General features: G+C 37.6%; 1 protein-coding gene across 1 annotated transcript; it reads left to right on the top strand.

Moving 5' to 3' along the window:
* Positions 1-26196: 26196 nt before the first annotated feature.
* Positions 26197-81344, top strand: LOC149797488 (phosphoglycerate kinase-like). The gene is made up of 12 exons (XM_089962299.1): positions 26197-26329; positions 40918-40968; positions 44549-44701; positions 46859-47003; positions 48697-48800; positions 52987-53106; positions 54381-54495; positions 62541-62720; positions 66181-66257; positions 73931-74031; positions 77411-77509; positions 80133-81344. The coding sequence occupies exons 1-12, from the start codon at positions 26268-26270 to the stop codon at positions 80174-80176; spliced, it is 1251 nt and encodes a 416-aa protein (XP_089818425.1). The 5' UTR covers positions 26197-26267; the 3' UTR covers positions 80177-81344.
* Positions 81345-132783: the final 51439 nt, after the last annotated feature.

Genomic DNA, 132783 nt, shown 5'->3' with positions numbered 1-132783 from the left:
GTTTCTCATTCCCCAAGATGCAGCCGTATTGTTATTCCGGTATATCTGGCTTAAGTCAACAGCGTCAACTTTAGCATGTTTACAGCAAGGCATTTCTCGTTCACTGCACCATCGTACTATATATCTTGTTCATGAAGTGAGCTATTTCATGCAACTAGGAATGACCATATTAGTTATATGTACTTGTTATGCTTAAAATGTCCCAGATATGTAGACTTATTTCGGCAAATGTGATCTGAACGTTCTTTCATGCGGAGCACATGTTGTGTATTACTTCTACGATGTGTTGTCGACGAATGTTGGCTTACCTCATAAATATATGACGCCTTGTGTAGTTGCATTTTGTGTCTAATCATTCGTGTAAAAATCTGTAGCATGTTGTTGGGTCTTCATGTTTATACGATTACGTCACTTTCAGCATAGAATATTTGATGCTTGATTTTGATCGGTCAGTAATTCTTTCTTGCCCTATGATCGCAAGTGCTAAATTCTGATTGGTCAATGATAATAGTATAAAAGTAGGCCACCGTTCACGAACTTTGTCAAATTCCAGTCTTTGTCCAAGGCGGTAAATACAATAATGGCTCAGCCATCTTTAAAATCAGATGTGGCTATGGTAAAACACATTTTAAAGTTGTTTAACTAATTCCATTGCATAAAATGACAATAGCAAGTGTTGTTTTGTGACTTAGTAAAATGACGTGTTTTGACTTATTTATTTTGTCATTTAAGTAGAAGGTGAATAACCTAAATCTGCATATAGCAACTCTATTTATATTCAGTGCGCATATAATTTATTATTCTAAATACGCAAACATTATATTGATACTTGTTTCCTTTTATATAATTTACACTTTTGGTGTGAAATTCAATAAATAGAACTTTGTCGTCTGCTTGTGAGCAAACCATTGTACCAAGAAGGGTATAAATCATAGAGACAGTGAACCAGACATGCTTGGTGCACTCTTGCACCCAAACCTTAGACACATTGAGCACCAAAGACTATGGTGCACCAACAATAGTAAACCTTGAACCCAGACTAGGTTCTTTTAATTTTGTTACACCCACCCCCCATGAATGAATAAAGAATAAATTAGAAAATATTGAACACCAATAGCTTGGATGACTCAATACTAACCATGTTAACCCTGCATATAAAAAAATAACAAGATACACATGAGTATTTTAGTCATTTTGCTAATTTGTTGCTTGACACACGGCATTCTCGTGCACTTGCATGCTTCAGCCATGTATATATGTATTTAAATGTACTTTCAGTTTGAAAAGCATATGTAATTACTTGCTGCTTCCTGTTAGTCATAACTTCTGTTAACAAGCTTTATGAACAAAGTTTTTTTCTACCAACAGATTCAGTTTACACTAACAACACCTTAGATTATAATATCTTGCATTTCATAATGTTAGTCACGCTATAATTTCACAAACATTTCCTATAAGTCACTTGAGTTGCTTGGCTCATCCTTTCTGTCATGAAATAATGTTACCTTCATTTGACACCTCTGTTCATTAATTGCACCCTTAGAATAAGATCATTCCCATAGAATAATATTATATATATTCAGGTGAACCAAAAGCTGATCACAAGACGGATCCTTTCTAAATCCGTCGCCCGTCCATGAGGGGCGACGTGACAGTATCTACACTGTTATTAGTGACACCCTTGTTAGAGAGCCTGAACTCCCTCTTCTCTCTTTCTCTCTAACCATGGGCAAATAGGTTTCTTAACTTATTAGTAATCTCATAGCAAGAGATGAGAAGAAGGTTATGATACAAAGCCGTGTCATAAGAGTACTACACCCACAAACAATATTTACCATCACTGAGGACACTCTTGACATAAATGACAACCTATCCTCATGAATACACAATCTAGGCAACCACAAGGACCAATTAATTTTGATTTACACTCTTCAGATTTGACAGAAAACTAAAAATAGGAACTTCACTCATTTTAATCAATATAGGAATGTTTTTGCTGTTAACTTAGACGAATTGGGAAGTACCACTTTATTCACCCACCGTGATTCCATGCCGATTCGTTGTCAACCTTAAAGTACGGCACCGTACATCAATAAGGAAACTGATAAACATGTAGAGGAATTATTAGAACATAAACTAATTGAACCCAGTTCATCTAGTTATGTATCCCAGTCGTATTGGTCAAAAAGAAAAATGGTGACTATTGTTTTGCTATTGACTATAGGAAAACTTAACCAGGTGACACAACTGATGAAATTCCTTCTTCCACGATTATAAGATGTCATCGATGCTGTTGGAAAAACTCAACCTTGTCTCTTCAGTACTTTAGATTAGAATTCAGCATTTTGGCAAATTAAATTGGACCCACACACGAAATATAAGAACTCATTTATAACATCACATGGTCTTTACCAATGGAAAGTAATGCCGTATGGACTTAGAAATGCACCCGCCACTTGTGTTATTTTAAGTCATGTTCTTAGGGGTATACCATGGTAAACATATCTCGCATACATGACATTATCATTTTTTCCAATTGATTTGAAGACCACCTCAAACATCTTGAACTCATCTTTATTCATTTACGTCAATACAATTTGACACTCAAGCCTTCAAAATGTGTATTTGCAGCATCTGAAGTTTATCTTGGTCATACATTCTCAACAGAAGGAATCGAAGTAAAAGAATAAAAAGAAAATACAGTTACACAATTTCCTGTTTCTAAAACACAGAAAGATGTTAGGAGTTTTCTAGGTTTGTGCAATTACTACAGGAAATTCGTTCTCGGTTATCCTACTATAGCAACACCATTAAAAAAATTGTTGAAAAAAAAAAGACCGTTCATTTCTTTGGACAGATAAGTGTCAAGATGCATTTGAAACACTTAAGACAGCTCTGACATTATCACCTATTTTGGCTTATCCTGATTTTAACAAACCATTTAGGCTCACATGTGATGCTATCGACAACGCTCTAGGGTATATTCTGTCTTAAATAGGGACAGATGACAAGGAACATGTTATTGCTTATGGTGGAAGAGCTTTAACAGACAATGAAAAGTATTGATCAGTTACTGAACAAGAATGTTAGCTGTTTTGGATGGTATCAGAACATGTCATGTTTACCTATCACATCAGAAATGTACTGTCATTACAGATCACAAAACACTAGTGTGGCTTAAGACAGTTAAACACACTTCAAATAGATTAATTCGCTGGTCACTTTGTTTGCAAGAATACGATTTCGATATCGTATACACACCAGGACATAAAAACACAAATGCTGATGCACTTTCACGTGGACACTACGAACAAACTGAGTACACTCACAGTAAAGCGGAGAAATCTCCAGATTACATAGATACAGACTAATCAATCAGAGCCAGCTGTTCAGTCTATAGAAAAAGAACTAACAGAAATTACATTATACTACACTAACGAAGATATCCAAGTCCTATCAGCAGTGAACACTAATGATAGCACATTCAGTGGTCCTTCTTCAGAACTACTAGATATCGCCCAATATCAGCGTAAGTGCCTTGATTTCAAGGACATGTATGTTCACTTTAGAGCAACGAATATTACCAGAAAATACTCGTCACGCAAAAGCTATTCCGTATAAAGCAAATCAGTATGAACTTATCAATGGGGTCTTACAGCATTTTTTCCAGCCGCGAGCAAAACACAAAACTTCCTCAGATCAACTCATAAAACAAGTTGCTCTACAAACAAACTTGAGACACGATGTCCTTCTGTCTTATCACGATTCAAAAGCAGGTGGCTGTCATTTAGGTGTCCAAAGAACATATCAAGCTATCAAACAAAAATACTTTTGGCCTAAAATGTATCAAAATGTATATGACTACATTACATCATGCTCTCAATGTCAACTCATTAAACGGGACAAAAAAGTTCGAAAGGCCCCATGCACCCATTGCCTGCGGAAGATGTATTTTCTCGGTGGCAAATGGACATTTCGTGCATGCCAAAAAGTAAGGAAGGTTACCAGTATATATTATTGGTGACTTACATTTTGTCACATTGGTGTGAAGACTTTCCCTTGTGTTCTCTGACTGCAACGGGAATCGCCAGTGTTTTGTACAACGAAATCTTCACACGTTATTGTGCACTGCGAAAACTTATCAGTGATTGTGGACGAAGTTTTATTTCTCAAATTATCCTAGCACTCTGTGAACTATTTCAAGTAACACGTCACCATACCAGTTCATATCACCCTCAAAGCTTATGAATAGCACAATTAGCCAATCCTTAAGAACCTACTGTAGTAAACACCAAGATGATTGGCCGTCGCTATTGCCCAGCATAATGATGGCATTCCGAATGAGCCGGCAGTTAACTCAATTGACTACTCACCGTATTACATAGTCTTTGGGAAAGAAATGACTTTACCTCTAGATGTGTCTCTTACACCTCGAGAGACTGTCCATAAACAAACGCCACAATACATAGATCAGTTAATTCAATAAAATTAAAAATAGTTCAAGACCTAGCTAAAGCAAACATCCGCGAAGCGCAAAACACAACCAAACAAACGTTCTATGAGAAAGCGAAAGAAACGTTCTTTCGCGTTAGAGATTATGTCCACCTACAAATCTCTCATATACCCATAGGGTTATCAAATAAGCTTTACGCCCGATGGGAGGGTCGGTATTACGTTACTCAATTAGGACCGACTAACACCTACAGATTACAGCGTTGTTCCGACAATAAAGAAATTAAATCACTTGTACACACCAACAGACTTAAGCATTAGAAAGATCCAAGGATTATCGACCTCCAACAACGGATGCAGCCGACACAGTCCCTCAGTCGACTCAGGCACTACATGATCAAGCGAGCAATGGTGACGCACCAATTGAGAATAGTACAGAATGGTATTCAGTTGATAAACTTTTGAAATATTTCGTCACTGAATTCAATACGAAATTCAGAAGGGAATTTCTTCGTAATTGGGTGAAATAATTATGGTCCTTTTCCGCCAATCCGTCAATTCCTCATGCCTTCTATTTCTTTTTTCTTCTCTTGCCGGCAAATCTCTCAAACCTCTTTCTTTTTCTTTAAGGTATGGGTAGAATGTGGATTTGGATTGATGGGCTGCTTCTTCTGACTCTGAATCCAGGGTCTGCAGTGGATGAGCGAAGATTAAGCTATGTAGTTATCTTCCAGTCTCTCCCACCAGTATATTGTTCCGCCGATAAGCGGATCCACATTTTTCAATGCAGCTTCCAGAGAACATTGCAGTCGAACCTATTGAGTATTGTGTTAAAGATGCAAAATGTAGCTACAACAATTCCCTTCTTCAGCAATTAAATTTCACTCTTAATGCTTTTACTTAGAAGTTTTGTCCTTAGACAGACATTTCTTAATTTATTACACGTCAATTCATTCCAATACGGTATTGGCACGTACATGCGTTGCCATTGGACATGGGTTAACTATTTGTACAAAGTTCTTTTTGGCAACTGTCAAAATTGTTCTAGCTGGAAGAATTGTAGAGTTTGGCATGTTATAAGACGGTTCAAGTAAAACAGATGTTCCTTTTGGGATCTTACTGATACTTACTCCGATTTTGCATACTGAGTTAGGCTGAATGATCAAAAATGTTGTGGTGCGTACTAGACCAGACTGATTCTGGATTAAATGTATAGTTACCGAATCGTCTAGCAAGGAGAGCGTTTGTGTATCTAGAATCACGACAGCTTTGTATTTAGTCAAAAAGGCTATACCCAAAATTACCGAATGTTGTAAATCAGGTACAACATAGAATAAATGATAGAAGCGTATGCCTGAGATACATATATATATATTATTAAACATTTTATTTTGAAACACAATTTTTTTATTAAATAAAACAATATTTGTACATGTCTATGTGTTGTTTTATGGCATGATTTATCAGTATCACTGCGGTGTAGAGGTTAGACAGGGTAGGCCTCCAGAACAGGGGTTCAATCCACATATGTGTCATAAAAAGTCTGGAAAAGGTGTTTTTTTTATTTCCTGCATTAATAACCCCAATACCATAATGTCATGCATAGATCATGAAAACAAAAGAACATGAAAAGTTACTCAGACATTTTAATTACTCGTTTCCATGTTCTGGACATTTTCCAAATTTGGTGTCTATACTGGTAGTATGCAACTTTTAAAACATGGATGTCGAGACAAACTGGACTGAACCCTGGATGGTGTGTTATACACTGTATCCCCTGGAATTCTTACGGACACTTGTGACATTCTCTGTGTCACAACAACATACACATTCCCTTGTTGTGGGCATTACCAAACAATGTCCACATTTACACCTAAAATAGTTTTTTCCTTTAATGGATAGTGATGTGCTTGTCAAATTTAATCTCATTGTTATGAACACATCAGTAGCACAGTACAACGACACAAACTGACTAAAGTCAGGAACAGGTAAAACATTTAGTACAGCACTGTAAAATTAAGTTAGATATGAAAGAAAATAGAAGTTGCATGTATATGCTTACCACAGAAAAAAGGGTTTATTTCATAGCTTATAAATACGTCTCTACCCATGAAATGCAATTCACTTGTACAGCCTTTTTTTACAGATGAGAAATAATCCATTTATAAGCGAACAGGAGACTGTTGAATAGTACTGTAAATATCGTCGGATACATATATCTATCGTAACTTAGGCCGTAGACATATTCAGAAAACAATTACCATGAATTGTCTGTCAATCTATCTTATCTTTCTTCTTCGTCATCTTCATCTGCAACGTCGGATTCGTCGGTATTGGAAATATAGGGTTCAAACTGGTACGGATTAATTTGGTTCCGGCAGCCGCTTCTACACCATTATCAGAATCTTCCGAGCTTATTGCCTCCCCATCTTCGAATGGCAAAGACCAGCAGGACAGTGACAATTCACTTCATTTAGAATCGCAGCTTTCATGTTGAGTTTCTGACGCCTTTTCCATAATATGATGATACCAACTCGACCTTTGTTTTAACAAGGATTCAAAATGTGACGTCACGCTTTGTTTTTCACAACATACCGGAAGTGGTCGGCGGTTGCATTTGATTATTACCGTAAACAGGTGCGAACGCGATATTCGGTAGGCTCCCATGCAGTTATTACTGGACATTTTCAATCGGATTTTTTAACATTCGTATTTTGAATATATATTCTCAATTACCAAGATGTGAACTGAATATATGCAGATACAGTGTTATGGCACTTTGTATAAGAACTGCGTTTTACCTAACCCAGATGGGCCAATGGTAATAGAGTTTGGCAATGCCGGATGCTGCTTGACTAGCTCATGCTCTCGCATTGCTGAGAAGTCAGTCACATTCATGTTGTACAAATATGACAAGTATCAAGTATATGAGTTTATATTGTGCTCGATGCAAAAAAGGCACTGATACCAGTGGATTAAATACAATAACGACAAAGAATCGTCGACGGCACTTACAGGTACGTGCGTGATATACGGTACAAAAAATACAAATTTGTGGCGTGTCGCGAGACATCAACCGGTGGTGATATCTCCTTGACACTTGAGAAATTACCAGGAACTCCATGGGCTTGGCTAAGTATCCTGGTAAGAAACATCTTCAAGGATATAATTATTGTGGCCCTAGAACCCGATTTGATATTAGACTCGGCAAAATATTATCAATCAAAAGCTGGCGAATTTCCAGTGAATGCGATTGATCAAACGTGCTATGCTCATCATGTCGCGTATAAACATGGAGATCTGCAAGAACGAGATATCGGCGACGTCAAGGTGATTCACAAACTGAAGTCTATAACAAATAAATATATAAGGAAGTTACTGGCCAACTGGTTGATATAATCGGCGATGAGTTGTCAACTAATAATGGGGGCGGGCAATTAATTGTCCGATAATTATAGTAATGGAATCGATTTTGTATAGTCCAAGAGGATGCTTGAAAGGCAAAGCGGAGATTAGCAAACTCTCTGATGCAGCAGATTAGTTGGCCCGACAGGCAATATGGTAAATTTATTTGCCACCTAAAGTGGCTCAATACGGACGGTTTGATGTTAGCAATCCCAGCGAAATTCATCAAGCAGATATTTTGCTTTTGCTCCATGACACTGTTGCAACTGGATCAACACGTAAACGCAAACGATAGAGACGCATATACAATACGGGCTGACGGTTGTCGATGTTGCGAGTAGATATAAAGAAGCGGAACCATTGTCAACTAAAACCACAACTGAAGTTGCAACCTCATTTGACCGAATTTATCAAGGTGGACGTTTACAATAGCCTCGACTGCTGTATGTTGATCCTGGCAAATGTATTTCTTGCTGCAGTATAATCACTGATGCAACAACATAAGTCAAAATCAAAATTTTGTCTTCCAAATACATAGACTGAGTTATATAGTTAGTATTACTACATATGTATGTTTATTCGACCTATGTTCATTCCTTTATCCTTATTGGTGCATGTGTTCATGTTGTTATGTTTCTCTCAAGTAATTGCCTGATGCTTTTGTAGTTTTCTAAAATAGTATTTTTTCTATAAGATGATTCCTTGTGATCTGGGATTTTTTTATTAAGTGGGGAGGAAGTCCGGGGTTATTTCCTCTCCAGTTTCCTATTAGTAATATTTCTGTCCTATGTGGCCTAGTGCTTAGTTTGTCCGCCTCAGATGCGAAAGTTCGTTCGATCGATCCCTGGCCGAGTCAAATCAAAGATTTACAAAAATGGTAGTAACAGGTGCCTCGCTTAGCGCTCAACAGTAAGAGGTTAGTGTTAGGACTGGTCGGTCTGGTGTCAGGATAATGTGACCGGGTGGGACATCATGCTACAATGTATGCGGCATGATGCCCCAGTGATAGGCATCACTATAAACTGTCACACTGCGGACATCATAGCGATATGACTGACAAACTGTCAAAGCTACGTTAAAAATCCAAATCACACACACACACACAGAGTCTTCTTATGATTTATTTATTTTCAATCCTGACGTTTTTCCAAAATTCTCAAACTCTTTTGGAGATGTTTGAAAGAATTTTAATAGGTTATAAAGTTCTACAATCGTCAGCATGCTGTACCATTTTCACTTCTTATTTCAAAATTGGGTATGGAAATCCCTTGTTAGTGTAATTTCAAATTTTTGAGAAGATGATTTCCATCGCTATTATGTATAAAAACAGAGAGGAGGCAACCCTGTTGTACTGATATTTCCATGTCGAATTCATGAGATATCGCATCGTTTACCTGTTCCCTTGGATCGATTTTTGGTCCATTTTAGGAAATTGTAAACGAAACCAACTTTTCCTCAATGCGTTCTCATTGGCCACCCTCACTGTTATCATTCTAATTAACACCTTGATGTGGAGTCGTATGACTAGTACGAGTTATGTGAATATGAGGAGTCGTTAGACTGGTACGAGTTACGTGAATATGAAGAGTCGATAGATTGATACCAGTTATTTGAATATGAGGGGTCGTTAGACTGGCACGAGTTATGTAAATATGAGGAGTCGTTAGAATGGCACGAGTTATGTGAATATGAGGAGTGGTTAGATTGATACGAGTTATGTGAATATTAGGGTGTTGAGTCTGTCAGTCTTAGGTACCCAACCAACGCAGATTTATTGATGCTAATGTATGTGATAATTGGTATACGACAAAGCAATCTTACTTTTGACAAATAATAGCTGTGATAAATATGTGTGTGATATGCTTCTTTAAGAATGAAGGAAGAAAGAAGGAAGGAAAGAATAAAAACAAATAATTTGCCTTAGTGAAAGCATCGCTCCGGTGGCTTAAGTGGTTAGTGAGTAAGCCTCGAATGTGGCTGGTCGCGGGGTACGATTCATATCAAAGACTTAAAAAGATCGTAAGCCTCACTTGGTGCTCAGCATTAAGAGATTGGTATTAGGAAAGACCAACAAGTAGGTTTTCGATTCATTTTCTTTCTTTTTTCTGAGACCGGAGACCAACGTTGTCGAGCCGTTTTCCATACACAGGTGCTCGACGCAAGCTTGATGATGAGAGAAAAAACAACAATAATCTGAAGAAACAAAATCATACAGGTGACAAAAATACTTCAGATTACCCCCATAACCCGTTCTGAAATAGGATCCTGTCTATCATACTATATAAGAGAGAAGGTAAGAAACTTGCAAATACTTCGTTCCACCCATGACTCTCGATATCATTCTGCTATTTTCGCCTTTGAAGGCACACGATAATACTCTATGGCTTGTTTTATTCCTGAGATAGTTTTCTATTCAACAAACCATAGTTGACGTTTCTGTCTTGCACCGAACTGAAAGTTACGTGCTCCGAAACGCGAGAATTTTTCGAATTTTGCCTGCCGGGACAACGTTACGCCAGGCGAAACCGCTGAAGAATTAGATATCCCATGTATGCGTCTCTACGATACATCCCTTCTTTAATTACAGAACAGTGGTAGATGCAAAAGTAAGAAATTACTTACCATTAACTCGATTCAACTTTAGGAATCCTGTTCCATGGAAGAATCAGACATTGTCTTCGTCACTCCACACTCATCGCATTCAAGCAACTCTCATTTTCAAAGCATGTGCAATATACGGCACGCACGTCAACGGCGAAATATGGTAAGTCAGAGGAATAAATATTTTCAGACATTATCTAACGTAAAATCACTAAATAAATAATAATGGCATGCACATTATAATACTGATCGCACGTAGGTTGCAGGTCAAAACACTCTATCATAAAGTGCTTAACAGTGAATGGTTCATTGCAACAAACGCCCTCTGGTGTGTCTTCACCTTTTAGTATGTGAGAGTGGGTGATATAAGTATGACCGATTCGGATTCTTGCAATGACTACCTCCTCCCTACGCATGGTTCTATAGGAAGGAGTCCATTCTCCTAGAGTTGGTTTGACTGCATGAAGCTTGTCATTCACTGCATCATTCCATGAAGCCTGCCTCTTCTGACGTAAGGACTTTTTGACACTAGGATTAAAATCAGTATACGGTATTTTAAAATCAGTTGGTTCTTGAGTAAGGGCCATTTTAGCAGCACGATCCGATCTTTCGTTACCTTTAATACCAATATGGCTAGGTAACCAACAGTATATTATATTGTGGGAGACACTCAGCTCGGTTTTCTTGACGAGTGTGTTTTTCAATAATGGATTCTCCAGTTTTTTATAGTGTAGTGACTAAGTATTGATAGTGAGTCGGAGAAGATGATGCTGTTTAAAATACGTTTGTTTTCTATATGTTGCAGAGCAAGGTCTATTGCTCTGATTTCGGCTGAAAAAATTGATGTTCCATTTGGTAAGTGAACTTGCACTGTGTGATTTCCACAAACGAAGGGTGCAGCAGCCTTTTCCTCATCCTTTGATCCATCGGTGTCAATTCTTGTGTAGTTTTTAAATTTGGTGAGGAGTTCATGGTAAGAGTTGTGGAAGACAGAAGGGTTTGTCTCCGTTTTTTTTCGAAGATGGACGTTTTCTTAATTTTAGAACGGTCTATGTTTGTACTGTTAAGGATGGATAATATTCTATTGCCAAAGTAAGGTATGGCGTTTGGTTTATTTTCGTGTAAGGTTTTGTATTTGGGTTGAAAAACAGCCGAATAAGCAGGATTCAGAGGGTTTGATTTTGATTTGAGAGCATACTGTGCGGAAAGCATTTCTCTACGATGTGATAACGGTGGTTCGATCGCTTCAGCTAGTAGGCTTTCACACGGGGATATTTTAAATGTTCCCAGAGCCAGTCTTATTCCCTGATGATGAATTGGATCAAGCATTTTAAGATATGACTTTCTGGCTGAACCATACACAACGCAACCATAGTCCAGTTTGAAGCGAATAAACGTTCTATATAAATTGAGTATGACTTTTCTACCAGCACCCCAGTCAGTGTGCGCTAGTACTTTAAGTAGGTCAAGTGCTTGTAAGCATTTAGCTTTCAAGTTCTTTAGGTGTGGAATAAAAGTCAGTTTTCTGTCAAAGATAATACCTAAATATGTTGTTTCCTTAACAACTGGAATAGGTGTTCCATCCAGCGTGAGTTTAGGTTTATCGTGGTGTCGTCGTAACTGACAGAAATGCATACCGTTTTTGATTTCGAGAATTTGAAGCCGTTCGTACTAGCCCAATTTTGAATCTTGTTTATATTTTGCTGTAGTTGTTTTTTAATTGTATGCATGTGCTTTGATAACATATTAAAAAACCATCAACATAGAGCGAGCAATCCACAACAGGAGTCAAACACTTGGTGATGTTATTGATTTTGATATTGAAAAGCGTCACACATAAAATACTGCCTGGGGCACACCCATCTCATGCTCGTGCAGATCTGAGAGAGCAGAGCCCACTCGTACCTTGAATTCTCTGTCTGAGAGAAAGTTGGATATGAAAGAGGGCAGACGGCCTTTAAGACTCAGATGGTGCAGGTCATTTAGTATCCCGTACTTCCATGTCGTGTCATATGCCTTTTCTAAATCGAAGAAAACCGCTACTAAATGTTCTTTCTTGATAAATGCGTCGCGAATAAATGTTTCCAGTCTAACCAGATGATCATTGGTGCTCCGTCCATAACGAAAGCCACTTTGGAAAGGATATATTAAACTGTTAGTTTCCATGTACCATACATAAGCTCTGATAGCGAGAACAGTTGTTTATAACTTTCCGAGTTGTTGGATGTGAATTTTAAACGTGACTTTTCTATTTGAGTTTTTATTTTCGGAAGACTTCTGAATAATTAGCTGATGAGGATTTTTTAGAGAATGTGTCAGCAAGAACATTTGCTATGTCACGTTTTGAACTAAAATTGTTATTGTTCAGTTTCAGATGTCGGAGAGAATTGTGTTTTCTCTTTCCGTTTATTTTGAGGATCGTGTCCCAAACTTTCTTAATAGAGTAACGAGAAACATATTTCTTCCATAATGCTCGTTTACTTTCTATGATTGTGCGGTGAGCTTTGGCCTGGAGAATACAATATTTGCTTAAATTTTCGGGCGTCGGACGATTGTTAAATGTTTTCAATGCTTCTCGGCGTTGTCTAATGGCTTCATTACATTCCTTAGAGAACCAAGGTTGTGGGGTTCTTTTACAGTTTGGTGAGGATTTGGTGATAGATTCTTCTCCAATCTCGGTTAAAATAGATGTAAAAATGTTGAATATGATCATTAACATTGAAAACTTATCCTCATTTAGCCTAGTTTTACAGAGTGTTTTAAATTTAGCCCAGTCGGCCTTTCTTTATATTCCATTGTGGAATTACGTCATCAATTGTAGAGTTAATATTTTCAAGGAATATTGGAAAGTGATCACTGCTGTGAAGGTCATCAGCGACCTTCCATTCACAGTCCAAAAACAGCGAAGGAGAATATATTGTCATATCGATACATGTGTATGTACCCGTTCCTGGGTGTAAATAGGTCAGTGATTTGGTGTTATATAGACACAAATCGTGTCTGGAAATGGAGTCTTCTATTTTGCATTTGCAATTTCATTTGCATCTCTCTTTCTTCTGTCTGTTTCTGCATTTTCAAATGCATTTTTCTCTCTGCTCTTTCTCATTCTTTTCTTCATTTTGCGTTTGAAATTTCATCTTCATTTTTTTCTTTTTGAATTTGTCTCTCTCTTTATTTCCTGCATTTACATTTTCATTTCCAGTTCTTTTTCATCTTGTAGAATTTGCTTTCTCTTTCTTCCTTCTTTAATTGTATCCGTATTTGTTTCTATCTTTCCTCCTTTTGCAATTAAAGCTCAAGGTTTCTTGACTCCATTTAATTCCTGTATTTTAATTTCAATTCCGTAATTTGCAAGTTAGAGGCAGATGAAAACTTACTTAAAACCAAACCACTTTTATCTATAATATTCTTCTCTACCAGATACTGGACCTAAATATTTTCGATTTCTTATTTTAACAAGTTGGAGCAATTGATCATTTTCAAGGACTCTAACCGTTCCAAGGTAGGATTTTGAATAAAGTTTTCCACTTGAGATAACATTGTGAAAGCCTATTGGTTTCATTATGTACAATCAAAAGAGCAGGGATATAAAAATATCCGATACAAAATAAATTTAAATTTCATAACAATTTCAATTTCTCTGAAACTTTTATAAAATTCGTATCCCATACCAGCCCCCAATTTTGGTTACGACTCCATGATCACAAAATAAGTATCAGAATAAAGCAAAACCATCGATGTTATAAATGAAAATATGAGAGGAACCCACACCATTATGAAGTGCATCCAAAATAATCCTGATCAAGTTCTATGAAAGTCCAAATAAATTCCGTATCGATTTTAAAACCAGAAATGTACTGGTCTGCCAAGCATCGAGACGTTGTTAAGACGGCGTTGTCTAAAACTCCTTTGAACAAAACACAACAGTTCCAGAATAATATTATAGTCGAAATAATGAGCACTTTCTAATTCCCACTTAAAAGTCCATACACATGATTTTCCTATCGAATAATATCTAAGTACAACATAAAACACATCTGCAGATTTACAACAGGAACACAAGAATGATGATGACTCCAAAACAGGAATGATTGAATCAATGCGTTCTTGTATCAAGTAGTCATTCCACTGTTGATCTTGAAAACGTAATCTTTATCGGTTAATTTTGTCTGATTGAAAGTCTTATCCATTTTGTTCATTCAAACTTCTATTAGTTACTTGATATGCGTATGAATGCTTTGAATTATTGCTCATGTATGATATTCACATCTGTTCAAACCTGACGTCAAACTCCTCTGTTCTGACTTTCACTGTCTTGTATGTGACTCCTGTTTTCTTTACTCTTGATACTTGCTGATGTAGGTAATTGTCTGTTCATTCGAAGCATAAATCATCAAAACTTGAACTCTGTCATGTTCATTGGTTTTCTTGATCTGGTGTCTAGATTGATTCGTACCGCTCTATTTCGTCATTTGCTCGAGCACAGTCTGCCCCTCCCCAGGACTTTCAGATTCATAAACAGCAGCGAAGAGGCTCCACTTTCCTCATGTCCTGCATTGCTTTCCATACGTTAGGCAGTCTCTTCCTTCTCTGTGTACTCGGCCCAGTCCGCCGAACATGCATGCCTGGCAATTATCAACTTGTTCGCTGTGCGACTTCCATGTGTTTGATGTTTTCAACAACCATGGTTTTGAGATGTTTTGTAGCTGCCTCTTTTCTGTTATACTTTTCTCTTCAGATTTCTTCTTCCATAGTAGTATCCATTATCTGTGCTGACGTGTCTTCTGGGTAAAATTCCGTGTTTGATCTAGAGATTAACATGAAAAACAATGCTGATACTTATGATGTTTGTTGAATGCGTCACACACAGTTTGAGTTCATAAAGTGACGAAGTGTACTAGTTTATAATGAGTGTTTCAGATGTTGGTAGCTAAGATTGGTCAGTTCCTTCTATCCACCATGACCTTTATCAGGTCGTAGAGGCTTAAACTGCGTATCAAGAAAAGGTATAGCCCAGCAAGCATTCTATAGTCCAAAATATAAATCCATTTCCCTAAAATACAAGTCAAACAAAGCGAAAGAATTAAAAACTTTTACAGTGTGATATGAATTCCTATTATTTCCTAAATAACAATTGATTTCACTGTAAACCGGAAGCGATCTAAAGGTATTCCTAATGAAGGTTCTAATGTGTGTTGGTCTTAACACTGCGGAGAAACACTGTTCAATTATTTATTTTTTTATTTCAAGGTAACTCCCATAAAACTGAATGTCACAAATGTCCTTGAATAATTTCGCAATAATCGAGCAACGTACTGTCTGCAATTTCAACGTTCACTTAACCTGAATTCTCTCGTAACTATGATGAATTTGAAATATATCTGAAGAGTGTCACACTGAGTACTGAATTCCTTTATATCGCCACTATATACACATCATATCAACTGTTCCGAATCACTAGAGAAGATTCCGTGTATTTAAATTATTATGGGTTGTGAAATATCTTTAACAGTCATTGTCTGGCTTTCTATGGGGGCCCCGAGTGGCAGAGTGGTCTAAAGCGCTCTTCGGTACGGATCACTGCCATCTCATCTCTGTCTGCGATGGTTCGAATCTCGGATTCAGCCAATGTGGGTATGTGAGAAAGCTTGCCAGTAGCTTCTCGTGGGTCGGTGGTTCTTTCCGGGGGTTTTTCCGGGTTCTTCCTCCACCATTAATACTGGCCGCCATGTATAGCCTATCGTGTGCTGAAATATTGCGTTAAACCCCACAACAACAACAACAACTGGCTTTCTATACTAGAGTCAACCAGCAACTAGGGTATGCATATTATCTCTAGAGTATAAATGTTCTCCTGTGATCACGTAAGGTTGAGATCACCTCATTCAACTACTTCGTGGTATAACTTAACCGAATTAGTTGTTGATATGAACTTGGCAACTCGATCCTGATTTACGAAAAAGTACATACACGTACTCTTCTTATCGTACAGGCCAGCCACAGAATTAAAGAATTTTAAAAAATGTGCCATTAACCCAAATGACTTAAATAAAACTATATTATAAAATTAATAAATAGTATAGATATCGGTAAAACTGTACCTTCGAATCAAAAGAAAATATTATTATTAAGTGTATGCAAATCCTTGGTGAGTCTTTTCTCCTTGGCCGCGAGCAACTGAATTTATTAATATAATATTGTTGCTACATTCAGGCCTATATTAATGATTATAAGTACACTTCAACAGGAATAAGATCATAGCTCGCCACTACATCGTGCAAAATGTTCCGCTGATATTGTTTTCTGTGTTGCAAAGTTAGTGTGAGAATATGTTATACTAACTGGGCAAAGTTAGTGTGAGAATATTTTATACCAACTATGCGGAGTTAGTGTCAGAATATTTTATACCAACTGGGCATAGGTAGTGTGAGAATATTTTATACCAACTGGGCAGAGGTAGTGTGAGAATATTTTATACCAACTATGCGGAGTTAGTGTCAGAATATTTTATACCAACTGGGCATAGGTAGTGTGAGAATATTTTATACCAACTGGGCAGAGGTAGTGTGAGAATATTTTATACCAACTATACAGAGTTAGTGTGAGAATATTTTATACCAACTATACAAAGTTAGTGTCAGAATATTTTATACCAACTATACAGAGTTAGTGTCAGAATGTTTTATACCAACTATGCGGAGTTAGTGTGAGAATATTTTATACCAACTGGGCATAGGTAGTGTGAGAATATTTTATACCAACTATACAGAGTTAGTGTGAGAATATTTTATACCAACTGGGCAGAGGTAGTGTAAGAATATTTTATACCAACTATACAGAGTTAGTGTGAGAATATTTTATACCAACTATGCAGAGTTAGTGTGAGAATATTTTATACCAACTATGCAGAGTTAGTGTGAGAATATTTTATACCAACTGGGCATAGGTAGTGTGAGAATATTTTATACCAAATGGGCAGAGGTAGTGTGAGAATATTTTATACCAACTATGCAGAGTTAGTGTGAGAATATTTTATACCAACTATACAGAGTTAGTGTGAGAATATTTTATACCAACTATACAGAGTTAGTGTCCGAATATTTTATACCAACTATGCAGAGTTAGTGTGAGAATATTTTATACCAACTATGCAGAGTTAGTGTCAGAATATTTTATACCAACTGGGCATAGGTAGTGTGAGAATATTTTATACTAATTGGGCAGAGTTAGTATGCGAATATTTTATACTAACTGGGCAGAAGTAGTGTGCGAATATTTTATACTAATTGGGCAGAGTTAGTGTGAGAATATTTTATACTAACTGGGCAGAGTTAGTGTGCGAATATTTTATACCAACTGGGCAGAGGTAGTGTGCGAATATTTTATACTAATTGGGCAGAGTTAGTGTGAGAATATTTTATACTAATTGGGCAGAGTTAGTGTGCGAATATTTTATACTAATTGGGCAGAGTTAGTGTGAGAATATGTTATACTAACTGGGCAGAGTTAGTGTGCGAATATTTTATACTAACTGGGCAGAGGTAGTGTGCGAATATTTTATACTAATTGGGCAGAGTTAGTGTGAGAATATTTTATACTAATTGGGCAGAGTTAGTGTGCGAATATTTGATACCACCTGGGCAGAGGTAGTGTGCGAATATTTTATACCAACTGGGCAGAGGTAGTGTGCGAATATTTTATACTAATTGGGCAGAGTTAGTGTGAGAATATGTTATACTAACTGGGCAGAGTTAGTGTGCGAATATTTTATACTTACTGGGCAGAGTTAGTGTGAGAATATGTTATACTAACTGGGCAGAGTTAGTGTGCGAATATTTTATACTAATTGGGCAGAGTTAGTGTGAGAATATTTTATACTAACTGGGCAGAGTTAGTGTGCGAATATTTTATACTAATTGGGCAGAGGTAGTGTGAGAATATGTTATACTAACTGGGCAGAGTTAGTGTACGAATATTTTATACTAATTGGGCAGAGGTAGTGTGAGAATATGTTATACTAACTGGGCAGAGTTAGTGTACGAATATTTTATACTAACTGGGCAGAGTTTGTATGAAAATACTTTAATATTAAACAACTACCACGGTATTTATAAATGGTAGCAAATTCACAGATTTATGCGCATACCATTTTGAAAAAACTTACGAGTGTATCTGATTCTGGGATTAATTTTTCAGATCAGTGGAATGTGCGTAATGTTACACCAAAAATTAAGTCGTTGTCTCCATTATATGCATTATATAGATTTGTCAAGGAGGTCCAAAATATTTTGTATAATTTTTGGAACACGTATTGAGAGCGTATTGATAAATCAATCAGTTTAGGAATGATCATGGACTAGAAACGATGTAAACTTACGGAATCATATAAGAACACACCTTAAGAAAACAAACAATAATGTACAAGACAAAATCCAATAACTGGCATTAGCTAGAGCAGATAGTGACATGAATGAGGAATATTATAATCATGACAACAATCAGACAATAAGCAAATGTAGTATCAGTAGTCAAGATCGTCAAGAATAAAGTAGAGACCTGATTTCAGCATTATAATATATGGAATCAAAAATAATGTTTCGTAATAATACGAAAGTTAAAGAAAATGAAAAGCATTGGCTGGATACACAATGTTATTAGTTTTATACAAATATATACACATACAAAGACAAAGAATAGTCCAATTCCATTCGGACGCAATCAGTGCAAAGTGTATTGATTGGAAAACGTGAACTATGTGGTGGAACATATAATTATGAATACTTAAATTCACATTTACTATCGTTACGTGTTGGTCTAGATATTCAACCATGTCTTAAAATTGAGAAAACACCCGACAACGTTGATGGAAAAGATTCCGAAGTCGATGAAACAGGAATGATCAAAGTTACAATTTCTGATCATAAAGCAAAAAATCTTAACAACTTTACTGACAGAGTTTGCATTTCGACAGAAGGTTTTCCTTGTATACCAGTAAGCCTACCGTAATTCAACTAAGGTAACCCGTGCGAGAACGTGGGAACACTTCACCTATTGTGAATGTTTCATCAATCCACAAGAAATAGTAAGCCAATCATGTTCAAGCATTTATTTATGTTTTCAGTAAAGTTTAGATTTGCGCGGTATCACCGGTATACAAGTTTACCACAATATATTTTTCCGGTGGTACGTACCAGGTACCTTCTCAATGTACCAGTACTTCGGTAGTTTTTAGTAAGGAATGTACGGAAATTCCCGAGCAATCTTGTTGCAGATTTAATGCAATTAACAAGTTTTCGTTTAACATAGTAACATTCGAACCATTATTCACTTTTTACAAAATAATTGTATTTGTCACAGACTAATTTTAAACATTACAAGTATAATTATATTCATGATCCTTTTAATCACCGTTAGACTAGTGTCACGAATACCAATGATGTAGCCAAATGGGGTCTTGTGAATGGATCAAATCCAAACTTTTGGAAACATTTCGGATTAAGAATCAAAAATATGTCAGTTGTAAATTATTTTGAATCATATGGTATAATTATGTATTCCTTTGTAAGACTGCACGTCACTGGCCAAAACACTCGGGGTCGGATACTGGCTCAGACTCTCCCTCCTGCCATCCAGCCTGCACCTCGCTCTCCACGTTTATCTCTGACTGACTGCTTTAGATTTCGAGAATGTTTTTATGACAGCATGATTTCCACGGAGCATGTCTATCTTGCACGAACACGTTTTCCCTTAAAATCACATCAGTATAGCTTAATTAACATAACCTGTGTTCACTCTTGACAACTTGTACCGCCCAAACTGTTAATACTACGGGCTTGTGTGACAGATGGTATACCGCTATACAAACTTTGTTCACCGCGGATGATAATTACATTTTAACTCTATAAATGTAAAATATACAAATATTTAAAGACAAAGTTTGAGATCACAACCGTTTGATAGGCAAGTAAAGAGGTCTAGCACATGACCTACTGCAGTCTGAGTTACCAATATCCAAATGGCATACTTTGTCTGTTAATAAAGTAAAAAAGACATTGATAAAACAAACCCACAAAAAAAAAAGATTAGGAAGGTGCACACCGAAAGCTTTTAGCATCGTTCTATCCTACATATGGAACCTTTTGGGCTTTTCAAATTGTAAGGGCATAAACTTGTAACATCATTACAGTGGGGTGGTATTTTTCCCTACCCTCAACGAAAGGCGCTCCTACAGTACCAAAAAGATCAGTATGGAATGTCTTCATGGACAGTGTATCCTAACAACAGCGAGTATTTTCTCATTTGGGAAAATTGGTTTTATCATATTACACTGATACCAAGTTTCTTGTGTATATTTCATATATGGTTAGATATACCCATTTTTTCCCCCTCTGCAGCGGAAGTAGCTGGAAACTTGCAGTTATGTTCCCCACCTCTTTGTAATCTCTGTGCTGGAAAAATGACTGATGGTTGCTATAGATTCTTGTGCTACTCACTGGCAGTTATAGCATAGCTGTCCTTGCACATTTATTAATCTAATACAAGGGGCCCCGAATGACAGAGTGGTCTTAAGCGCTCACCGTTATGGATCACTGTCATCTTACCTCCATCTGCGTGGGTTCGAGTCTCGGATACTGCCAATGTGGGTATGTGAGAAAGCTTGCCAGTAGCTTTTCGTGGGTCGATCGTTCTTTTTGAGGTTTTCTCTGGTTCTTCCTCCACCATTTATACAGGCCGCCACGTACAGCCTGTCTTGTGCTGAAAAATGGTGTTAAACCCCACAACAACAATAACAACAGCAACAACATCTAATATATATGACAGGGCTTAGTACTAATAATTAGTGTCTTACTTCGTGGACCACGTCGAGAACACGACTTCGTACATAGGGTTTCAATGAATCCAAGTCTGATGACTGTGCCCGCGTACAAAGGCAGATTTTAGTTGCAAACTTCCAATGAAATTTCAGCTATCACTGTATTTACCTGGATGTAGTTTTATATATATATATATATATATATATATATATATATATATATATATATATATATATACACACACACACACACACACACACACACGTACACAAACAACTGTTTACTCCACGAAGTAAAAACATGATATATTGCTTTCCCTGCGCTAATACCTGATATATTGCTTCAGATGGTACATAATGGTACAAAATGCGCCGTATCTTAATGAAAGGCGATACCTCAAGTTATAACATATCGGTTTTTACAAGACTAAATATATCCGATATTTTGGTATGGAAAGGGATTTTTTATATTTTATAATAAACTTGCCCTTAAATCAAAGCTTATAATATTTAACTCAGTCTTGGCACTCAACTCCTTTCGTAACTCTTCATTTCAATCATATTCATAAGCTAAAAATAGTAATACTAACAATAATAAAAAATAATAGCTTTTCAACGAAAGTTACATGTTTGTATCTGGTAATGATCTCCCATATAGCCATCATGGAAAAGCGAACACGTATGTACTTAACAAAAAAAAAAAAAAAAAAGAAATAAAAATAAAAATAAAAATTAAAAAAAAATAAAAAATATAGTAACATTTTCTTAGTCACTAATTAATCTACAACGGACATAATCTTTATTTATCCAGTTTCTAATAGTACAACATTTAAACACACTTTCACATATACTCACTCTCTATAAAAGCAGTACAACGAATATTCTCGATTATAGGTCGACTCGCCCATACGTCTACCCCACCCTCTTTTGTTGGGCTACAAAACGTAAATTTTTCAATGATCCTTTTATAAGTCGGGGTATATTTTATAAGTCAGATCCTTCAACAGGGGTAACTTGTCAGTGAATCCTAGTTGCTCTTTGAAACAAAAAACAAGCCCAACATTTTAGACAGTTGGATAACATAAATAAAGAAATGTAAAATATAATTATATAATAGAACAGAATATGTCACAAATAAATTGACAATATACAATTTGTCCTAATTAAATCTTCTAAAAACCAGAATGCTTGACATTTTAAATAGATTTATATGATAAATCCATTAATTCAATTACAGGTCACATACCGTATGAAAATAATATTTCATAAAGATGCGATTCATAATATCCATTGATATTTTAATTCAACGCGTCTTGCCAATATAATTGAGGTTAGGTCTTCCTTTATATGATTCACCAATAAATGTCTTTATCTAATGTCATCTGGCACAAAAGTCCAAGAATTCATCTTCATTATCTGATAAAGTTCTGAAATCCTCTATCGTCATTTAGTCATCGTAAATATCGTGCGACTCCATTTTCTTAGCTTCTTTGTCATCTGCGGGTGCTTATGAGTTTGCCTGCTGTAACACTTTGACCATAGCATTTGCACTCCAATAAAGGCTGCAACTGAACACGTGTCAGTTGTGCAGCAAGATCACAGGGAGTCTTAATAACCACCCTGTGTTACTTGGCACTGAGAAAGTACCATGCTCGCGGCTCAATTTAAAGTCGTCACGTGAGAAAAAAAAGAGGGTGCTGCCTTTACAAGTTAAAGGGTTAAGGTCAAATATACATAGTAAGTTGTAGAACTCGACTTGGCACTGAACAAATCCATGTATTAAATTCACGGCTGGATCAAGAAAGATCGTCAACTTGAAAATAAATTGAGTGCTGCCTTTACAACCAAGGACGTATAGAGCAGAAAACGTGGAAATATCACTCGGGAATCAAATCTAACATATTGAAAGAGAAAATACAAATTAAATCAAAACTTTAACTGCATCAAATGCATTGCTTACACTGCAAAACAAAACATATAAATATAAATAGAGGCTTTTAGGACTTGCTCGAAAATGGAAGCAAAATACTTGCTAGTAACACATCAGTGATGGACACTTCACCTTGCTGTGGGTAGCAGTTAATTAATTCGTAATAGCTGCTGATAACAAGTACTGTATAATGAATCCTGCCATGAAACGGATAAGCATGGTGCGTAGTACATACGTATTTCGAAATGAGAATAGTGACATGAACGTAAAAATGTTTGAATTACAAGTTTTTTGTGTACTGCAAACATTCAGAGATTCCAACATTGCTAATAGACTTTTCATTTTTATTTTATGTCGCACTTCTAAGAAAACCCATACTCTACATCGACTAATAAGCCAGAATGGACGGGACTAGCTGCAACAAAAAAGTCAATATAAAAAATTAAAAGAGATTGTTATAAGTAGCCACACATGTGTAAACACAGTTCTAAGTAGGCACACCTATGAATACACACAGCCAGCTCTAAGTAGCCACATATATACATATAAACAGTCAACTTTAAGTAGTAGTCACACATGCATACACACACTCAGCTTTAAGTTGCCACACATGCATACAGTCAGCTCTAAGTAGCCATGAATGTATAGACAGTTAGTTCAAAGTTACCACACATATATGAATACCCAGTCAGCTCCAAGTAACCACATATATACATACACACAGTCAGCTCTAAGTAGTAGCCACACATGTATACACACACTCAGCTCTATGTTCCCACACATATTTCTTACACACAGTCAACTCTAAGTAGTAGCCATACATGCATACACACAGTCAGTTCGACGTTGACACACATATGTGTGTACATACAATCACACATACATCTCAAGCATGGATTCACTATACATTCTAACATGCATATAAAAACTGATAGGAAATGAAATCTAAAATCATTAAACTTCCACGAACTAATGAATGAAATCAAATTCATAGCAGGATATATACCATACAAATTTAGTTGATGATCCAATTGCAACATAATCAGAAAAAGATATCAGTATTACTGATCGATAATTTAAGTAAGTGAAATTTGTTAAAAGTTTACGTGTAATTTACGGCAGTTGGAATTTTTCTAATTTGTTGTGGACTGGCATTCCATGTTAGGGGAAAGAGTAAATGAATTTTTACTTAATTCTTAGCGAGTAAGAACATGATCCCGTTATGTATAGTCCATCTTTCGCTGAGAAATGGCGTTAAAGCCAACATCACATCTGTTGTCATCAACTACATATTTTCCTCGACATTTTGTAATCAATATTCTTCATCCAACCAAAAAAGAGTATGTTTGAGCGATACTGTATACAGGTGTGTGTGTGTGTGTGTGTGTGTGTATGAGAGAGAGAGAGAGAGAGATCTGCAGTGTGGCAGTTTAAAGTGATGTCTAGCATTGGGGCATCATGCTGCAGACATGGAGCACCATGTCCTACCCAGTAACATTATCCTGACGCCAGGCCAGCCAATCCAAACTCTAACCTCTTAATGGTGAGCACCAAGCGAGGCAGCTGCTAGTACCATTTTTATACGTCTTTGGTATGACTATGTCGGGGTTCGAACCAGCAACCTCCTATATCCGAGGCGGACGTGCAGCACACAGGGACTTTAACACTTGAAAAGTTCAGTACATCGACTTAACTTTGTTGAGAAGTGAATGGTGGCGAGTAAAATATTATTATCTAAAATGTGTCGATGCTGTTTTGGGTTTAATGTCATTTTGCAGCACATGAAGGCTATATACATCGACCCACGTTAAGCAACTGGCAAACTTTCTCACATACCCACATTGGCCGAGCCTAAGATTCGAATCCACACGGAGAGAAGTTGTTGTTGTTGTTGTTGTTGTTGTAGGGTTTAATGCCATTTTTCAGCACACGATAGGCTATACATGGCGGCCAGTATTAATGGTGGAGGAAGAACAAGGGAAATCCCCACGAAGAACCACCGACCCTCGAGAAGCTACTGGCAAGCTTTCTCACATATCCACATTGGCCGAATCCGAGACTCGAACCCATGCAGACAGAGGTAAGATGGCAGTGATCCGTAACGGAGAGCGCTTTAGACCACTCGGCCACTCGGGGCCCCCCAGAGAGAAGTGAAATCACAGTAATCGGTAAAGGCAGGCGCTTTAGATCACTGAGCCACCTGGGGATCCGTTAGCTAAAATATGTCATTGACATGCCTGACAGATAAAACGAAGTTCACATTTATTGATGTAGGTCATAAAAAGATCATTTTTCTAGCTGCACTTATAACTTACGTCGACACACATAAGCGATTGTCTTTTGGCATGGTGTGAAAAATCTTATATTTTCACACGAGAAAAGCTTATCAATATATTTTTATATTTAATAGTAAAATATTTAATTAAAACTAAGCGGCATGTCCCTGATTTTGTGCGGCACCTGGTACAAACCTTCTAGCTACATTGTTATTTACTGTATTTCTTCTACTCAATTTTGTTTTTGGCATGTGACCTGCTTTATTTGAATATATATTTCGTTTGTTTTGTTGGGGTGGGGGTTCAAATACACTCAGCAACATTGTTACAATGTCACATATAACATTGCCCAAAATTGCAACGTTTCCGCAACGTATTAAATAGATAGCTACAATTGGTCATTTTTCTAACGTAACCATGCTTCACCTCCAGGCAATGCCGTAGAAACCTTTTGCGTTATAACAGTAAGTACCAAATATCCTTAAATAAAAGGAAATACTAGCTGTCTTATAACGAATCTAAAGATATCTTATAGTATCCTCCATCCATTTATATATAATCATCCATCCGCCTATCTTGCAATTTGTCTATGAAAGAGGCAGAAAAATTAAACATAATTTCCGTAGAATTTCCGTCCCCAAGCTACCCAACCTCTCCTCTTGGACGTTCATGAACTACATCACGTCAACCAGTTTACAAACCACTGTAGCAATATTAATAGTTTTAGTACAGTTGCGTCCCTTAGATAGGTTACCGGCGAGTAAGACAGTACGTTTGTGATCACGACAAAATGGCTTTAAACAAGCTTGATATACAGTCTTTGGATTTGGAAGGAAAGCGTGTTCTTATGAGGTAGGTAAAAATGATAAGTTGCTTATAAAATTAATGTCTTACATGGAGATATTCACAATTCATTTGCTCAAAGCAATGAGTTGAACTGACCTTCACTTGCTGTCCTTCACCTTGGTCTTGCAGCAGTAATGAATTGTCAAACTTCTAGAATTTTTAAAAAGGGAATATATTTTTGCATAATTTGAGAGTGCCGAATTAAAATCTGAACTCATTTTTATAATATTTTTTGTTAAAAAATCCACACGAATCATTCAAACACAACACCGTCCACAGTTTTTAATACTGGTCTTTGGAAGTTTGGTCACTGCAGATTCTTAACCTCAGGCTCGTGTAGGATAACAGGCCAACTGTACATTTCATCTCGGGTTAATAAATATGGTATTTTTGACAAGGTCAAAGCATCAGAAATAACAATGTAACAAGGAAGTCCAGGTATTTATTCCTTTTAAATGTCTACCTGTATTAGAATTTGTTTAGAATAATTCATCTACAGATATTGTTTTTTATGACTGAATGTTTACATAAAATATTTATTTTTCTCTAATATTTCCTGTGAGATGTTAAATACAGTACTGTATATACTTTTTATTTTTATTTATTTTGCATTTGCTTTATTGCACAGTTGGATTGTGCTTGCATTTTTTTGTCATAATAATAACTTTTTTTGTAACTGTAAAAAATTACAATAAAATCACAGACATATAAAGATGTTTATGCAGGGGGTATGGATGCTACAACAACCTGAACTGTGAGTGATCTTAAAAACAGTAAAAAAAAAAAAGTTTATTTTGAATTATTACAGAGTGTGTGTGTATGTGGGGGGGGGCTTATTCTTCAAACAGAAAACAATCACATCTCATCTGTGAAGATACAAGTATAAATTTATATTAGTCTTGTTTTACTACTACAATACTTTCATATCCAAAGGTATCAAACAGGTTTTATTCAATTTTGTAGTAGTAATAATAAAATCAAACTGCTGGTTTCAGCTAGCGGTAGCAGTGATATTTATATTCAGTGAGTATATGGTTACTACCGAAGGAGTCTGACTTTTTATCAGTAAAGTACCTTACAATAAATCACCTGAATGTACTATAAATATATGTATATTTATTATACTGATATGGCGATTTCATCTTGTCACAGATTTTGTTGTACTTTATTGAAAAAACGTCAGACTCTGTGGTTGATACCTCTACCAGGTGCTCAAGGGAGAGAACTGACACACATTTCCAGTTAAAGATGAGATGGAGGGTATGTTATAATACAACCCTATTCCCACAAAACGAAGATAAGTACCACAATATTCTTGGCACATTCTGTATTTAGATACATAAATAAAACCTCTCTCATGTCAAACCCTCCATGTGGATTTTTCATGAAAATATTCTTTGAGCCATATCAAATTTTTACCAGTAACATAGTTTAAAGAAATGCTAAATGGTTTCCTTTGTGCAGGTTATCACATAAAATATTCCCACTATTCATGAAATTATCCAATCAAAAATAAAAGAATGGGAACCCCGTAAAGAGGGGTACCCTCTCTGTACAAAAATAGTAAGATGGTGGCACTCTGCCCGACTGAAGTGCCCTCTAGTTACGTTGTTATTGCTAGCTCATGTTAATTCAATCTGAAATTTGCATTATTTCCTAAATATGGCTATATAGATAAGTTTTGTGAACAGTCACTTGTAAGTAAAAATTGACTTTTTGCATGTTCCAGGCTCTTCTGAAAGCCATTCTCTGCCTCCCCACCAACAATATTAACAATATTCTTGAGTTGTGCACATTTGAAATTGTTAATCTTAAAATCATTGCATACACATAACATCATTCTTTTATATAGACAGATAGATAGATAGAATTGCAGTTTAATATTTTTGCCATTTAAAGGTCACCAGCCATCCTCCAACATATTCCTATTTATATCAGATTTTCATTATATGATTATAAATAGTTATACTCGCACAAAAATAAATAAAAAATTATCAAGGGTAAAGAAGAAATAATAATTTAATTACTCGAAATATAAGTATACAACGCTGTTACTTCCCCTTAGTTACGATTTCCCACCTATAGAGGACGCAACCGGAAATGACGTACATTTATCCCTACAAGACGAAGTACATGCTTCTTGTTGTTGAAAAATAAAACACTATAAACTACGCGGATAGGGAATATTTTAGATGAAACTAATGAAAACTAATTTACTGTTCAGCCTTATATTGGTATGTGTGCAAGACGCACTAGATTGTGTCGCTTTCAAAACTGTTCCATGTTTCAATTTATTTCGAAAATTCCTGTTAATACAGGTAAAAAAGAATCAATCCTGGCTTCCCTGTGTCGGCAGACTTTATAAAAAAAAAAAAGATGAAAGAAATCGGCACACTTAAAGAATCCAAAGGAACCAAATTTGACTTCCTTTTGTCGGCCAACTTCAGAAGAAAAAATCGGCACACTAAAAGATACCAAAGTGAATTTTCCTGGGTTGGTTTGCATTGTAATAAAATAACATATGTATTTGATATCCTGTCGGTAAGTTCAAACAATGAGTTTATTGCTCCATGCCAGCTGTGTTTATCACCCGGGCGTCTATTTGTTTGCCATATGTAATCATAATTCATGTTTTGCAGGGCAAATATTATACACAATAATAACTTGCTTTAATAATACTTTATCATTTGCACTCACATTGAATGTATTTTAAAATAGTGATTCTTTTTTGGTGGTTTGTTTGCTAGATACGGACTTACAATTAACCTGGATAGAATACAATCTGGGTCAGTTTGCAATAAGTAACTTGTCATGCGTAAATGGCAGGTGCCTTCAAGCAATCGGGTGATACTTTCGTCTCATTTGCGATTTTGTTTTTTGACATAAGCGATACACACTACACTAAGGATGCATACGCAAGCCGGCACCCGCTACAAATACGGAGTTCGTGGACATATATTTTTAAAAAATAATTTTCATGTAATGAAAACAGAAGGAATATATGATAACAATGTAATATTAATTTCTTTCATTTTATTTTCAAACAAGTGTATGTTTGTTAATTTATTTTGTACCGTGAGTGTGTGTGTGTGTGGGGGGGGCACAAATTAAACACAAAATTGTTTCCTTTCTAATTTGTACGGAATAATGGAGGAAATATGATTGACAATATTGACAAGTAATGACAAGCTTTCAATTTACTCGTGCAAACACTAAGACACCTTGAAAAATAAAAACAATAAAATTAACTGGTAAGAGCTTCATATTGCAGCAACTAAATACTGACGAAATGCTCAACATTATTCTTCCCCCCCTTCTCTCTCTCTCTCATGTATAATCTAGTATGTATTGTATACAGCTGTGTTACAACGTGAAGCCTAAACTTAAGTATATTTGTTATAATATCTCTTATACAATACCCTTTTAAAAATCTACACGCATTATGTAGAATATTATCTGTTACGTATTTTTGTTTTATAAATGATTATTGATAATTTGACAGGAAGACTTAAACTGAGAACGTCGTTGTGCAGATGCACAAGATATAATTGCAGTTTAGTTTTTGCCATTTTAAAATTTAGTGATATGTTTATTGTTTTGTGCAGTATTACACAGCTCATGAAGTAGAGGCAAGTGTTAAAATGTGGAATCTGAGAAAGAATGAAACAATTGTTAAAGAGAGAAGTACTGTCAGTCAATTTTCTATTCCTTGTGATAATTTTGATAATTAAAAAATGACTTGCATTGGTTTTCTTTTCTTCCAAATTCTGAAAAACAGTTCAACATTTAGTTGTTATCCACCTATACTTAAATGAAAATTTTCGTATGAATTCATGTGTCTGTAGATACAAATCTTACGTAGAGTAGATGGCACTGTCATATCTCAATCAGTCACACATCTCGAGTCCAACTTTGAGAACACATTACACAACAAAAGTTGTACTAATCTAAGTGTAGTATAATGACTTGTCATTATGTTATGATTTGATAACTTGGTATAAATGTCTGCTTTTTCATAAAATGAAGTTTGTGTATTTGAACCATATTTTTTTCATACTGTCCTTATTGTTTACATTTTGAAGCATTGCAACATATCAGAAAGAATGTCAATTCTCGCTCTCATTTGTACCCTTTAAAGATGATGGAATGTAGGGTTTTATGGTAGTGTTCACACATTTTACCATTATTTTTGTAAAATGAGCTCCAAGATATATAAAAAGCAGGAGCAGGCGTTCATATATTTTCATGTTTTGAGTTTTTATGCATTTTGAAAAAGTTGTATTTATTTCCACTGAATATGTTGTGGAAAATCCCCATTGTCGACTACACCTCATATAGACAGGTGACCCTTCAGCCATGAATACATTTGGATGTAATAATGATAGCTTTTAAGATATATATTTGTAAAATGTATGAGTGTAATGACATTGGTTGTGACAGCATCAGTTTTCAACATAATTTTTTATATGAAGTGCTTGGCGCAGTTTGGTATAGGATATAAAAGTTTTTTTTTTTTTAAAGTCTCATATTCATGTAATGAGGAGTATGATAGAAGCACAAATAAAGGAACAATGTAATTATAGAAGGGATATTTAAATGTTACTATTGCCTTGTAAATGTGTTTGTATATATACACCTATAAATATAAGCATGTCTGCAGATTTCACACTTTCAGCACGCGTCAACACTAAATTAGTATCTTTACTTAAAATACTTATTTCAGTAGCAGTAATACCAAAGAAAAAGGTGTCTTATGATTCTGTTTACACAAGATCTAATCTTATTTATTTGATAACTTATAAAAAGAAATATGTTGGACAAACCTAGCTGTCTGTAGTATCTAGAAGCATGAGCAACCATAGACTTAGTGTAAGTCACTTACTGATACATCTTTTTAATCTCAAGTCTCCACACACTTTAATGACAACTTCAGTGTATCCCCCAGGGGTGTAAAATGGAGGGTACAAAAAACCCTTTGGTGTCAAAACTGGGGGTCAAATAAAAAATGGGGGGGGGGTCAAAAATGTACTGACACATTTTCATGCAACTCATACTTTTTCAGCTTGAAATAGGATATTGCAACTTGCACTACTCTCTCTCTCTCTCTCTTTCTCTCGCTCTCTCTCTCTAAACATACAAATACACCAACATGCACAATTAACAAACAAATGCATTTTCCATTCAAAGAATAATTTTATTAGTTCATTTTTCTTTTAAAGTCGTACTTTTAACAGTCTCCTCAACAATATTATAGCCCAACACATTACATATAAGCCAATACAAAAAGCCAAATAAATCTTTTTAACCAAATGGGAGTTAATTTGCTGCCTTTCATCAAATGTGTACTATCATAGGTTTCATTGTACTTCGTCCTAGAACACATTTATCCAAATATCAAGGAGGATACTGATTCATCTTCTTTCTAATAAGTTACACTTGAACTTTAAGATCTTTCTTTTATTGCAGTAAAAGTTAAAAACCAACAAAATCTGCAATGACCCGCTGACTTTGTAATCCAGATAACGCATTTGTCTCTGCAAGTTTACTGATTTCTATGTTGTGAAATAATGTCTTAGGTTATAATGTGTTCTCGAGATATCTTATGGCAAACAAGGTCCTATTTTTAAAAATTCTAAAATCCTGTCATGAAAGGATTATTCACTTTTGCAGTCTTTGCAATCACGCGATCAGAAGTCACACCGGTAATCATAATGAATATTCCAGTCAGGGGAATAATTTTCTCCATTTTTCATTAAAGTTAGATCCACAGTTACTCTTTTGTGTTCTGCTTCTTTCACTTTCTTCACTAATGCTTTTTAGTGCATGACGTTTTAATCTGGCGATCACTTTCTAGTGCAATGAGCCTTGATGTTAAATATCTAGAACAGCTTGCTGAGCTTGATGGAATCGCGAGAAGCTCGCGAGATTAGGGGAAGCTACTCCATCATAACATTGCCTATGCTGGTCTGGTTCATCGTTTTATATGTTCCCTGCATTGCACTTTGCTATACGAATAGAGGAGCGCAAGGCAGGGAGCAAACAAAGCGGGGAACCAGTCAATGCCTATACGCGAAGTATATACGATGCCATCCATTGTCCAATGCATTGGGTATTAAATAAATCATGATCATATTATGAAAATCCTTTGCGTAAAAAAATTGCATGGTAACAAAATGTGTGCGTCAATTTTCTCCAGCGTGCATCCCTGACGCACAAATGTGCGTAAAGGGAAACACTGCAACTTCCATCAATTGCAAGTTTTGTCATTTGAGCAATTCATGTTGTTAATTTGGAAATGGAATTCATATTGTTAAAGAAACATATTGGATTTATTGTCTGGATATTCTCTATCTAGTAGGTTTAATTTCTAAGATTATTTGTGAACTTGATTGATAAATTTATTGTATTTGATCACTTCTGTTGTTCTTTGTGCAGGTCAGAAACATATTCTCAATAACTCGTTTAGCTGGGCTGAACCTGCTTTAAGATCTTCTGCTATCAATATTTTTAGGTACATGCATTTCTGCTTTCAGTGGTAATCTATGATTTGAATCCAAGGGATGTACTTAATTCAGTGAGATGTACCTCATTAACAAAAGCTCCAACTTGACACACTTACATCAATATGCTCATGAGCCTAAATGTGAGCATTGAACCAAACACTGTTCTTGTTCGCTATGTCATGTTGGGATCACATTTCAATGAACTAGGTATTTACAATTTCAAGGCAAAATAAAAATGTAATTGCTGGTGCATTGATACAAAATTCTAATGCAGTAACACATAAAGTAAAAATAATTAACTGGAGTCAAAAGAGAGAGGTACTGTTATATAACAATCCAGGAATGCTCAATTTTCGCCATCATCCAATCAGTATATACACAAATCTGATGTAGGTAGAAACACTAAGAAAACAAAAAAATTCATTAAATGTATTGAATTTTAAAAACAAATTATATTAACTTCTGACATTTCCATGATATAATAATATGTCAGCCCCAAGAGAGGTATAAACACAATTTTTGCTAATATAAGCTTACCTAAATAAATGCATTTAAAACTTACTGCGTGCATCTTATGACGTTGTCTCGGACTTGTAGGTTGGCATATGCATGGGTCATGGGTCACTTTTTAATGTTTATGCCTATTCAGTTTGGGGTGAGGGTTGGCTTACATGCAGACAATCTTATATGCAAGTATGTAAGGTAGCTGACATAGACCTCTTCTATGGCCCATGATTTTACCGCTTTTACCTTTGATAAAAAGCTGTATGGTTGGGACCATTAAATAAGGCTTGGTCGTTTTACTGCAACCACACATTTTTTGTTTTGGCCTCACTACTAAAACACAAATGACTCTTGAGAGTTCGGTTTTGGACCATGCGATTTTCGTGTTGAGTCAAGTGACTCCATAGTTTTGAAATCTATTGAGCACCCTGATGGTGTGCCTGTAACTTTATAGGAAAGATTAGGTTGCTGTTTTGTTTTAAATGTCATTCAGATTTGTCAGAGAGGCTCTGAAGATGTATGACTTTTTAAATACATATCCAGGAAATCTTGATAAATTATTCAGCTTGGGAATTATCTTTCAACAGCAACTTTATAAACTTGGTTAATCATTAAAAAAATGTGAAAAGTCATTATTGCATTTTGTGCAAGAAAGAATGAAGTTGCTGACATTGATTAGACCACCCATTGCATATAATGAAACGAGTAATGAATAGGCTAGTGATGACATTGATATATTTGGTCAGTATATTAGCATTAAGGTCACTAAGGATAAATTAGAAAAATGTTGTCAGCTTAATATGTTAAAACACTAACATCAGTCAGATATATGCATAATAATGAATTCATTTGTAATAATAATGTAAAAAAATTATACTGGACCATGTGAATTGGTGGCATATCTCAGAAGAGTTATTTCAGTTTTTAAAAAATACAGAACCCATACAGACATTGGATGGTCAGTTTAGATTTGATGTGATGCATGACCGCAAATGTTATGTGATTTACCAAATATCCACATGAAGAAAATTGTATTTGCACATGAAAATTATTTTGATATCAAACTTAATAGGCTGCCTTATGGTAAAATATCATGCGAGACACTAACTTGCCTTTTGTAACATTACCATTTATGGTACAGCATCATTTATAATTAATGAATATCATGTCATCTATCATCGAATCAGTGTGTGAAACTCGCCAAAAAATCATGCAAGCCCACAAGACCAGTACAAACTGGTTCTATATTTATTTTATAGAAGACAAAATGTAGTCAGTGACTCAATGGTTAATTCGGGGAGATATAAATATCAGTCCATAGTAACATTATTTGTATTATAAGAAATGGATCGTAAAGAGAAACACAAAATAAGATGTTTATATCATCATGTCATATTTATTACATTTTATTAAATTCAGCATACTAGTAACATGGCCATGAGTTTCTGACAAGGCCATTGATGCACACTGTCTGGTTGCTCTAAATAACTTTTGTAAAAATTTATGACCAGTATGAATTAGAATCTGAATAAGAATTGGGATGCTCATCCACTGATTTGTCATCAGTGACAGTGTCAGAACTATCCTCATCCATTGATTTGTCATCAGTGACAGTGTTAGAACTATCCTCATCCACTGATTTGTCATCAGTGACAGTGTTAGAACTATCCTCATCCACTGATTTGTCATCAGTGACAGTGTTAGAACTATCCTCATCCATTGATTTGTCATCACTGACAGTGTCAGAACTAACCATCCATTGATTTGTCATCAATGACAGCATTATAACTATTCTTATCCATTGATTTGTCATCAATGATGGTGTCAGAACTAGACTCACCCTCCAGATTTGAGTCTGTGGTCTCCAACATATAGTTGCTTATGATATTACTTCTGCAGAAATACGAGTCTCAGCTATTCATTGCTGGAACTGGAACTGGATCAAATGCATCCACATCAGCAGAATGCAGTTGAACAGTTATAATTCATTCACATTAGCATCAAGAATGATATCATTGTCTGTATGTTAGTGAATTATTTACATCAACACCTTGACTTCTCCGGTGGCCTAGTGGTTAGAGCGTCTGCCTCGGATGTGGTAGGTCGTGGGTTCGTGCCCCAGCCGAGTCATACTGAAGACTTAAAAAAAGGGTACTAACAGCTGCCTTGCTTGGCGCTCAGCCCTAAGAGGTTAGTGTTAGGACTGGTCAGCCTGGTGTCAGGATAATGTGACAGAGTGGGACATCATGCTACATGTCTGAAGCACAATGCCCCAGTGCTAGACATCACTATAAACTGTCGCACTGCAGACATCATGGCGATATGACTGAAAAATTTTAAAATCTACATCAAAAATCCATATCACACATACATCAGCATCTTGAATGTAGACATATTTATATAATTTAAACATCATGTGCATCATATACTTTTTCCCAATATACATGCTTACTTCATTTATGTTTGTGATATAATTTGGCCAGTGAGTAGACCGTGTTTGATGGCTCCAATAAATGCTAAGCCCTTATGTTATGTATACTTAATTTATATTGTCTGCTTGACCTTTGTCCATAATTGAGGGTAGAAGTTTGGCCTACTTGACTATTCTTGTATATTTTGTCATGTTGTTGACTGATATTTGAGTTCAAGGCCTAACCTTGTTTATGAAATTACAATGTTCTTAAAATTTTCCAGAAAATATTATTGTGTCATAGGTCTGGTGATAGCATATAGGAATGTGATAAACAAAATTATTCATTCCTATCTTAAAACCTGTCATTAGGATCATTTCAGTTCAAATATAATTTGAGAGGAATAATTTTTTTATAATTATTCATTGGAATTACAAAGTGTTCATTAACAACTTGGACTAAGACACTAATTTGGGTCTTTTTCAAATGCGTTCAGAGACATTCTGGTTTATATTATTGTGATATGTCAAGACTATTGGTACATCAGCTTATTTGAGACTATTGGTACAACAACACATTCAAGATTATTGGAATTGGAATATTCTGTATTTTTGGACATGTGATTGAACATTTATTTATATTTGGGATTTAATTAACAATTCTTTAAGTTCCTCTTAAATTTTCACGTAACTTTGAGAAGCAAACTTATTTGTTAGTTTTAATAAACTTGTTGGTTTTATTTCACTCTGTTTCTTAATTTAAAACCATAGAGTTGTAACATGTATCAAACATAACACTCTGGCTAATATGGCTGATTGAACATAGACAAATCGAGTAATGTTTCTTTTTATGTTGATACAGATGGTGTTGAAATCATTCATATTATTTGTTTTAAACCCTGGGTAGGCGAGTGTTATGGTCAGCAACCAAAAAGATGGTGAAAGTCAGTTGATCGAAAACTTATTTTTTTGCCTAATTGTAAGTAAGCATGGATTAAAAATCACAACCCTGTAGATTCACAGCGATGCCAGATATTAAACCATAACACTGCCTGTGCAGCTTCTTCCAGGTTGCTGGCCAGATGAGCTATATGTTTTCATATACCACACCCTATGATGTAAATAAGTACATAAACCCAGGTTGTGGACAGGATCCAGCCCATGGTCTTTCTTTTGCACATGCTTACTATAAAGACGCAACAGCCATCAACAATGAAATTAACCAAGGCATTGAACAGATTTTCAGCATGTGGGAAAAATACATCAGTGTAATGTCAGGATGGATTCTGCGTTAGATGATTGGAAACTAAACTGCATACTTCCCCAAGCATACCATTCCGCAGATCGAATCATATATCAGTGCCAAAGTTTGTCTGCCATGGTTGGCAAAACACTTCAAAATTTGGTGCTTGTGTCCATAAAGCAAACTCTGCATGACAGTATGTATCAGCCATGACAGTACCAGTGGTATCTGATTGAATTTGATTTTTGTGTGATATAGAATTTTCTTTGCAGGTTAATAAAGCCATATATACTAAGAATGTTTGAAGAGCTTAATTCCAGTATTGCTGTTTGCATGGAACAAAGATTTGTATGTGCTTGCACCCTCACCACATGTACAAAGCCAAAAATTTGCATGGGTTTATACAGATTAATCTGCTGTTGCAAAGTGATAGGAATAGTTCAGAGTTGCATTCTCATTATCTCATTACATACGGATAAAGAATCTTCCCAAGCTGCTTAACCTACACTGCAAGGGTAAAGGTTTCCATATGGATGTCATATATCATGTTACAGTTCAGGATGAATGTATGGGAAAGTCCATCAAAGAGTATGTCAGACTCCAACCACAGATCAGCAAAAACATCAAAAAGGCAAAAGGAGTTGATCAACTTAAAATTGATGGTTTTTCTTTATCTGCAGGAACGATTTGCAGTTCCTTTTGCACAATGCTTTGCATAGTGGGTGCTTTATGGCTCAATCAGCATGCTGTAGATCAACCAACAGTACTGGGTCAGTGGCACTATGTTGTCCACCTCCTAACTCTCCCGTGGTATACAGGTACAGGACAACATTGTTACTGAGTCTGATACAGGCAGTTGTGCAGCTGATTTATATATAATGGGTACAGTCCATATTTTCTCAGCAAGTTTTGGTCCAGTTGTGCATGTGATTTCATTATTTAATGTTTGTATCACTGATGGAAGCTGTGTCGCTCACTTGCATTGTCATTCTGCAATCCAATATCAGTCCAGAGTCCTATCACCCAGATCTGAAACTTAGACCTCATCAGCAGTGCCTGCATATTCCGATATCAGAATAGCCATTACAGAAATGTATGGTTAAAACATTCCACAATAGCCTGGTCATGATGTGTGTTAACATGTCCAACACAAACCATCACCTCAGATTTGGCTACCAACACAACTACAGCTCCAAGAAATTCTGTGCCCAGGTCCACCTGTAACAGTGACAATAATGTTAGTGGTAAAAGTGCATAAATACATTTAATTGCATCTTTGACACTTGCTGAATCTTTAGATTCAACAGCTCTTTTTCCTTGTAACTACTGACAGTATCTATGATAGTTATCACAATGCTTATTTGTATAGACGACATTGTCATCTGTGTACCTGATCATGCGGAAGAAACAAAAGATCAGCCTTTTGAACATTGTTAGGTCTTCTTACATCAAACCATCCATTGGAACCAATTCTTCGTCAGTGTAGTTCAGTCTGTCAGAATGCTTGTTTGCCAAACCATGCTCATGTGTGACTTTTGCCACATTCACTAATTTCTTGTGACTGCTTTACCCTTCCAATAATTTGCAAAGTCGGCTGAGAAACTATGCTTTTTTTTTCTGCCTCCTTTGATGATCCATTTGGCACTCTTTCTCCAAGTGTTGGATGAATTGCATTCAAGTCCGGGATGAGATATCAGCATGTTGATGCACACACAAAGCTTTATGCTTTGTACATGAGATCATGTTGATGTACACACAAAGCTTTATGCTTTGTACTTGAGATCATGTTGATGCACACACAAAGCTTTATGCTTTGTACATGAGATCATGTTGATGTACACACAAAGCTTTATGCTTTGTACATGAGATCATGTTGATGCACACACAAAGCTTTATGCTTTGTACATGAGATCATGTTGATGCACACACAAAGCTTTATGCTTTGTACATGAGATCATGTTGATGCACACATAAAGCTTTATGCTTTGTACATGAGATCATGTATCAACATGCAGCTTCTCCAGGCTTTGGCTTGTTATTAGAGTCAAGTCTTGTATACATCTGTGTACTAATAAGCCCACAGTAATTTTACATAGGGATATTTAAATAAGGATGTTTATTCCATGGTTTTTCCAATAGCTTCATTAACACAGCAACATCTCTGCCATCAACTTTTTCTTAACACATTAACCCCTGAAGCTTTTTATCATTTTTGCCTGAAAATCGAGTAGGATACACATTTTGAAAGCTATATCTGAATAGACTCGAAAACACCAGATCCCGGGTCATCTTTCAATAACATACTGCCTAGTTGTGTTAGAAACATCGTTTCTCACTGGCTATTTGACTAGCGCATGAGCAGAAGGGTAAAAGTTGGAGGTTGTTTGTTTTGTTCTTATTTGCTAAACGAAAGCCATTATTTTTGTATGGACAACACTCTTTATGCCAAATGCCCTTCTTATCCTACATTTTGCAAAGGCTCATCTGTCTGTCTGCAGTTCATACCAGTTTGCTTTAGATCTGAGACCAAAAAGTCTAAAATCTGGACACAAAATCGGATTCCGACCATGGGCGAATTTTGGGTAAAAAGTCGGGTCCAAAAAATGCTTTTATTATCTGTATTTTGTAGTGCAACTAGATATTCCAGATTATTTGGTATCATTGTAGAGCTCCATCTGTCTACCTTTCTGTAATACCACCCACTTTAGTGTATTATGCATGACCATGACGCTACAGAGCTCAGCAGTAGGCTACTACCTCCTGCCCCGTTAAGTCATCACTAGGGGTTAATGTGAAAATGGAAGGTCTGACAAATGTAAATATTTTTTCCCACTTTTTTGGCACTGATGGCTCAACCATTAATTGTTTGAACTCGTGTTGGATTTGCATTATGAGTTTTTATATGGCATTATACAGAATATGAAGACGTGATTGTGTTTTACAACAATTGACATTCAGCATAGCATCCTGAAAGAGAAGACTCTGCTTTTACCTTCATTGACTTCTCTCTGCAAGCAATGCCCATACCATCCAAACATGGTGACGTGTTTCCATACTGTTTTTGTATGTTGATTATTAGCCTGGCTAGATCAGGGAAAATCCATGGTTTGGTTAATATATTATGGGTAACCAGTCTTTCCATATTAATTAATATGCAAATCTGGCTTGTAGAAGTAGACCATGATAATAGCTTCTAATTTTAAATAGTTTTTTGAGCTATGTAATCATAACCAGGGACTTTTTTTATAACAAAATCTTTAGTTTATTATCAACACTTGATACACTAGCACCTCTTTTTTCATATCATAGAGCTGACCCGGTTAGCCAATTGGTATAAAGTGCTTGGCCTTTACTGATCAAGGCCATCTCACCTATGTCCCTGTGGGTTTGAGTCTTTGGTGTGGCCAGTGTGGATATATGAGAAAGCTTGCTAGTAACTTCCTGTGGGTCAGTTATACTGGTATAGTCAGTTGTGTGCTGAAAAATGGTATTAAACCCACATTATCATCATCATATCATAGAAAATAATGTCCATTTCTATTGTTTTGTATCTTTTATATTCTGTATGGGGAACAACATTTCGTTGCCGGGATCATTTTAATATAAATTTATTTCCGTAATGATAATTAATGTTTTGCATTGGTTGCTGGAGACTACTAAAAAAGTGTTGTAGAAATGAGCTGTGTAATCATTGATTAGTTTCTGGTTAAAAATGTGTGGTTATTATGATAAAAAAAATTAACCAGGGGCTTCACACTGAAGGACCACTATTTAATCTATTATGATTTTAGTTTGTACTCAGAGGTTACTGACAGAGGAACAAAAATTTGGAAGCACATATTAAAGACAGGTCTAGGGTATTAGTGTAGCCAGCTTACATAATGAAATAATTTTATTAATAATAATAATAACCGTAACTTGTAATATTTTTCAGAGTTGACTTCAATGTCCCAATGAAAGGTGACAAGATTACCAATGACCAAAGGTAAGGCAGCGTACATGTATGTAATAACATGAAAAAGTCTATTGTTGAGTTCAGTCTAGGATTCGGTATATGGGGCCTATTGCTTTGCGATATTTTCTAAAGTGTGCCATGTCACATTGTGATGGAACAATATTTCCCATTATGTTTTTTATGCTCCACCATAATAGTGGTAGGGACATATAATATTTCCTTTGCCCGACCATACATTCTTTACAACACACTTTAGTTAAATTTTGTATAGTTGTCATTTCAGGTGCTATGGTGGATATTTGTGTTCCATGAACACATTTCTTGTTTTGTTTTTCTTTAAAGATAATTATTTTTTTTAATTTTTGGTAACACTTCATCAGTTCATTTTTTATAATTTAACACCAATCATTTATCAGACGTTTTCTGATAGAAACGGGTACCTATTTTTGCCATTTACTTTTACATGAAAAACTTTCTTCAGTCTGCTAAAGAGTTTCCACTTTTACAAGATATTGCATAAATTAAACAGAATTGATAAAGAAGATGGCAGGATGTGCTCTCAGGTTGTATTATTGATACAGAAATGAAAGTAAGGTTAATACGTTTGCATAAAGAGTTTCAAATCTTTCCCAGCATTGCCAATCATGACAAGAATTTTCAGACCACTCTGGTGGTCTTCGTGGTTCAAGTGTCCTCCTTGAATGTCGCATGTTTGAACTCTTGCTGAGCCACACCAAAGACTTATAAAAATGATAGTAACAGCTGCCTTGTTAGTCTCTCAGCATGAAGAGGATAGTGTTATGACTGGTCAGCCTGGTCTCAAGATAATGTGACTGGGTGTGACATCATGCTACATGTCTGTGGCATGATGCTTCACTGCTAGATATCACTATTAGTATTAATGGCCACACTGCAGACATCATAGCAATATGACTGAAACATTGTCCAAGCTACATTAAAAATCCAAATCATACACACACACAAGAATTTTTCTCACTTCCCATGTTCAGTTACCAATGTCTCTTCAGGTGAGTATTAAACAGGCATCACATTTTAGCTACCCTACTCCATCAATTGTTATTATCCCTCTGGACAAGTATTGTTTTAATTGTATATTTCCTGGATATAAGCGATGAAACTACCATGAAAAGCACACATGGTGCCATATAATGCATATGCAATGTGTTCTGTCATGGGTTTTATTTTTTACTATTGATTTGATTCAAAGTAAACTGCATAGACTACCAATTCATATTATGCACTGACATATGAGTCATTCTTTGGTAGTCTTGTGTGGTAGGTTATGCACTGACAGATATGAGTCTAATTTTTTGGTAATCTGTGTGGTAGATTATGCACTGACATATGAGTCATTCTTTGGTAATCTTGTGTGGTAGATTCACTGACAGATATGAGTCTAATTCTTTGGTAGTCTGTGGTAGATTATGCACTGACAGATATGAGTCATTCTTTGGTAGTCTTGTGTGGTAGATTATGCACTGACAGATATGAGTCTAATTCTTTGGTAGTCTTGTGTGGTAGATTATGCACTGACCTATACGAGTCTAATTCTTTGGTAGTCTTGTGTGGTAGATTATGCACTGACGGATATGAGTCTAATTCTTTGGTGTCTTGTGTGGTAGATTATGCACTGACAGATATGAGTCTGTTTCTTTGGTAGTCTTGTGTGGTAGATTATGCACTGACAGATATGAGTCTATTTCTTTGGCAGTCTTGTGTGGTAGATTATGCACTGACAGATATGAGTCTATTTCTTTGGTAGTCTTGTGTGGTAGATTATGCAATGACAGATATGAGTCTAATTCTTTGGTAGTCTTGTGTGGTTTTCTACCCTTAAAAATTTTGGTACTCTGTTATTCTGACAGAATTAGTACCGGCCATCATCATGTACTCCAAAAATCTTAATGTGACTCCTGGATTTAACAACTTTTGAGTCCATTGACTCCAAATATGCAACTGGTAGTAACAGATCTAGTATTAACTCTACTATAGCAGTATATCAGAGCTGGAAAAAAATCTGTTCAATGCTGAGAGCCTCTCAAGATCTGTATTAGACTCCACTTGTAGTATATGTGAGTTGCCCATTGGGCCTGTCCAAAACAAGTTCTCTCATTTGCCTGAAAGAAACATTCAACCTGCCACAGAAATGCTGCATTTTTATTTCTTCAAACACACTGGTAAATTAATACTCAGTTTGTAAGGTGTGAATGGAGAACAGTATTATTTCTGTTTCCCATATTTCATTGTTCACCTATAATTACTGATGACACTTTCTTCTTCAGCATGAATTATGAAACACTTTTCCTTGCTCATACTGACATGGTAATGCAATGTAGGCTAAATATATGGAGAAGTTTTTATGTAGTGTTTGACAGTTAAGCTTAACTGAAGGATTAGCAACTTATGAAAAACCTTAGTTCAGTGATTTTTTTTCCCCTTACATTTTATTTTAATCCATTTAGTTCAGAGAGTTGGTTGCCATTGATTATGTTGATGTGGAAAGATTGTTTGTTTATTTTTATATAAACAAATTACGAACTTGGAAGATGCTGTTTTTATTGATTAATATGCGTATATCAGTACCCCACAATGTCCATTTTGTTTTCAACTTTGATCATGAAACATGGAGATGTACAGTTTTTCAGAAACTGAAATTACTACAACTGTACATACAGACTGTGATGACCACAAGCCAAACAGTCAGAAATTGCAAAAGTAAAGGTGTATGCCACAGTTAGTTAGAATTTAATACATGAGCATGCAGAAATTGTGCAATTCTTGGAAACCTTTGCTTCTGAGACACTTTTCATGAAAAGGTAAATGAGAGTTGAGTGACCAATATAACAAGTACCTACCATTTAATTTTTTTGGGACAGAGTGGCTGTCAGAAAAATAACAAAATATGTGATCATGTTGGGCAATTGCATTTTAATTAAAGGCAAGTGATATTTTGAAAGATACTTTAACAGGGCCTGTGTCTAAAACAAAATTTCTGAGCATTTTATATGTACAAACTTGGTTGGGCATCTTTTTGATGTCACATTTTGCACATTATTGGGTATATTAAGCCAAGAAAATATGAGTAAAGTACATTTCCCAAGGACATCAAGTCAAGAGACTGGGACTGGCTTGGGACAATTTTGAACCCATGACTTTTGTATTGCAAGTCCCACACATTCTTAGGTTTTCTGAGACAGTGTTTGCAATGGTTGTATTATTTTGAAAAACACATCAGAAGGGAAAGGACAACAAAGGGAGTTTTAAATGATGGAAGAGGGAGTCTGGTGAACTGAGCAATTACTGATTTTAAAAAGTTGCACTATCCACTGTAACATTTTAGCCTTCCGGTGTTAGAGTTCATGAAATTTAGAATATTTTGCATAAATTTGACTTTGTTCATTCATTTAATGTTACATGCCTTGTGATACGACTATGTTTCATTTTATATGAATAAGATTCTTCCAAATTTAAATGGCTTTTTAAATTTGAGAAAACATGTTTTGGTTATTATTTTTAAAACCTACATTATTTTGACTTCGTAGATTTCTTGATTTTGATTGCTTTGTAACACCCTCTTTACTGTTTGCAGGATTAAAGCAGCCCTTCCAACAATCCAATATGCCCTTGATAATGGAGCGAAGTCCGTTGTATTGATGAGCCACTTGGGTCGCCCTGATGGCCACTGGGACAATAAGTATTCCATGGCTCCAGTCCAGCCTGTTCTGCAAAATCTTCTTGGAAGGTGAGGAATAATAGAACACTGGAACTCGTACATTTATCTGTAGAATGTAAGGGTGTATAATTGGATATTTATACTGGTTGTAATAGCTTTGTTCCTGACTGCCTATTTGTTTAAAATAGCTTTGTTTGAAAGTTAAATTCTAAAACATGGAGCCAGAATAGCCATTATAATTATATGAAGTCTTAAGGAGTGATGTGTGGAGTTTAGTTCCATGGTATATGTACTCATTTTATAGTTGAGTCCGAGTGCAAAAATCAAACCATGCTGAAAGCATATGGCATGTAATCTTTACATGGCAAGGTGGTAATACTGCAACAAGCAGCCAACTACAAGTCATATAAATCTTATACCCAAGTTCAAGCATGGAACAGAAGGATTTATCAAAACAGGAGGAAATAACTACTGAAAATTTGGACGGCTTGCTGCTTGCAATGTTCTACTCATTTCAAGTTAAAAATGACTTACAGCAGATATAGGCACTCTTGTATATAATCTTTTTTGAAGGTTAAATAATTCTTTACTATTTTTGAAACACAAAGGAAAGTGTTTTCACATGATTTGCTGATACCATTTCATTTCCGCTGTAATAGTCAGTGACTCATACACTTATTCTGTGCAACACAAAAGACTGTGTTGGTGATTTTGATAACCTGCATCTTTTTTGCCGTTTATATGATGGCAGATCAGAGTCAATGTTGTTCATCAGAAAACAGAAGTAGAACAGTGATAATTAGTTGCTGGCAGAGCTGGGACATAATTGGGTGTACATTATTCATGTGCAGCATGGTAGAATTAGTAACAACGGTTGTAATATGGTCAGTGTACCTTGTATGCACTTACAGTTTGAAATAATAGGAGAATGTGAAGATTGTATCATTGGCAGATTTTCTAGTTCGGTGATATATGTTACTAATAACAACTTACTTTCATACATATTTGAATAAAAATATAAAGTTAAATTTGGAACGGTTTAATAAATGACACAAAGTAATGATGTTAAATATGTTCATATTATAAATAATGAAAGATGAAGACAGATTTTGGAGATATTCATAAAGCCAGTTTATAAGATATATTCGTGGACATACTTTAAGAACCTACCACTTTTCACAAAGTAAGATAACTATAAATGATTTGTTGCTTAAACATTTTAAAAGCAGTGTGGGAGAAGAAGCAGTGATGAGTTGAATTTCATAGAATCCCCCTTCTTTAGACTAATATGAATAAAACATTTTAAAAAATGTGGCCAGAGAAGAATAGTGAAACCTCATATTTTGACTACAAAGCTTATATAAAATCTTCCAATCAGTGTGGAAGAATAAGAATGAAGAACTGGACTGCCAAAATACCTCTTCATTTAGACAGTTTTTGAAGAAATATTGCCAAAAATGGGCCAAAGGAAAAGTGTTAAACCTAATTTAGCTCCTGCACCCAATACATGTCTAGCATGCAGAGTCTCTATAAAATCATCCAAGCAGTTTGTCAGGAGAAGCAATGATAAGCTGAATTTTCAGAATGCCGTTTTTAAAAAGAAATTTCAAGATAAAGATAATGCAGTTATTTTAGAAAAAAAATGCACCAAGTGTTATGATTTCATACCTGTATTGTACATAAAGGTCCACATAATGAGATGTCTATAGAAATGGACAACTTCATTCTCCTTTGAATACGTTCCCCAATCTCATGACATTAAGAATATTAGCCTGCTTAAAGATGAAAATCATCCTTTTCTGTCTATAGAGATCGACAAAGGGCAATAACTCTTGCACATTTACCCAGCCTTGGCTAGGTGTCAATAGTTTTTAGCTTGTCCTACCCTCCTTTTAAGATGACCCTTGTATGCCGTCAGACTCAATCTGACTGACGCATACTTTCACATTTGTATCCACCCCTTTTCTCTGTTTTTGCATACCATGACATATTTTATCAGTCCAAGTTCTCCCTTTGGCCTCAACATCAGCTTGTGGACTTTTACAGAGATTATGAATTACATTGTCACCCAGTTCAGAATGACATATCTGGATGACATCTCCAGAAACATATGATTTTCTTCTTTTAGTAGGGCTGGATTCACAAGATAGCAGGCTAATATTCTCAATGTAAGTTGATTGTATTCTCAAAGAAAGATAATTTACTTAAAAGTTTGTTTTCTTTCAGAGATGTGAAGTTCCTGAAAGACTGTGTGGGACCTGAAGTTGAGGCCGAATGTGCCAATCCAAAGCCAGGAACTGTTATTCTGCTGGAAAATCTTCGATTCTATGTTGAGGAGGAGGGTAAAGGTGTGGATGCTGAGGGCAAAAAGGTGAATAATTTGTCTTAAATTCCAAACCAAGTATCCTTTTTACGCCACTGTTGTATCATTAAATGAGCAATATAGTGTTGCTGATGTCTGTGCCTGTACCATAATATTGTCACATCATACCAAAGACTTCTAAAAAATGGTACTACAGCTGCCTCGCTAGGCGCTCAGCATTAAGAGGTTAGTGTTAGGACTAGTTGACCTGGTGTCAGAATAATGTCACTAGGTGGGACATCATGCTACATGTCTGCGGCATGATGCCCCAGTGCTACACATCACTTTAAACTGCCACACTGCAGACATCGTAGCGATATGACAGGAAAAATTTTAAAGCTACGTTAAAAATCTAAATCACACACACTCACACACACTGTTACATCCTGTGTGTCACATATTTCATTTGTGCTAAGTAACTTTTGAAGGGTTGAACTCGAATTTAGTGTGAGGCTTTACATGTAAAAAGGGAGATTATGTTGGGTTCTCACCATTGTCCTGCAAAAATGTATACAGCTATAGCCCCTATTGAGGTTAGCAGTTCAGTTTATGCTCAGTACTTTTTGAAAACCAAACTAGGTATGGGGGTTTACATTGATGGACCAAGCTCAGGTGTAATTTTCAGCCTTTTCTGGCAAAATGTAAATACAGTTATAGTCCCTATTTTCCTTGGAACTTTGCACTTTAGTATCTTTTGAAGGATCTCACTGATTAAAGCCAAGTTTTATACAAATAGACTAGGTCACTTTAGCTCTGTATTGTTTTTCAATAAAAACTTAAAGAGGTACAGCTCCTGTTTGATTTGGGACTTTCCCAATATGTTGCATCATGTTCATGGGGCCCCGAGTGGTCTAAAGCGCTCTTCGTCACGGATCACAACCATATGACCTCTGTCTGCGTAGGTTCGAGTCTCAGGCTCTGCCATTGTGGATATGTGAGAAAGCTTGCCGGTAGCTTCTCGTGGGTAGGTGGTTCTTTCTGGGGTTTTCCCAGGTTCTTCCTCCACCATTAATACTGGCCGCCATGTATAGCCTATCTTGTGCTGAAAAATAGCGTTAAACCCTATAACATCAATAACAACAACAGCATCATGTTCAGAGAGCCATGTAGCTTAGTTGAGCATTGGACTCATAATCCAAAGGTCATGTGTTCAGTACCCAACCAGGCCAGACTTTGGCAGCTGCCTCACTGTGTCTTTGGGGAAAGGCACATATAGATACAGTAATGTGTTAAAAGAGCTGTTAAAACGAACAAAAGCTAAGTCATCTTGGCAGGGGTATCTATTTTATATGAGCATGTGTAACGGTAGTTGTCAGAACTTGAAATGGGCCTTGCTTCTGAAAATGTTCATACTATCAAGCTAATTTGATGTTCCATTTACATAAAGAGTGGTGGAATATATATATTTTAAGAGTGAAGTAGACAAATAAAAAAGAGGGTGAACTAGGTAGTGATGTGAAATGCTTGATGCATATGGATGGACTATTTTTATGGCAGCATTTTGCTTTGGTGCAGAAGAGCTGTATTCAACACATTGCACTTTATATGCAAGTAAAAAGTCTGTTACTATATCATTCCATACTGAAGTTGTGTAAATTTAATTTATTTATATGAAATGATAGCACCATAGCTTTTTTAAAATTGTCAACAGATGTGAAATTTCAGTTGCTGCCTTTATGAAAATTTCATTTTTTTATTTCAGATAAAAGCAACAGATGAACAAATAAAAAAGTTTAGAGCATCACTAGCCAAGCTGGGAGATGTGTATGTTAATGATGCCTTCGGCACGGCCCATAGGCCACATAGGTAATACAGTGACAATCAGGATTTGGTTATGTTTTTATAATTATGTTTACCGCTTTCTCAGCATTTTAAAACAAATTTATAATGGTCATTGTTTCAGCCAGGCAACAGCAGTATGGGATGTGGAAAAAATAGGCAAAAGTCCCACAAGGAAAGATATTTCATGTTAAAAAGTGCCACAGCAGAATGAACAAGGCATGTTTTTCCTTGTCTTAAACTGATACAGATATGCTAACCAATTTAAATATAATTGTTTTTATGAAAATGAACAAAATCCCTCAAGCAGTCTCTTCCAAATATCATTTCATATCATTTAACAAACTATATTTTCAGCAGATGATAAATGACTATTGTTTTCTAGAGTCCTGCAAACTGCTACCAGATGTTCAGTGTTGGTTAAGATGCCAGAGAAGTACAGTAGTCAATCATTTACTAGCGAAGTTATCATAAAGAAAGAACATGTTGTTGTCTTTCTTGAATTAGAGAAAGCTTATGACACCATTTGAAAGTAGTGCATGATTAACCTAGGTCTAAGGGTTATCCCACCTAACATAATCTACAGTTCATTTAAATATCAGTTTTTCATCTAATGAAATATAGCCAGTATTCAGTCATTTCAAGCTAATGAAATATAGCCATTATTCACTCATTTCATTCTAATGAAATATAGCCAGTGTTCACTCATTTTAATCTAATGAAATATAGCCATTATTCACTCATTTCAATCTAATGTAAAATAGCCATTATTCACTCATTTCAGTGTAATGAAATATAGCCATTATTCACTTATTTCAGTCTAATGTAATATAGCCATTATTCACTCATTTCAATCTAATGAAATATCGCCATTATTCACTCATTTCAGTCTAATGTAATATAGCCATTATTCACTCATTTCAGTCTAATGAAATATAGCCATTATTCAATCGTTTCAATCTAATGAAATATAGTCAGTATTCACTCATTTCAATCTAATAAAATATAGCCATTATTCACTCATTTCATTCTAATGAAATATAGCCAGTATTCACTCATTTCAAGCATATATCTTAAGATTTATTTTATGCTAGGTTGTAAAATACAGGATTTTCAGGTGAAATAAGTTTGATAATGGAGTGGAGTACCAGAAATAAATTTTCCCTGCCCTGTCAGTAGACATTGTTAACATTATGACCAAGATATCTGAGCTGAATTTAGACACCTGCTTGGTCTAGAAAAATGTATGGCCATGTCATTCAGGTGAACCAAGTTCAAATATGACATTATGCATATACATTTTGTTAATTCATTTTTTATGTCCGGCTTTGTCTTGTATTGAGAAGGGAATAAATATGTTACTGCTAGATTTATTGTGTGAATATATGCAGAACTTGCAGTGAATCAGTAACATTCTCATTCTGATTCAGTATATATATATAAAAAATATATATATATATATATATATATATATATATATATATATTGCTAGCCAATATGTTTTATCATAACATAAATAGAAAATTTGCTTGCTCTCAGTGAATTATATAGAATGGACGAAAAACTTGGGGTATTTTCACTAGTGGTTTCACCACTGTTGATAATACAGAGTATTTCACCCACTGTATCACAGCTATTTATTATTCACTTGTTTCAAGCAAATATTGTCTGCACTCAGCATGACCCATAGTACTTTGTGCTTAACGTTTGAATGCTACAGAGTCTAGATGAAAATATGAAACAAATTCAAATTCATTGAGGTAACTTCCTGTCCTGTTTCATTGACTATTTCGACAAAGAAATTCAAGTTCTTTGAGGTAACTTGCAGTCCATATTTTATTGACTGTTTTGACAAACAAGAAAAAATCGTGGTCCTGATGATTTTCTTAGACATGTGCTTCGAGTCACATGATATAACCTAGAAGTTGTGCTATGTATCATTTGCATAGGTGATAAAATTTAGCTTGGAGGCAGATAAGAAACATGATTTGTTTCTTTATTCCCAGTATCATGCTTAGATCACAAAAGCGAAAAAGATCACAACAGAGATGATAAGTTAACATGTCTGTAAAACTTAAATTTAAGCCAATAAGCAGACTCTACATTGTGGATGTGTGTGTGTGTGTGTTTCTTATGTTTAGTACTCTGTACTAGATGTTAGTCTTTAATCTGACAAATACCCAGTTTTTTTTCTTACCTTTTTTAATTTCCAGTAGAAATTCTAATTGCATTAAAACTAATTCAAGTTTTTCTTTGTTTTTTTTTTTTTCTTCACACATTAACAATTTAACTCCATCTCCGAGGTTTATGAAAGATGATCTGTGAACTAAACGGTTTCTACTTAAGTCTGTAAATCATATTTTTGATATTATTGTGGCAAATGAACTCTTTGTGTTGTATTGAACATAAAAGTTTCACAAAGTAACGATTGTCTATATTTGTACTACCTTATGACACGTATATGTGAAAAAATATTTCAACTAATAAGCTTTCCCACCTAAATTTGTCCAAAGAAAATTGTGCATTATGAAAGTTTTTGCATCTAAAGTAAATGAACTGGAAGATTTTGAGATTAAATATTTTTATCAAGCCTATTTGATGGTTGGTTGATTTCAGTGGCACTTTTAACACATTGGATATACACTGTATCATGCAGAGGAAATGGGAGATAATTACATGTTTCAAGGACACACCAAGGCAGTGGAGTTGGACTAAAGATTACTAGTACATTTGAACAGTAGAAACAGTCTTGAGAGGCAAGCCATTCTGCCATATATGTATGTAGTTGGTCTAATGGATGTGAGCACAGTCTTGGCTGTATTGTACAAATAATAGTGAAGTTCCAAAAATATAAAGTAAAACTTACAAAATACTTTGGGAAGATTGACCCTTCCAAATAAACAAAAACATGCCCTACAAAATAAAAGTGGTAAAATTCTCAGAGAAAATAAACAAAAGGAATAAAATATAAAAATCCTGTAATTGTTGGATTAAAATTTTTTATATAGAGCTCATTCATTAAAAACATTCAAGAATTTCTCTGATGGTACATCATCAGAAAGCTTCTTAACTGAGTTTACATCAAAAAACTTCATCCTCACTAGATAAAGTTGCTACAGTGAATAAGAATTCATTTCTCTGGCAGTGTGTACACTCAGGTTGAGGTTCAACCATTAAGAGTGATACCACTCTCCAACAATAGGTTTGATTTTCTTAAGTTTTTTTGTGGAGTTTTCATTCCACACATCTGCAAACTATATAGAACATGCCATTATATATGATGGAATCATCCATATAGAAACTGATGACTACATGGCCCTTTAGACAGCTTTATCTTCCTTTTCATTACCTTTTATTCCAATTTGATAAGATAGTCAGCATATCAGTCCTTTTTATTATTCGAGATTTTATGAACAAGTTGGAGTTAATATTCAGCTTGAGATATTAATGGGTTGGTTGTCAAATTAAGGTTTCTCCAATGCTTTCAATTTGGAAAGTGAATTGGAAAATATATTATGTGTTATCCAAAAACAATTTAAGATGGTTCTATGGGATGTTGTAACAACAGCTGCAGCACTCTCTCCATCATTTAAACTGTACCATTACAGGGACTGATCACAACAGTTGGAGGCTGTTTTCATTCAGTCCGCTCTGAAAACTGAGAGGATCAGTAGAAGGTTTTTTAAAATAGATGAGATCAAATTAATATGATATTGTGGATTATAATAACATAGATGGTTATTTATAAATAGAGAAATTTGCACTGTTATCAAATTGTAGTGTGGGGGGGGGGGCTTCTAGATCAGGACTTTTTTTATGTCATAAAATCAAATTTGGATTTTGATCATATAAGGTCTGCTGTTTAGACCTGTTGATGACTTGTATGTAGGGTAAGATTGATCTAAGGATCATTAATAGTGTTTAGAAGAGCCTGATTCATTTTGCCTTGGCTTAGAAGTTTTCAGAGCTGGAGGTTATAATGCTCCCACACACAAAGTGCAAGTTATTGATTGTGCATTGGATCATGCATCTGCACATAAGATTTGTGCGCTGATCAAGGTGTCATGATGGGTGGTTACATGAAAGGAGTGATAATACTTTATATCAAGTTAATCTATGCATCAAAACTCTGTGCCTATCAAAACCATTGTCTCCCTTATCAATCACATTTCAGGTCATTTTGTAAAGTACCTGTCACATTTTTGTTTTCCAGCTCTATGATGGGTGATGGATTTTCCCAGAGGGCATCTGGGTTGCTGTTGGCCAAAGAGCTGGCCTACTTCTCTATGGCTTTGGATAATCCAGAGAGACCTTTCCTGGCAATACTGGGAGGGTATGTATTAAAGTCATGTGCTATGCATAGAAAAAGAACGTTCTTGGATAAAGTTGTATCATTTTTTTCAGCAATGATTTAATTAACGGTGGCCAAATCTCTGTTGTTTCTTATACTGCCATTTGTAGCCTCAATGCCAGTCCTACCTGCTGACCCATTTACCTACCTGCCTGCCGAGCTACCAACAAATCCGGTGTGTCACACTTAAAACATCTGTATATTTGGAAACACTTGAGACATTTAAGTACAGTTGTCCCTCCACCCAACAAATAGCTACAAGCATCATATAGTAAGAATCCCTTGGTACTGACAAGTTTATGTTCAAAGGTAAATTTACCCCTCTTGAACAGTCACTTATTGGGTTTTACAGATTAAAATGTAACAAATATTCATTTATTTATAAATTCATTACGTTGACATTTGTTCTCAACATGCCAATAAAATACCTTAATTGGATTCCACATGAAGAGGTAAGTAATCCAACTATCCTTACCTGTGTTTATTAGATGTTAGGTTTTGTCACTTTGATAATTAGTGGCTATTATTGCCTTGGATAATTATCAAGATGACAAAAGTAAACCACTTGGAAGACAGTATTCTTCAGCTGAAGTCATCATAACATCAGGTTGGCATGACGTGAAAATGCTACATCAGCCATCATGGCTTCTCTGTCATAAATTACAAATATATTTGAAAGGATACCAGTTTGAAACCTTTTAAAGATTCTTGTAATTTAAAATTGCTAATGACAAAATAAGTTGTTTCGTATAGTGCAAAATGGCATCAGACAGTATCTGTTTAGAAGGAAAAGTGAAAGCAGTTTGGCTAAAGAAAATGAATTCTTTGATCACTGTTCAGAATATGATGCTGGAAGGATTCAAATAAATATCATTTTTACATTTTGTAGCGGCACTCTAGATGGCCAAGTAGTCTAAAGCACTTGCCTTCACCAGTCACTGCCATCTTACCTCTGTCTGTCTGGGATTGAGTCTTGGGCTGGGCCAGTATGAGTATGTGAGAAGGTTTGCCAATAGCTTCTCATGGTCAGTGGTTTTAGAGGTGATATTCCCAAGTCCTTCCTCCACCATTTATGCCAGCCACAATGTATAGCCCATCATGCACTGGGGAATGGCATTACACCCAAAACATTATGCATCATAGCAAAATGGAATGGACAGACAATAAGTGGACATATAAGAGGGAAAACACTGTAACACCATGTTTTTTAACCAGTTTTGAGAACATTGATGTATTCTTTAAAACTTTTCCTACAGAGCCAAAGTGGCTGACAAGATCCAGCTGATCAATAACCTGTTGGACAAAGTGGATAAGATGATCATCGCAGGAGGAATGGCCTTCACCTTCCTCAAGGTTCTGAATGGCATGAAGGTATAATCGTTACTGGTTGTGACAGAAAATTTGCATTTTGTACTGAAAATTCTCCAGTGTTAATTAATTAAACAGTTTGTAATTTCCAATCATTCATTTACAGTAAAAGTGCACATTTTTTGAGAGGTAAAAGTATTAACATCAGAAGGGTAAAGCTGATGTTACATGGGAATAACAAAATAGGGTTCTTGAGAAATATTTCTTTATTTCTCCATCAAATAAATTGCCTGATCACATTAACATTGAGAAATAACATCTGCTACCTCCAAATTCAACCCTCCCTGAAAGGCAAATATATGAAGAAAAAAAGATCTTTCTTAATTCCCTCTCCCCTTCCTGCTTTGGATGTTTACCATTGTAAATTGTAAGCTTTGCACAGTCTGTGAACAGTGCCTCGGAGAATCCGTTGCAATTTACCATTATTTTAGACCATCCAACATTTCTTATCAGTAGTATAGCAAGTCAGAAGGTTGATATACCTGGTGAATACATTATTTTTGCCCTTTTTGGTCAATATATGGAACTTTTTGCAGGTTGTTACTGTTTGATTGATATTGATCAGCAACAATCACACGAGGTTTTCATTCGTTTGTTTTGCACACTTAAACATCAGTCTATAATACATTTCTTATAGATTCTCTCAGTAACTGGAGTTTGCCTCATTTACTAGTTTTCTGGTTGTTTGTATTGCTTTTTTCTTGTTATCTTTTCAGAGATGTCAAACAGGTATACAAAATGCATGTGCTACAAAGTTACTGGGGATAATCATGAAACAAGTCTTTCCTGTATGGAATGCACATTATCACATTCATAAAATGTTTACTTTGGGACAGAAGACATATGGTCCATTGCTTAAAAAGGCAATTGAAGACCCAGGAAATGAGGCCTCATTCAAATTGTCAGAATTCAGAATGTTATATATCAGCACAGATTCAAAATCATTGATGAGTTTTGAGTACGCTGAGATGCCATATTCACCCCCAGCAAAGACATCTAGAATGGCACTTGCAACAATGATTATTTCTGGTCCCATTGAAATTACAGCAAGTGGTACCACACAAACCCTATTGGAATCGTGAACGATACACACAATACGACAAGCTCTGTCTTCAAGACTTTCAGCAGTTAAGAGAAATCTGGGACTTTTTTCAATCCAGTTTGGCAACACACTCTGCACAAGTTCCCACCCTAGCCAGTACATGGACTTTAGTGTCATTTAAATGGGTCTTACAGGATTTCATTCTGGTTTTGCCATCTGGCTGAACCTGGACATCATTTAATATACACCATATGCAGTCCCAGCTGCCAGCAAGTTGGTGCAACTGTCCAGCCCAGTGTACGGTTTTGGTGGGCATGATTCAGTCCTTTCCAAGTGGCAAACTGCAAGTAACTTGACTGTTACAACAGTGGAATATGTCCAGCAGAACACACTGGGAAATTGGCCAGCTGGCCTCACCGTATCCATGACACAAACATATGGCACACCAGCATCATAATTGGTGCCATCCATTCATTAATTTGGCCCACCCATCCAACTGCCCCATGAACCAACATCCCCAGACGATGCATCATTATGGACATAAACACCACCAGCTCTACTAACATATCCAGCATGTAAGGCCAGCATCATGCATGGTTACTACACAGTACCATCACTACTGTACAGAATTTTATATCCCATGATGCAAAGCATACAAGATGACAACTCACCTGCTGACAGATGGGACAACGCAACGCAGACTTACCTTAACCATGGAAAGGAAAGAGTTTTAAGGCAGTAATCAAAGAGATCTACAGAAATTTTGCCCATGTCTGAATGCCCACTTTCTCCATCATTCATTATCGCATACAAGGTCAAGGCTTCAGTTGACATTGATGAAAAAAATGATGAACATCTGTTTTGGGGGATTTTACCAGTCAGCATAAATTTGACAAAATTACAGGGAATCTCTTGGCTAAGATTTGCAAATCCAGTAATTCAAGGGCCTTCATTTGAAGAGTCAGTTGCCGGCAGATCTCTCTCCCCACTGGTACAAGTCAAATATCAATGATTACCACTCAGATGTTCCTAGTCTAGATAAAGACATTGCTGCTGCTAACGTGTCTGCTTCCCTCAATTGCAAAGTGGATAGATAAGTATTTCCTACTACATTTGACTTGGTAAGGAATATCAGGTTCCTCTCTTCAAGACATGGTGTCTCCTGCAATATTTTCCCGGGCTGAAAAGGCAGGGGACAGTTGTGTCCAGCAATAAATAAAGTGTATTGACATGGTAGTTAACAGAGCAGCTCACCGTACAGTGACAAATGCCTTAATAACTTCTTGCAATTGATAAAAAGAGATCATCTCTTGTGATGATTCTTCTCTTATACCCCACCGCTCTTTTCAATTCTCCCTTGTGTTTGGGGACCAAAATGAGGTGTGGAAGCAGGCAGCACATGAGTTGCCACTAGTGGTTAGATCATCAGCCTCGGATGCGGGAGGTCCTGGGTTTGATCCCCGGCCGATTCAAACCAAAGACTTATAAAAATGGTACTAACAGCTTCCTTGCTTGGTGCTCAGCATTATGAGGTTATTGTTAGGACTGATCGGCATGGTGTCAGGATAATATGACTGGGTCGGACAACACGCTACATGTCTGCGACATGATGTCCCAGTGCTAGACATCACTATAAACTGCCACACTGCAGACATCGTAATGATGTAACTTAAAAAGGATTAAAGCTTTGTTAAAAATCCAAATCACACACACACGTACACACACACACTCGTCTAACTCCAAAATGCATAACAACCTGGTTCATCTTCCTACCAAATGCATGCAACCTGGTTCATCTTCCTCCAAAATCCATAGTGACCTGGTTCATCTTCCTCAAAATGCATAGCAGCCTGGTTCATCTTCCTCCCAAATGCATGGACCATACGGTTCATGTGTTAAGAGTTTAGAGATGTCTGCCAGAAGATTCATTTCAAAGAGTTTTTTTAAATTTCCTCACTCTCTTTCATACAGTGGCAGACCTACTTGGCCTTGATTGCCTTTATATGTGATCAATGCAGATGGCACTGCTGTCACAATGATCCTGACCAAAATCAAACATTTGCTGGTTCATAGACAAGAAAGGGAGTGGCAGGCAGTGGGAATAACTTCCTAGAAGTCCCTCAACCAGAAGTCACAATCTTTAAATATGCCAGTTTTTCAGGTCATTAAATGAATTACAAGTGAGAATAAAAAGAATACCTTAGGAATATCCAAAATAAGGAGACCCCATTGTCTAAGGGAATTACAAGTGAGAATAAAAGAATACCTTAGGAATATCCAAAATAAGGAGACCCCATTGTCTAAGGGAATTACAAGTGAGAATAAAAGAATACCTTAGGAATATCCTAGATAAGGAGACCCCAGTTTCTAAGGGAATTACAAGTGGGAATAAAAGAATACCTTAGGAATATCCTAGATAAGGAGACCCCAGTGTCTAAGGGAATTACAAGTGAGAATACAAAAATACCTTAGGGATATCCAAGATAAGGAGATCCCAGTGTCTAAGGGAATTACAAGTGAGAATACAAAAATACCTTAGGGATATCCTAGATAAGGAGACCCCATTGTCTAAGGGAATTACAAGTGAGAATACAAGAATACCTAAGGAATATCCAAAATAAGGAGACCATATTGTCTAAGCAAATTAACCAACCTGACCACAACATATATTATGTACATTATCAGACTATAGAAGTTATCCATTCATGAACCAGAGAACTATTGTAGCAGCATCAAACAGGAAGATGGATAACTTTATTGGATACAGGTTAGATAGTCTACATCTCGTGGGAATTAATATCTGTTTAAATGGGAGGCTAAGCATTTTAATTTTTATTATATCAGTGTTCTCTGAACTCAACCAGGATTTGGCAAGACCCCTGTAACTTTTGGCTAATGAAACAAGAGTGATATCCACAAGATTGGCCTATGAACGTAACATTTCAATTTAAGATAAAAGTGTAGGCCATTGTCTGGCATGCTCAGTCTTTCTCCAGCTTCTATTTTACATAACTTTAACAAAGAGAGAGCTTAATATCTGGCCAGTGATAACTGGCAGGACAGTTACCTTGTCCTGTTCATAATGCCACAACCTCAGTCCAGGGCATGACCAGACAATTTGCACTGGATTCACCCAGTAAAGTTTTGCACCACAAGACATTATCAATGTTCATCACACAGTGAGTATAATTGCATGATCTTTACTTATTCAGCCTTTATCTTGGGAGTTCATCCTTTCAGTTGAACAGTCTTTATGCTCCTACAGAGGTAAGGTGCTCAAACATTTCACCTCCTTTTTATTTATTCTCGTAATATTAATGGAATCAAGTAAAGTATTTGATGGAGAATGTTTTGTGGTAAATTATGTTTTTTAAGTATACTTTCCCATTCAGCTTATAAGCAGTAAGTCCCACTCTTTCCCACAAATGCAAGTATCCTGTTACTGGCTTTGATCAAACTGATGCTTCGGTTTGTAAATGTCTTGGATATGGGTGGCTGCCTAGCAAGGGCCTGGGAGTTAATCCATAAGAGTTATTTCCCTTTGTATATGGTGATAGATATATCTGAATGGGTGTGGGTGTGGAAAGCCACAGTTTTTCTTCATGAAGAGCTGGATTCAGAGGTAACAAGTTATTTCCTAAAGTTAATGTGATAGGATAAGTACATTGTGACCCTGCTATAACACAGTGGTCATAGAACCCAACCATGTTATAGACCAAATCATGTCATAACCAACTCAGCTAGCTGAAGAAACTGATGCCTGTACCCAAAAAAACAGGAGGGGGTAACAAAAGTGGGCACAGAAATGTGGTTTGTTTAAAAGAAGACAAAACTACTCTAAAACACACTTGCAGATTGACAACTTAATTGGTGTAGTAAATCTCATAATATGCCAAGTACTGTAGATGTATGTGGAAAATCCATGAATTTGAGTATAGCTCACACGTTATAAAATTCATGTATCAGTCACATCTCATTAGAAAACACAAACAACACAGGTAGTCCTTGTTTGATCTATATCCCATTGTCTGCAAACATGTCACAATTCATTATGATATTGTCACTAGAAGTATGGGGCTGTAGTTTTTTTACATGCTACATGAACATGTATTAAACTGGCCTAGATTTTGGTCAGCTGGAGAGAGCTTTCCTCTTGCCGAGGCTATGCTGGGGATGAGACTATTCATGGGGAAATGAAAAGGTGAACAAATTACAAAGTAATTTGATAGCCAGATATCTATGGTTTCAAAAGATTGAAAATTTAATGTGCTTTTTATAATGCCATTTGTAGCGATCGTAAGCATAAACATTTTTCCTGCAAAAAGAAACTTTTAATGGCACATTAAATGTCTTCCAGTTACTTTGGAAAATGCAACAATCCACCAGAATCCATTGCAATATAAGTTTGGTGCTTACTTCCTTTGATGAAAGCTGCTTTATTTCTTACTGAAGATTGTAGTTGGCTTGCTTTGATGAAGGGTGCATATGGTACTGTTATCATTGCTATAGAACAACTTTGGAAAAGCAAAAAAGCAACTGCCCATGTGTTATTCTTGCAACAACATCGATGGAGTGATTATTTTTGCTTAGTATTTTTACAGAATGATCAGTGTTTCAAAGGTAATCAGCTTTCTTTGAAGTTTCAACAAAACTATTTTTTCTTGGTTTCATTTCTTTAAAACTTGTCGCTTGATCGATTGTAGTCATTCCTGTTTCTACATTCAAAGTTTGGTCAATAGTTTGTCCGGTAGCATGACTGTTTGGTGGATCACAGCATACAGCAGGCCAGATGTCAGCATAAACGGATTATGATATAACAATGCATTGTTAAGACGGTTTGTCAATATTAACAAAGAATTTGTTTATGTAACAATAGATATATTTCAGTGCATTTTATATCAAGGTTTGTGGCTTCCTTTCATAGTGCATTTGAATTTTCTCCACTCCAAACCCAATACTGTATATACAGGTTTAAACAATCAACAATCTTGTTGCCTTAAATTTGACCAGTGTTACATTTTGTCACCAGTAAGGGGAAAAAATCACAGTTTGCAACATTGGCCAAGCCCAGCAGTCACTGAATAACCTTTTCACACATTATTTTTCATACTTTTAATAAGATAAAATATTTTTTTCATATCCAAGAACAATACATGTATACAAAATTTCAGGGGCCACAACACAATAATCAGACGCTGCCTCTAACCAGAATAATTGTAAATTTTTGTTAATTTTTGTGCTTGTAAGAAGAAAATTATTTTTTCATGTACGAGAAAAATATTTGCGTATGAAATTTCTGGAGCCATGCCATGATAATGTTTTATCAAAATTCGTGTTATAATTTAGCATGATGTAACTGAGTCACACTGTATACTGTAATAATAGTAAATTTTACATTAATTTTGTAGTTTGAAGAAGAAAAGTATTTTTTCATGTATGAGAAAAATACTTGGATGTGAAATTTCTGGAGCCATGCCATGATCATGTTATATCTGAATTTGTGTTATAATGGAATGTGCTATCACACTATATTCTGTAAGAAATATAATTTGCTTAAACATTTTCTTTATTACTGAACCTAACCTTGACAGAAGCTCAGTTTAGTAATCAATGTGATGTTTGTGTGTGTGTTGTCCACATTCCCATACATTCCTCCACAACTTAGATTAACCTAGTTAAATTAAAATAAAAGGGTTACGTTATTCGTATATGATAAGCACTTTACTGCAAGCAGGGAAGACCAGGATCTTCCAGTACTTTATGTGGCCACATTTTGTGCTTGAGTGTCAATTTTACTTGGGTACACTTTTTTAAGTGAATGGCATGATGTTGTTATCATGGATGGTATTGAAGTACCATGCTACAGTTTTACAAGTCTTGTGTTTTCTACATGAGAGAATATCTGCATCGTTGTCTTCATCAGCTACAATTCTGTTATTCATCTTGAGTATGACTTGTACTCGAAAGATTTTATAACCTGAAGGCCTGGAGATTTTTATAGTCTTAAAAACTATCAAGGAAGTGACTTAAAGAGTTATGTTTATTTCCTTTTTGCCATAAATTTACTTAAAACTAATTTTCAAGGCCAACAAAAATTCATTAGAGCCTAGCTTGTGAGAACACAACCACAACCCCACTTATGCTACATAAAAATGGTGTCTCAGGACTGCTTATTACCGTGCATGACAGATCTGGTCATAAATGACTAGTGGTCTTCCCACACTGTTGTCTTTCAAGTCCGGTTCTGCTGTACTTTTATTTGAAACTGAAGTCTTTGTTTTCAAACTTGAAAAAAAGTCCCCACAAAGTAAAGGTTCCCTCAACATAAAAATACTTCTCTATAAAGCTGCATTGTCTATATTTTTCATACATACAGGATGAGCTGAAGCTTACATCGTCAATATTATTTGCATAAATTGGCCATTTCACATATTTTCAGTAACATTGGTTAGCAAATAAATGAGTATGATGCTCATTTATGTTCATAAAAGTTTAAGATTTCTCAGTTACTCTGCCAAATTGAAGATTTGAAAATGGGGTGAGGGGGAAAATTAAGAAAATAAATACGTTAGCAAAACTCGTGGGCTATTTTAAGTCAATATCGACAGGATTTAACCTTGAAACTATTGTTTTAAATTACGATATGTTTTCAGAATACATTTTGTCTTGATGCACATTTTTGAAAATAGCTTCTTTATATGAAATGGTCAAAAGATCGTGTTGTTCCAGCGTAATTAGCACTAATTTGCTTCAATATGGTTTGCATGATTGTCACCACAAATTTATGAAAGGCTGTATTTATTGAATTCAATGAGACTGTGTGAATTTCATCAAGAAAAAAATAGTCATTGCAGTTTTGAAAGATTAGAGTCAATATTTGATGACTCTAGAATCCAGAAGTAGTACTTAGAAAAGCTTCAAGTTTTCTGTTTCCTGTGTGCCTCTTTCATTCTTTAACATATTGACTTCTACAGATGTATTGAATAAGCCATATTTCATCTTGCAGATTGGAAATTCTCTATTTGATGAAGAAGGATCAAAGATCGTCAACAATATAATGGAGAAAGCTGAGAAGAATGGTGTGGACATTATACTGCCAAGTGATTTTGTTACAGGAGACAAATTTGCAGAGGATGCTAAAGTGGGCTCAGCTACAATCAGTTCTGGAATTCCTGATGGTTGGATGGTTAGTATGAACACTAATGTTCTTTCTTATCACTGTATATCAAGATATTATACTCTCTGTATGCATGATTTTGAAATTTAACCAAATATGATTGTTTAATTGGTGTTTGGCACATCTGTACATAAAATGTTATTGAGTGCTGAGGCAATTTGTGTAAAGCGTTTTTTCCAAAAGACATGATGCAGTGATCATTACAGGGACAGGGTTCAAACCTGCTTCCATCTGATTATAAGTCTCACATACTAAAGATGAAGCCATTGCATCTCCTTTTACCAGAAGTGGCTTGATGCTTAGAAAGTGAGTAAAATGAATGCTATGTAGTTTTAAATAGGGCTTTAATTGATCAAGTTGTACAAATTTATTATCAGTGAAAATGTTGTCAGCTATAATCATTTGTTAGTTTAAGTTTGTCCATGTTTTATGAGGGGATAGGCAATACATTTATCATTAATATATAGTGCATTTGTTGCATCATGATTGTATTGAAGTCACGAAAGTGATTCAAAAGTTTGAAATTGAACACAGAAACATGCAGTATTCTGAATGCCAAGACTCAGTTAGATTAAACAAAATCAGCAAAATTGACACTACTTAGTCATTTAAGAATGTTCCATGAGTTGTTTACATCCTCAGTGTTAAGTATTTCCCCTTGAAAGTTATTGTCCACTCTCTGATTGTAAAGGTAAGTGTAATCAATTTTTTACGTCCTTATTATCGACTTGGGGGGGGGTAAACAATATTTACAGACAATTCTCATGACAAAATTGGCTTGTAAAATCAGATAGCAAGACAAAGTTATCACTCTGCCATTGATGATGCAAGTTGTAGTGCTTGCTGTCATGACAAATGCTAAATATTTTGAAAGTTTGTGTTTAAAGTTTGTGAAAGTCATTTAGGGAGGATGCAGCCAACAGAACCATTTTTGATTTCCATAGAGACATTAAAAGCAAAGTATATGTTTTGTTCTGTTTAGGAAAATGGCATTAAAAAAGAAATTAAGTGAAGTAGACATCACTGTCATGTTCACATTCAATTATATAGACATTTTTGGACGAAATGAACCTAAAGGTGTGATCCAGTACAATCCGGATTGAATGTCATGCGCTGTGATGTCACAAGGAAAGCTACGCACATTGATAAACAAATTCATACTGCACTATATTGTGATGATTCCACTCGATGTGCTCTTTACTTGGCCCAAGTTGAGTACATGGCCACCATTGTAATAGACCATAGAAATTGATAAATATTGTCTGGAAGCTTCTTGATGACAAAGTGCAGAGCATTTCAATAATCAGGATTGTATAGACTTTGTTTAAAGACAATTGGTGTTAAATTTTAAAAGAACAATTTCTATTTAATTTAAAATGAGTAAATGCGCATGCATGACTTGTGTGACTTTTACTATATAAGGATTAAAATGTAAAGCAGGTGTCTCTTTATCTTATTTCATAATTGTTGTTATCTCACCTGCACATGTGTGGCAAAATGTTATGTATTGCATGTTTAGAATACCTGACCATAACAAGTGAGTTTATGTTGTGGTTGTTCTTTGTTTGTCATACATTGTCTGCCATCTGTTTACACAGAGTTCAGGCATCAAGATCTTACCAACTCTCATACTGCCTGCCAATCCACTATCCAATTTCGTCCATTACAAAAACTCCATAAAACTTTAAATAGTTTCTCATGAACTATTCGACAGAATTTGTCCAAATTTTGTATAAATCATCCTGGCAGGGAAGCTTTTGAACTTCTAATGCTGATGATCTACCATTGAATATAGCAGCCATTACAAAAATTAGAAAAACCTTTAAACAGTTTCAGATAAAATGCTAACTGGAATTTTACCTAAATGGACAGAAAGTCTGCAGTCATGGAGAGTTTTCACATTTGTACAAATTATATCAATCTGCCATGGCTGCTGTTGCTGACAATAGACAAAACTTTTTAAAAGCTGTTTAGCAGAATTTTACCAATATTGTCAGAAAGTATCCTATAAAGGAAAATTTGTACAAATGATGCCAATCCACAATTCAGATATGCCTGACATTACTAAATATAATCTTTTTGTTTTGGGATTTAATGTCATTTTTCAGTGCATGATATACATGGCAGCCACTCCAGCTGTTGGAAGAAGCACTCATGGGGGTGGGGTAGAGGGGGGCCAGGTAAGAACCACCAAGCCATTGGAAGCTTTTGGCAAACTTTCTCAAATGCCCACATTGGATGAGCCAGAGATGTGAACTCACGTGGACAGAGGTAAGATAGCAGTGATTGGTAAAGGTTGTCACATTAGACCACTCTGCCACTGGGGCCCCAACTAAAATATAAAGACCTTTTAAGTAATTTCTCAGAAACAACTCCACAGAATTTGTACACATAATGCTGATCAATTTTCACCATTACTGACAGTAGAAAAACTTTGAAATCACTTCCTTTCAAAGACTACTTGACAGAACTAGACCAAAGTTTTTTATAGAAGGTATTCTGGTATTTAGGGCTTTCAGATTTGCACAAATGATATTGATTCACAATCAAACATGATAGCCTTTACTAAAAGTTGAAACTCCTTTTAGTGACTTCTCCAAATCATTCAACAGAATTTACTTAATTTTAGAGAAAGCATACTGGTATGAAGAGCTGTTACAATCATACAAATGAATCCAGTTTGGCATCAAATATAGATGCAGTTACTAACACTAAGAAACTAAACAGTTTCAGCAAAATAAATTCTTTACAATTTTATTACATTTGCCGTTGTCCTAGCTTGACGGTCTTTTAGATTTTTCCAAATGATGCCATCCGAACATAAAATATAGCCACCATTACTAAAAAGGCATTGATACAATTTATCGCAGAAAACTGCTTAGAACAGAATATGACCAACTTTGACAAAAAAACAGCCTCCAATAGAGGCTTTTCCATATTGAACTATGTTGATATGCCATCAAATATGAATGCATATACAAAAATGTAACAGTTGTGTTCATAACCTGTCAACACTGGAAGAAATTTCTTTAGAAAGCTTCATAATGACCAGGATTTCTTGGCAAATGCTTATACATATGCTGTAAGGCATACGTCAGCCTGGTGAGCAGTCTGAGGCAGATGTCATTTGGGTCTTTTGCTGGTGATAGAGGTGGCATTCTCATCAGCATGAAGATGAGTATTAAAGCTTTTGAAAGTCAGAAACCATGGTGGTACATCAAGAATTAGTTGGTCAAAATGTCACATTCCACAGAACTCTTCTGTTCAAACAGCTGTTGATCCTTTAACAGTACTGAAAAGATTGGATGAGGGAACTGGTCACTGTTACATTTGGGCACTCGGTGGAAATGCATATAGTTGATACCTTTCTCTTATACTTAGACTGTCAATGAACACTGTAGCAGGTGATCATGGCTGTATTTTTATAGGATTCTGTTCAAGTTTGTAAATAATTTTTCTCTTATTTCAGGGGCTAGATATTGGACCCAAATCCATAGATTCTTTTATCGATGTCATCGTGCGTGCTAAAACTATTGTGTGGAATGGGTATGTATGCTTACACAATTTATTTATTATATGGATTTGTACCAATGACTCCCTACTGATGTGTTCCGTAATCCTAGTTTCTAACACTCTGCCTGTTTCTCCAATGTAATCCTTCTTGCAATCAGTCATTGCATTTGATATAATAAACCACACCACTTTTTTTTCAGATGTTCAGTTTTGTCCTACAAATATGTAAGTTGCCTAAAACAGCTGTATAGTTTGTGATGTAAGTTGATCCCATGTTGTCTGAATACTCTGGCTAGGACTTCTGATGTACCATGGATATATGACATGCCAATGTTGGTTATATTTAGGTTTTGTGTACTGCATTTTTCTTCTTTTCTGGAAATTTGAAAATCCACTCAGACGTTTACCACTAGTGCTGATTTCATATGCTATACTTCATTCAGTGGATCTGTCTCATCAGTGACGAGGTAGTTAGTTCAGTGATTACAGTGAGTTGTGAATGTTATTATAATAGAAAATGTTAGAGCTGATGGATCTTTTAAAACTTCAAAACTTTGTCATATCAGACAAAGGACAAATCAACACCACTTTATAAACTTTACAGACGGAATACAATAGTGTAATGCAGCACTTTGAGTGTATGATCATGCTTATTGTAGAATTCCAGTTCACGATCATTCAGTGAAAGTTACACATATAAACTAGAAAAGTGAGCGTGGAATATAAATAATTTCTAGCATATTTGGTGTTTTTAGTCTGGTTATAATCCATATGGATTTTGCCCTTTGTGACAAGAATTTTGACAAGCTATAAAACTAAGTTAGTAGCAAACATAAATGTATCTTTTCATATGTACTGTTACTTTGGCATGTAAATATATAGAATACTTTTTTTGGCACTTGTAATAGCAATAATTATGCTCATACCGGGGGTTTGCATGTATGTTTTCAGCATCATTTGTTAAACCTCACGGCTTTTTTTTTAGATCTAACTTTGTTTAATCCTTATGAAATGTTGTATCAAAGCAGTGTTTGTTTGGTTATCTTTTTGGCTGTCGTTTGGTTTCAGTAGTAAAACTACTAATGTTGCAGGCTAGAATGCATCAAACTTGTCACAGTGTTTCTTACGACTTTTTCAACTTAGTTTGTTTTTAGAGGTCCCCCTGCAACTGGTTGGCTTTCATAGCTACCAAAGGTCCATCCATTTTGCCATAAGTTGGTTAATATTCCTTTTTCAATTATTTCCTCTGTTGCCTACCAAGTCATTTAATTTGTCATAGTAATCTGTAGTCATTGTACTTTGCATGCAAACTTGGTCACTGTCACCACCTATTTCACTGTATTATATTAATGAAGTGACTGATGTATATTAAAGTCATCAGATCAGTGGCATTTTGTTATTTTAAAAGTGTTCAAGCAGTCACCAGTGAATTTTTGTAAATGTTCTGAAAATCTTGCAAGCTTGGTCTCGGTGACACCCAATTACTCACTGTGACTGCCTATTTCACACTGCAATGATTTGCATTCAGTTTTCCATTAAGATTTGTTTTCCTTCAGATGCATCCCCCGATCACATTAATGTTTGGGATAAAATCCTGCTACCTTTTTTTTCCAGATCCAGCCCTACTAAAAAGATAAATCATATTCAATATCTAGCACATATAAACAAAGAGCAATATCTCTATCCATTACCCCCCTTGCCACCACCAAGTGTTGCTAACTTGTATGCTTAGCATCCATACAACATCATATGAGACACCTCCCATAAATCCAAAGCAAAATTTGTCATATTCAAACCATCCATACAGGATTTTGGATTTATGGGATTAATATTCATTCCTATATAGGTGGTAAATATTTTTTTGCAAATATTTTGTGAAATTTGTACACTTATTTGGACTTTGCAATTTTTAGTCGACATGGTACAGTGCACTATCATGTTGTTATTCACGGTTTTATGCACACTGCTTTTTGGTCACACAGTAATGGATGTTGATTTAGCAACTTTTTAATATGCTGAATCATTAATTTATACATTTTTGTTGTGTTTTGTTTTCTTTGGACAATGAAGTTTAATAAAAAAAATACAAGTTCAAGTCTATGGAGACATGCACAAGTTGTGTCTTGAGTACAAAATGTATTTTGCCAGTACCATGAAATATATGGTTCGAGAGTGTATAGACTACAGCTTTGCAAAAGTTGACTAAGGCATGTAGGCCTGTACATCTGGGCACATTGGTGTTTTTAATGGCTCTCATTTACTACCAAAACAGCTTCTGAAAACTGTCCAGTCATTTAACTAGTTGAGCTGGCCATCCAACCATTCAAGCCGTTTCAATTGAGGAATCTTACTGAAAGATCTGTCTGTCGTGCAAGGCCTACAGCTACATCCTTCAATAGCAGAGATCATGATGATATATTTTCCCTCCTAACATGCCTATGTCTCCATACAAAAACAATTATGGGGATGTTAGTGATCGATCCTTCAGTCTCACCAGATTAACATCTTCACATCTGAACAATTATGGAGGTCTTAATGTGCCAATGGCTACATACAGTTACAGTTAATGAGATCTTAGCGATAGATGGTATGGACATTACCAGCACCAACCAGACCACCTTCCACTTAGCCATACTCCGTGCAAACCCACCATCCATATCAGCATGACAAAATTGTCTGGTGGAGCCATCTTCTTTATTCATCGCTTAACTACCAGGTATTGACCATGAATTGTATAGAGATAGATGATGGCACTGCATCACTGTTAACACTGTGAATGGTTTTATCCCAAAATGGAAGCAGTCCATAAGTCTGGTACAAGACACATTGCAACACCTATCATACGAAACTCACTTTGTTCGAAAAAAAATTGTTATAAAATGGATTTTACAAAATTTTAATTAACTTGGCACATCGAAGGAGGTTCTGAACATTGTCACCACATCTTCGGTGTTGAATTTGGCCTCCTTGGCTATTTTCTGATTGGTGGGAAAACTAGGCTATTCAACACGCATGGTAGTTCATAGATCAAATTGCTTAGGTCACTAATAGCAGCTCACCATTCGATGGCAGATATGTTAATTGTCTCTACCTGTCTTAACATGATGTGTCATAATGGGTGTTTGCACTTCAGGGCACTTTTTATAAAAAAAAACACCATCATGTTCTACTATACATTTTAAGTAACTTGGTGTTTGCTATCCAGCCATAGCAGTACTGAAGATTTTCTTGTCTTATTCTATGTTCTAAACCAAGAATGTAGTAGTGGTCTTTGCCACATGGAATTATGCAGAGGACTTTAAGGTCTCGGTCAGGTGAAATTTGTGATCAACTTTTATTTGAGGTGAGTAATGTAGAGGATTTTAAAGTCACAGTCAGGTGAAATTTGTGACCTACTTTTCTTTGAGAGCTTAAAGTATTGTGTCAGTTATGTCTTAGTCATACCTAACATCAATTCTGATTTCACCACAATCATTCTGATTTTGGAACTGTAATTCCACATTCCGAATATGCTGTTAAAAATTCAAATTTTTATGTCTTGAAGATGAAATAAAGAAAAATTGATTTTAAATTCTGAAGCCGCTAACTTTCTTGGCAGAACTCCATGAGAGTATACCAAAGCCATATTTTGTTCCTTTGTTTCAATGAGAGCATTGCCAGCAATTTATTAAATTGGGACCTTCCAGAAAGTATATCATAGTGGTGCCATGACATTGTAACATAAGAATGTCAGATGATGATTAAAAAGGCATCTGCAAAACCAGATATGGCCAAGTATAAAGTTAAGATGAAATCACACAGAAATACTGTGAGGAATATGCACTAACTTAACCTGATGTAAATGGTAATTTGCTCTTGACAGAAAAAACTGCTCTGGTGACATAGTGAAAGTACAAAGTTTGTGGGGTACTTTTACCAGGGTCCATGAAATTTAGGCAGGATCAGAAAACATATGGTGATCAGTTATAAAGATCTTAATTTGAAGCCCATTGAATAGGTGAAACTCTTGTCAATTCAAGATCCAACAAATTCATTCTTTGGTTCAAAAGTTGTACTTGGACAGAGGTAACTGATTTATATTTTCCATTGTGACCTTGAAACAGGTGGCATGGCTATGACATGATTGTCGAGCATGATATATAACTGGTTAAAGTTTCGTTAAATTATTGCTGGTCAGACTTGCCTTTTTTCCCATGCTGTGACTCCTATGAGGCGGGGCACATGGCTATGATGTGTGACATATCTATACATGATAATTGGTGAGGTTTATTGAATATCTTGCAGAATTACTGGTGGCAGGGGTGGCTGGCTGTGGTGTATAACACATAATACATTAGACACTGGAGCAAAGTTTCACAGCAATATCAAAAGTGGTTCAAAGGTTATACTCCAGACCAGGATACAAGTAATAGAATTATATTTTCCTTTGTCATGACCTTCATCTTGAGGCGTGGCCATTTCATATGACATACCATCTATATACAGTATATAAGCAAACATGGCATTGACCGCTCTGGTGGCCCAGTGGTTAGAGCGTCCACTTCAGATGTGGGAGGTTGTGTTTTGATCCCCAGCCAAGTCATAGCAAAGACTTACAAAAATGGTACTAACAGCTGCCTTATTTGGTGCTCAGCATTAAGAAATCAGTGTTAGGACTGGTCAGCCTGGTGTCAGGATAATGTGACTGGTGGGACATCATGCTGCAAGTCTGCGACGTGATGCACAGTGCTAGACTTCACTATAAACTGCCACACTGCAGACATCATAGCAATATGACTGAAAAATTGTTAAAGCTACATTAAATATCCAAATCACACACACACAAACACACCCTTGGCTGAAAGCTATTGTTTCCACAAACTTATCATAAGCTATAGAGGCATCATTAACATTAAGAGACATGTTTCTACTAAGAAGCACATCACTATGCCAAAACTGTGGAATCTTGTGACAAAATGAGTGCATATTTTACAAGTCCTGCACACTACATTGTAATGAGGACTGAAAGTATTGTCTGTAGAATTTATTGTAGAACATGGACTTCCAATATCAGGAGCAAATAATGCCAGGAAGCTCTTCTGAAAAATGTTCCCAGATTCTCAGATTGCATAAAAATATGGATCTGCCAGGACCAAAACAGCTAGCATCATCCTCACTCTGGGAAATAACAGTACTAGTCATGTATTAGACTATAAGGAATTGACCATTCAGCACTGCCACAGATGGTAGTAATGATTATATAGATGTAAAACTGTATCCATTGTCTGTGAGATACCATGATAAAAAATTGCTGCAGGTGTTATCTTAATTGTTATGGGTAAGGGAATGTAATAAGGCTTCCACCAGTGAAAACGCTTTCAAAATTCTTGAAGATATGGAGAATTCTAAAATTCCATGGAAAACTGCAGTTTGCTTTTCAACAGATAATGCATCAGTAATGATCAACATACATAAGGGAGCTGAATTTTTCTTTGGCAGAAATCAGCTATTTACGCTGCAGGTGCAATTTTTGTTATTTGTGCTACACTGTATATTGTTTGATTATGCTATACTTTTCCTTAATGTAATATGATTGCATATATTAAATAAAATCGGTCTCTTTTAAGGAAAAAAATTTTAATGATAAGTCACCCTGGGAATAAAGTTGATAACCTATTCTGTGAGTCAGTTGTATGACTCCTTTTTCTGATCTCAAAAGCTTAGTTGTTACAAGAAGTTTGGTTAGCAGAAGATAGTTTCATGTCTCAGACATTGCCAGGCCTGCCTTGGCATATGTTTATTATGTCATCTGTTCAAGTGTCCATCTGTATGTCAGTTTACACACTAGAGTAACTTGACTGTTAACCTTTTAAAAATCTTCTCTAGCTCAATAAATGCCTTCATTATTTAAACGCAGGGGTAGGCTTGGCATACAAGGTATGGTCAGTTTGTTATACAAATAACTGTTTCAGATATTGAGAAATTTCTCATAAATGTTGTCATATTGAATCCTATTTCATCTGCTGGTTTTCTGACTGGTTAGATTTATATATTCTTTGTAGTTGAAGTTAATATGACAGTGAATAACATAAGCTCGTAATGGTATATTCTATAAATTCTTTAGACCTAAAGGCTTAAAAATGATTTTATTTGATGTTATTTGATTTTTATAAATTCTATAATTTCACTATACAACTATTAGAAGCATTTTCATGGATTATTATTTGTCCTGACAAGAAATGGACATTACAATGAATAAGTAATAAAAGGTAGCTTTGCCATAAATGCTCAAACCTGCCTTAAAGGTCAGTTTTTGTCTAGAATGTGAAGCATAGGTGAGACATAGTCTTCTCTTATATTCCATGTTGATTTTTTGTATTTAGCTCAGTTTCTATGCCTGTTTTATATTCAGTCATGAAACTTGGGTATATTCATCTTGGAGTGTACTGCTCATCAAATAACCTACTTTTCATGTGGCTACATGAAGATTTTCTATTTGGTTCTCTGACATTGTTGTATGTCTAGCCATGAAACGAATGTAATGGGTCGTTTAATTTTACAGGGCCCTACTTCTGCCTGGGCAGCTATGGTCTTTTGACCCAATTTTTATCGCTACTGGTCATAAACCAAAAGAGTTTATGAGGTGGCTTCATGTCTGTCTGTCTTTTGTCTGTCATTCATTGTCCAATGTCTGTTGGTCCATTAGCACAAGTTTGTTATCACTAATCATCATAACCTACTGGGATCCTGGACTGACATAAAGTTTTACATACACATTCATACCAAGGTCATGTTGGTCCTAAATGAAAAGGGTGTTGCATGGACATCAAATATGGCCATAAAAATGGCCATCTTGAAATTCTTTTTATCACTCCTCCTTCTGAATCAATAGCCATCTCAGCATGGGTTTTTTTATTGAAAGATTTCTTAATGATATCTAGTTGGTCTAATGAATAATGCCAGTCTGGCATGCAATATGGCCATCATGGCAGTCCTCTTGAAAATCTTATCTCTACTTTTCCTGTATGAAAAGATGCATCAGCATGGGATTTTCACAAGAAGACTTCCTACAATGTCTGGTTTGTTGTAAATGAAAATGGTTCTGCTCAGTCATCCAGTATGGTTTCAGCACTTGACAGTTAAAGAGCAGAGATGGTCTTTTCTTGAATTCCTGGACAATATTTTAGACCGTAGAGCATCAGTCACTTCTAGGGACTCCTGTTAACTCAACTGGTCATAGACAAAGAACTTGTGTAGTGGCATTTTGTAGCACAAGTTTATTATTGCTGCTTCTCGTAAACTGCAGACATTTCATCTCAAGTTTTAGTTGGTCCTATATAAAAAAATCTAGTCATCTTGACATGGGGTTTTCACTAAAAGATTGCTTATGATGTCTGATTGGTCCTAGATATAACTATGCCGATTCAGCTTATTTTGCTGTGCTGTAAAACACCAAAGCAATATAAATTCAGAAAATCTTGTTATTGCTACTTGTTCTAAACAGATGGTTTTATCAACATGGAGTTTTTACTAAATGATTTGTTGGTCCTCAGTGAAAACTGCATGTTGGATATGCCTTCAGAATTCAGTAAGACCATCACAGTGGCCATCTTGAAAATCTTGTCGTTGCTACTCATCTTGAATGGATGCTTGTTAAACTTGCAACCTAATTTATAAAACAATTTATTGGCCTTGCTGTTCCTATTTACTTTATCTATTCTATTCAGACCTCCAGGTGTATTTGAATTTCCCAACTTTGCCAAAGGTTCCATAGATGTCATGGAAGCTGTGGTTGTAGCAACTGAGCAAGGTTCAACAACAATCATAGGTAAGCGAGACTTTCTAGTGTCTTCAAAAAAACACTAATATCTACCATATTCCATTTTCACTTAGCTAATAAAATATATCCATATATAAAGTTTGGATAATAAGCATATACATTGTGTCAAATACATTTCCAGTTCACATTAACTGTAGGAAAATAGAGCTGCTTCTACTCTATATATACAAACACACAGTACATGCATCACATTTTTCAGAAAATCTACGTTTCCATGGTGGACAATAATCCTTTTCACAATGTGTCCATCATGGACAGGGCATCGTGGTCATTGTGGCTTGTAGTGGACAGATTAAGTTGTTTTGCCCCATTTAGTAGTCACATCAATATTTGTAATCATGAAAATCCACTACAGCATGAGGAACTTTGCTGGAATATTCAAAGACTCACTCACACAAATGCAATCACATCTATGAGAAATTAAAGAATGCTGAGACAATACACGTGTTTCACAAAATATACAAAATTTAATCACAGTAATTTTAATATGAGAGAGAAAGATGTTCTACCTGTAAACAAAAGATAAAAAAATGACGTATAAATATTAGCAGGTTTTGTTCTGTTAGTCACTCTTAAATTGTTTGCCAGACATGTTCTGCACAATGAAATAAACACATCATTATTCAGTATGCAACTTCTGCTTGTCCAGCCTGTTTTGTACTTGTGACCCAAATATGCATGTCCATGTGACAGATTTTCTCAGGAATGAGAAGTGTTTACTCTTACCATTTACCTACTTTTTTACGCAGACAGTACAAGCTATGTGATGTTGCATTTTATAACAAACAGCTTAAAAATATACTTAGAATTGCGGGTTGGGTCATCTGATGAGTTTGTGTAATATTACAAACTGGATGAGTGAAAGTGATGAAAAGTGAAATATTCTCATTAGAAGATAAACATGTCAGTATTATTTTTGTTTAATGCAGATGAAAATTGGGTACCTTACATTCATCAGTGTACATGACAGTTTACTGCAGTAGCAGTTTTCTCCAGTGTACATCATATCATCATCTTTTACAATTCGACAGAAATGCCTATGATTATCAAAACATAGTTGTGAAATGGGTCTCTACAGTAGATAGGATTTTATTTCTGTAAAACAAATATCCAGTTTTGTATGTTTGTTTTTTAATAAAAATAAGAAAAAAAGTTCATTAATACATGAAAATATCACAACTGAATCCAAATGCAATTATCAGTTCATATTATAAGTTCAAATTTTGTGTTTGCCACAATCAACATAAAAAAAACTGCCTTGAGAAATTAATCCTTCTTTTGAAACATTGCTGTTAAAAAAAATACAATATCAAGAACTCCTGACTTGCCATTGCTAACAAGCATATTGGCAGGCTTTAAAGTAAAAATTTGCTTCTTGGCTGGTGCTTGATAATGGATTCATGAAAAAGTAACAGTTACCTTTGTTTCATAAAATCATGCGTGAACAGTCACTGATAGAGAGCTGACTCCAGTACTGTGTAGATGAATTGGGTACGTTAAAAATTATCACACTCAGCCATAGTCTGTGTCAGCTGATAAAGGTATACTGCAATGTTTAGGCATTTATCAAGGCCATTAGACCTTTTATTTAAAACTAATGGCTAGTCTCTAATTGGGAAAATAACCATTATATTCAGGACCAGATCAGATTGGAGGATAACTTGAGGATTTTCCAATAATTGTAAAGGGTCGCAACTTTCCTCAAAAGGACACCAAAAGCAGAAGTGTGTCTTTTTACTCAAAGTATCCATAATATCCAATAAATGTGCATAACAATAAAACCCCTGTCAAATTTCAAGTGACAAGTGATTGTTCGTTAGTGTATGCATTTTTTTTTATAGTTGAAGGCAGTGGGGTCAAACCCACCCCACCCCCATCTGGCCATGATATTTAGTTTTTCATATGCTAGAGAACAGTTTTATGCAATATTTTGAGAACTTAACAACATATGTTTCTCAGTCATATATTTTTTGGCCAACTGACAACCGTTTAGTTTTAAGATGTGTGGTTTTGTGATATTTTCTTTCAATAGTTTAATATGTACATCTTGAAACTTCAGCATTGAACAGTAGCTTGTACATGTGCAACTGTCCTGACTGACTGCAGTTGACTGGATGTAAAAAGCTACAGTAACAGGTGTGGCGGCTTATTTCAGAGTAAGACACTCCTTTAGCCAAAGCTCACTGATGCATATAGATTCTATGGAAAAAATGAGGACAGAAATAACTTGGTATTCTTCATTGAAATCACTTTGTTCATGACATGAAGGGCCACAGATAGAGTGAAACAGCCAGTACAGCATACACAATTCCGCGCCTTTAAAATAAATGCCAAACTCTTATAATCAATGTTATGTTTATGGGTCAAAGTGCAGATACATTTTTTCATTGTTTGGCTCGTGTTTCTCTTATTTCAGTGCCATGTTATTCTTTTGAATAAACTTTGAAAAGAATTATGACATGCACATCATAATGTTCCATTGTTTTTAATTGTACATGTCCGATATAAATAGTACAGTGTTCATTTGCAATCTCTTATTTTATATTTATTACTGCATTCATTACTTTCTTCAAAGTGGGTATTGGAAATATTATGGAAATAAAAGGGAAGCTATGAAAAATTATTAACCAGCACACAAAACATGTATATGAAATATTGTTTATTGAGAATGAACATAGAAGTTATTGCTTGGTACAGAACAGTACGTAAATGGTAGCTAGGTAATTTTGTATGATGTATGCTACATAATGGACAGTGTAGAAAGATATTAATGAAATTTAGAACCTTGTTTTTAACATATTCATTTTTTGTATCCTAAGCTAGGCCACTGATAAATTTAACAAGAAATGTTACCACTGTAGAATTTGTACAGGTAAAGTTACGAAATTGACATCAGTAATGGTTGGGTTTGCATTGACAGTTTTTCCCATCTGTTTGTTGAGTGTCATGATTCATGGAGAGAATATAATAGAATCAGCAAGGGATGCCATAAAACCCACTAGAGCTGCAATCAAATCTTTAACAGACTTCCACTATATATAGGGGTGAGGAAAGTCTTTGCTGTCCAGTGGTGGCATTCTGGATATCATGGAGTAGTGGGTCACATAATGCAGCAGGGCATCCATAAAGGGACTTCTGCATAGCAGTCACTTTGGCATCTGTGTTTGTGTCAGTACGGTAAACAAGTTTGTGATTAAGCTTAATTTACTCTTTAGCCAATAAAAAAGATGGTCTTGATAGAATAAAGATCTATATCTTGACACACATAAAACAAACAAAAACAATCTGTCCTGTTGTCAAAATGAGAAATGCCTTGGACTGCCTCATTAACATGGTCACATAGAAACAACTCCCCACTTTTTTCCAGGTGGAGGAGATACAGCCACGTGTGCTGCTAACTTTGGTACAGAAGATAAAGTCAGCCATGTTAGCACAGGAGGGGGAGCAAGTCTGGAACTTTTGGAAGGTAAGATGCCACATTAACTTTTCTCTCTATGGCAGATTTTTAACTGTATTGGAATATGTATATAACCTTTGCCCCATGGTTTCCATTAAAATGTCATAGCCAGACAATATAATGGACATATACTTCACTCATTTTGCTCTTTATGTAACTGTTATTTTATGGTCTATAAAGCATGGAAATATTGCTGAATGTCTAAATCAAGAAATTCCAGTTATTTCTGGGTAAGTTCAGTCCTATCAGTTCTTGGGACAGAAAGCCTAATTCAGTGCTGTCAATTGTTGGGACAGAAGGCCTGAGTACATTCTGTCAGTTGTTGGGACAGAAGGCCTGAGTACATTCTGTCAGTTGTTGGGACAGAAGGCCTGAGTACATTCTGTCAGTTGTTGGAACAAAAGGTCTGAGTACATTCTGTCAGTTGTTGGAACAAAAGGCCTGAGTACATTCTGTCAGTTGTTGGGACAAAAGGCCTGAGTACATTCTGTCAGTTGTTGGAACAAAAGGCCTGAGTACATTCCTGTCAGTTCTTGGGACAGAAAGCCTAGTTCAATGCTGTCAGTTGTTGGGACAGAAGGCCTGAGTACATTCTGTCAGTTGTTGGGACAAAAGGCCTGAGTACATTCTGTCAGTTGTTGGAACAAAAGGCCTGAGTACGTTCTGTCAGTTGTTGGGACAAAAGGCCTGAGTACATTCTGTCAGTTGTTGGAACAAAAGGCCTGAGTACGTTCTGTCAGTTGTTGGGACAAAAGGCCTGAGTACATTCCTGTCAGTTGTTGGGACAGAAAGCCTAGTTCAGTCCTTCTGATTGGTCACAGTAAAACTACATCAATGGTTCCTGTCAATTTGACTGACTCATCCTCAATTTGACTGACTCATCCTAGTGATGGAAATGGATCCAGCCTTAGAGTAGATAGTTGTATTCTAGTAACTAATGAGGAAAGTGCCGAGTTGTAAATGAAAAAGGAAAGGTATGTAGATATAGCCTGGAAATTCCCAATGATTCTGGCCTGTCTTATTTTCAGGCAGTTATAGTGAACAGGGATGATTCTTTCTCTCTGTTAGAAAGTAGTCAATTATGTCATATTCAGACTTGTAAATAAAATGAGCATTGAATGCAAAACACACACAGTTTGGATGCTTTACATTAGACTGTACTTTTTCTCTTAAATTTCAACTTAATACCCATAATACATAAACTAGCAGTTCTTTTTGTACTGTGGTAGTATTAATGTGCTTACACTGGTTACACTTAGAGAATTCTCAGTGCTCACTATTTACATGGTGAAGATTTTTTTTACGAAGTTATGAAGTTCTTTTCCCAATTCCTTCTTGCCCAGAAGGAGATAATGGAACCAACTGCTGTGAATATTACAAGTTATGGCTGCAACATAGTATGTTTATCAAGCGGTAGATATTTATAGGTTACTGCATTTGTATGGAAAAAATATGAAGAAGTTTTTCAGATGGAAATACTGCATTGACCTTGGGAGTGCAGTATATCCATCCGACAAAATGAATTCATATTTCCCATACAAATGCAGTAACCTTTTTATTATATGCTCATTTTCTTATTCTACCTAATGCTTAATTATTTAAACAAAAATACACAAGAAGTGAAGTAACTGAATGTATGCCATATTCCGAACTAAATACACAAGCGCAGTTTCATCATTACACAACAACAGTATTAATGCTCACATAACTCCGCCCAGATAAATTTGAACTTAGTAGTGCACTAGATATAACTTTACAAAGAAAATGGCGTTTTTGTCTACTTAAAATTGAAATTTAGTCATACTGTGAATGAATGCGCATTGCAAAAAATACTTTTCCATTTGATCTGGAATGAAAACATTTTGGTATTTTTGTCGTTTCTACGTAATTTTATGATTATGGACTGGATTTATGGGGCCATTTCTACATTAAGTACATCGGATTTCAGCGGTGATTGAGCAGCGTGTTGACATCTGCAGTTGTGTTTCTGTTCTGCCACTGAATGTTCGAATTCTTACTGTGGGAAAAATATTAAGACTTTCAATTGCAATTATCAAAAAGATGCTATGGAATATATTGTTTATTTCATTTTGAGTGCAGTAAAGAGGATATAATTGCACATGGAATATAGTCAGAATTACAGTACAATTCTGAAATGTGTAATCAAGCTTGAGAACTGATGACATGGCTCATGTAATTAGGATTTGCAGAACTAAGAAAGTACATTTTGAGGAAATTCAGGATGTAACACTGTAAGCATATTTTTTGCCATTCTTATCAGCTAAAGAAGACATTTTATGCCATGTCACTTGCATGTTATTTGTAAGGACCCTGTCTGGCATCTACTGTATAGCTAGCCTAAATCCAAAACATTGTATCAAAAACGTTAACGTGGAATGTACCAAAGCAGCTGGCATGTTGCAGTCCATGACACATCTGCTTTAGTTAATTCAGTTGGTTTACTTCATTCACAGACAAATAAAATAAATCAAAAGTGATGGAGTCTGAGTTCAATATCGTAAAATACTGCACAATTCTGACAATGTAAAGGAAACACAGAAAAAAATTAGCAGATAATAAATACATATATAAATTGACTGAATTATGCAAAGGTGTTTTCATTGCATTGCAGGAAAAGTCTTGCCAGGTGTTGCAGCTCTGACTGATGCTGATTGAGAAGATCATCAGAAGACAGCAAAGAAAAAACATTCAGCAGAATGCCAGAAACAAAGGCACCTTTGAAATGGCACCCAATTTTACTCCACATGAGATTCAAAAGAGTTGAATTTGGTTTCTTTACTTTTGTGTAGACATTTTCAAGTTTAAACTTTATACATAAGGTGACCAGAAATAATTAGTTTCTTCTTTACTATGTGAGTTCAAAGAATATTTATTTGATGTTTTGAAGGTGTTTTTGCAGAAGGAAAATTCATTCCAATTTTCATATGCCATCAGAATTCAGAAGCCATATAATGTAGAGTTTTTTTTAATATATAATAGAAATTAGATAAATGTTCCCAATATTTTGTTTCTCTGATAATAACATATTAACTTAGATCCAGGATAGAACTGTTAAACATATTAACCTGGAATTAGGATAAAGCACTTCCTTTTTGTATAATTTTGTTCCCAATAATTATTGTTACCTCAGTATCAACATTTATTTTTTCAGCCTTGAATAGGGTTGTTTCATTTGACTTTGGTAATATTGCATCATTCTGAACTTGACAAATAGCAAATTAAATATGGTATCACATAACTGGCTTTTTTGGTGAAATGTTAAGTGTGTTATGAGAGTTCTATTCACACTTCCTCTGTAATTTGTTAATATTTTGAATCATTCTTGAAAATAAACAAACATAGCTATTATGTAAATTTTTCATTATGTTGATTCAATCAGTTTTGAAGAATTATGGCTTTCTATTATTTGTTGTCAGGTGTACTGTAGCATGGTGCTATTTTCATCATTAAAAATATTAGCAATACAGAGTGGTATGAGACAGGGTAACGTTTTGGAAGCACTTAAAGAAATAGTTTCAATTGTAAAAGTAATAACAGGATGTAATAAAATGTATTCTTTGCATTTGTGTGTTTATGGCAAAAACAAAATAAGATTCTTTCACCTGCCACAGTATGCTGGATACACATTATGTCTAATTTAATAGTTATTAAAACACTGTAGAGAGTGAGACAAGTCAGAACAGAGGAATTAAGCATCATGCAAAATAATAACCAGGAATGTATGCATGAACTTCCAAACTTACCCATAGAATGCATGTATTGTCCCCATTCTTGTAATCTTTATTATGCTTAAATACTGGAATAAAATTTACTCTCTGCAAAATTTATTTGTTGATTCTGTAATGTCTTTCCATAATGGTGGCCCCGAGTGGCCAAGTGGTCTAAAGTGCTCTCTGTTATGGATCACTGCCATCTCACCTCTGTCTGCGTGGGTTCGAGTCTCGAATTCAGCCAATGTGGGTATGTGAGAAAGCTTGCCAGTAGCTTCTCGTGGGTCTGTGGTTCTTTCCGGGGTTTTCCCGGGTTCTTCCTCCATCATTAATACTGGCCGCCATGTATAGCCTATCATGTGCTGAAAAATGGCTTTAAACCCTCCAACAACAACAACTTTCCATAATGTTAGATAGAGGATTTCTTCTTTGCTATTTTTTTTCTTCTACATTTCTTTTCTTTTTTTAATTACTGTGCCTACATTATATGTAATGTTACCTATATCATAAATATTTGTGTATATGTGATGTTACCTACATGCAACCTAAGATACTTATGGAATGCAGTATGCATGTTATGGTTCTAGCTAGTAGTAAATTTTTCAAACCATCCACTCTTGCAGGGATAACAAAAATAAATACAAGTACCTGCAAATGATTGGCCTATCTCGAGACCTTCTCCAACTAATGACCTTAACCTTTAGACTTATCATTTGACTATCATTTGATAATGTGTGGATCTATTATTTGGGTAATGTTTCATTCAGATATCTGTAGAGATTAAAAGTGACATCCTTGGATAAGGAAAGAGGCCGTTAATTTACCTTATCCCTTGTGAACTTTACCTAGAGGGCAGTGGGGATGACAATACCCGTATAACTATTTAATGCTAATCTGAGATCAACAGAGTTGCCAGCAAATCACTAAAACTCCAACATCTCATCCCAAAACGTTTCTGTAAGTCACTATCATAAATTAAACAGTACTCTTATGATGTGTCTTAACAAAACCTGAATTGGCATTCCCATTCATGGTGAATTTATTTATTATGTTAAATGAGTACATGATAATTGGTGAGGTTTATTGAATATCTTGCAGAATCACTGGTGGCAGGAGTGGCTAGCTATGGTGTATAAACACATAATACATTAAACACTGGAGCAAAGTTTCACAGCAATATCTAAAGTGGTTCAAAAGTTATACTCCAGACCAGGATACAAGTAATAGAATTATATTTTCCTTTGTGATGACCTTCATCTTGAGGCATGGCCATTTAACACGACATACCATCTATACACAGTACATAAGCAAACATGACAGTGACCGCTCAGGTGGCCTAGCGGTTAGAGCATCCACCTCGGATGCGGGAAGTTGTGTTTCCATCCACAGCCAAGTCATACCAAAGACTTACAAAAATGGTACTAACAGCTGTCTCGCTTGGCACTTAGCATTAAGAGGTTAGTGTTAGGACTGGTCGGCCTGGTGTAGGGATAATGTGACTGGGTGGGACATATTGCTACATGTCTGTGGCATGATGCCCCAGTGCTAGACATCACTATAAACTGCCACACTGCAGACATTTTAGCGATATGACTGAAAAATTATTAAAGCTATGTCAAAAATCCAAATCACACACATGCTTTATCAAGATTGTTTTTTGTTCACTATTTAACAAAATCTTAAATTTACGTTACAACCAGTTAGTTTATCCTGCTCACTTTAATGCATCCTGTAAATTTTAAAAGCACAGACTTAGAATAGCCACTGATGATTGTGCACCATGAAAAAACAATTTCAGTACTAATTGTCAGACCGCTCCGGTGGCCTAGTGGTTACAGCGGTCCGCCTCGGAAGCAGGAAGTCGTGGGTTTGATCCCCAGCCGAGTCATACCAGAGACTTACAAAAATGGTACTAACAGCTGCCTCGCTAGGCACTCAGCGTTAAGAGGTTTGTGTTAGGACTGGTTGGCCTGGTGTTGGGATAGTGTGACTGGGTGGGACATCATGCTGCATGTCTGCGGCATAATGCCCCAGTGCTAGACATCACTATAAACTGCCACACTGCAGACATTGTAGCGATATGACTGAAAAATTGTTAAAGCTACGTTAAAAATCCTAATCACACACACACACACACACACTAATTGTCAGCTTACATATGGCTGTAAAATGGGACTGACTGATTGGTCATCTTTTTTAAATTAGGCAAGGAAAACGTTCTTTACACTTCATGAACAATGTTTGGATTAGCCTGTTTCTCAACTTGCAAAGATCAAAAGACACTCAGTCTATGTGAGAGACCATTGATTAATAAGGAATCAAAAGCAGTCGTATGTAGCTGTTTGTGTGACCCATGAACTGAAACTTCACCTGCGCATATGGAGATAAGTTTTAAATGCTGAATGACCCCTGACCCTAATGATAAGGGATAGAACTCATCTTTTCTCAAAGATGACTTTTTCATCAAAGATAGCTTTAATTCACAGGCAAATAGACAAAGATACTGAATTATGTCTGTCACACCCTTCTGTTTCTACTGTGATAACTGCTTTCCACACCATCCAGCAAATGAATTGCTTTGACCCTCTCATATAAGGTTAAAACTGCTTTGCATTTGAATCTGTCATATTGACACCTGTGATTTAAAATGACAGTGTGATTGGAGTATTGTGAGTTCATCAGTTCACATGATATGCCAACAATGCCTTGTATACTAGTGCATTCACTTTTCATACACTCCAGTGTACAATGTTTTGCATACTTAGAGCAGTCACTGTTCATACACTCCAGTGTATAATGCCTTGTATACTTAGAGCAATCACTGTTCATACACGCCAGTGTACAATGCCTTGCATTCTTCGAGCAGTCGCTGTTCATACACTCCATTGTACAATGCCTTGCATACTTAGAGCAGTCACTGTTCATACACTCCACTGTATAATGCCTTGCATACTTAGAGCAGTCACTGTTCATACACTCCAGTGTATAATGCCTTGTATACTTAGAGCAATCACTGTTCATACATGCCAGTGTACAATGCCTTGCATTCTTCGAGCAGTCACTATTCATACACTCCAGTGTACAATGCCTTCCATACTTTGAGCAGTCACTGTTCATACACTACAGTGTATAATGCCTTGTATACTTAGATCAGTCACTGTTCATGCACTCCAAAGACTGATTCAGGCAGGAAGAAACCAGTGTTGAGCTGTTGAGTAATAAACACGTGATTGCACTGCAGAATGTAGGTGACCATTACACACCGCTCCGGTGGCCTAGTGGTTAGAGCGTCCGCCTCGGATGCGGGAGGTCGTGGGTTCGATCCCCGGCCGAGTCATACCAAAGACTTAAAAAAATGGTACTAACAGCTCCCTCGCTTGGCGCTCAGCATTAAGAGGTTAGTGTTAGGACTGGTCGGCCCGGTGTCAGGATAATGTGACTGGGTGGGACATCATGCTACATGTCTGCGGCATGATGCCCCAGTGCTAGACATCACTATAAACTGCCACATTGCAGACATCGTAGCGATATGACTGAGAAATTGTTAAAGCTACGTTAAAAATCCAAATCACAACGTGACCATTACAAACAGTGTGTGTGTGTGTGTGTGTGTGTATGTGTGTGAAATTGGCAGGGGTGGAATTAGAATGACCATTGTGACCTGGTGATTGCTATATATAGACTATACACTAGAACAAGTCTGACTGTAACTGGCTGAAGTTTCATTCAGATATCTTCAATTGTTTTTAAAACATTATACTTGGAACAAGAATACAATACAATTACATTTTCCTTTGCTCTAACCATGATTTTGTTCCAACAGGTAATGTTCTGGGGCACAATTTAGTTATTAAACTTTAAAAAAGACTTTGCCAAATCTCAAGTAAATGATGATATTTTCAAGTTATGTTGATGCAGTTTTAGTGGCATACAAAGGTTTGTGGTTACCTGCTTTGGTTTGGACAAATAGGATTGAATACTTTTAGGTGTAACAAACACTTGCACAAGCCTCTAATGTGATCATGGGTAGTTACCTAGATTATGCACTGGAAAATGTTTGCCTATAGTATGACAAGATTAGTTTGAGATGAATAGGATAATCAGTATGAAAAATAGAATTGATTTGCTTTTCTAATCACTACAATAAATTATTATTGACTTAGCAGCTGTTTCTACTTTAATAACTCAGACTTTACTCTCAGAATTGCCTTCAAGAATGGTTTAATATTGTGCCACACTAATTGACAATAGACGAAAACATATCTGGATGACTGTAGAAGGTATACCAATCATGATTTATTCCAAAGATTTCCAATTAATACAACACTTGGCAAAAGCAGCTGTATGAATCACATTAGTTTAACAATAATTTAAATTGATGACCATTTTATTTGGCTTGATAGACTACACAGTAATAGTCTTAAATAACATTCAACAAATTCAAGCATTGTATTTGGCTTGATAGACTGCATAGTAATAGTCTTAAATAACATTCAACAAATACACCATTGTATTTGGCTTGATAGACTGCATAGTAATAGTCTTAAATAACATTCAACATAAACACCATTGTATTTGGCTTGATAGACTGCATAGTAATAGTCTTAAATAACATTCAACAAATACACCATTGTATTTGGCTTGATAGACAGCATAGTAATAGTCTTAAATAACATTCAACAGATACAACCATTGTATTTGGCTTTATAGAATGCATAGTAATAGTCTTAAATAACATTCAATAGATACAACCATTGTATTTGGCTTGATAGACTGCATAGTAATAGTCTTAAAATAACATTCAACAAAGTACCCACTTCAAATCCACAATGCTGACATTACGTACAAATAGGTTGTATATGCCAAATCATCTGAATAATACTAAATATTTTAAAAAAGTTAGTCCTAAACTTCGTTGGGTTCCATTGAAACCAGATAATATCGACGTTTATTCACATTATGAGCAACGTAATGCCATCTTGAAAATCACTACTCCTCCAGAATGTCCATATTTCACCAAAAGACATAATATGTTATCTAGTACATGTAAGTCCTTGATTATAGCCTTACCAATCTGACATCCAATAAGGCATTCATGATGTCCATGTTGAAAATCTTGTAATGCTATTACTATTCCATCAGATGACCTTTATGGTATCTAGTTGGTCATCAATGAAAATGGCGAAAAGCATTTATCCAAAATGGCAGCAACTATGGCCAATTTGAAGATCTTGTTTTCACTCAATAACAGAGATTGCTGCAACATTCAACATTTTAATAGAAGAAACAGCCATCTTGGATTCCTGGAAAGTCTCTTCAGCCGGCAGCGTCAGTCTCTTCCAGAGGCTTTTGTTTAGTATTGTTTTACAGCAAGACAACAGAGCAATTGAAACCGTATTTGAACAAAACCTTTCCAAACGAAAGGAGAAGTGGTAGACACTTTGAATGAAAACAAAAGAAAAACCATATATTCCATGTGGAGTCTTCGTGTTGCCATAGAGTACTTACGTGTTCAAAAGATAAAGTATTTCCTTTGTTACCAAAGAATAAATGCTTCTCATCATACATAGACAATGCTACTTTTATCACTTTAATGCCAGACATCTCATGATTGTTTTACTTGAATAAATTGAGTTACTTGGAATTGTGCTTGTGTTTAAATAAACAATATTAGTATATTTCGAATTTAATATTATTGTTATTATATAATTATTTGTATTGTTTTACAGACTTTCTCCTCATCTTTGTTCTGAATGAATCAAGCTGTAACAATAACCAACAGTACTCTTTATCAGAAATATCATTTCACTCATCCTCAGTAAGTCAAGGAACGATTTTTGTTTCAGTGTGGGATATCAGTATGGGATACCAAGTCAAGGAACGGTTTTTGCTTCAGTGTGGGATATCAAGTCAAGGAACGCATTTTGTTTAAGTGTGGGATATCGAGTCAAGGAATGGTTTTTGTTTCAGTATGGGATATCAAGTCAAGGAACGGTTTTTGTTTCAGTATGGGATATCAAGTCAAGGAACTGTTTTTGCTTCAGTATGGGATATCAAGTCAAGGAACGGTTTTTGTTTCAGTATGGGATATCAAGTCAAGGAACGGTTTTTGTTTCAGTGTGGGACATCAAGTCAAGGAACATTTTTTGCTTCAGTATTAGATACCAAGTCAAGGAACGGTTTTTGTTTCAATGTGGGATATCAAGTCATGGAACAGTTTTTGTTTCAGTGTGGGATATCAAGTTAAGGAACGGTTTTTGTTTCAGTGTGGGATATTAAGTCAAGGAACGGTTCTTGTTTCAGTATGGGATATCAAGTTTACGAACGGTTTTTGTTTCAGTGTGGGATACCAAGTTAAGGAACGGTTTTTGTTTCAGTGTGGGATATCAAGTCAAGGAACGGTTTTTGTTTCAGTTTGGGATATCAAGTATGTTGTATTTGGTCGTCACAAGCACTCTAAAATTTGATGTGATTCTTCGTGTAACTGCAAAAATACTTTTGTGTCAACATCGATACATCAAGAATCGGTATCCGTCATTAATAATATAATGTTGTCACTGTTTGTGAACTTTGTAGTAAACTCTGTACATTAGTCATTTAGATAACTCCATAACTATTAATATGCCGTAAACTGCTTTGGTTGATAACTTTCTTATTATTTAACTCACTAACAACAGATCATTATTAGTAATTTTCTCCTTGCAAATTAATAATCTTCTGGAATGTAAAAAACAAAAATTTTCATCCTCACACAGTTTAACTCTTTTCTTTTTCTGAGATTTTCCATCTCTTTATTAAATGCATCGTTGTTTGTCAATATGAAAAAAAGTGTTTCTCGACATGTTACTTTTGTCTCGCGTTTGTATTCAGTTCTTTTTGGGATTTAACCATGTTTGCTGAATAAACAATACAGCTCTGTATGTTTCTGTGTAAATTACAAATTTATCGTTAATTTTCAACGTACATAAGAAAACTAATGGCTGTCTTCCATTCCTGCCATTGATTCTTTGGTATGTACTATTTAATTTGCACACCTGGCTGTTAGATACGGGCGATTGTTGTCCGTGCGCCAAGTCAGGCGGGTGCGTCATGTCGCGGTCTTTGCGTTATTTTTTCAAATGTGCCCACCATTGCTAGTTTTTAAAAACAATCGCTGACTTAAACAAAAAACAACAAAAAAATGCTCAATGGAAATAGGCCAAAATCTGACAGAGAGCACTCCAGCGTAAAGGTCTTTCAAGTTTGTATTAAACAATCCCATGAAATTAATTCTCAAAAATCGCCTTTTAGAATTTAACCAAATCTTACTTGGAGCATTTCTGCTTTAAAGTTTTTCAATTTATACAGATTATGCCGAACTTCATTCAAATACAGCTGCCATAATTAAAATCAAACAAACCTTAAAACAACTACTTCTCAAAATACATTTTTCAGAATTGAATGTATCCAATTGTACAAGACTACATCATCTTGGCATTGAGTTATTTCAGGTTTGGACATATAATGTTTATATATTTTCAATTATGTTTACTACTACTAAATAAAAAAGCGACCACTGAACAGAATCAGAAATAACATTTAGAGAAATCATCGTGGTATGAAAAGTCCTTTTAAATTTGTACGAACGATGCATACTCATCCTGAAATATGGATGTTCTTACTAAAAACTGAAAAACTTTCAAGAACTCAGAAACTACAAAACAACATTTGATCAAGTTTACAAAAGAATCCGGACAAAAAGGCTTTTGTATAAATAAAGCTTATCTGCCATCAAATTTGGTTTGTTTTTGGGGTTTTTTAAAGGATTTTTAACTTAGCTCTAACAATACGAGTCATATCGCTTAGATGTCTGCATTGTGGCTAGCATCATGCCGCAGATACGTGGCATCACGTCAGTAGTTAAGTGGGATACATTAGGGACAATGGGACTTAGCATTAAAAAGACCCCTGGGACAATTTAGGGACAATGGAAATTTAACATGGAGAAAAATCGTGGGTCACTTTAGGGACAATGGGAATTTAACATAGAGTTTGGGTCTGTCTAGGGACAAGGGGAAATTAACATGGGAATAGAGTTTGGGTCTGTCTAGGGACAAGGGGAATTGAACATATGGAAATTGAACATGGTGGGTCTGTATAGCGTCAAGGGGAATTGAACATGGTGGGATTGTCTAGGGACAATGATGGTAGAGGGTCAAACACAACAGAGACAGAAACATACATACACTAGTACAAGCGTGAGATTTATATAAAGCATTACCAAGACCTGAAATCTTGCTGGGGTGTTCAAAAATTTGCATAATTGTAATGATGCTATAAATAGCTATAATCAAGGAAATGCTCAACGACAAAATGGATGTGACTAAAAGTAACTCTAAGATGACGAAATTGTCCCAGAATTTAAAGGAAAATAAACATATCCCCGAAAATTAAGTTACAATGGTTTAGACTAAAATGGATAAAATTAGTAACTACTTACAATATCAACTTCTGTGACGATCGTGAATAAATACCTATGTATCTATAATTAATCAGCTGAAATTCCTATGAAATCCCACTATCTATTTATAGCTCCAACTTGTGGGTTTTTCCTTTGGAAAATCCCACTATCTTTGTATAGCTACAAAATGTGGAAATCCCCAAGTCGATATTTATAGTCTCAAAATTTCCAGCGTCAGTGACGTCACTGTACTAAACACTAGGGGATAAATGTCAACAGTGTTGCAAGTGGCTGACCTGAATACACGCTACTGCAGGTAGGTAGGTAGAGTGTATCTGATAGGGATAAAGTGAGTTTTTATAGGGACAAACAGAGACCAATACACACACACACACACACAACGTACGCGCGCAGACATACGCACACACACACACACACACACACACACACACACACACACACACACACACACACACACACAGGGAAGAGGAAAAAACAAACCCCAAATATACTATCAATACAGAAGGGAGATAACACAAACCCCAAATAAACTATCAACACAAACGTACGCGAACGCATACAAACCCCAAATATACTATTCACACAACGTCGCTAACGCATACAAACCCCAAATATGCTATCCACACTCGGGAGGAAGAAGAAAAAACAACCAAATATACGATCTACACAACGTACGCGAACACACACACACACACACACACACACACACAGAGAGGGAAGAGGAAAAAACAAACCCCAAATATACTATCAACACAGAAGGGAGATAATACAAACCCCAAATAAACTATCCACACAAACGTACGCGAACGCATACAAACCACAAATATACTATCAACACAGAAGGGAGATAATACAAACCCCAAATAAACTATCCACACAAACGTACGCGAACGCATACAAACCCCAAATATACTATCAACACAGAAGGGAGATAATACAAACCCCAAATAAACTATCCACACAAACGTACGCGAACGCATACAAACCCCAAATATAATATCAACACAGAAGGGAGATAATACAAACCCCAAATAAACTATCCACACAAACGTACGCGAACGCATACAAACCACAAATATACTATCAACACAGAAGGGAGGAAGAAGAAAAAAACAACCAAATATACGATCTACACAACGTACGCGAACAAACACACATGCACACACACACACACAGAGGGAAGAGTCAAAAACAAACCCCAAATATACTATCAACACAGAAGGGAGATAATACAAACCCCAAATAAACTATCCACACAAACGTACGCGAACGCATACAAACCCCAAATATACTATTCACACAACGTCGCTAACGCATACAAACCCCAAATATGCTATCCACACTCGGGAGGAAGAAGAAAAAAAACAACCAAATATACGATCTACACAACGTACGCGAACAAACACACACACACACATACACACACACAGAGGGAAGAGGCAAAAACAAACCCCAAATATACTATCAACACAGAAGGGAGATAATACAAACCCCAAATAAACTATCCACACAAACGTTCGCGAACGCATACAAACCCCAAATATACTATCAACACAGAGTGAAGAAGAAAAAGTTTTTTGAAAGCACCTAAGCCCTCACCTGCAATGACCAACTCTGCCAAACACCTACACCCCACCCCCACTCCCAACACTACAAAACCCATTTAACCCGTTATTTTATGGCATCAGTGTGTGATTTAGGAAACATCAAGACACAAAATGATGGATGAATAGACTGACTATTGTTTACCGACTTGCATGCCTAAAGAGCGTGCGTGAAGGAAAACATCCTTCCATTTCAATTCTAACTAAAACATGATCCAGAGGGATAGAGAGAGGTGAAAGAGCACAATTTCATAAAGTGTGAGTAAAAACATAACACGCCATCCTTATTATACAATGTCAAGACCAAGAGACACTTACGTTTTCTTTCTGGTCTCTTCTCTTTTAGAAGGTAGTATGAAATTTCACATCAGGGCCAACGCATCGGCTCACATTGTCAATTTTTTCCATTTCCATGTCTTTACTGGCACAAGTTCTTCATCATCTTCAATTTCTTCTTCTTCTGAATCCCTCTTCTCTGTTTCGTCTTGTTTTTGTTTCTTCTCTTTTCTCGTAGGGCACTCTGAATTCCAGTGTCCTTTCTCCTGACAACGATATTAGGTATCTTTACTTTTGTCTCTCTTTCTTAGACGAAGCAGGTATTCTGGAGACAAATACCCATTTACCTTTGCAGATATAGCAAACTTCATTAGCACTTACACACTTTCGTATGACTCTCATCAAATCAACGATCAAAAGAGTAAGTTTTGTTGCCACTTTCGCATGTGAATTATGCTTTCGTATGACTTTTAGCAAATATTTGACCAGCAGGTCGATCTGTGCTGACTCTTCCATCTTCTTGATCGTTTGAGAGCGGAATGAATACTCTGACGCTAAGACACTCTCCTTATATACAGGGACCTGCTGCGTATGAAACCTAGTCAAATGTAATTTTGCAATAAGATGAAACGATTTCATTGAGGAAGTAAAAAGCAATGATGTACCGTATCGCCTCACACAAAACCTGAAGTGTTAGTTCAAATCCGTGTCAGCGATTTCGAAGACGACATAACTGAGCTTTAATCAATGCTCTCCAATTATGCCACAAAACCACGAGTCCTGATTCACGCCAAAAGAAATTTCGTTCGGTCCATAAAAAATAGTATCATATCTGAGAAACGCAAAAAGGAACTTCCAGAAAACTGAGAAAGACGGCTTACACCTACAACGTAAATGTATGAGTTCAAGTAGTGCGTAAAACTTAGTCAAATTAAATTTTTATAGTCAAGACGAAACGATCTCTTTTCGAACAAGAAAGCAGACACCAAGCGACAATGGCGATCCGTGTCACACAACACTTTTCAAAATGTATATTATCAGAGGTTTGTTCTAGCGATCTGCACGGTTAAATTAAATGTTGATGTATTTTGCAATAAGACGGACACAATTTCCATGGGATCGCCCATGGTACGAATGTTCGTGCATTAGTTTAAAAATATTTTTTTTATATAAATCGCCTATAGGATAGACCCAGTAAAGCATGGCCATTCTCGTCACTGTCTGAATAGCTACTCAAGTCAATTCGAAGCGAACGCGGTAAGAAAATAAGTATAGCCAATGAAATGGCTTACAACGGGTGATGCATTGTTTTGTTCTAGGACTGTGTGGCATAATAATCCCTATGTTCTTGCGTTGTTACCATTACAGTGCAGACAGACTGAAATGTGAACTTACAAGCCCTCTTTGTGTGTGTTGTACCATTTCCTCTTACCACATCAAAATACTGAGCGTCACAGTATTGGTTCGCGTTTTCAAACTGACCATTTTTTTTATATCTCACTTAAACATTTCGACATAAACACTCACACTCACATCGGTAGAGTTTAGAATTCCCCCAAATTTTTGGGGGGAATTTTAAAAAAATTTGGGGAACTTGAAGCTATGGCGATCGCTTCAAGTTCCCCCCAAAAATTTCAGGGCTACCCCATACTCTTGAAAAGAAATAACATTCCATTGCCTATGATATGTTAGTCAGTTAGAAGAAAAAAATACAGAAGTGAGTCTATCAGCACATGATTTCTTTATCTTGGTTAGAAAGTGTGACTCTAAGTTGTTCGTTTCCGTCGCTTATCAAAATTTTAAAAATAGTAATGTTCTGTAAAAAGTGAGGGTGTGTTTCTTTTAGGTCTGTGCGTTTTTTTTTTTTGTTTTTTTTGTTGGTGATAATATGGATAATGTAAGTTCGGGTACAACGAAATTTAAAGAATTAGGCCCAGAACTCGGTGTGGAGGGAAGAAATATACGCAACAGCAGCGGGAGCAAGAAATGCAGACCTAGCCAGTTAGCACTGAGGCATTCTGCGTTTGACAATGCCTTTGATGTCGTACACGTCGTCTTTTTTGGTGACACGACTTGATTTGAAATAAGTACGGGCTAGCGTTTTGGTGAGTACTTAACATCCATGGCTGTCTTGCTGAGCACCTTTTTCCTCCTTTACCACGCTCGGACAGAAAAATGAGTGTGTGGTGAGACAATTCCCACTCATGTTTAAAGCCTTTCAGTCAGGTTGTTAAGGACTAGTTAGTCCTACACCTGATTGGCTAAATTTAAAAGTAGTCTGTGAGTACATAAAAGCCTGGGGGGATGAGGCTCTCTTTCCTTCCCAGGAGTAATTAAAAATCACGCGGTGCGTTATTAAACCAGTGATACATGCTCCATTAGAGCGAAAATCACTTTAATTCAAGTAAGCAAGCAAGCAAGTTCGGGTACCGTCTCTAGCACTCTTGATGACACCAACTGTCTGGGTTATTTTCTTTCTTGCAAGCCCCTATGTTCCACTTCTGTTTGTGATAATAACTTGTGATACTTCACATTTTCTAAAGTGGAAATCTTTACAAGCCGTACAAAATGCAAAACTTATATGACTTTGGCTTTTGACACTTGCACAGACTCTTCACTTTATAAGTGTCACGAGAAAATTGTATATCCCATTTTTACCATTTTCAAAAACACGCACACACTTGCAGCTTGACCAGAAATATGTACATCTTGTTTTGTGGATAAGCCACAGACAAGTCCAAGCATATATAGGTGGTTATGAACGTTAGGAATATCCCCTCATTTTTTCAGAAATATCAAAGCTTGTATGTGCATTTTCCCTTTTCCACTCTATATTAGTGCTTAGATTTGTTCCAAAACAAAAGAAAAAAGAAACGAAACAATTTTGAAGAAAAAGAAACAACTGAATTTTGAATTCAGGTTTCTCTCTGTTTATAATTTTTTTCAAGTTGATGGTGCATGACAGAGTACATTCGCCTACCTTTCCAAAGTGAGAGGCATTTCTTCACATGTCATTGCCTTTGTTAAATTCGGTTTCATTGGTTAGTTATCGTTAATCTTTAATTTTTTTCATGCATTTCTTTTTGATAGAAGATTTAAGGCTTTCTATTGTTGTAACGGTATTTATGTTGTTTAGTCTGTTGATGAAATTATCTATAGCAAAGTGCTTAAGATTTTTCAGTTTCTTTTATTATTTCAAGCCCTACAAAAGGAGACCAAGTTTGTCTTCAAAGACGATTGAAACTCTAAATTACACGGGCGTGAAGGAAAACATCGTTGTGTTTGATCTAATCATGCTTGCCGTATCTCTTTGTGTTTTAGAGGTCATATTTCTTCTTAAGTAAATACACGCATCAATAGACAGACAGATTGGGTCATCATCCTTGAGTTTCACTGTACTTTCGGTTCTTTACTTCATACAAGCCCCAAATGTATTAGTTTGAAAACGAAAAGATAACATGCCCCTCAATACTGTAACACGTCTGTTCTGACTCTACCGATGTGAGTGTGAGTGTTTATGTCGAAATGTTTAAGTGAGATATAAAAAAAATGGTCAGTTTGAAAACGCGAACCAATACTGTGACGCTCAGTATTTTGATGTGGTAAGAGGAAATGGTACAACACACACAAAGAGGGCTTGTAAGTTCACATTTCAGTCTGTCTGCACTGTAATGGTAACAACGCAAGAACATAGGGATTATTATGCCACACAGTCCTAGAACAAAACAATGCATCACCCGTTGTAAGCCATTTCATTGGCTATACTTATTTTCTTACCGCGTTCGCTTCGAATTGACTTGAGTAGCTATTCAGACAGTGACGAGAATGGCCATGCTTTACTGGGTCTATCCTATAGGCGATTTATATAAAAAAAATATTTTTAAACTAATGCACGAACATTCGTACCATGGGCGATCCCATGGAAATTGTGTCCGTCTTATTGCAAAATACATCAACATTTAATTTAACCGTGCAGATCGCTAGAACAAACCTCTGATAATATACATTTTGAAAAGTGTTGTGTGACACGGATCGCCATTGTCGCTTGGTGTCTGCTTTCTTGTTCGAAAAGAGATCGTTTCGTCTTGACTATAAAAATTTAATTTGACTAAGTTTTACGCACTACTTGAACTCATACATTTACGTTGTAGGTGTAAGCCGTCTTTCTCAGTTTTCTGGAAGTTCCTTTTTGCGTTTCTCAGATATGATACTATTTTTTATGGACCGAACGAAATTTCTTTTGGCGTGAATCAGGACTCGTGGTTTTGTGGCATAATTGGAGAGCATTGATTAAAGCTCAGTTATGTCGTCTTCGAAATCGCTGACACGGATTTGAACTAACACTTCAGGTTTTGTGTGAGGCGATACGGTACATCATTGCTTTTTACTTCCTCAATGAAATCGTTTCATCTTATTGCAAAATTACATTTGACTAGGTTTCATACGCAGCAGGTCCCTGTATATAAGGAGAGTGTCTTAGCGTCAGAGTATTCATTCCGCTCTCAAACGATCAAGAAGATGGAAGAGTCAGCACAGATCGACCTGCTGGTCAAATATTTGCTAAAAGTCATACGAAAGCATAATTCACATGCGAAAGTGGCAACAAAACTTACTCTTTTGATCGTTGATTTGATGAGAGTCATACGAAAGTGTGTAAGTGCTAATGAAGTTTGCTATATCTGCAAAGGTAAATGGGTATTTGTCTCCAGAATACCTGCTTCGTCTAAGAAAGAGAGACAAAAGTCAAGATACCTAATATCGTTGTCAGGAGAAAGGACACTGGAATTCAGAGTGCCCTACGAGAAAAGAGAAGAAACAAAAACAAGACGAAACAGAGAAGAGGGATTCAGAAGAAGAAGAAATTGAAGATGATGAAGAACTTGTGCCAGTAAAGACATGGAAATGGAAAAAATTGACAATGTGAGCCGATGCGTTGGCCCTGATGTGAAATTTCATACTACCTTCTAAAAGAGAAGAGACCAGAAAGAAAACGTAAGTGTCTCTTGGTCTTGACATTGTATAATAAGGATGGCGTGTTATGTTTTTACTCACACTTTATGAAATTGTGCTCTTTCACCTCTCTCTATCCTTCTGGATCATGTTTTAGTTAGAATTGAAATGGAAGGATGTTTTCCTTCAAGCACGCTCTTTAGGCATGCAAGTCGGTAAACAATAGTCAGTCTATTCATCCATCATTTTGTGTCTTGATGTTTCCTAAATCACACACTGATGCCATAAAATAACGGGTTAAATGGGTTTTGTAGTGTTGGGAGTGGGGGTGGGGTGTAGGTGTTTGGCAGAGTTGGTCATTGCAGGTGAGGGCTTAGGTGCTTTCAAAAAACTTTTTCTTCTTCACTCTGTGTTGATAGTATATTTGGGGTTTGTATGCGTTCGCGAACGTTTGTGTGGATAGTTTATTTGGGGTTTGTATTATCTCCCTTCTGTGTTGATAGTATATTTGGGGTTTGTTTTTGCCTCTTCCCTCTGTGTGTGTGTATGTGTGTGTGTGTGTTTGTTCGCGTACGTTGTGTAGATCGTATATTTGGTTGTTTTTTTTTCTTCTTCCTCCCGAGTGTGGATAGCATATTTGGGGTTTGTATGCGTTAGCGACGTTGTGTGAATAGTATATTTGGGGTTTGTATGCGTTCGCGTACGTTTGTGTGGATAGTTTATTTGGGGTTTGTATTATCTCCCTTCTGTGTTGATAGTATATTTGGGGTTTGTTTTTGACTCTTCCCTCTGTGTGTGTGTGTGTATGTGTGTTTGTTCGCGTACGTTGTGTAGATCGTATATTTGGTTGTTTTTTTCTTCTTCCTCCCGAGTGTGGATAGCATATTTGGGGTTTGTATGCGTTCGCGTACGTTTGTGTGGATAGTTTATTTGGGGTTTGTATTATCTCCCTTCTGTGTTGATAGTATATTTGGGGTTTGTATGCGTTCGCGTACGTTTGTGTGGATAGTTTATTTGGGGTTTGTATTATCTCCCTTCTGTGTTGATAGTATATTTGTGGTTTGTATGCGTTCGCGTACGTTTGTGTGGATAGTTTATTTGGGGTTTGTATTATCTCCCTTCTGTGTTGATAGTATATTTGGGGTTTGTTTTTTCCTCTTCCCTCTGTGTGTGTGTGTGTGTGTGTGTGTGTGTTCGCGTACGTTGTGTAGATCGTATATTTGGTTGTTTTTTCTTCTTCCTCCCGAGTGTGGATAGCATATTTGGGGTTTGTATGCGTTAGCGACGTTGTGTGAATAGTATATTTGGGGTTTGTATGCGTTCGCGTACGTTTGTGTTGATAGTTTATTTGGGGTTTGTGTTATCTCCCTTCTGTATTGATAGTATATTTGGGGTTTGTTTTTTCCTCTTCCCTGTGTGTGTGTGTGTGTGTGTGCGTATGTCTGCGCGCGTACGTTGTGTGTGTGTGTGTGTGTGTGTGTGTGTGTATTGGTCTCTGTTTGTCCCTATAAAAACTCACTTTATCCCTATCAGATACACTCTACCTACCTACCTGCAGTAGCGTGTATTCAGGTCAGCCACTTGCAACACTGTTGACATTTATCCCCTAGTGTTCAGTACAGTGACGTCACTGACGCTGGAAATTTTGAGACTATAAATATCGACTTGGGGGTTTCCACATTTTGTAGCTATACATATATACTAGAATTCATAAACAGGAACGTCACTCAAGCTGAGGCTATAAAAAGATAGTGGGATTTTCCAAAGGAAAAACCCACAAGTTGGAGCTATAAATAGATAGTGGGATTTCATAGGAATTTCAGCTGATTAATTATAGATACATAGGTATTTATTCACGATCGTCACAGAAGTTGATATTGTAAGTAGTTACTAATTTTATCCATTTTAGTCTAAACCATTGTAACTTAATTTTCGGGGATATGTTTATTTTCCTTTAAATTCTGGGACAATTTCGTCATTTTAGCGTTACTTTTAGTCACATCCATTTTGTCGTTGAGCATTTCCTTGATTATAGCTATTTATAGCATCATTACAATTATGCACATTTTTGAACACCCCAGCAAGATTTCAGGTCTTGGTAATGCTTTATATAAATCTCACGCTTGTACTAGTGTATGTATGTTTCTGTCTCTGTTGTGTTTGACCCTCTACCATCATTGTCCCTAGACAATCCCACCATGTTCAATTCCCCTTGACGCTATACAGACCCACCATGTTCAATTTCCATATGTTCAATTCCCCTTGTCCCTAGACAGACCAAAACTCTATTCCCATGTTAATTTCCCCTTGTCCCTAGACAGACCCAAACTCTATGTTAAATTCCCATTGTCCCTAAAGTGACCCACGATTTTTCTCCATGTTAAATTTCCATTGTCCCTAAAGTGTCCCAGGGGTCTTTTTAATGCTAAGTCCCATTGTCCCTAATGTATCCCACTTAACTACTCACGTCCCACCCATTTACATTATCCTGACACCAAACCGACCAATTCTAACACTAACTTCTTAAAGCTAAGCGGCAAGCGAAGCAGCTGCTAATACCATTTTGTTTAAAATAAGTCTTTCGTATGATTGGGCCGTGATTCGAACCCGCGAACTTCCGTATCGAGGCGGACGCTGTAATCACGTAGACCACCGGAGCGATCTCAGATTTGGTAACATTACTAAAAATAACAAATAATTTAAAATTATTTCATCTCAAACACTTCAAAACTGAATTTAACAAAATTTTACAGAAAGCATCCTAGCATAAAATAATTACATTTCGCACCTGAGATGCTGATCCATTTTTCAATAGGGCCATTGTTACTTACTAAAGGGAACAAAACTTGAAATGACATTCTAGAACTGTTCAACAGAAGTTTGCCGAATTTTGCAGAAAGCATCACGTCAGAAGACCTTCCAGATCCGTACATATAATGCTGAACCGCCATTTAATATAACTGCCATTAAAAAAAATACAAACGAACAACTTTTTAAAGGCAAATTAATGTTAGAAAGCATTATACTACCCCAGATGTCTTGGCAGAATGTCCTTTTATTCTAGTATTAGGTACATTTAACCCATATGTCTTGGTGGACTTACATTTTATACGAGTTCTAGGAACATGTAATCCATATGTCTTGGCGGACTGTCCTCTTTTACGAGTATTAGGTACATGCAATCCAGATGTCTTGGCGGTCTGACATTTTGTACGAGTATTAGGTACATTTAAACCAGATGTCTTGGCGGACTGTCCTTTTATACGAGTATTAGGAACATGTAACCCAGATTTCTTGCCAAACTGCCTTTTTAAACGAGTAATATGTACGAGTAGCTAAGGTTTATTTGCGAACTACCCTTTTATACAGGTTAAATTGGTACGTGTCAGCCAGGAGCAACCTCTATTTATTTTAGTACCATGTTTGCGTTACATGGACGTGCAGTTCTTGTCAGAAATCTATACACAGTAATAAATGTGTATATACACGGACAGACAAATGGCCAACGCTTCAAATAACAATATACAGTTTTAGAAACTTTCTTCTTAAAGAACATGTGTTTGCATCTTCATAAATAACTTTCTAAATGCTTTCAATTCGAAATCAGTATTTTGCAAAGTAATGAATGTGATAGGAAGAATTTTTAATTGCATATTTATTTGCGAATTATTGCTTCAGCTGTCTTCATTATTATGATGATGATTTTGTTATTGTTGTTGTCGTCGTCAGTATAGTTTGAACTCACATGTTGAATTTTACAAGCATCTGAAACTTAAAACTGCATCTTCTGAAAGTAATGTATTTTCTACATGACAACTCTCCGTTCTGAATTGAGAGTAAAGAATTATATCCGTGGTTGGGACTATAAATTAATGAGGTTGCGAAAACAGTATGATCTGATTACACAATGGAAAACCATTATTATAAAATCGAACTCCAATGTATCCAGACAAAGGCTAGCGTCAAGTGGACTTACCATGCAAAAACAGTCGATTCACTCTGGCGTCAAGGGGAATTTAACATGGGAAATTTTAACATGGATGGAACTGTAGAGCGTCAAGGGGAATTGAACATGGAAATTGAACAGGACCAGTACTTTAACGTCAATGGGACTTTAACGTTAAAATATGGGGTTTGCACTTTGTCGTAAATGGAAATTGAACATGGGAATGTCACCTGGATGTCAATGGGAATTGAACTTTGGGTGACGTCATGAGGTTTATAGGGTCAAAACATTTTATAGGGATTTTAATGTATTTGTAAGGACAAAGGGTAGATAGGGACAAACATACAAATACACATTTAAACACACAGAAAAGACGACAGAAATGTTCTAAAACAAACCTCACAGAGAGAATAATGGCTCAAAAAAGAAAAGTCTATTGTATGGGTTCAAAACATTTATTCAAGTATATACATGGGCTCTCTGGCCTGTGCTTTGGTCTAAGCACTATCCATTTAATACATAAACATTTCTACATCAAACAAACCTATTTACTAGTTATTTAGTTCTTGGCTCTAGTAAACCTGTTTACATTTAATGTTCATTTATAAGAAAAAGCTAACACAAAACAAGTAACATGCAATCAAATAGGACAAAGTCCATGTTTCTCTCTCTCTCTATTCGTCTCACACGTTGTTAAAAATCTGGTCAGCTAGCACTTGTGTCCCAGCGTAGATATTTCCCATCACTTAATCCGTTTCATTCATAAATCGGCTGTTATATCCATCGTGCTAGGTACACTTATCAGTAAGCAGATCAAGTGCAGTCATCGTCTTCTTCCCATGGAGGTACAATGTATACCATATGAATGGTTACTTTTCCTTCGTTGATGTCAAATTTTCCTCTCATCGACTGCACGTCTTCAATAGCCCTAAAAAGTTTGGACGAAGTTATTTCTGCAGGTGTGCTAAATCCGAGACATACAGGTGAGTTCAAACTGTCGCGATACATAGATAGGCTCAAACGACCTCGATCTTTGACTTGGCAATGACATTTGAGTTCCTCTAACAGTGAGTCAAGTAGGTCCGTAATGAAACCTGCTACTTCCTCGGCTGAAATGTCAGACGCGAAGTCTCTAAATTTCACCGTGTAGGTGTAAGTTGTCGTTCTAAATTTTCTTGAGGTCGCTGTCTGAGTCATTTGGATGCTAAAATACTCCTGTAGGTCTACTGAATCCTTTCCCTTCTAGGACGCACTTTGCTGTGACGGTATGGTAGTGAAAGAGGTCAGTGATGTTTGTTCCTTCTCTTTTTTCATCTGCGTAGAGTGATTCATCTTTCTCGTTGCTTGTCCTCGCAATGAAGTGTCGTTCTTGGAAGTCGTCCCTTTTTATACTGGGTGATATCAATATGTCCATAAGGTAAAGTTTTGTGGTCTGGAAGTTTCACTAGCTGCACGTAGTTTGTCATGGCGTTAGTACATAAATAACTAAGATGTGTTACTGCATTGGTGATGTGATAGTGAGGCAAAGAATCACACCTGAGTTTCTCGTTGGACTTGAGTCTTACGCTCTATACTTGCTGTTTGAAGGGATTCATTTTTTCTCAATTGGTCTTAGTAGTGACAATGAACTGTTGGTCTTAGACGTTGTCCTTTTTTATATGCTGACCAATATTGATGTGACGGTACGGCAAAGTAAAGTGGTTGGGAAGTCGCACTCGCTTCTGGTACACGATTTGATAGACTTTTTCCAAGGGTCGACTGACGATGTGGTGAGTGGGTAAACGTACAATCTTGTTCGGCTGGTAGGTGGTCACTTTAAAGTTTGCATCCTCTCCAGACTGCAATGCTTCTTTCAATACGTCAAAGTTGACCACACGACTGGTACGATAATTCAGAGTCAATCCTTTCACTTTACACTCTGTGTGCACTTCTCCTTGTGGGACCCGGTATTCGTAGCCGTAATTTTTAGGACCGCCACTCGCGAAACTTAGAATCTTGTCGTCAGGATGTTCGTCTGTCCAGGCTCCTAAACGGTCTCCTTCGATGTTAGGGTGTTGCTGACCCGGTCGATCGATGTAGATGCAACTGTCCGTGTCAAAGTACAGGACGCGATCCCCTAACAGTTCTAAAGCTTCGTACAATTTTAAGCGAGCATGAGCTGTCACGTAAGCCGCAATGATGACATTTCCAAAAGGGTCGTCTTGTACAAAGTCCAGATCTTCTTCGTAATTGACCAAGATCAAATTCTCTCGAACGACGTCCACGTGTTTCATGTATTTGGTTTTGTCGTGAATCATCTGGAAGTAGCGGGAAGGTTCTGTCAAATATTCCGTCTTGGGTAAACACGGTCGTTGTGCCATTTTACCCCACAAGCAATTTAACATCACTTTGGCAAACGATCGCCTGCCTTCGTTTTTCTCGATGTGGTCTAAAGTGATGCCTTCTTGTTCCCGGTATTTCTCTTTGAATTTTATTTGGTCTTCGGGAGTGTGACACCAGGAAGGATAGCCGCTGGCTTCTTGCTTCAGTTTCAAAAAGGCATCCACGTAGTCTGCGAAAATGCCTTTCTGAGTAGGGTCACCCTTGTGGTATTGTTGTGTCTTGGGAAAGTGGCAAATTTCGTACACTTCTAACAGTTGGTATCCCATGTCCATAGCTTTGAACAATTCTACGCTGACCCAGGTTCCCGTCAAGGCCCGTTCTTCCTGGGTGTGCTGACAAGGCTGATCTTGGTTGCACCTTTCGGCACAAGTACGGCACAAGGGAAACATCAGTTTGCCTTGACAATGGTGAGGTAAGACGGGATGGTATAGGTTCGTGGGAGGCAAAACTTTGCACTTGATCAAGCCTTCGTATTGTCGAATGTTGACCAGGTCGATGTGTTTCGTCAGCAATCGCGGGTGCCCTGTAGGAAAGCGACAATATTTGCACACGTAGGGATACAGCGAACACACATCCAAGTATTTGATTTCTTCTCCTTTCTCTTCGTCGGCTTGGTACAGCAAACAGGTGGCATTGGTCCTTCCTCCGTACAAACTATCCCTCGGGTTCAACGGGTCCATGAACTGGTAACTTTCCACGACACGTTTAAACTCGGGATCGATTTTCAAACGGTGATCGTATTCGTGTTCCCACATTTCCACCACTTGGTATCCTTGCTGTTCTAACTTCAAGCGTCGCTGACAAGTGTCCTGGTACAGGTCTTCCATGGTCCGTTGTAAAAACTGATTTTTAGTGTCACGGTCAGGGTAGCAGACGGGACATCCGTGAAATAAGCAACCGTTAAACTCATACACGATCTTGGGGTTTTTTAAGTCCCAGCCATCGACCGAATACGTTCCGATGGTCCTTTCGCCTCCTCCGTTGCGGGCATGCTGAATCCATTTGCCTTCCTTGTCGCACAAGTAATGTAACCAGCGTAGGGCTTTGACCGAGTATTGACGCTTGACATAGTTGGTCGTTTGAGGACTGATGACAGCCACGGTCTTTTCAGGCATGAATCGTTGGCGGTACACTAAGGAACACGCTTTGGCAATGGTGCAAGCTTCTTTCAAAGGATCGACCCCTCCGTGTTCCATGAACAGTTCTCGAAATTTTCCACAGCAACGTCGTAAAATGTCCACGTCGGAGCGACAATACTTTAACATTTCTTCCTGAAAGTCGAAGGGGTCAGAGGCATGTGCCTGGTACCAAGCGTAGAAATCTTCTCGTCGTTCGGTACGCATGTTGTCGGGGTCGTAATAGTGAGCCTCAGGCAAATGGGGTAGAACGGCATGTTGATTGGCTTCCGTATTGAAAAAGTGTGGAAAGTACCCTTTAGCCATTTCTGTCATTCCAAACGTTTTAGGCATTCGACTCAAAGGCATGGCCAAGTAACTCATCGAATCTTTAAACTGTACTTGTCCCACTTGCATGAAAATGATTTTGGCTCCGTTCAAAGTGACTTTAGGACGTTCGGTGCCATGTTCTGTATAGTACCTCAAAAGAAACTGTCCATCGTATCCGGAGAAATTGTGAGCCATCACTGTGGCATGGCGATGACAATCTCGGTAACGTTCGATGTCCTCTTTGCTCCATGTCTTGTCGATGGGGTCTAAGACCCATTTGGCAAAATCGTCTAGCGTCTTTGGTCCTCGAAAGATTTTTTCACGCCCTCCAGGAATTTTGCTGCAGTGAGGGCAATAACTGAAGATAGGTTCTTGAATACACTTCTCGCACGCTCGATGAGCCACGCAGAAATTAGGAATTGAATGCCAGTCTCTTGCATGCATTCGAAATCGAAAAAGATGAAATTGCCTTTCTTCTTGTGACCGTCCTCTTTCTCTGGTGGGGGTTGGTATTTTTGCACGTAACATTGGTGTTCCAAGTCCACGATGTGGTGACAAATGTGACATTTTTTCTTTCCTGAACATACGTGTGCCTTGACACTATTGGTACGTATGCCTTGTCCACACGCGGGGCACAATCTCAGCAGTTGACAAGCGCATTTCTTCTGTGAACCTTGCGTCTTCAAATGTTGTTGGTAACAGGTAGGGCTGACAAACGTGCGCAGACAAGTTGAACAAGGCACTGGTTCTTCGCTCAGACAGGGTTGAGGGGCCAAACATCCTGAGCATTTCCATCCACAATGTTTGTGTTGCTCTCGATTATTATAACCATAGTCACATTTCTCACAATAATAAACATATCCCAGGAATCCAGTGATACTGGTAATGGTATCGAAATGTTCATCGTGATGATAAAGGTGAATGTATTTTCCGTCCTTAAAATGTTGGCCTCGAAACAACAGAGGCCCGCGCATTTCTTGAGGGTGCACTTTCAAGGTGTAGCGTGGAGCTTGGGCATCTTGCAATTTTTGCATCTCAGGAATGCCACAGGGTGTGTCTTTGGACAGTCCGGCTTGTTGTAACAGGAGTTCTGCTTCATTTCGTTGTTTGGCTCGGTCGGATTGTTGAATAGTTTTCCAGGTTCTTTTCCATTCTACCGTGTCGTTCTTGTTGGCATAGGTTCGTCCCACCACGATGGCACGGGCTAAACACATCTGGTCTTGAGGGTTGTGAATTCGGACGAGACTTGTTTTGGTGTTGCGAAGTCGTCCACCAATAAGACCTTTTTGCGTCCTGTCCCTTGAGGAAGAGAGACGTGAGCCATTTTCAGTGTGGCTTTACCATCGGTGATGTCAAACTTGTCATTGGATTGTTGCACCTGTTGTATCTTGTCCATGACTTTGGAAGGGGTCAGTTCTGCGTGTCTGCTAAACTCGATCCAAACAGGGGATTTCAAGCTGTCGTGTTGTATGGATAGTGTCAAGCGATCGTCTTCTTTGGGTTGACATTGTCGCTTGAGTGTGGTGAGCAAAGAATCCCACATCTCGGTGATGAACCCTTCTGCTTTCTCCAACGGTACGTCGGACTTGAAATCTTTAAACTTCACCGTGTAGGTGTAAGCCGTGGTTCTAAATTTTCTAGAGGAGCGCTTTTCCGTCTCTCGAATGTGATAGTACTTTTCAGGGTTGACTGGTGAACTTTGGTTTGGAGTAGACTCTCTCTGTCTGGTCGCAGACGTGGAAGGTGTTGGTTCAGGTTCGCTCATGTCTTCTATTTGAGCGAACACTTCTTTTCGTGTGTGAGGCGATACGTCACTTCGCTGCCTCTTACGTTCTTCTTCTCTCTCACTGAAATCGTGCGATCGTTTCATCTCGATTGCTGATTCAGAAATGATTTAACCAAGTTCATTCTTTCCATATATACCCTCTCTACCTCTCGTTGTGACAATGACTTGGTATATTTCACAAGGCAAGTGAAAGCCAAGCATATAGGAACCCAACGACAGCGTTGCGTCTTAAACACCTCATGTATCTTGACGACCCTTCGATTCAAACCCTACCACGAAAGAAAATAGTTGCAAGAAAAATAAAACAGACAGTTGGTGTCTTCAAGAGAGCTAGAGACGGCACTGTGTCGCTGGGACACGTACGTACGTACTCCAGAAAACTACGCTACTCGACAACGTGAGTGTGCTTGTCAAAATGTTTGAATAAGATTAAAATTTTTTGTCAGTTTCAAAACGCGAACCAGTACTGTGGCCGTTTAATATTTGATGTGGCAAGAAGAAATGGTACAATACGCAACAAAGGGTTTGTACGTTTACACTCCAATCTGTCTGTACTGTAATGGTAACAGCGCTCTTGCGTTGGCATTATTTTGCCACACTACCTTTTAAATAAAACAATGCATCACTCATCATAAACGATTTCATTGGCTAAACTTATTTTCTTACCGCTTTCGCTTCGAATTGACTTCAGTACCTTTTCGCACAGCGACAAGATCGGACGTGTTTTTTTATTCTGCGTCTGGTCGCTACACTACTTGCCCTGAATTTACAACCGAACAATGTGTTACACATTGTAATTGACTTCATTGGCTAACCGATATTTTACACTTCGGTCTCTGTTGATGTGAGTGTGCTTGTCAAAATGTTTGAGTAAGATCAAAAATGTTTGTTAGTTTCAAAACGCGAACCAGTACTGTGGCCGTTTAATATTTGATGTGGCAAGAAGAAATGGTACAATACGCAACAAAGGGTTTGTATGTTTACACTCCAATCTGTCTGTACTGCAATGGTAACAGCGCTCTTGCGTTGGCATTATTTTGCCACACTACCTTAAAAAAAAACCCAATGCATCACTCATCATAAACGATTTCATTGGCTAAACTTATTTTCTTACCGCTTTCGCTTCGAATTGACTTCAGTACCTTTTCGCACAGCGACAAGATCGGACGTGTTTTTTTTTATTCTGCGGCTGGTCGCTACACTACTGTCAACAAGCCCTGAATTTACAACCAAACAATGTGTTACACATTGTAAGTGACTTCATTGGCTAACCGATATTTTACAATTCTGTCTCTATTGATGTGAGTGTGCTTGTCAAAATGTTTGAGTAAGATTAAAAATGTTTGTCAGTTTCAAAACGCGAACCAGTACTGTGGCCGTTTAATATTTGACGTGGCAAGAAGAAATGGTACAATACGCAACAAAGGGTTTGTACGTTTACACTCCAATCTGTCTGTACTGTAATGGTAACAGCGCTCTTGCGTTGGCATTATTTTGCCACACTACCTTTTAAATAAAACAATGCATCACTCATCATAAACGATTTCATTGGCTATACTTATTTTCTTACCGCTTTCGCTTCGAATTGACTTCAGTACCTTTTCGCACAGCGACAAGATCGGACGTGTTTTTTTATTCTGCGGCTGGTCGCTACTCTACTTGCCCTGAATTTACAATCAAACAATGTGTTACACATTGTAAGTGACTTCATTGGTCAGTCGATATTTTCCACCGCCTTAGCTTCAAATTGGTTTTACTTGTTATTCGCACCGTGAGATGATCAGACACGTTTTTCTGTACCTGACCATTAGTCACTTCACAAACAACAAAACTAAAACACAAATGATCACGCCATGAGCGGCTCATGGAAATTATGTTAGTCATGTTACGAAATATAGCACGACTTGTTTGGATGTACTTTTCTGTGGTCACTCTTTAATTACATGCGTCTTCAGTTCACTCTTGTGATATTTTTTGTAAAGGGTGTATTTTTTCTATGGATGTGATTGTGTTAAGTTCTATATGTTCTTTTATGTTTTCAGTGATTTTACTTTATATCTATATTTTAATTTATGCTATATTTTTAATTTATGCTATATTTCGTAACATGACTAACATAATTTCCATGAGCCGCTCATGGCGTGATCATTTGTGTTTTAGTTTTGTTGTTTGTGAAGTGACTAATGGTCAGGTACAGAAAAACGTGTCTGATCATCTCACGGTGCGAATAACAAGTAAAACCAATTTGAAGCTAAGGCGGTGGAAAATATCGACTGACCAATGAAGTCACTTACAATGTGTAACACATTGTTTGATTGTAAATTCAGGGCAAGTAGAGTAGCGACCAGCCGCAGAATAAAAAAACACGTCCGATCTTGTCGCTGTGCGAAAAGGTACTGAAGTCAATTCGAAGCGAAAGCGGTAAGAAAAAAAGTATAGCCAATGAAATCGTTTATGATGAGTGATGCATTGTTTTATTTAAAAGGTAGTGTGGCAAAATAATGCCAACGCAAGAGCGCTGTTACCATTACAGTACAGACAGATTGGAGTGTAAACGTACAAACCCTTTGTTGCGTATTGTACCATTTCTTCTTGCCACGTCAAATATTAAACGGCCACAGTACTGGTTCGCGTTTTGAAACTGACAAACATTTTTAATCTTACTCAAACATTTTGACAAGCACACTCACATCAATAGAGACAGAATTGTAAAATATCGGTTAGCCAATGAAGTCACTTACAATGTGTAACACATTGTTTGGTTGTAAATTCAGGGCTTGTTGACAGTAGTGTAGCGACCAGCCGCAGAATAAAAAAAAACACGTCCGATCTTGTCGCTGTGCGAAAAGGTACTGAAGTCAATTCGAAGCGAAAGCGGTAAGAAAATAAGTTTAGCCAATGAAATCGTTTATGATGAGTGATGCATTGGGGTTTTTTTTAAGGTAGTGTGGCAAAATAATGCCAACGCAAGAGCGCTGTTACCATTGCAGTACAGACAGATTGGAGTGTAAACATACAAACCCTTTGTTGCGTATTGTACCATTTCTTCTTGCCACATCAAATATTAAACGGCCACAGTACTGGTTCGCGTTTTGAAACTAACAAACATTTTTGATCTTACTCAAACATTTTGACAAGCACACTCACATCAACAGAGACAGAAGTGTAAAATATCGGTTAGCCAATGAAGTCAATTACAATGTGTAACACATTGTTCGGTTGTAAATTCAGGGCAAGTAGTGTAGCGACCAGACGCAGAATAAAAAAACACGTCCGATCTTGTCGCTGTGCGAAAAGGTACTGAAGTCAATTCGAAGCGAAAGCGGTAAGAAAATAAGTTTAGCCAATGAAATCGTTTATGATGAGTGATGCATTGTTTTATTTAAAAGGTAGTGTGGCAAAATAATGCCAACGCAAGAGCGCTGTTACCATTACAGTACAGACAGATTGGAGTGTAAACGTACAAACCCTTTGTTGCGTATTGTACCATTTCTTCTTGCCACATCAAATATTAAACGGCCACAGTACTGGTTCGCGTTTTGAAACTGACAAAAAATTTTAATCTTATTCAAACATTTTGACAAGCACACTCACGTTGTCGAGTAGCGTAGTTTTCTGGAGTACGTACGTACGTGTCCCAGCGACACAGTGCCGTCTCTAGCTCTCTTGAAGACACCAACTGTCTGTTTTATTTTTCTTGCAACTATTTTCTTTCGTGGTAGGGTTTGAATCGAAGGGTCGTCAAGATACATGAGGTGTTTAAGACGCAACGCTGTCGTTGGGTTCCTATATGCTTGGCTTTCACTTGCCTTGTGAAATATACCAAGTCATTGTCACAACGAGAGGTAGAGAGGGTATATATGGAAAGAATGAACTTGGTTAAATCATTTCTGAATCAGCAATCGAGATGAAACGATCGCACGATTTCAGTGAGAGAGAAGAAGAACGTAAGAGGCAGCGAAGTGACGTATCGCCTCACACACGAAAAGAAGTGTTCGCTCAAATAGAAGACATGAGCGAACCTGAACCAACACCTTCCACGTCTGCGACCAGACAGAGAGAGTCTACTCCAAACCAAAGTTCACCAGTCAACCCTGAAAAGTACTATCACATTCGAGAGACGGAAAAGCGCTCCTCTAGAAAATTTAGAACCACGGCTTACACCTACACGGTGAAGTTTAAAGATTTCAAGTCCGACGTACCGTTGGAGAAAGCAGAAGGGTTCATCACCGAGATGTGGGATTCTTTGCTCACCACACTCAAGCGACAATGTCAACCCAAAGAAGACGATCGCTTGACACTATCCATACAACACGACAGCTTGAAATCCCCTGTTTGGATCGAGTTTAGCAGACACGCAGAACTGACCCCTTCCAAAGTCATGGACAAGATACAACAGGTGCAACAATCCAATGACAAGTTTGACATCACCGATGGTAAAGCCACACTGAAAATGGCTCACGTCTCTCTTCCTCAAGGGACAGGACGCAAAAAGGTCTTATTGGTGGACGACTTCGCAACACCAAAACAAGTCTCGTCCGAATTCACAACCCTCAAGACCAGATGTGTTTAGCCCGTGCCATCGTGGTGGGACGAACCTATGCCAACAAGAACGACACGGTAGAATGGAAAAGAACCTGGAAAACTATTCAACAATCCGACCGAGCCAAACAACGAAATGAAGCAGAACTCCTGTTACAACAAGCCGGACTGTCCAAAGACACACCCTGTGGCATTCCTGAGATGCAAAAATTGCAAGATGCCCAAGCTCCACGCTACACCTTGAAAGTGCACCCTCAAGAAATGCGCGGGCCTCTGTTGTTTCGAGGCCAACATTTTAAGGACGGAAAATACATTCACCTTTATCATCACGATGAACATTTCGATACCATTACCAGTATCACTGGATTCCTGGGATATGTTTATTATTGTGAGAAATGTGACTATGGTTATAATAATCGAGAGCAACACAAACATTGTGGATGGAAATGCTCAGGATGTTTGGCCCCTCAACCCTGTCTGAGCGAAGAACCAGTGCCTTGTTCAACTTGTCTGCGCACGTTTGTCAGCCCTACCTGTTACCAACAACATTTGAAGACGCAAGGTTCACAGAAGAAATGCGCTTGTCAACTGCTGAGATTGTGCCCCGCGTGTGGACAAGGCATACGTACCAATAGTGTCAAGGCACACGTATGTTCAGGAAAGAAAAAATGTCACATTTGTCACCACATCGTGGACTTGGAACACCAATGTTACGTGCAAAAATACCAACCCCCACCAGAGAAAGAGGACGGTCACAAGAAGAAAGGCAATTTCATCTTTTTCGATTTCGAATGCATGCAAGAGACTGGCATTCAATTCCTAATTTCTGCGTGGCTCATCGAGCGTGCGAGAAGTGTATTCAAGAACCTATCTTCAGTTATTGCCCTCACTGCAGCAAAATTCCTGGAGGGCGTGAAAAAATCTTTCGAGGACCAAAGACGCTAGACGATTTTGCCAAATGGGTCTTAGACCCCATCGACAAGACATGGAGCAAAGAGGACATCGAACGTTACCGAGATTGTCATCGCCATGCCACAGTGATGGCTCACAATTTCTCCGGATACGATGGACAGTTTCTTTTGAGGTACTATACAGAACATGGCACCGAACGTCCTAAAGTCACTTTGAACGGAGCCAAAATCATTTTCATGCAAGTGGGACAAGTACAGTTTAAAGATTCGATGAGTTACTTGGCCATGCCTTTGAGTCGAATGCCTAAAACGTTTGGAATGACAGAAATGGCTAAAGGGTACTTTCCACACTTTTTCAATACGGAAGCCAATCAACATGCCGTTCTACCCCATTTGCCTGAGGCTCACTATTACGACCCCGACAACATGCGTACCGAACGACGAGAAGATTTCTACGCTTGGTACCAGGCACATGCCTCTGACCCCTTCGACTTTCAGGAAGAAATGTTAAAGTATTGTCGTTCCGACGTGGACATTTTACGACGTTGCTGTGGAAAATTTCGAGAACTGTTCATGGAACACGGAGGGGTCGATCCTTTGAAAGAAGCTTGCACCATTGCCAAAGCGTGTTCCTTAGTGTACCGCCAACGATTCATGCCTGAAAAGACCGTGGCTGTCATCAGTCCTCAAACGACCAACTATGTCAAGCGTCAATACTCGGTCAAAGCCCTACGCTGGTTACATTACTTGTGCGACAAGGAAGGCAAATGGATTCAGCATGCCCGCAACGGAGGAGGCGAAAGGACCATCGGAACGTATTCGGTCGATGGCTGGGACTTAAAAAACCCCAAGATCGTGTATGAGTTTAACGGTTGCTTATTTCACGGATGTCCCGTCTGCTACCCTGACCGTGACACTAAAAATCAGTTTTTACAACGGACCATGGAAGACTTGTACCAGGACACTTGTCAGCGACGCTTGAAGTTAGAACAGCAAGGATACCAAGTGGTGGAAATGTGGGAACACGAATACGATCACCGTTTGAAAATCGATCCCGAGTTTAAACGTGTCGTGGAAAGTTACCAGTTCATGGACCCGTTGAACCCGAGGGATAGTTTGTACGGAGGAAGGACCAATGCCACCTGTTTGCTGTACCAAGCCGACGAAGAGAAAGGAGAAGAAATCAAATACTTGGATGTGTGTTCGCTGTATCCCTACGTGTGCAAATATTGTCGCTTTCCTACAGGGCACCCGCGATTGCTGACGGAACACATCGACCTGGTCAACATTCGACAATACGAAGGCTTGATCAAGTGCAAAGTTTTGCCTCCCACGAACCTATACCATCCCGTCTTACCTCACCATTGTCAAGGCAAACTGATGTTTCTCTTGTGCCGTACTTGTGCCGAAACGTGCAACCAAGACCAACCTTGTCAGCACACCCAGGAAGAACGGGTCTTGACGGGAACCTGGGTCAGCGTAGAATTGTTCAAAGCTCTGGACATGGGATACCAACTGTTAGAAGTGTACGAAATTTGCCACTTTCCCAAGACACAACAATACCACAAGGGTGACCCTACTCAGAAAGGCATTTTCGCAGACTACGTGGATGCCTTTTTGAAACTGAAGCAAGAAGCCAGCGGCTATCCTTCCTGGTGTCACACTCCCGAAGACCAAATAAAATTCAAAGAGAAATACCGGGAACAAGAAGGCATCACTTTAGACCACATCGAGAAAAACGAAGGCAGGCGATCGTTTGCCAAAGTGATGTTAAATTGCTTGTGGGGTAAAATGGCACAACGACCGTGTTTACCCAAGACGGAATATTTGACAGAACCTTCCCGCTACTTCCAGATGATTCACGACAAAACCAAATACATGAAACACGTGGACGTCGTTCGAGAGAATTTGATCTTGGTCAATTACGAAGAAGATCTGGACTTTGAACAAGACGACCCTTTTGGAAATGTCATCATTGCGGCTTACGTGACAGCTCATGCTCGCTTAAAATTGTACGAAGCTTTAGAACTGTTAGGGGATCGCGTCCTGTACTTTGACACGGACAGTTGCATCTACATCGATCGACCGGGTCAGCAACACCCTAACATCGAAGGAGACCGTTTAGGAGCCTGGACAGACGAACATCCTGACGACAAGATTCTAAGTTTCGCGAGTGGCGGTCCTAAAAATTACGGCTACGAATACCGGGACCCACAAGGAGAAGTGCACACAGAGTGTAAAGTGAAAGGATTGACTCTGAATTATCGTACCAGTCGTGTGGTCAACTTTGACGTATTGAAAGAAGCATTGCAGTCTGGAGAGGATGCAAACTTTAAAGTGACCACCTACCAGCCGAACAAGATTGTACGTTTACCCACTCACCACATCGTCAGTCGACCCTTGGAAAAAGTCTATCAAATCGTGTACCAGAAGCGAGTGCGACTTCCCAACCACTTTACTTTGCCGTACCGTCACATCAATATTGGTCAGCATATAAAAAAGGACAACGTCTAAGACCAACAGTTCATTGTCACTACTAAGACCAACTGAGAAAAAATGAATCCCTTCAAACAGCAAGTATAGAGCGTAAGACTCAAGTCCAACGAGAAACTCAGGTGTGATTCTTTGCCTCACTATCACATCACCAATGCAGTAACACATCTTAGTTATTTATGTACTAACGCCATGACAAACTACGTGCAGCTAGTGAAACTTCCAGACCACAAAACTTTACCTTATGGACATATTGATATCACCCAGTATAAAAAGGGACGACTTCCAAGAACGACACTTCATTGCGAGGACAAGCAACGAGAAAGATGAATCACTCTACGCAGATGAAAAAAGAGAAGGAACAAACATCACTGACCTCTTTCACTACCATACCGTCACAGCAAAGTGCGTCCTAGAAGGGAAAGGATTCAGTAGACCTACAGGAGTATTTTAGCATCCAAATGACTCAGACAGCGACCTCAAGAAAATTTAGAACGACAACTTACACCTACACGGTGAAATTTAGAGACTTCGCGTCTGACATTTCAGCCGAGGAAGTAGCAGGTTTCATTACGGACCTACTTGACTCACTGTTAGAGGAACTCAAATGTCATTGCCAAGTCAAAGATCGAGGTCGTTTGAGCCTATCTATGTATCGCGACAGTTTGAACTCACCTGTATGTCTCGGATTTAGCACACCTGCAGAAATAACTTCGTCCAAACTTTTTAGGGCTATTGAAGACGTGCAGTCGATGAGAGGAAAATTTGACATCAACGAAGGAAAAGTAACCATTCATATGGTATACATTGTACCTCCATGGGAAGAAGACGATGACTGCACTTGATCTGCTTACTGATAAGTGTACCTAGCACGATGGATATAACAGCCGATTTATGAATGAAACGGATTAAGTGATGGGAAATATCTACGCTGGGACACAAGTGCTAGCTGACCAGATTTTTAACAACGTGTGAGACGAATAGAGAGAGAGAGAAACATGGACTTTGTCCTATTTGATTGCATGTTACTTGTTTTGTGTTAGCTTTTTCTTATAAATGAACATTAAATGTAAACAGGTTTACTAGAGCCAAGAACTAAATAACTAGTAAATAGGTTTGTTTGATGTAGAAATGTTTATGTATTAAATGGATAGTGCTTAGACCAAAGCACAGGCCAGAGAGCCCATGTATATACTTGAATAAATGTTTTGAACCCATACAATAGACTTTTCTTTTTTGAGCCATTATTCTCTCTGTGAGGTTTGTTTTAGAACATTTCTGTCGTCTTTTCTGTGTGTTTAAATGTGTATTTGTATGTTTGTCCCTATCTACCCTTTGTCCTTACAAATACATTAAAATCCCTATAAAATGTTTTGACCCTATAAACCTCATGACGTCACCCAAAGTTCAATTCCCATTGACATCCAGGTGACATTCCCATGTTCAATTTCCATTTACGACAAAGTGCAAACCCCATATTTTAACGTTAAAGTCCCATTGACGTTAAAGTACTGGTCCTGTTCAATTTCCATGTTCAATTCCCCTTGACGCTCTACAGTTCCATCCATGTTAAAATTTCCCATGTTAAATTCCCCTTGACGCCAGAGTGAATCGACTGTTTTTGCATGGTAAGTCCACTTGACGCTAGGGTGACCCCATATACTACTGCTGTGTCCACATTGGACAATGGCCGGGGTTTTAAACTCGGCCCAACAAATTAAACACAAACCCATCAAAACTTAATAAAAAAGTAACCTTCAACAAAGACACAGATGGGTTGGAGAAGTTTTAATTCGTACTCAACTGAGATTCGAATCCGGTTCCTTGCGTTGCGGTATCAGCTTGTAAATACTGCCTGAGTGTGCTTGCTCCGACGTACAGACACAGGCTTACACTTTGTCTAGATACATTTAGAACTGTACATTTCAGAATGCTTCACTGTTGTGATAAATGAGCCATCACTTTATATAGGCTAATGAAATTGGCTATTGAGTCTACTACCAAACTATCTTTCAATCCACCATATTTGATACCATTTTAGGCCCAAATACCCAGGGCCAGCTTTATGCCGATTGGATAGATTTTGCCCAATCGGGCCCCGCGCTCACAGGGACCCCGCGCGTTAGTTATATATATATATATATATATATATATATATATATATATATATATATATATACCAAACACCGTGCTCACAGGGCGCCCTTCGTGTAAACCCAGGGGTCCCCGTCCAAATTATCCAAATCGGTCCCCGCGTTTGCTAAAGCCATTCCTGCAAATACCAAACCTACATATACTCAGACTCAAATTTAAAGTCTTTTGGCAAACGAATTCATCCCCACCTAGAAGCAGCAAAAGTCAATATTGCAAAATTCTGTTCTCCTAAATCACCACTGTGGTTATTAAAGACTCACAAAATAGTGTTTGACGTTTGCAAATTCAAAAGATCCTCAAAAGTTCTCTCATTCTTCAGAGCAAGTTCAACGAAGGAAGAACCTAATTTCGTGCCCATACGTCTTTCTATACAGACGGTTCGAATGATGAAGACAAAGGATGGAACAACACAACTGTTGTAAACTCTCGTGGCATCACATCGAGCGGCTTACAGGATAAAGCTTCCCTTTTTCACAGCTGAAATTACAGCCATACTCAATTTGAAACATCTAAAAAATCAACAATTGTCATAGTTTTGGATTCCTTTTCTACAAGTAAAACATTTTAAAAACCTGAAATGTGATAACTCGTTAATAGCCCAAATTTTGCAGAAACTCGATTTGTTCATACAGTCTGTAAGAAGCATCCCGCACTGTTAACTCCCTTGTGCTTGACATTAAGAGTAAGGTAGGGAAGGTAAAACAGCGAAAGCTGCCATGTACTCACCCATTTCCGAATGGAAGATTCCACATTCTGACTTCAAATATTATATAAATCTTCTTATTCTATATATACTTGGCAAAATACGTGAAATGAAAATTCGACAAACAATCTTCAGAACACCAAACTTCGCATTGGAGAGTGGCATTCCCTGCATAGAACAATTCGCTGCGATGAGGTCGTACTGTCTCGTTTTCAGACACACATACCTGACATGTACATATAAAACAGGTGACCCTCGACCATACTGCATATTCTGCCAGTGTCCACAGAAATGGAACATGTTTTTGTCGAGCGATTGACTTCCACTATGTGAGACATGACGTGATGTGTGATTTTGATTTTTAACGTAGCTTTAACAATTGTTCAGTCATAACGCTACGATGTCTGCAATGTGGCAGTTTATAGAGATGTCTAGCACTGGGGCATCATGCCGCAGACATGTAGCATGATGTCCCACCCAGTCACATTATCCTGACACCAGCCCGAACAGTCCTAACACTAACCTCTTAATGCTGAACGCCAAGCGAGGCAGCTGTTAGTACCATTGTTGTAGGTCTTTGTTATGACTCAGCCGGGGATCGAACCCACGACCCCCGCATCCGAGGCGGACGCTCTAACCCTATGTGAGACAGAAGTACTCAAAAGTGAACTCGATCAAGAAACTGTATGACAATGTACACCCGAGAAACTCTTCGAAAGAATGCAATTTACATTTTCTTTCAAAGTTGCCATACAGTTTGTATGATTTTACAACTGCTACCTCATTTTTTAAAATACCTTTTAAAAGAATTTTGACATGATTACATTGTATATTTTATATTGTTGTGCTTTATGCTCACTTTTATTTCCAAGGGTTTGTCTTCCTATTGCTTTTTGCAGTTTCTTCGTGTATGCATTTGTAGAACACTGCTTTTAATAAGCACCTTCTAGCTATCATTGTGATCATGTGAGTAGTGAAAGGGGATACATTACGTACAATGGGAATTAGCATTACAGACCCCCCTGGGTCAGATTACGTACAATGGAAATTTAACATGGCAAAAAATCGTGGGTCAGATTACGTACAATGGGAATTAACATGGGAATAAATCGTGGGTCACTTTACCTACAAGGGGAATTTAACATGGGAATAAATTGTGGGTCACTTTACGTAAAAGGGAATTGAATATGGGATTTTTTTTTTAAAAAAAAAAAATTTAAATTTAAATTTAAATTTAAATTTAAAAAAGGGTAGGCAATTGAAAAGTCATTCTCTTTTCGAGAAATATGGCTGGCCCTGAAAAGGGCCTTTGGGTTTATGTTAATGTATTCATTAACATAAATGGCACCGCATTGGTCTTCTTCTTGTCCTTAGGCTGCGTCTCACTGTTGGTCCGTAAATCAGCACTCTTTTCAGGCATCCTTGTCTTTCAACGTAGATCCTACGTATCCACAGGTTGGTGTTTGTCCTGTGGACAACGGTCCACTTGGATCGGACATACATGAGCATGTCCGTCCTAAACATCATGGAAGACACAAGGGTGGATGACTCAACTGTGGTCCACATCTTGAAGCGACGAGAACAGGTGAATCAATGCAGTGAACTGCGCTTATTTATAGGTAGAGGAAGGATTGAAACGGATTGAGTTCATTCACCAATCCGAACACGCGTTACAAAATTCAGTCAGCCCGCATCCAATCCGAAGAGAGCAGTCTGTGACGTCACGTGGTCTATATAGATTCGCACGCGCTTGTGTACAGTCAATCTATGCGACAGTGATTCAACATGACGGAAACTCAGAAAACGATCCACTGGGGTGCATCAGCACGGGAGACTGACCAAGGGAACCCGGACTTACTTTCAGAAGAGGTGAATTGGGATTTTGTGGATTTTCTTACCTCGCAAGAATTTGTTCCGGAACCTTCGTTACCTTCTTCATTACCGCAAGTGGAGAATTTTAGACAGAGACAGAAAGAAGAATTGGAGAAATTTATACAACGACAAAAGGAAGCGGAACAAGCTTTTCTCCTACAGCAGCAAGAAGAAGAGGTAAGAAAAAAACAACAGCAACAACAGCAAGAAGAAGTAGCAGCAAAGAAACAAGAGGGTGAAAATCAAACGGTCACGCTACTGTTGGACATTTTAGCGGAGTTAAGAAGTCTGAAACAAATGTATCAGACTTCTTTATTATGACCGAAGAGAATACGACCTTCCCGAGCTAAACACGTTAACCCTGTGACTAAGCCTACCGTACCACCCTTAGTGATTTCAACCAAATCATCATCATCATCAACAGTACGCAGTCCAGAAGTAGGCCTTGGATGGCAAAGCCTTAAGACAGTTAAAGTTGATTGCTTAAACTCACCCCTACACCATAAAGAAAAAAAGGCCCTTTTCAGGGCCACCCACATTTCTCGAAAAGAGATAGCCTTTCAATTTGCCAATAACTCAAAAAAAACCCACCCATTTTACCCTTATAGTACGTGTCTGTGTATGAGTGCGTGAGTGTAGCTTCTTATTTTAAAATCAAAACTCAAAGACACTTACCTTATATCATTAATTTATTCTTTTATCCATTGTTACAATCCAATTCACAATTCACAACATAACACTTTAATTAAAAGTTCATTGACTTCTTCTGTCTCCTTGTTTAGTCTCTCTGTTTTTTGAATTTTTTCACCGTCACACTCTTTTATTCTTCTTCCTCCTCCTCGCTTTCTTCCCTTCTTCTTTTTTTCTCCTGTTTCTTTTTCTTCACCTGTCTGCTTTCTTCCTCTGAAAAATCCCTCTCTTCTTCCGAAGAATCCCTCTCTTCTTCTGAAGAATTCCTTTTTTCTTCTGACTCCTCTTGTTTCTTTTTTGGGCAATCTGGAGACCAATGTCCTTTTTCTTTACAATAATAACAGGTATCTTGACTTTTGTCTTTTTTAGTCCCTGTTTTTTTTTCTTTTTTGACAGTCTGGACACTCTGAAGACCAATGCCCTTTCTTCTGACAGATATAGCAAGTATCTTGACTTTTATCTCGAAAGGAAGGAGAGTAGTCCGTAGGCTGGTCTGAAGAGAATTTTCTAATGACCCCTCGCAAAGCTCTGATGAAACGTTCGATTTGGCTAGTCTCTTCCATCGTTGTGCTCGGCTTGAGAGTGAAATGAATAGTGAAAGGACAAGGCACACACCCTTTTATATACGCTGGTCTGCCATGACTATAAATTAGTCTATGGTGTTTAAACTTGAGTCATTTGACGTTTTTCACTCAAGATGAAACGATCCTATTCATTCCAGAAGAAAGAAGAAGAAGAAAGTAAGAGGCAGAAACGTGATCTATCGCCTCGTACCAGGGCTGAAATCTTGGCACAAATTCATGCCAGTGATTTTGAAGAGGACATGAGTGAACCAGAATTTGAAACCTCTAAACCAAGTTCACCACCCTTAGTCAACCCTGAAAAATACTATTCCATTCGAGAGACGGAAAAGCGTTCCTCTAAAAAATTTAGAACCACGGCTTACAAATACACGGTGAAGTTTAAAGATTTCAAGGCTGAAGTGCCGTTGGAGAAAGCAGAAGTGTTTATCACTGGGGTGTGGGATTCTTTGCTCACTGCACTCAAGCGACAATGTCAACCCAAAGAAGACGATCGCTTGAGACTTTCCATACAACACGACGGTTTGAAATCCCCTGTTTGGATCGAGTTTAGCACTCCTGCAGAATTGACCGCTTCCAAAGACATGGACAAGATTCAACACGTACAACAAGCCAATGACAAGTTTGACATCACCAATGGTAAAGCCACACTGGACATGACCCACATCTCTCCTCCTCAAGGGACTGGACGCAAAAAGATGTTATTGATGGACGACCTTCGCAACACCAAAACGAGTCTCGTCCGAATTAACAACACTCATGACCAGATGTGTTTAGCCCGTGCCATCGTGGTGGGACGAACCTATGCCAACAAGAACGACACGGTAGAATGGAAAAGAACCTGGAACACTATTCAACGTTCCGACCGAGCCAAACAAAGAAATGAAGCAGAACTCCTGTTGCAACAAGATGGACTGTCCAAAGACACACCCTGTGGCATTCCTGAAATGCAAAAATTGCAAGATGTCCTACCTCCACGCTACACCTTGAAAGTGCACCCTCAAGAAATGCGCGGGTCTCTGTTGTTTCGAGGCCAAGATTTTAAGGACGGAAAATACATTCATGTTTATTATCACGATGACCATTTCGATACCATTACCACCATCACCGGATTCCTGGGATACGGTTATTATTGTGAGAAATGTGATTATGGTTATAACAATCGAGAGCAACACAAGCATTGTGGATGGAAATGCCCAGGATGTTTGGCCTCTCCACCCTGTCTGAGCGAAGAACCAGTGCCTTGTTCAACTTGTCTGCGCACGTTTGTCAGCCCTACCTGTTACCAACAACATCTGAAAACACAAGGTTCACAGAAGAAATGTGCTCGTCAACTACTGAGATTGTGCCCTACCTGTGGACAAGGCCTACGTGCCAATAATACCAAGGCACACGTATGTTCAGGAAAGAAAAAATGTCACATTTGTCACCACATCGTGGACTTGGAACACGAATGTTACGTGCAAAAATACCAACCCCCACGAGAGAAAGAGGACGGTCAAAAGAAGAAAGGCAATTTCATCGTTTTCGATTTCGAATGCATGCAAGAGACTGGCATTCACATTCCTAATTTCTGCGTGGCTCATCGAGCGTGCGAGAAGTGCATTCAAGAACCTATCTTCAGTCATTGCCCTCACTGCAGCAAAATTCCTGGAGGGCGTGAAAAAATCTTTCGGGGACCGAACACGCTAGCCGATTTTGCCCAATGGGTCTTAGACCCCATCGACAAGACGTGGAGCCAAGAGGACATCGAACGTTACGGAGATTGTCATCGTCATGCCACGGTGATGGCTCACAATTTCTCCGGATACGATGGACAGTTTCTTTTGAGGTACTATACGGAACAAGGCACCGAGCGTCCTAAAGTGACTTTGAACGGAGCCAAAATCATTTTCATGCAAGTGGGACAAGTGCAGTTTAAGGACTCGATGAGCTATTTGGCCATGCCTTTGAGTCGAATGCCTAAAACGTTTGGAATGACAGAAATGGCTAAAGGGTACTTTCCACACTTTTTCAATACGGAAGCCAATCAACACGTCGTTTTACCCCATTTACCTGAGGCTCACTATTACGACCCCGACAACATGCGTACCGAACAACGAGAAGCTTTCTACGCATGGTACCAGGCTCACGCCTCGGACCCTTTCGACTTTCAAGAAGAAATGCTAAAGTATTGTCGTTCCGACGTGGACATTTTACGGCGTTGCTGTGGAAAATTTCGAGAACTGTTCATGGAACACGGAGGGGTCGATCCTTTGAAAGAAGCTTGCACCATTGCCAAAGCGTGTTCCTTAGTGTATCGACAACGATTCATGCCTGAAAACACCGTGGCTGTCATCAGCCCTCAAACGACCCACTTTGTCAAACGTCAATACTCGGTCAAAGCCCTACGTTGGTTACATTACCTGTGTGACAAGGAAGATAAATGGATTCAGCATGCCCGCAAAGGAGGAGGCGAAAAGACCATCGGAACATATTCGGTCGATGGCTGAGACTTAGAAAACCCCAAGATCGTGTATGAGTTTAACGGTTGCTTATTTCACGGATGTCCCGTCTGTTACCCTGACTGTAGCACTAAAAATCAGTTTTTACAACGAACCATGGAAGACTTGTACCAGGACACTTGTCAGCGACGCCTAAAGTTAGAACAGGAAGGATACCAAGTGGTGGAAATGTGGGAACACGAGTACGATCACCGTATGAAAACCGATCCCGAGTTTAAACGTCTCGTGGAAAGTTACCAGTTCATGGACCCGCTGAACCCGAGGGATAGTTTGTACGGAGAAAGGACCAATGCCACCTGTTTGCTGTACCAAGCCGACGAAGAGAAAGGAGAAGAAATCAAATACTTGGATGTGTGTTCGCTGTATCCTTACGTGTGCAAATATTGTCGCTTTCCTGTAGGGCACCCGCAATTGTTAACGGAACACATCGACCTGAAAAACGTTCGACAATATGAAGGCTTAATCAAGTGTAAAGTTTTGCCTCCCACGAACCTATACCATCCCGTCTTACCTCACCATTGTCAAGGCAAACTGATGTTTCCCTTGTGCCGTACTTGTGCCGAAACGTGCAACCAAGACCAACCTTGTCAGCACACCCAGGAAGAACGGGTCTTGACGGGAACCTGGGTCAGCGTAGAATTGTTCAAAGCTCTGGACATGGGATACCAACTGTTAGAAGTGTACGAAATTTGCCACTTTCCCAAGACACAACAATACCACAAGGGTGATCCCAGTCAGAAAGGCATTTTCGCTGACTACGTGGATGCCTTTTTGAAACTGAAGCAAGAAGCCAGCGGCTATCCTTCCTGGTGTCACACTCCCGAAGACCAAATAAAATTCAAAGAGAAATACCGGGAACAAGAAGGCATCACTTTAGACCACATCGAGAAAAACGAAGGCAGGCGATCGTTTGCCTAAGTGATGTTAAATTGCTTGTGGGGTAAAATGGCACAACGACCGTGTTTACCCAAGACGGAATATTTGACAGAACCTTCCCGCTACTTCCAGATGATTCACGACAAAACCAAATACATGAAACACGTGGACGTCGTTCGAGAGAATTTGATCTTGGTCAATTACGAAGAAGATCTGGACTTTGAACAAGACGACCCTTTTGGAAATGTCATCATTGCGGCTTACGTGACAGCTCATGCTCGCTTAAAATTGTACGAAGCTTTAGAACTGTTAGGGGAACGCGTCCTGTACTTTGACACGGACAGTTGTATTTACATCCATCACCCGATTCAACATCACCCTGACATCGAAGGAGACCGTTTAGGAACCTGGACAGACGAGCATCCCGACGACAAGATTCTAAGTTTCGTCAGTGGCGGTCCCAAAAATTACGGCTACGAATACCGGGACCCACAAGGAGAAGTGCACACGACGTGCAAAGTGAAAGGACTGACTCTGAATTATCGTACCAGTCAAGTGGTCAACTTTGGGGTATTGAAAGAAGCCTTACAATCGGGAGAGGATGCAAACTTTAAAGTGACCACCTACCAGCCGAACAAGATTGTACGTTTACCCACTCACCACATCGTCAGTCGACCCTTGGAAAAAGTCTATCAAATCGTGTACCAGAAGCGAGTGCGACTTCCCAACCACTTTACTTTTGCCGTACCGTCACATCAATATTGGTCAGCATATAAAAAAGGACAACGTCTAAGACCAACAGTTCATTGTCACTACTAAGACCAATTGAGAAAAAAATGAATCCCTTCAAACAGCAAGTATAGAGCGTAAGACTCAAGTCCAACGAGAAACTCAGGTGTGATTCTTTGCCTCACTATCACATCACCAATGCAGTAACACATCTTAGTTATTTATGTACTAACGCCATGACAAACTACGTGCAGCTAGTGAAACTTCCAGACCACAAAACTTTACCTTATGGACATATTGATATCACCCAGTATAAAAAGGGACGACTTCCAAGAACGACACTTCATTGCGAGGACAAGCAACGAGAAAGATGAATCACTCTACGCAGATGAAAAAAGAGAAGGAACAAACATCACTGACCTCTTTCACTACCATACCGTCACAGCAAAGTGCGTCCTAGAAGGGAAAGGATTCAGTAGACCTACAGGAGTATTTTAGCATCCAAATGACTCAGACAGCGACCTCAAGAAAATTTAGAACGACAACTTACACCTACACGGTGAAATTTAGAGACTTCGCGTCTGACATTTCAGCCGAGGAAGTAGCAGGTTTCATTACGGACCTACTTGACTCACTGTTAGAGGAACTCAAATGTCATTGCCAAGTCAAAGATCGAGGTCGTTTGAGCCTATCTATGTATCGCGACAGTTTGAACTCACCTGTATGTCTCGGATTTAGCACACCTGCAGAAATAACTTCGTCCAAACTTTTTAGGGCTATTGAAGACGTGCAGTCGATGAGAGGAAAATTTGACATCAACGAAGGAAAAGTAACCATTCATATGGTATACATTGTACCTCCATGGGAAGAAGACGATGACTGCACTTGATCTGCTTACTGATAAGTGTACCTAGCACGATGGATATAACAGCCGATTTATGAATGAAACGGATTAAGTGATGGGAAATATCTACGCTGGGACACAAGTGCTAGCTGACCAGATTTTTAACAACGTGTGAGACGAATAGAGAGAGAGAGAAACATGGACTTTGTCCTATTTGATTGCATGTTACTTGTTTTGTGTTAGCTTTTTCTTATAAATGAACATTAAATGTAAACAGGTTTACTAGAGCCAAGAACTAAATAACTAGTAAATAGGTTTGTTTGATGTAGAAATGTTTATGTATTAAATGGATAGTGCTTAGACCAAAGCACAGGCCAGAGAGCCCATGTATATACTTGAATAAATGTTTTGAACCCATACAATAGACTTTTCTTTTTTGAGCCATTATTCTCTCTGTGAGGTTTGTTTTAGAACATTTCTGTCGTCTTTTCTGTGTGTTTAAATGTGTATTTGTATGTTTGTCCCTATCTACCCTTTGTCCTTACAAATACATTAAAATCCCTATAAAATGTTTTGACCCTATAAACCTCATGACGTCACCCAAAGTTCAATTCCCATTGACATCCAGGTGACATTCCCATGTTCAATTTCCATTTACGACAAAGTGCAAACCCCATATTTTAACGTTAAAGTCCCATTGACGTTAAAGTACTGGTCCTGTTCAATTTCCATGTTCAATTCCCCTTGACGCTCTACAGTTCCATCCATGTTAAAATTTCCCATGTTAAATTCCCCTTGACGCCAGAGTGAATCGACTGTTTTTGCATGGTAAGTCCACTTGACGCTAGGGTGACCCCATATACTACTGCTGTGTCCACATTGGACAATGGCCGGGGTTTTAAACTCGGCCCAACAAATTAAACACAAACCCATCAAAACTTAATAAAAAAGTAACCTTCAACAAAGACACAGATGGGTGGGAGAAGTTTTAATTCGTACTCAACTGAGATTCGAATCCGGTTCCTTGCGTTGCGGTATCAGCTTGTAAATACTGCCTGAGTGTGCTTGCTCCGACGTACAGACACAGGCTTACACTTTGTCTAGATACATTTAGAACTGTACATTTCAGAATGCTTCACTGTTGTGATAAATGAGCCATCACTTTATATAGGCTAATGAAATTGGCTCTTGAGTCTACTACCAAACTATCTTTCAATCCACCATATTTGATACCATTTTAGGCCCAAATACCCAGGGCCAGCTTTATGCCGATTGGATAGATTTTGCCCAATCGGGCCCGCGCTCACAGGGACCCCGCGCGTTAGTTATATATATATATATATATATATATATATATATATATATATATATATATATATATACCAAACACCGTGCTCACAGGGCGCCCTTCGTGTAAACCCAGGGGTCCCCGTCCAAATTATCCAAATCGGTCCCCGCGTTTGCTAAAGCCATTCCTGCAAATACCAAACCTACATATACTCAGACTCAAATTTAAAGTCTTTTGGCAAACGAATTCATCCCCACCTAGAAGCAGCAAAAGTCAATATTGCAAAATTCTGTTCTCCTAAATCACCACTGTGGTTATTAAAGACTCACAAAATAGTGTTTGACGTTTGCAAATTCAAAAGATCCTCAAAAGTTCTCTCATTCTTCAGAGCAAGTTCAACGAAGGAAGAACCTAATTTCGTGCCCATACGTCTTTCTATACAGACGGTTCGAATGATGAAGACAAAGGATGGAACAACACAACTGTTGTAAACTCTCGTGGCATCACATCGAGCGGCTTACAGGATAAAGCTTCCCTTTTTCACAGCTGAAATTACAGCCATACTCAATTTGAAACATCTAAAAAATCAACAATTGTCATAGTTTTGGATTCCTTTTCTACAAGTAAAACATTTTAAAAACCTGAAATGTGATAACTCGTTAATAGCCCAAATTTTGCAGAAACTCGATTTGTTCATACAGTCTGTAAGAAGCATCCCGCACTGTTAACTCCCTTGTGCTTGACATTAAGAGTAAGGTAGGGAAGGTAAAACAGCGAAAGCTGCCATGTACTCACCCATTTCCGAATGGAAGATTCCACATTCTGACTTCAAATATTATATAAATCTTCTTATTCTATATATACTTGGCAAAATACGTGAAATGAAAATTCGACAAACAATCTTCAGAACACCAAACTTCGCATTGGAGAGTGGCATTCCCTGCATAGAACAATTCGCTGCGATGAGGTCGTACTGTCTCGTTTTCAGACACACATACCTGACATGTACATATAAAACAGGTGACCCTCGACCATACTGCATATTCTGCCAGTGTCCACAGAAATGGAACATGTTTTTGTCGAGCGATTGACTTCCACTATGTGAGACATGACGTGATGTGTGATTTTGATTTTTAACGTAGCTTTAACAATTGTTCAGTCATAACGCTACGATGTCTGCAATGTGGCAGTTTATAGAGATGTCTAGCACTGGGGCATCATGCCGCAGACATGTAGCATGATGTCCCACCCAGTCACATTATCCTGACACCAGCCCGAACAGTCCTAACACTAACCTCTTAATGCTGAACGCCAAGCGAGGCAGCTGTTAGTACCATTGTTGTAGGTCTTTGTTATGACTCAGCCGGGGATCGAACCCACGACCCCCGCATCCGAGGCGGACGCTCTAACCCTATGTGAGACAGAAGTACTCAAAAGTGAACTCGATCAAGAAACTGTATGACAATGTACACCCGAGAAACTCTTCGAAAGAATGCAATTTACATTTTCTTTCAAAGTTGCCATACAGTTTGTATGATTTTACAACTGCTACCTCATTTTTTAAAATACCTTTTAAAAGAATTTTGACATGATTACATTGTATATTTTATATTGTTGTGCTTTATGCTCACTTTTATTTCCAAGGGTTTGTCTTCCTATTGCTTTTTGCAGTTTCTTCGTGTATGCATTTGTAGAACACTGCTTTTAATAAGCACCTTCTAGCTATCATTGTGATCATGTGAGTAGTGAAAGGGGATACATTACGTACAATGGGAATTAGCATTACAGACCCCCCTGGGTCAGATTACGTACAATGGAAATTTAACATGGCAAAAAATCGTGGGTCAGATTACGTACAATGGGAATTAACATGGGAATAAATCGTGGGTCACTTTACCTACAAGGGGAATTTAACATGGGAATAAATTGTGGGTCACTTTACGTAAAAGGGAATTGAATATGGGATTTTTTTTTTAAAAAAAAAAAATTTAAATTTAAATTTAAATTTAAATTTAAAAAAGGGTAGGCAATTGAAAAGTCATTCTCTTTTCGAGAAATATGGCTGGCCCTGAAAAGGGCCTTTGGGTTTATGTTAATGTATTCATTAACATAAATGGCACCGCATTGGTCTTCTTCTTGTCCTTAGTCTACGTCTCACTGTTGGTCCGTAAATCAGCACTCTTTTCAGGCATCCTTGTCTTTCAACGTAGATCCTACGTATCCACAGGTTGGTGTTTGTCCTGTGGACAACGGTCCACTTGGATCGGACATACATGAGCATGTCCGTCCTAAACATCATGGAAGACACAAGGGTGGATGACTCAACTGTGGTCCACATCTTGAAGCGACGAGAACAGGTGAATCAATGCAGTGAACTGCGCTTATTTATAGGTAGAGGAAGGATTGAAACGGATTGAGTTCATTCACCAATCCGAACACGCGTTACAAAATTCAGTCAGCCCGCATCCAATCCGAAGAGAGCAGTCTGTGACGTCACGTGGTCTATATAGATTCGCACGCGCTTGTGTACAGTCAATCTATGCGACAGTGATTCAACATGACGGAAACTCAGAAAACGATCCACTGGGGTGCATCAGCACGGGAGACTGACCAAGGGAACCCGGACTTACTTTCAGAAGAGGTGAATTGGGATTTTGTGGATTTTCTTACCTCGCAAGAATTTGTTCCGGAACCTTCGTTACCTTCTTCATTACCGCAAGTGGAGAATTTTAGACAGAGACAGAAAGAAGAATTGGAGAAATTTATACAACGACAAAAGGAAGCGGAACAAGCTTTTCTCCTACAGCAGCAAGAAGAAGAGGTAAGAAAAAAACAACAGCAACAACAGCAAGAAGAAGTAGCAGCAAAGAAACAAGAGGGTGAAAATCAAACGGTCACGCTACTGTTGGACATTTTAGCGGAGTTAAGAAGTCTGAAACAAATGTATCAGACTTCTTTATTATGACCGAAGAGAATACGACCTTCCCGAGCTAAACACGTTAACCCTGTGACTAAGCCTACCGTACCACCCTTAGTGATTTCAACCAAATCATCATCATCATCAACAGTACGCAGTCCAGAAGTAGGCCTTGGATGGCAAAGCCTTAAGACAGTTAAAGTTGATTGCTTAAACTCACCCCTACACCATAAAGAAAAAAAGGCCCTTTTCAGGGCCACCCACATTTCTCGAAAAGAGATAGCCTTTCAATTTGCCAATAACTCAAAAAAAACCCACCCATTTTACCCTTATAGTACGTGTCTGTGTATGAGTGCGTGAGTGTAGCTTCTTATTTTAAAATCAAAACTCAAAGACACTTACCTTATATCATTAATTTATTCTTTTATCCATTGTTACAATCCAATTCACAATTCACAACATAACACTTTAATTAAAAGTTCATTGACTTCTTCTGTCTCCTTGTTTAGTCTCTCTGTTTTTTGAATTTTTTCACCGTCACACTCTTTTATTCTTCTTCCTCCTCCTCGCTTTCTTCCCTTCTTCTTTTTTTCTCCTGTTTCTTTTTCTTCACCTGTCTGCTTTCTTCCTCTGAAAAATCCCTCTCTTCTTCCGAAGAATCCCTCTCTTCTTCTGAAGAATTCCTTTTTTCTTCTGACTCCTCTTGTTTCTTTTTTGGGCAATCTGGAGACCAATGTCCTTTTTCTTTACAATAATAACAGGTATCTTGACTTTTGTCTTTTTTAGTCCCTGTTTTTTTTTCTTTTTTGACGGTCTGGACACTCTGAAGACCAATGCCCTTTCTTCTGACAGATATAGCAAGTATCTTGACTTTTATCTCGAAAGGAAGGAGAGTAGTCCGTCGGCTGGTCTGAAGAGAATTTTCTAATGACCCCTCGCAAAGCTCTGATGAAACGTTCGATTTGGCTAGTCTCTTCCATCGTTGTGCTCGGCTTGAGAGTGAAATGAATAGTGAAAGGACAAGGCACACACCCTTTTATATACGCTGGTCTGCCATGACTATAAATTAGTCTATGGTGTTTAAACTTGAGTCATTTGACGTTTTTCACTCAAGATGAAACGATCCTATTCATTCCAGAAGAAAGAAGAAGAAGAAAGTAAGAGGCAGAAACGTGATCTATCGCCTCGTACCAGGGCTGAAATCTTGGCACAAATTCATGCCAGTGATTTTGAAGAGGACATGAGTGAACCAGAATTTGAAACCTCTAAACCAAGTTCACCACCCTTAGTCAACCCTGAAAAATACTATTCCATTCGAGAGACGGAAAAGCGTTCCTCTAAAAAATTTAGAACCACGGCTTACAAATACACGGTGAAGTTTAAAGATTTCAAGGCTGAAGTGCCGTTGGAGAAAGCAGAAGTGTTTATCACTGGGGTGTGGGATTCTTTGCTCACTGCACTCAAGCGACAATGTCAACCCAAAGAAGACGATCGCTTGAGACTTTCCATACAACACGACGGTTTGAAATCCCCTGTTTGGATCGAGTTTAGCACTCCTGCAGAATTGACCGCTTCCAAAGACATGGACAAGATTCAACACGTACAACAAGCCAATGACAAGTTTGACATCACCAATGGTAAAGCCACACTGGACATGACCCACATCTCTCCTCCTCAAGGGACTGGACGCAAAAAGATGTTATTGATGGACGACCTTCGCAACACCAAAACGAGTCTCGTCCGAATTAACAACACTCATGACCAGATGTGTTTAGCCCGTGCCATCGTGGTGGGACGAACCTATGCCAACAAGAACGACACGGTAGAATGGAAAAGAACCTGGAACACTATTCAACGTTCCGACCGAGCCAAACAAAGAAATGAAGCAGAACTCCTGTTGCAACAAGATGGACTGTCCAAAGACACACCCTGTGGCATTCCTGAAATGCAAAAATTGCAAGATGTCCTACCTCCACGCTACACCTTGAAAGTGCACCCTCAAGAAATGCGCGGGTCTCTGTTGTTTCGAGGCCAAGATTTTAAGGACGGAAAATACATTCATGTTTATTATCACGATGACCATTTCGATACCATTACCACCATCACCGGATTCCTGGGATACGGTTATTATTGTGAGAAATGTGATTATGGTTATAACAATCGAGAGCAACACAAGCATTGTGGATGGAAATGCCCAGGATGTTTGGCCTCTCCACCCTGTCTGAGCGAAGAACCAGTGCCTTGTTCAACTTGTCTGCGCACGTTTGTCAGCCCTACCTGTTACCAACAACATCTGAAAACACAAGGTTCACAGAAGAAATGTGCTCGTCAACTACTGAGATTGTGCCCTACCTGTGGACAAGGCCTACGTGCCAATAATACCAAGGCACACGTATGTTCAGGAAAGAAAAAATGTCACATTTGTCACCACATCGTGGACTTGGAACACGAATGTTACGTGCAAAAATACCAACCCCCACGAGAGAAAGAGGACGGTCAAAAGAAGAAAGGCAATTTCATCGTTTTCGATTTCGAATGCATGCAAGAGACTGGCATTCACATTCCTAATTTCTGCGTGGCTCATCGAGCGTGCGAGAAGTGCATTCAAGAACCTATCTTCAGTCATTGCCCTCACTGCAGCAAAATTCCTGGAGGGCGTGAAAAAATCTTTCGGGGACCGAACACGCTAGCCGATTTTGCCCAATGGGTCTTAGACCCCATCGACAAGACGTGGAGCCAAGAGGACATCGAACGTTACGGAGATTGTCATCGTCATGCCACGGTGATGGCTCACAATTTCTCCGGATACGATGGACAGTTTCTTTTGAGGTACTATACGGAACAAGGCACCGAGCGTCCTAAAGTGACTTTGAACGGAGCCAAAATCATTTTCATGCAAGTGGGACAAGTGCAGTTTAAGGACTCGATGAGCTATTTGGCCATGCCTTTGAGTCGAATGCCTAAAACGTTTGGAATGACAGAAATGGCTAAAGGGTACTTTCCACACTTTTTCAATACGGAAGCCAATCAACACGTCGTTTTACCCCATTTACCTGAGGCTCACTATTACGACCCCGACAACATGCGTACCGAACAACGAGAAGCTTTCTACGCATGGTACCAGGCTCACGCCTCGGACCCTTTCGACTTTCAAGAAGAAATGCTAAAGTATTGTCGTTCCGACGTGGACATTTTACGGCGTTGCTGTGGAAAATTTCGAGAACTGTTCATGGAACACGGAGGGGTCGATCCTTTGAAAGAAGCTTGCACCATTGCCAAAGCGTGTTCCTTAGTGTATCGACAACGATTCATGCCTGAAAACACCGTGGCTGTCATCAGCCCTCAAACGACCCACTTTGTCAAACGTCAATACTCGGTCAAAGCCCTACGTTGGTTACATTACCTGTGTGACAAGGAAGATAAATGGATTCAGCATGCCCGCAAAGGAGGAGGCGAAAAGACCATCGGAACATATTCGGTCGATGGCTGAGACTTAGAAAACCCCAAGATCGTGTATGAGTTTAACGGTTGCTTATTTCACGGATGTCCCGTCTGTTACCCTGACTGTAGCACTAAAAATCAGTTTTTACAACGAACC

The sequence above is a fragment of the Sinohyriopsis cumingii genome, chromosome 6, assembly GCF_028554795.1.
Source record: "Sinohyriopsis cumingii isolate HCF-2022 chromosome 6, ASM2855479v2, whole genome shotgun sequence".
NCBI lineage: Eukaryota > Metazoa > Mollusca > Bivalvia > Unionida > Unionidae > Sinohyriopsis > Sinohyriopsis cumingii.
The sequence above is the reverse complement of the archived record's forward strand: the minus strand, read 5'-3'. Positions and strand labels throughout refer to the sequence as shown.

Excerpts from the sequence above, each read along its gene's own strand:
- LOC149797488 (XM_089962299.1), top strand. The coding sequence starts at position 26,268 with ATGGCTTTAAACAAGCTTGATATACAGTCTTTGGATTTGGAAGGAAAG. Across the intron at positions 44,702-46,858 it reads CTGCAAAATCTTCTTGGAAG|AGATGTGAAGTTCCTGAAAG; the intron begins GTGAGGAATAAT and ends GTTTTCTTTCAG. Across the intron at positions 62,721-66,180 it reads GAATTCCTGATGGTTGGATG|GGGCTAGATATTGGACCCAA; the intron begins GTTAGTATGAAC and ends CTCTTATTTCAG.